General features: G+C 41.8%; 1 protein-coding gene and 1 non-coding gene across 3 annotated transcripts; one reads left to right on the forward strand and one right to left on the reverse strand.

Moving 5' to 3' along the window:
* The first annotated feature begins 9,772 nt into the window (after window positions 1-9,772).
* anln (anillin, actin binding protein) lies at window positions 9,773-117,928 on the forward strand. Of its 2 annotated transcripts, none has more exons than XM_078539324.1 (24): window positions 9,773-9,914; window positions 18,669-18,816; window positions 33,278-33,532; window positions 39,856-40,199; window positions 41,379-41,610; window positions 42,236-42,429; window positions 49,598-49,696; window positions 51,358-51,544; window positions 55,489-55,641; window positions 64,980-65,236; window positions 66,903-67,051; window positions 69,006-69,153; window positions 69,463-69,598; window positions 70,526-70,714; window positions 74,532-74,658; window positions 77,884-77,932; window positions 78,019-78,075; window positions 82,939-82,974; window positions 86,971-86,992; window positions 87,782-87,894; window positions 91,009-91,095; window positions 110,091-110,198; window positions 114,765-114,937; window positions 116,348-117,928. In XM_078539324.1, the coding sequence occupies exons 1-24, from the start codon at window positions 9,897-9,899 to the stop codon at window positions 116,490-116,492; spliced, it is 3,426 nt and encodes a 1,141-aa protein (XP_078395450.1). In that variant the 5' UTR covers window positions 9,773-9,896; the 3' UTR covers window positions 116,493-117,928. The 2 variants fall into 2 exon arrangements, with proteins under 2 accessions (XP_078395450.1, XP_078395451.1); XM_078539325.1 differs by having other exon boundaries at window positions 66,933-67,051.
* Window positions 79,686-79,820, reverse strand: LOC144679247 (U4 spliceosomal RNA). The gene has a single exon (XR_013576279.1). It is a non-coding gene; the product is annotated as a U4 spliceosomal RNA (small nuclear RNA).
* Window positions 117,929-121,896: the final 3,968 nt, after the last annotated feature.

Consider the following 121,896-nt stretch of genomic DNA (forward strand, 5'->3'; position numbering starts at 1 on the left):
TGGCGGAAATGGTGGAGGATGATCCTTTGAATGCGGAGGCTGGTGGGGTGATAAGTGAGATAGTAGCATGTTTCTGGGAGGGAGAGGAAGGTGTGAGGGCGGATGCGCGGGAGATGGGCCGGACACGGTTGAGGGCCCTGTCAACCACCATGGGTGGAAAACCTCGGTTAAGGAAGAAGGAATACATGTCAGAGAAACTGTTTTTGAAAGTGGCATCATCAGAACAGATGTGACGTAGGCGAAGGAACTGAGAGAATGGGATGGAGTCCTTACAGGAAGTGGGGTGTGAGGAGCTGTAGTCGAGGTAGCTGTGGGAGTCGGTAGGCTTGTAATGGATATTGGTGGACAGTCTATCACCAGAAATTGAGACAGAGAGGTCAAGGAAGGGAAGGAAAGTGTCAGAGATGGACACTTCCAGACTGAATGTTGAGTTGAACAATTTTAGATCATGAACTCTCTCCTCCATCCCCACCCCCTTTCCGATCCCCCCCTTTTCCCCCAATAATTTATATAGATTTTTCTTTTCCCACCTATTTCCATTATTTTTAATTGTATTTCCATCCATTATTTTATCTCTACTTTTTAGCTTATTTCGATTCCTTCACCCCACCCCATCCCCACTAGGGCTATCTGTACCTTGCTTGTCCTGCTTTCTACCCTTAATTAGCACAGTCCTTAGATAATATCACCACCTTCAACACCTCTTTGTCCTTTTGTCTCTGACATCTTTTGGCTATCTCCACCTATCACTGGCCCTCTATTCAGCTCTACCCCCCACCCCGCCCCCCCCCCTTAAACCAGCTTATATTTCACCTCTTTTCTATTTTTACTTAGTTCTGTTGAAGAGTCATATGGACTCGAAACATTAACTGTGCTCCTCTCCGCAGATGTTGCCAGACCTGCTGAGTTTTTCCAGGTATTTTTATTTTTGTTTCAGTAAAGGGTAAATCCCCCACTTAGGATGATTCAATTAGAACTTTCCGGAAGCTTAGATAGCCTATGCTGAATAAGAAAAGGTCACCTGATTCTTGGTAGTCATCTTAGCAGTTCATCGGTGTCCATTTTAAAATATAAAAAACAGTTCCAGAAGCTTCCATACAAGCACAGTCCATGTATAAAGTTAAGAAAATAGCATGCCTTCACTGGGCAATATAAAATTGAAAGAAGTACAAGTAAGTCGCTTGGAAGAAGTATTTGGGGCCCTGCATGGTTGTAAGAGAGAAGATAAAAGGGCAGATATTCCCTCTCCTGTGTTTGCATGGGAGAATGTCATAGGATAGGGAGGGAGTGTTAGGGGTGTTAGAAGAGTAGACCAATGTTATGTCTTCTGGTTCCCAGAATTCAAAATAATCACTCTTTAGACTCAAAGTGCTGGAGCATCATTGAGTATATATCTTATAGCTCTCCATGTGGCTGGCGCACTGATACATTGTTGCTTGGCACCTGACTGCAGTGCCGCAGTAAATATGGCACCTTGGATGTACATCTGCATAACAATTAGTTCCTAGCTCTTTACGAATAATATAACAATATATTTCAGTACTCTAATAGATTTCAGGGCTCTCAGCCAAGAATACATAATGAGACTTAGCTGAGAGCCAAGAAATCCATTAGCCTGTTGAAATACTTGAACCCCTGGAAAAACACTGCTTGATTGACAGCTCTGGCTCTCTTATCTATGTTGTCAATTGCACAACGTTTATTTACACACGTGTCATGCCCAGAAGACTTGAAGAAAAATAAGTCAATATCAATCTGACCACTTTATAAAAAAAAAATTTTTAATGGACCAAAGCTTTACATTGACTGAAGCCTGACTAGCTATGGTTCACACAAAAGGAATTTCTAGCCTTCAGAAACAGCAAGGATCTCATTATCTCAAAAGAGGTGCTAATGCCCTCATGATTGCAGAAATTAAATTCCAAGGAAATGCACAAAGATCTTTTACATCTCTAAGACAGAGCTCTGGCTAATGGAGATGATACGTCTGCAAGGTTAAGGGGGCCCTAAAACCACTGAAACTTAATAATGGATGCAACATTAACCATTTCAAGAATCCAGACCAGAAGTATATATCCTTTGTCCAAACCAAGGGGAAGAAATGGCAGTTATGTCACATGACCCCCCACCCCCACCCCCCCAACCAAACCCCAAAGCTGTTGAAACCTGCTGAAATATTGCCTTGTGGAGCTGAATCCAGGCAATCTGCCATCTTCTATCAACAAAGCGGCAGCAGAAACAGAGCTCTGTCCAGGTTTAAATTGCCTGGTCCTCATCTACACTGTTTTCTACTGGAACGCCAAAACTTCGGTACCAATGCCTAAAGTGATTCATCACTACATGTTTCTCCCATCGTGGAAGTCAGCACTCCTGGAAAAGGGATCACCCCACATCAGTTTCAGCTGGCTAACCTCTCTGAAAGAATACACCACTAGACTTTTGATTCTGGACTCTGGACTCACATAGAACAATATTTCTCATTTTGTCTGTTGTCTTTGCCCTGTACCTTTCTTTCCCTCATCCCTCTTTTATTGTGTGAATTTACTGGGGTTACGTAGCAACACCTCCTCCCCACATTTTGAGTGTGTGTAAAATAAGCTAACCCTCTGATTTTACCCTATCTCAAGTTTGCTGTGGGGTTATTAATAGATGATTGGATCACTCCAAAAACTGAAGGGTTGGTGAAAATACGCTACCACTTATAAAGGGGGAAATCAAAAATCAAAAACACCTTTTTGTTTACAGATGGGTGGTGAGAGGAGAAAACAGGACTATTTTAAATTAAACTCCCTCCTGTCCATAACAGAAAGTGGGAGCTCAGGTGCTGGAAAAACTCAATTTGAATTTGATCAGAGTCCAAGTTAAGAGACGAGCCAAATTTGAGAGCCAGTGGGAAGCTAAGAGGATAAGGCAGTGGCTGGAACAAATCTTGAAACACAAGTAGCTTGCCACAGCAAATTTCTTTTCCCTAAGAAAATGGCAATGTTTGATGTCCAGATGTCTGTTCAGCAAGGGAATTTAAATGGTGAAACGCTGGCAGCCCTTAGCAAAGAACAATTGAAAGCTGTAGCTAGGAAGGTACAGTTAAAATTGCTCAGTAAATTCAAAAGAAATGAACTAATCCAGTTGTTGGTAGAACATTTGAATCTCACGTGACCAGTAGAGCAATTAGATGAAGAGCTCGATCATGACTCCGAATCGCCACCCTGAGTCAATTTCAAGCTGGAAAAGCTTAAACTGCAGCTACAATTTCAGGAGAGGGAAAGAGAGAGAGGGGAAAAGAAGGAGAAAGAGAAAAGGAGAGATAGGGAAACTCAGGAGAGAGAGAAGAGAAAGAGAGAGTGCAAAGGAAAGGGAAAGAGAATTCCAGCTCCGAAAATTGGAAATGGAGCTAGCAGCTCAAAGGGAGAGAGAGGCCAGATAATTGGAAGCAGCAAAGCAAAATTTCTCTCTACCCAGTAGCACCCCTAACCTGGAACCACTCTCTGAGGCCCTTAAGTATGTGAGATTCCTTCCCAAATTTGAAGAGAGTGATGTGGAGTCATATTTTACCACCTTCGAGGAAATGGCATGACAGCTAAAATGGCCCCAGATATCTGAACATTTTTAATTCAAGGACAGCTGTCCAAAAGGTCTACTCCATGCTGCCTCCTAACGTGTCCCTGAATTATGAGCAAACCAAGGCAGTCATTCTAAGTGCCTCCACTCGGAAAAGAAAACACAAAAGAAGGTGTAAAAAGCCCCCCTGCAGCCCGAGAGGGGAATTCCCAGAGGCCAGTGTGTTCTCATTGCAACAAAATAGGCCATTCCAGACCTGAGTGCTAGAGATTGCGAGATAAGCCAGTTGGCCTAATAGGGCTTCACATGAGTAGTCCCCCAAAGAACGCCACAATGGGTAGTGTAGCAGAGCAAGCAAGGCCACTCGCTACAAAAGCTTACTCTTCAGATGGAATGTCTGAGCCAGACAAACTCCCACAGAGCTTCTGGAGTTTTGTCCTTTTAGGAACAGTTTCCCCCTACCCTCCAAAATGTGAGCAAGTCCATGGTACTGCTCTGGGAAACAAGGACCATTCAGTCCTTAATGTTGGAGGGAAACTTAAACCTATTCCCTGAGTCCTCCCTGAAGGCCAAGGCACTGATCAGTGGAGTGGGAGGAAGATCTGTGTTTGCACCCCTCCATAACGTCCACCTAGAGTGTGGCCTTGTTTCAGGCCCTGTTACAGCAGGAATTGTCCTTAAACCACCAGTAGCAGGAATCAATTTCCTCCTTGGGAACAATTTGGCTGGCAGCAAGGTGCTAGCCAGCAAAAGATGAAGCCAATACCAAGCAGCAGAAAACTGGAGAAGGGCAAAAAGCTGGGGAAGATCCTGAGGCCCAAAAGGGTGGAATAGCACCCAGAGACCTTGAGTGAGAGCGGCTTGAAGGTAGCAAGGCCAAAGCCAGGCCAGTAAAATTAAGATGTCCAGGGAAGACCCCCAGAATCTGAAATAGATTCCCCAAGTATCCCAGAATTAAATAGGGACCAGAGGAGTCCTAGAGCAGGGAAAGAAATTGTGAGGGAGGCATCCCACCTAGCCGGAGAGCCTGAAGGAAGGCAGATTATTAAGCCCAAAAAGGAAAAGGGTAAGGACGTGCCTGAAGTATAGTTAGCAGAAACCTTCTTTCTGACATTCAATAGGGACAGTGGGAGTTCGCAAAGCAATGAGCAGATAGAGAGTAAGATGCCTCCCCCAGCCAAAAAGCCACAAGGGAGTGTAGCTGGAACTGCAGCCTCACTTGAGGGCAGAAGAGTTCCAAGAAACATGGAACAAGTTAGGAGAGCGCCCCCTCCAAAGCCAAAGGCCTCAGCTAGGAAGCCATTGATTGGCCCGGCCAGTACCTTTATGATGAATTCAAATATGGACAAGTGCCCAAACTGGCCCAGAAAAGTGAGGCTGATGCCTCACTTAGTTGAAAAGCTACCGGGTGGTACAGCAAGAGCTGACCATCCACCAAAAGACAGCCAAAGGTCACAATGCCTACCCCCCAGCTTACCAGCAGAGGGACCCCAACCAGGTTGGACCCCATGCTCACCCACCATAATGCAGAATCTCAAGGTGACTGGACAGAGTTAATCACCTTATTTAGAATGATCCTTAACACCCCACCAGGCTAATGAACTGTAGCCATATCCAGTATGGTGCAGGAGAGGCCGCTGCCAGCCCGGCCCAGAAAGGCTGGCCCAAGTTCAGGGGCCAACTGCTCACCTGTTGCTGTGCCAACCCAAACCACCTAGCAACAGAAGCTGGAAATTTCCAGTTGTGCTAGCGCCTGAGCCGGACCCTGAACCAGAATCTCCTAAAAAGGCCAAGAACCCTTTAAAACGCTCCACTCTCCTGACCCTCAGCCTAACCCCAGTCTCTGGGTCCAAACAGATGAGCCCACAAGTTACTAAAGTGGATGGGCAAGAGCTAAGCTGGACAACAGCAGCTCAGCCCTGTGATCCCAGGGCCGAGCATCCATGGAGTGAGATGTACAGCATACCCTACATGCAGGATCGCCTACAGCAGCTTGACCATCACTCATTCCCTGAGTGCTAGCCACCCTGTAAAACCCCCAGAACCTTTTGAGGATACTTAATCAGGAAGTTCGAATGCCTGACCCCAACAGAGCGAAGTCAAAACTCTAGCACCGAACAGACATCCCCATGCAGATAAATTTCAAATCCTCCAAGTCACCTAAACCTTCCAAAATCCCAGGAACGGACAATGTCCTTGTGGATGCCCTGTCCCAGGTTTAAACCACAAAACGAAAATGCAGCAGGGAACTGCCACTTCCCCTGCTAGCTGTGTGTCTGATGTGCCAGCATGAATGAGGGAATGCCGTATATTTCTTCACTTCCTATTCTTCCTTCCCTAACACCACATTAAGTAAATGAAATAGAATTCACTACTTTTTCTGCAATGGTGGCGGCAAGTCATGTCCACAAGACATGAAGGTAAAAAAAAATGTCTATCCTGGCTACTTTATAAAAATATCATTTTTTTTAATGGACAAAAGCTTTACACTGAAGCCTGACTAGCTATGGCTCACACAAAAGGAATTTCTAGCCTTCAGAAAACAGCAAGGATCTTGTTATCTCTAAAGAGGCACTAACACCCCCTATGATTGCACAAATCAAATTCCAAGGAAATGCACAAAGATCCTTTACATTTCTAAGGCAAAGCTCTGGCCAACAGAGAAAAAACGTCTATGAGCACAAAGGGACCTTGAAACTGCTGAAACTTCTTAATAGATGAAACATTAACTATCTCAAGAATCCAGACCAGGAATATAGATCTTCTGTCCAAACCAAGGGGGAAGAGTGGGAGTTATGTCACATGACACCCCCCCCCCCCCCTCAATGAAGCTGCTGAAGCCTGTAATATTGCCTTGTGGAGCTGAATCCTGGCATCTGCCATCCTCCATCAACAAAGCGGCAGCACAAACAGAGCTCTGTCCAGGTTTAAATTGCCTGGTCCTCATCTACACTGTTTTCTACTGGAACGCCTGAACTTCGGTACCAATGCCTACTGCAAAACTGATTCATCACTACGTGTTTCTTCCATCATGGAAGTCAGCGCTCCTGGAAAAGTGGATCACCCCACATCAGTTTCAACCAGCTAACCTCTCTGAAGGAATACACCATTGGACGGGTGTTGAGGAGAAATTAGGGCTGTTTTAAATTAAATGCCCCCCCTGCCTGTATCATAAAATGAAGAGGTTTCAAATGCTTGCAGTTCCTGGTGTTGATACTTTAAAGGGTCTGAGTGATTGACACTTTTATTGGCCTGTAGTAAAAAGGAAGTGTTTTTTGAGAAAGTGGGAAGTTATCAACAAAAGATTTTTAAAAACTTTTTTTACACATCTTACTGTCACTATAGCATTCATTGGTTCTATACAGTGTATAGTGGGTGAATGGGCATGGAAGTGCCATAGCTTGGCATGTGGGGCATGAGGTGACATAGATGGAGCATGGAGTGTGTGCAGGGGGTGAGGACTGGAGGATCTTTTTGTTATTATTATAACTGGGACAACGACTCAGTACCAAAGTGGGCCTTTTTAAATGGCACACTTCTACGCCCAGACGAGTGGTTAGCCTTACTGCAGCCTTCCCTCTGAAATTAAAATCTCATCCTTGCAGGCACTTTCTCCTGAGGTGTGTGGGCCGTGCTGGGAATTTTCCTGACTCCTACTACTCGCCTCGAGGATGAAATTCCAGCCCATAGTGTTAAGTTGCATCTGCAGTACACTAATTTGCTGTCTGAACTCAGTAGTCATTCTTTTCTTTTTCAAATACTTCTATTTGAAGTATGTGTTGTTGAAGTTTTGTCCTGAGGTTCAGGATCTCCCTCTTGGATGCCTCCTCTACTAGCTGTACAGTTTCTCTTTCATATTCTCTTTTTCAGCTTGCTACGTTATGTCCTTTTCAGCCTTCAGTCTTTCCAGGTTTGCAGTTCTCTAGTTCTAACTTTTCATCTTGTTTCTGGAAATCTTCTTTAACTGTCTGAACTTTCTGAATTAGCTCTCTTTCCTTTTCTTTCAAGAGCTCTTCATGTCTTTCAATATTGGCCGTGATAATTTCAATATCTGACCGCAACCCATTCTTTGGCTTTGCATGTTATCTCTCATAACCATGGAATTTACCAAATCTGTCGGCTCTGTGACTCTGGCAATTATTCTCTTGATTCTGATCGGAGGGCACTTTTCAATGGGTATACTACCTTCAAGCTTCGGTGACGGCGCCTTTATTCTTAAGCTGTAATTCTTTGCAACTGTTCAATCCTAAGAAAGCAGGACCATCTGTTTCAGAGATGTAGAATATACAGTTAACATCTTTTCCTTTGTGTTCCCTGTAATTTAGGCTGTTCCGAGCTGTCGAATTTCAGTTTTCCCCGTATGCTGTTAGCATGACAATGCTTGGTTTCAAAGCATCTTTCCTTGGGTAACCATTTTCTTTCAGATTTTCAGGAAAGATCTTCTGGTTTAGTCTGAGTAGGATGATATTATTCTGTGCTACAACAGTATCAATCTTCAGCTTCTGGTTTATGGGTTATGGGCTTATTTTTCATTTTCCCGATACGAATGATTATGTGAATTTCTTGTCGCATGCAGCCATTTCATTCAGTTGTCTGGTTCCTATGTCTATTGTGTTCTCAAACTCATTGTCATCTGCCAGGGTATGGATGTTTTGTTTGCCTTCTCATTTTCCATGTTGATCTGTCTCCGATAACTTACTTACCATTTCCTTTCCTCGTTCTGCACATCTTTTCCCAATGATTGGGCTTTCCACAAGCTTTGTAGTTTGATCCATATGGGGGATATTTCCTTCCGTCCGTGAATTCATGTGGTCATCCACAGCTCCTGCAAATCTTTCTCTCTTTAGTCTCATTCTTTTGTTGCTGATTCACTGCATCAGCCCTGCTGCCTTTTTCTTGACTTAACAGAAGACCAGCTATTTGGGTAGTCAGTGCCTTCATCTGTCTGCATGTGGTTTCATGTGCTCTGGCAGTATCTACAGCCTGTGATATTATGAGCTTGTCCTTTCTAATCAAATTTTTTTGTACTGATCTATCAGCCTTTCATCTGTTCCTTGAATTTACATTTTCTGGCTGCATTTTTCAATCCTGTTAAGAAATTGTCAACAGGATCACCCAGTTCTTGTCTCAGGTTTTGAAATTCATATCAGTGGACCTGATGATTTGACTTTGGCTGGAGATGTGCATTGAATTTTTCAAAAATTTTGTTTGGGATTTTACTGTCATCCTCACTCATCTCCCAACTATTTAACAAATTCTACCCTTTCCTGCTCACACCCTGACATTTTTTTTAAAGAAAGCTTTGAATGTCAGTCTGCGCTTTTGTTTAACCTTCTCAAATGCCTCTCTGATATCATCAGCTTCCCAATTCATAATGTGCTGTGGCTGAATGTTCCTTGCTGTGGTGGCAGCCATTTCATTTTTGCGTAATTCACTCAGTTTTTCTCTCTCTCTCTCTGGCACTAATTTGGGTTGATTTTTCTCCTGTCCTGGGCACCTGTCTGCAGTGCAGCAGTAAATGTGGCATCCTGGATGTACTTCAGTTCCTAGCTCTTTATGATCGATAGATAAATATAACAGCCAAGATGTCATCTAGGGAATGGTCCCTTCAGATCGCCATAGTTCAATAGCCTGGCAAAGCTCACTGGCGAATAGTCACTTACAGGACAGTCACATATAAACAATATAAGCTGGTTTAAGGGGGGGTGGGACAGGTAGAGCTGGATAGAGGGCCAGTGATAGGTGGAGATTGCCAAAAGATGTCATAGACAAAAGGACAAAGAGGTGTTGACAGTGGTGATTTTAGCTAAGAAATGTGCTAATGGGGACATTAAGGGTAGAAAGCAGGACAAGCAAGGGACAGATAGCCCTAATGGGGGTGGGGGAGGGGGATCGAAATAGGCTAAAAGGTAGAGATAAAACAATGATACGGACTCGAAACGTTGACTGTGTTCCTCTCCGCAGATGCTGTCAGACCTGCTGAGTTTTTCCAGGTATTTTTGTTTTTGTTCTATCTAAACTCTGTTCAGAGACAGTGCCGGCTCCTGATTTCTGATTGGTTAGTTAGCCTGCCTGTCAAAAACCCATGACGTAGCGCTTGCTGTTTTCAATTGGCTTGCATTGTGTTCATTAAGCAACGTCAACATTGACTGTTTACTCCCGCCCTCATCCCGTTTCCCTCAGTCTCGCGATCCCAGCTTGGACCGTTGGCGGCGCCGAATTTGAAATTTTGAACAGTTTGGTGCAGCTCGGGGATTGTGGAGGTGGCAGCACGAGAAGAGCTGAAGAAAAGGACCGATTGATAGGAGCTGATTCGGCTGACGTGGCTCGCGAGCACCATGGACCCGTTCACTGAGGTAAGGGACCCTGTGTGTCCGCAGGTTGGTGGCAGAGCGGCGGGTGATTACGGGCTAACCTCTGGCAGTTCTGTGAGGGAGACCGAGGCCGTGAGTAATGGCGAGGAGTGTGTAAGCTGTCCTGAGCTGTGACTCCTGGGCATCCTAACAACGTCCGCTGTCACTCACTGAGGTTCACGCCTGGAGTTTCTGTACCCTTGCTCCCCGGATCTCCCCAGCTTTGCGTTTAAAGGGAGAGCTTCCTTCCTAAAATTCTTGTTTGTCACCCAGGCCGCCGGTTTGTGAGGGGAAATGGACGGAATGAGTCTTCCCAAATCATACAGGATTCCGGCCTTCCCAAAAAAGGAATGAATACCCTTTAATCAAACGACTTTCCCTTAACTCACAATAAACCAGTAGCCCTGGTGGGTGAGAAGGTCATTCCGATGTGTTAAATGCAGAATATTTTTGCATGGATTTTGCTTCAGCTTTCTTCCCCCGCCCCCCCCAATTCCCTTGTTCTGGAAACGTCCAGATTGATGAGCCCCGCAGTTTGCGCCATAATTTGAGTGTTGTGAGATGTGGAGTGTAGGAGGGGTGATTGCTTGGGCGATGCAGCAGCATTACTCCAAGATGTAGGGGAGCAGAGAGTTTTCCAATGCATGTAAACTGAAATCACAGATTTTTGACGTTTCGGATGTACCTGTCATCAGAACTAAACACACCCAAATGTATCCTGTTTTTTTTGCTATTGCAGATGCTGACTGACCTGCTGTCAGTTTCTAGCATTTTCTGTATTCGTTCAGATTTTTAGCATTAGTATTTTTTTTCTGTTCTTTTATTGTCTGACTTGCTCTTTGAGTTCATATGTTGATGTATCTGGAACGCTTTCCACTGAGGTCACCCATCCTAAATTTCACCACTAAATCTGTGCCTGTCATTTCATAAAGGTGAAAAAAAATCCAGGACTGTTGAGACAGGAATGGATTAAGAACACTTCTGGAATGTGCTGTGTTTTGTAGTTAGGATGCGAAAACAACATTAGATTTTGTAATAGAAAAGTATTCATTTGTTTCAGCCTTCATACAGCACCTGATTTGGGGAGAGAATAAACTAAATTCTGACTTGGCAAATGAGTAGCTAATATGCTGTATACAGTCAGCAGCCACTTGTGAGATTAAGTCATAACTTCCTTACATGGACACAGCATGTTTGTTGGATCACAATTTGCTTTACGCTTGAGCTCAAACTGAAATTTCAGTTATGTCTTGTATCTGCTATAAAACTGGGATCTTATCCAAAAACCTTGGTGGGGCCTTTTGTATTACCATATTTAACTGACTGACTCACTGACATACTCTTATTGCAGGAATGCAGAACCAGTTTGAACACAAATGGTTTATTTGACTGTCATCCTGATAGTATAACAGATTTGTTAATTTACTGCTGGACATGTGGCATGCACCAGAACAACTAAAAATATAGTACAAATGTTCTAAAAAGATATGAAAGCTCTTCATGAATTTGGAAAATTGACTGTGTTCAACGTTGGCACTATTCTGACTGTACTGTTCCAATTATTGACCAAACAACATGGACAAATCACATCTGCATTTTACTGCTTGCATTTGCAAAATTGTGTTTTCAGTTGGTGTTTTTCCTTCTTCCTTTTGTTCACTCTACTTTGCCGTTAGTACAATGTTTGGCAATACTTAGCTGGACTGCTTCTCAGTAAAATGCTATCCCTTCGTCAATTCTTTCAACTTTGGTCTGCTGTATGTTCCAGTAAAGTCTACAGTTCTGTTGCAAAGCCACGTATGAAAAGCTTGTTTGCTATGGATCAAGTTGTAATACTGAATAATGCAAACTTCGCCTGTCAAAATTAGGTTAATGAAAAGTCCAAAACTGGAGATTGTTGAGTATATTACAGCTGGGCCGAGTCTGTTATGTTAGCCTATTTTATTGATTGCTTCTATAATGCTTACTGTAAATGCCTAGAAATATGCTAAGCTTCTCACTTAGAAGTTTACTTTTACTGTAGAAATCATTATAAGAGTAGACATAAGGAAGTGCGCTTGTCGTTTTGGGATATTGCAGTGGGACATCTGTTAATTTGTTTATGACTCTTCCCTCGCAAACTGGTGGCCTGGGTTACAAACAAGAATTTTAGGAAGTATAGGAATTTTAGGATATGCCATTGCTCCTACAAAAGGTACCTGCTATATTTTTGTTGGATGTAGAGCATTATGTTAAGACTATAAATGTTCTGTTAAGTCTTCATAATTTTCAAACCATATGTGGTATGAAGGAAAAGCAGAACCAACAAGTTATCACATTAGGATGAGGGAAGATCAAGATAACTCTCAACTTTTAAGCTAGCAACATTTTCCTCATTAGTTTTGTTCAGTGTTTGTTTATTGGTACCAATGATAGATAAAGAAACATCACCCTTGTGTTAACTATGAACTATTTTTACTCCAAAGTACTCCCACCACATGTGTCTCGTTGTTAAATAGCTCAAAATGCTGCCCACAGGTGCCAACCCATTTTAGGAGAGACAAAAGTCTATAATTGCTATGCTTTTTTCAAGTAGATATAATATGGATGTTTTACATGCTTGCCTTTACACTACTGGATTCCTGGTGATACAGATTTGAGTTAAAATATTTGTTTCTGTGCACAAATACAATGTATAAAAATGAAAATTTAGTCTGTACTTTGGGGAAAATCTTTTTTTAATACTTGTCCTGGAATACTATATATCTTCAACTCCTACAGATAGATCATTATTACTTTTTTCACCTGCCTTTCTCTGCTGCAAACTTATATCCAACATTGATTCTAATGACAAAGAAAACTCTGGCCCTGGTTCTCTGTTTCAGTTCAGATAAGACCTGATCGAATGTTATGCAATCTGAAGCATGCCTGTGTCCCTTTCATTTCCACCCTTTGCTGTTTCCTCTGATCCAGCTTTTGGCCAACACTGCGAATTTAGTGTTTCCTGATAGTTTCACTGTCCAGATGCAGAGAACAGATATACTTTCTGATAAGTAGAAAAGCTTTGAGAAACACTTGTGCTTGGGGATTTTGTGGATACAGTACTCTGTCTAACAGGGCTATCTCCTTGTCTCAGACAAGATCATTACTAGTATTTTTTATGGAAAGCATATACTTTGCTTTTATAAGCTTGTGGAAAACCATTAAACAGGTTTAATTTTATTTTCACTGCACAAATATCGTAATGTTTTGACTGCTACTGTTAAAATTCCACTCCCGCCTCTCCCTTCTGAAGGTGCATTTGGTTCAATGGCTGCTGGTTGCTTTCTATTGCCTTAGTAAATTTTCCTCTGTGGGCTTAGGCTATTTACTTTGAAAGAATTCTAGCTGAAGCTAATCTGTCTTCACCCAACATCCATGCAATTTCTAGTAAGGGTCAGTAGATGGTGGGGAAGAGAGGGGAACATTGGCTGACTTTAATGTTTCTCATTAGCTGAATGGCATTGATTGAGCCCAGTTATTACTGTTGTACAGCCACACCAGCTGAGACTGACAGCACAGTCAGGACTCTAAAACTTGCAGTCCGTATGGTTTAGTTGTATATTGCCTCCACTGCTAATGATGTATGATTATTTTATTTTTAAGAAAATGTTCTCACTTTCCTCTTTCTGCTTTAAATTTTTTGATTAGCTAGCAGTAAGTTTACTTCAAGACTTTTTCTATTTCCAATAATAGTGTTTTTAACGAAATATAGCTGTGGATTGCATCTAAAGACCAACATTCGTCTCAGGTCTTTAAGGGAATGGAAAACACTGCAGCAAATGGAACATTTCAAATCTTATATATTGCCTCGCCTAGTTGTTTGAATTAGTGGTACAGCACGTCAGTTACTCCAATAGGATTTGAATTTCGAAGTCACATGCCAAACTACATTCTTGAGGAATGAGATCCAGCTGTTTCATCAAAAATATTCTGGTGTAGTGCTAACAGATCTGGTATGTGTTTCAAGAAATTCAAATTCTGTAAATGCAGCTGATTGTTAGCTTTCCTCCTGAATCAGGAAAAAGTGGTGTGTGCCAAATTGTACGGTTGGAAAGTTTCAAATATCATCCTGGACTTCACAGAAATGCTTAGTGTATGCTACCTGTGTAAAATGCTGCCCCACCCCCCACTGCCCTCCAGAGGCCATAAACATAAGTTGTCACTAAGAAAGTAATAGTAACTAGTCAGGGGTTCAGGAGAAACATTTTTACTCAGTGTGGAGAGAATGTAGGGAGTGGTAGAAATGAGTTGAGGAAATAGAGAATAGGATATGTTCATAGGATGAGATGAAGTAAGATGGAAGGATGCTCATCGGGAGCATAAACGCTAACATACAACTATTGGGTCAAATGGCTTGTTTGTGTTCTGTAAATAATATGTAGAGAGCTGGCAACATTTAAATAGTGTATTCTGATATGCTAAAACCCTACAACAGATGAGTTCTATGATATAGTACTAGCTTTAAATTACATATAACTTCCACATGCAAAAATGTAATTTGAATAACTGTTTTTCTATATCATAGAGCCATAGAGGCCTACAGCACAGAAAAAGGCCCATTGAGTCTGTGCTGGTCAAACAAGTACCTAACTATTCTAATCCCATTTTCCAGCACTAGGCCCATAGCCTTGTATGCCATGGCATATTGACTCTATTTCAACCCTTTCAGCACCACATTTATTCTGCTTTAGACCACAAGAATAACTTAACTTGGATATTTGTTAAGAGTTGCTGTCCTACACTTAAAACATAAATCTGATGGACTTCAGCGAGGATGAAAGATAGCTCAATATGCTTTAACTGTGATTCACTTCTAGGTGAAAACTTAATTTTGAGTTATGTTAGTTGAAAATTGGTTTAGGCTTCAGATCGAACTAAAATTGGACCTCCAGGTTTTCTCCATTTTTAGCAATGATAAGGTCAGGATCTCTGAACTTTGCTGTCCTTCAGATCCGTTTTATCTACATCCTCTGTCCCTTACCAACCACCAGTGGTTCCCCATCATTACATTTTTCTGAAACCTTGGTGGTAACCCTGATGTGATGTAGCATCAGGGCAACTTTATTAAGCTGAAGAAATGAGAGTTTTGGGATATCCTGAGGTCATGGAAGTTGCTCAATAAATGCAAGTCTTTCCTTTTTTTTATTCATTTACGGGATGTGGGTGTTGCTGGCTAGGCCAGCATTTATTGCCCATCCCTAGTTGCCCTTGAGAAGGTGGTGGTGAGCTGCTGCCTTGAACCGCTGCAGGTAATGTGGTGTAGGTACATCCACAGTGCTGTTAGGGAGGGAGTTCCACAATTTTGACCCAGCGATTGTGAAAGAACAGCGATATATTTCCAAGTCAGGATCATGAGTGGCTTGGAGGAGAACTTCCAGGTGGTCTGGAAGTTCTACCTGCTGCCCTCGTCCTTCTAGATGGTAGTGGTCATGGGTTTGGAAGGTGCTGTCTGAGGAACCTTGGTGAGTTTCTGCAGTGCATCTTGTAGATGGTACACACTGCTGTCACTGTGCGTCAGTGGTGGAGAGCGTGAATGTTTGTGGAAGGAGTGCCAATCAAGCAGGCTGTTTTGTCCTGGATGGTGTCAATCTTCTTGAGTGTTGTTGGTTCTGCACTCATCCAGGCAAGTAGAGAGTATTCCATCACACTCCTGACTTCTGCCTTCTAGATTGTGGACAGGCTTTGGGGAGTCAGGAGGTGAGTTACTCGCTGCAGGATTCCTAGCCTCTAACCTGCTCTTGTAGCCACAGTATTTATATGGCTGATCCAGTTCAGTTTCTGGTCAACGATCATAAATAAAAACCATACCAATGTACCATCTATTCCTCAAAATCAAAAGGATCTTGAAACTTTTGAGGTCAGACATTCATAGATTTTTTTAAAAGTGCAAAAAAGCCTAAATATACTGTAATAATAGTACTTACAACCACATCTGATAGCTTGAGACTTAAATGCATTACAATTCTGGGCACTGCATACAAGTTGATCAAACCTTTGTCAATCCAAATACTGCGTGCCGCTTTAAAATTTTTATACATTTTTTTATCCTAGCCATATGACAGTTTTCTGATTTCTGCATTATATATGATTATACCAAAAAATACAATTCTGTATAAAGAGAATATAATTGGATTGATAAATTGTCAGTAATTTCAGTTAATAAGATGATTTCCATACAAATGACCTTTTACTTCTATGGGCTCACAAGATCAGTATAACTCCCAGACTTTGTTATCAATAATTTTGCTTTTGTTGCATATGTTTGTTATTTCATCAAATAAAATCTTTGTCTTTAATTCTGTACCATCCAGCACCAGTGAAACCCCAATTTAAAAAGATAATATTTATCCAGATGTTTTCTCTCTGAAAGACTAACTGTATCCTTGCACTTGTTAATCAATGAAACTTGAGAACAAGTATGCAATGGTACATCTTTAATTAAGTTCCATTATTAAGCAGATGATTACTTCATGCTGAAACTTAACAGAGCTGGATCGGCAATCTTTGTTTAAAAGTTCAGCGGTCAATGTTTTTAAAATGAGTTATTCTTCGCTGCTTAATAAATGAAGGCTAACATTACTACAAGGTTAAGGAAAAATTGACATCTGCATTACCTTAGCACACCTTAAGTAAATCAGATTTAACTCCTTCCTTGCACTATTCCTCAACTCTTCACCCCACTATTTCACCCTGCCAGTCCCCCTTAGGTCATTCTGCTAAAACCAAAGTTATGCAGTCAGCTGACACCTTGAATACTATATTGACTGTCACCCTGACAGTTGGGAAAATTCCTAAACAAAAGCAGAATATGCTGGAACCACTCAGCAGCAGAGTTTTCTCCACAGATACTGACTTGCCTGAGTGTTTCTGGCATTTTCTATTTTTGTTTGATTTCCAGCATCTACAGTTTCCTTTTGCTTTTTTGTAGAAAATACCAATCCCCGATACTGGCGTTAAGCAGGTCCTGAAGCTGATTCTCCATATCACAAGATTGAAATATAAGGAAAGGTTAGGAAAATGCTTCAGTTTTGAAAGGAGACAAATGGCAGAACATTTTTATAGAGTTATAAGATAATTTAGAATACTATTTCAAGTCAAACCACTACTGTGGGACTTGAGGGCTATATGTACACACTTGGTGAAAGACATTGTCAGGACTCATGCCAGAGGCATATTTCACTGTTACTTGGAATAGTGATCTGGGTAGGAGAGTGAAGCATAAGCTCTGAAATTATTTGGGATGCAGTTGGGTGCTGGAATAGAGTTCACAGGTTTCTAAAGAAGGCTGGCCCTAAATGCTTCTTTCATCTGTACTTGCTGAAAATGAAAAACTTTTGAGTTCTCATAGCTTAGTATCCTGCAAATTTTGTAAACAATGGTGACTGGTGTTGTTGTGACCAGAATTAGCATGATTTTCTGGTATATTTTCTGTAGCAAATCACTAGCCTTCATGAATGACATGTTTGGGCCTTCTGCCAGCTCTTTCCAGTTTTAAAAATTCGGCAGTAGAGGGCATTACATACAGTCTATAAATGTGCGGTGATCTGGCTTCTCCAATTCCCACTGTTACAACTATCACTTTCTGATTGTTATAACATAAGAACACAAGAAATAGAAGCCGGAGTGAGTCAGTCAGTGCTTCAAGCCTGCTCGACTATTCAGTAACATCATGGGTGATCTTCTTCAAGTCCACTTTCCCGCCCTATCGCCATTATATATCCCTTTTTATCGAAAAACCTATATCTCTTGAGTATGCTCAATGACCATCAGCAGCTCTCTGGGTGAAGAATACCAGATGATGCTAAATGCTGTCTTTATTTACTGTGTCATTTGAACTTTACTTTTGTCCTTTTTGTATTGGTATTAATTCCCATTTAACTTCTTATTGCCATAATCTGTAAAATGCAAATTGTAAGGGATTCCTTACTAATTATTTTTCAGCATTTTTGAATCTGTTGCGAGAATTGTCCTCCCTTCACCTTTGGAGATTTTGCTCAAAATGCTCTGACAGGATTTTTATGTCCTATGACAAGGCAGGGTATTGTAGAAAAATAACTGCATACATTAAGCATTGTTTTTATGAAAATTGATGCTGATTTTGCAGATCAGGCTGGAGCTGAATTTTCTGGATGATACATGTACCCAGTGTTGCTACTTAGCCTTTTTAGTGGTTTAGTGCCAATATACTACAAGAAAACCAGCATTGAAGCCAACTCAATTTAGAATTTCAAAAGCAAAATACTGTGAATGTTGGAAGCCTGAAATTAAAAACAGAAAATGCTGGAAATACTTTGTTCAGGCATAGTCTGTGGAGAGAAAAAACAGTTTGATGACCTTTCATCAGTTTATTTTTGAAAACATTTTAAGTCTGAGATTTTGCAGCTATTTACACTGTCTATAACATTAATACAACAATGAAATTGATGTAATTTTTTTGAAATGTATTAACTCTAATCAAGCCGCAAGGAAATAAGCTGCCTAACTCATCACATCATTAGTGATTTTATACTTTGTAATTCCTGATGACTCTCATGAATTTTTTTCAAACAAATATCTGTGCTTCAGCCTAGTACATCTTGGCTTTAGCAATAAAATAGTTTTTTGTGCTCCACTTGTCTATCCCCTAATAAAAGCTTATTGTTTTAATTGAATGAAGTGATGCAATTTGCTTAGTGTTTGCATTATGTAATCTGTGATTTTACACTGGACAATACACTGAATTGTTACCTATTCTAGAAACTACTTGAACGAACTCGGGCTCGGCGAGAAAATCTACAGAAGAAGATGGCTGAGAGGCCCACAGCAGCTGCTCGACAAATTGCAAAAAGATCAAGGGAACCTTTGACTGAGGCTAGCAACCAACCATTGGAAGTTACTGAGGAAGGTAAGATATTTCTTACTGTGTGTTTGATTCTGAGCAAAGATGCCCAGTAGTCCACAAGTGAATGGCAGCAGTAATCTTTTATTATGAGGAAGCAGTATTATTTCTTAATGTGCTACATGACCCAGGTACAGGGCACCTGCGAATTCTTTACTAGCCATATATCTAGAACTTTAAATGTGAAATTTGAAGATGCTCTCTACAACACTATATACATGTCATTGGCTAAAATACTGAAAAATGGCTCAATTTAATGCAGTTGGCTTGAGGCAGTGCTCGCCGCCACCTTTTATTTGCAAATGACTCAGAAAATGTAGAGAATACTACACATTCCTTATCACCACTGTCATCACCCCTTTGTCTATGACATCTTTGGCAATCTCTTCTTCGCCTCCACCTATCACTGGCCCTCTATCCAGCTCTATCTGACCCACCGTCCTCAACCAGCTTATATTTCACCGAATTTCTAATTTTCCTTAGTTCTGATGGAGAGTCATATGGACTCGAAACGTTGACTGTATTCCTCTCTGCAGATTCTGTCAGACCTGTTGAGTTTTTCCAGCTATTTTTGTTTTTGTTAGAGAATACTAAAGTTGTGGCACATGTGAAGGACAGTAAACACATTAAAGTTCAACATGAGCCGGGGTTCAGACTTGCTAATGGAGCTGGGTATAGAACTTTAAAAGGGCTAGTTTGACTGGAATAATAATTCTTGTGCTCAAGCTTTTGCACTCTTTGGCGTTTCATGGTTCAATTGATCATGCTGTTCCTCCAATTGTGGTGGTTAAGGGAAGAATTCGCATTTGTGATTTCTGCAAGTTATTTTTAGGAAAAACTTGAACTATAACCTAATCAATACACTTAGACCACAATTTGCTGGTTACACCCAAAGTAAAAACTCTATCCACTTGATTGGGACAGACTGTTCAATGATGCTTCGCTAGGGAATAAGTGGGACACCTTAAAAGTATAATGTTGAGCATGCGGGATAAATATGTACCTAAAAGCAGCAAGGTCAGATTAAAGAGGAATGAATCTAAATGGACTAATAAGCAAATCAAAAGTGATTTAGTGAGAAAGCAACCTCTATAAATCTTGTTATCGCAGGGGGGATGGTAAATGCTAAGCTGCTCAAATCCCAGAGGGAAACTTGAAACAACTGCCACAACTGCAATTTGTATTTTTATTTCGAGTTGCAGGCCTCGAATTTAGTAGTAATTACGACCACCAAGATTTAGAGTTTTTTTTACAAAACTAAATCAAACATTTATTAACAAAATAATTAATTTTAAGCACATACATAGGTCTACAGATTACTACTATGATAACTCCTAGCTCCCCTAATTAATCTAACTCCCAGTTACACCTCCATTAAGGCAACAGTAAAAACAGAATAGATTTTAACAGACCCAGGCAAAATACATGATACCCTGGGGACAGGGATATTCACAGTGAATTCTCTTAACTTCGGTTCCTATAGGCAGCAGCTTGGTACACAGAGGATGGAGATTTTTCACACTTGTTAGATCTTAGAATGTCTTCCTCTTACACATAGCCTTCTCTCCTTTATACATTTTTCCCACTTGAATGCAAATTTCATTGTTTCAGTATGTCTTTCTAATAATAAAATCTTTCATAGTACCAATTTTATCAGTAAGCTTTGGGAAAAATAAACAAACGGTTTGGCTTCTTCCGGCTAAATGTAACATTTCACCCTCTCCTTTGAAATTCAAACTACTCTGGCTTATCTAAAAATGCACGTTTTCCTTTAAACCTCACATTCTAAAACTTCAGCCATGTTTACTTTATTTAGCATTTCAAATCTAGCTTCTCTTCTGATACATCAAAGCCTTCTGACCAGCTATCTTTAATTCAATTAAATCTCACACACACCCCACTATTCCTACTTTACAGTAAATCCCAATATTATTAAATTTTCATGACAATCGTGCAAGGAGAAAGTGGCTGGTGTTCTCCGATGTGAGAAAGAATATCTCTGAAGGTAACTGAAGAAACAGAGAGGCCTCTTTTTACGTACCTGCAGAGATGAGATATATGTGGATAGTAGATGAGAGCCATCAAAAACATACACAAGCTTGAAACAGAGTGCAAGGTGATAAACATTCTGAACATTCACAAAGGAAGACATGAGCAACATACCCTCCCCAAATGGAGGTATTATGATTTTGATATAAATGGGAAGGAAGTCTGAAACAGATTAAAAGAGCTAAAACACACTGTATTGTGGGATAGATGATATTTATCCTAGATTGCTAAAGGAGACCAGGAAAGAGTCTTTGAGGTATTAATGTTCATTGAGGGAGTTATTGGATACTGGGAAAGTACCAGTATTGAAAATGGGTCAATGTGACATCCACATAAAAAAGATGATCAATAATCAAATTGACTATGAATCATAAACTTAAAAATTATCGATACAATAATAACTTGGTTGATAGTGGCCAAAATGGGTTCAGAAGAGAACGATCCTGTCTGACCAAGCTCCATCAGGGCTTTGAGGAAGTGACATTGTCGTGAACTGTGGTAGCCTCAGCAATGTGTAGTACTTGGACTTCTAAAAGTATCTATCAAAGTTCTACATGGAAGGCTAAGACTATGGGCATCTGGGATAAACTATGCATGTGGTTAGGAAATTGCTGACAAGAATAGTTGGTACTTGCTGTAGGAGTTGTTGGGGGAGGAAGGCTGCCAGGGGAATTCTAGGTGTCAGTGTTGGGCCACTACTCATTCTAATTTATATTGGACTCAGAAACCCAATGCAATTTTGTCATCAAATTTCCTGAGAGAGCTTTGGATTAAACAAAGCACTCTATTGTACCCCCCTCGCAGATGTATCTTTCTAGTTAAAGCTGCGCCTCTTGAGCTCTGAGCCAATTGACTGAATGGTATGTTTGTCTTTTTCTATTTGTAAGTATAAACTTTGATGTGCTCTGATGCTCAATCACGTAACATGTTGATGGAGTGCATTGTAGCATGGTAGAATGTGTACTTAGTCACATGTATATTTAAGTCTAATGCCTGACTATTTTTAAAGAAGGTATAGCACAAATGCATTCACTCAGATGTTGTTTTGTTTGTAGAAATACAAATATGAAGAAAGGCCTGAAAAATTGGGGCTTTTTTCTCAGAATTGTTATGGCGCAGAAGGACACCATTTGGCCCATCTTGTCTGCACTGGCTCTCCAAATGAGCATTATGACTTAGTGCCATTCTCCTGCCTTTTCCCCACACCCTTGCACATTGTTTCTATTCAAATAAGCATCCATTGCCCTCTTGAATGCCCTGATTGAACCTGACTCTACCACACTCCCAGGCAGTGCATTACAGACTCCAGCCACTCGCTGTGTAAAAAAGTTTTTCTCACATTACATTTGCTTCTTTTGGAGATCACTTTAAATGTGTGCCCTCTCGTTTTTGATCCTTTTATGAGCGGGAACCCTTTCTCCCTATCTACTCTATCCAGCCCCCTCATGATTTTGAACACCTCTATCAAACCTCCTCTTAGCCTTCTCCTCTCCAAGGAAAACAGTCCCAAACCCTCCAATCTGTCTTCATAAATGAAGTTTCTCATCCCTGGAACCATTTTTGTAAATCTCTTTTACACTGTCCCCATTGCGTTCACATCCTTCCTTAAGTGTTGCGCCCAGTGCTGTACACAATACTCCAGCTGAGGTTTTACTAGTGTCTTATATATGTTCACCATAACCTCCATGCTCTTGTACTCTATGCCCTATTGATAAAGCCCAGGATAATGTATGCTTTATTAACTGCTCTCTCCACCTGTCCTGCCACCTTCAATGATCTATGCATATATACACCCAGGTCCCTCTGCTCCTGCACCCCCTTAAGAATTGAACCCCTTATTTTATATTGTCTCTCCATGTTCTTCCTACCAAATGCATCACCTCATACTTCTCCACATTGAACTTCATCTGCCACCTATCTGCCCACTCCACCACCTTGTCCACGTCCTTTTGAAGTTCTATACTGGCCTCCTCACAGTTTACAGTGCTTCTAAGTTTCGTATCATCTGCAAACTTTGAAATTTTCCCCAGCACACTAAGATCTAGAACATTAATATATATCAGGAAAAGCAAGGGTCCCAATACCGACCCCTGGGGAACTCCACTACAAACTTCCTCCAGCCTGAAAAATATCCATTGACCATTACTTTCTGTTCACTATTACTCAGCCAATCCTGTATCCACATTGCTACTGTCCCATTTATTCCATGAGCTATAACTTTTCTGACAAGTCTGTTGTGTGGCACTGTATCGAATGCCTTTTGGAAGTCCATGTGCACCACATCAACAGCATTATCCTCATCAACCCTCTGTTATCTGTTCAAAAAACTCCAGCCAGTTAGTTAAACACAATTTCCCGTTTAGAAATCCATGCTGGCTCTTCCTAATCAACTCACATTTTTCCATGTGACTACTAATTCTATCCTGAATAATTGTTTCTAGAAGTTCGCCCCCCCCCCCCCCCCCCCCCCCCCCCCAGCCGCCCCACCGAAGTTAAACTGACTAGTCTGTAATTGCTGGGCTTATCTTTATGCCCTTGTTCAAAAAAGGTTGCAGTGTTTGCAATTTTCCAGTCCTCTGGCACCTCCCCTGAGTCTAGTGAAGGCTGACCAGTGCCCCTGCAATTTCCACTCTCACTTCCTTCAATATCCTTGGATGCATCTCATCCGATCCTGGTGCCTTGTCAACTTTAAGTACCGACAGTTTATCCGAAAACTTCCTCTTTATCAATTTTGAACCCTTCTAGCGACATAGTTTCCTCCCCTGTCACCGTGGCCTGGGTAGCATCTGCTTCCTTGGTAAAGACAGATGCAAAGTATTCATTTAACACCTCAGCCATGCCCCCTGCCTCCATGTGTATATCCCCTTTTTGGTCCCAAATCGGCCCTACCAGCCTTTTACTATGTATGTGTCTGTAGAAGACTTTTGGATTTCCTTTTATGTTGACTGCCAGTCTTTTCTCATAATCCCTCTTCGCTTCTCTAATATGCTTTTTCACCTCCCCTCCGAGCCTTCTGTATTCCTCTTGGCTCTCAATTGTTCTTTCTACTTGATACCTGTCATAAGCACACTTTTTCTTCTTTACCTTAATTTCTATCTGCTTTTTCATCCAGGGAGCTCTGGATTTGTTTGCCCTACCTTTCCTTGACTGTGCCTGAACCATTTCTCTTTTGAAGGTAGCCCATAGTTCAGCTACAGTTTTCCCTGCTAACCTTTGGTCTCAATCTATCCAGTCCAGCTCCGTTTTTACCCCAATTGAAATCTGCTGTACCCCAGTTAATTATTCTTACTCTGGATTGCCTATTGTCCTTTTCTACCGTCACCCAAAGTCTTATGATACAATAGTATAAAAGCAAAATACTGCGGATGCTGGAAATCTGAAACAAAAACAAAAATAGCTGGAAAAACTCAGCAGGTCTGACAGCATCTGCGGAGAGGAACACAGTTAACGTTTCAAGTCCGTATGACTCTTCACCAGTACTAAAGAAATATGGAAATGTGGTGAAATATAAGCTGGTTGAGAGGTGTGGGACAGGTAGAGCTGGATAGAGGGCCAGTGATAGGTGGAGGCAAAGAAGAGATTGCCAAAGATGTCATAGACAAAAGGACAAAGGGGTGTTGACGGTGGTGATATTATCTAAGGAATGTGCTAATGGTGACATTAAGGGTAGAAAGCAGGACAAACATGTGGCAGAAGGCCCGAGTGGGGGTGGGGTGGGGGGAAGGGATCGAAATGGGCTAAAAGATGGAGATAAAACGATAGATCGAAATAAATTTTAAAATAGGTGGGAAAAGAAAAATATATTTAAAAATTATAAATCATTGGAAAAAGGGGGATCGGAAAGGGGGTGGGGATGGAGGAGAGAGTTCATGATCTGAAGTCGTTGAACTCAATGTTAAGTCCGGAAGGCTGTAGAGTGCCTAGTCGGAAGATGAGGTGCTGTTCCTCCAGTTTGCTTTGAGCTTCACTGGAACATTGCAGCAGGCCAAGGACAGACATGTGGGCTTGACAGCAGGGTGGTGTGTTGAAACGGCAAGCGACAGGGAGGTCTGGGTCATGCTTGTGGACAGACCGAAGGTGTTCCGCAAGGTGGTCACCCAGTCTGCGTTTGGCCTCTCCAATGTGGAAGAGACCGCATTGGGAGCAGCGAATGCAGTAGACCAAATTGAGGGAAGTGCAAGTGAAATGTTGCTTCACTTGAAAGGAGTGTTTGGGCCCTTGGACGGTGAGGAGGGGGGAAGTAAAGGGGCAGGGGTAACACCTTCTGCGGTTGCATGGGAAGGTGCCGTGGGAGGGGGTTGAGGTGTAGCAGGTGATGGAGGAGTGGACCAGGGTGTCCCAGAGAGACCGATCCCTGCAGAATGCTGCCTGCGGAATGCCGCTGCGGGGGTGAAGGGAAGATGTGTTTGGTGGTGGCATCATGCTGGAGTTGGCGGAAATGGTGGAGGATGATCCTTTGAATGTGGAGGCTGGTGAGGTAATAAGTGAGGACAAGGGGGACCCTATCATGTTTCTGGGAGGGAGAGGAAGGAGTGAGGGCGGATGCGCGGGAGATGGGCCGGACACGGTTGAGGGCCCTGTCAACCACCATGGGTGGAAAACCTCGGTTGAGGAAGAAGGAAGACATGTCAGAGGAACTGGTTTGGAAAGCGACATCATCAGAACAGATGCAACGGAGGGGAAGGAACTGAGAGAATGGGTTGGAGTCCTTACAGGAAGTGGGGTGTGAGGAGTTGTAGTCGAGGTAGCTATGGGAGTTGGTAGGCTTGTAATGAATAATGGTGGACAGTCTATCACCAGAAATTGAGACAGAGAGGACAAGGAAGGGGAGGGAAGTGTCAGTGACGGACCATGTGAAAATGATGAAGGGGTGGAAATTGGAAGCAAAATTAATAAATTTTTCCAGGTCCAGACGAGAGCATGAAGCAGCCATCGATGTACCGGAGAAAGAGTTGTGGGAGGGGGCCTGATCAGGACTGGAACAAAGAATGTTCCATATACCCCATAAATAGACAGGCATAATTGGGGCCCATACGGGTACCCATAGCCACACCTTTTATTTGGAGGAAGTGAGACGAGTTTAAGGAGAAATTGTTCAGTGAGAGAACAAGTTCGGCCAGACAGAGGAGAGTAGTGGTGGATGGGGATTGTTCGGGCCTCTGTTTGAGGAAGAAGCGGAGAGCCCTCAGACCATCCCGATGGGGGATGGAGGTGTAGAGGGATTGCATGTGCATGGTGAAGAGGAGGCGGTTGGGGCCAGGGACCTGGAAATTGTTGATATGATGTAAGGCGTCAGAGGAGTTGCGGATGTAGGTGGGAAGAGACTGGACAAGGGGAGAGAGAATGGAGTCAAGATAGCAAGAAATGAGTTCTGTGGGGCAGGAACAGGCTGACACGACCCGTCTGCCGGGACAGTCCTGTTTGTGGATTTTGGGTAGGAGGTAGAAGCAGGCCATCTGAGGTTGGGAGACTGAGGTTGGAAGCTGTGGAGGGAAGATCTCCAGAGGAGATGAGGTCAGTGACGGTCCTGGAAACAATGGCTTGATGTTCAGTTGGGTCATGATCCAGGAGGAGGTAGGAGGAAGTGTCTGCGAGTTGATGCTCAGCCTCTACGAGGTAGATGTCAGTGCGCCAGACAACAACAGCACCACCCTTGTGAGTAGGTTTGATGACAAAGTCAGGGCTGGACCTGAGAGAACGGAGTGCGGCAAGTTCAGAAAGAGACAGGTTAGAGTGGGTGAGAGGCGCAGAGAAATTGAGACGACTGATGTCACGCCGACAATTCCCAATGAAAAGATCAAGAGCAGGTAAGAATCCAGACGGATGGGTCCAGGTGGAGGGAGAATATTGGAGGCGGGTAAAAGAATCCGTTGAACGGGGAGAGGACTCCTGCCCAAAGAAGTGAGCACGGAGATGAAGGCGGCGGAAGAAGAGTTCAGCATTGTGCCGAGCCCAAAATTCATTGAGGTGAGGGCGTAAGGGTATGAAACTGAGTCCTTTGCTGAGCACAGAACGTTCAGCATCAGAGAGGGGAAGGTCGGGATATGGTGAATACATGGCCGGGGCTGGGATTGGCAGATGGGATAGGGTCAGCGGGACGGGCTGGGGTGGAGGGTCCTGGATGGGAGTTGGTGTTGATGAGTTGTTGGAGCTTGCGTTCTTTTACACCTGAAAGAAAGAGACAAAGTTTCTTGCTGAGGCGTCGGATGAGACGAAGAATAAAATGAATCTGGGGGCAAGGACAGCTTAGAGATAGGGTAAGTCGGTGCTGCTGGAGGGAGAGGTCGAGTGTGTTCATATGGCGGCGCGTGGCACTGAAAGAATGATCACTGTCTCCTGGATGTTTCCCCCACTGTCACTTGATCAACTTAGCCCACTTCATTTCCAAGGACCAGGTCCAACAGTGCATCCTTGGACACATAACTGCTGTAGAAAATTCTCCTGAACGCTATCTAGGAACGCTTGCCCTCCTCTGCCTTTTACACTACCACTGTCCCAGTCTATATCCGGGTAATTAAAGTTATAACTAATCCAAGTTGTTTGCATCTCTCTCTAATTTCCCTGCAGATTTGTTCCTCTACACCCTTCCCTCTAGTTGGCGATTTATAGACTACACTGAGCAATGTAATGTGCCCTTTTGGTTCCTTAGCTCTAACCAAATTGATTCTGCCCTTGAACAGTCTGAGACATCCTCTTTCTCCACCGCTGCGATGCTCTCCTTAACCAATACCACCACCACCACTCCTCCTTTTCTTTCTTTCCTATCTTTTCTGAACATCTTGTACCATGGAACATTTAACACTCAGTCCTGCCCTTCCTTGAGCCATGTCTCTGTTATCGCCATATATCATATTTCCATATGGCAATCTGCACCTGTAACTCCTCAATCTTATTTACTATGTCCCATGCATCTACAAGTGTTTGCAGCTCGAGAAACCTCGGATCCGAGTTGAGGAGCTAGAGCCTTAGCTACAGACATTGCGCCACATCAGGGAGGAGGAAAGTTACCTGGACACTCTGCTCCAGGAGGCGGTCACATTCCCACAGATTAGATAATTCAAATTTGATTTGGGATCAGAGACAGGGGGGTGTGACTGCAGGTGAGGCAGGTGTGGGGGCCCAGGGGGTAGCATTCAAGGAGCCTCAGCCCCTGCAATTGTCCAACAATTACGAGGTTCTTGCAAGCTGTGTGGACGAGAGCAGGGACTGCAGGGAGGATGAGCAAACTGACCAATGCACCACGGTACAGGGAGCCGTTCAAGTAGGGGGAGGAAATAGGAACATAGTATTGGTAGGGGACAGTATAATTAGGGGAATAGATACTGTTCTCTGCAGCTGTGAACGTGAGTCCCGAAGGCTGTTTTGCTTGCTCAGTGCCAGGGTTAAGGACATCTCCTCAGGGCCGGAGAGCAACTCGGAGTTGGAGGGGAGGGATCCAGTTGTCATTGTCAACTTTGGTACCAACGACGTTAATAGGACTAGAAAGGAGGTTCTGCTGAAAGAATTTGAACAGTTAGGAGCTAAATTAAAAAGCAGAACCTCCAATGTAGTAATCTTGGGATTATTACCTGAACCATGGGCAAACTGGCATAGGGTAAATAAAGTCAGTAGGCTTACAAAGCAAAAGGATATGGCGGCATTGCAGGGCAGCTACTTAGGTAATAATACCCAGAGTGTGACAGGAAGGGACAGAGTGTACAAACATAAAAAAGCAGCAGCAAATAGAGTCAAAGGGGGAAAAAGGCAAAATTAATGACTCTTTACTTAAATGTACATAGTATTTGGAACAAAATAAATGAATTAACGCCACAAATAGAGGTTAATGGGTATGATCTTATAGCCATTACGGAGATATGGTTACAAGGAGATCAAAGCTGGGAACTAAATATTCAGGGGTATGTGACTTTTCGAAAGGACAGGCAGGAAGGAAAGGGTGGTGGGGTAGCTTTGTTGGTACAAGATGGAATAAGTACGATAGCAATAAATGATCTTGGATCGAAAGATGTGGAATCCTATGGGTGGAGGTAACAAATAGCAAGGGAAAGAAGACACTGGTGGGAGTAGTCTGTAGGCCCCCTAACAGTAGCTGTGCTGTAGGACAGAATAAATCAGGAAATAATGAAGGCATGTAAAAAAGGCAGTATATTAATCATGGGTGACTTTAATCTTCATGTAGATTAGGAAAATCAAATTGGCAGAGGTAGCCACGAGCAAGAATTCATAGAGTGTATTCGGGACAGTTTCCTAGAACAATATGTTGCAGATCCAACCAGAGATCAGGCTATTTTGGATATGGTAATGTGTAATGAGGCAGGTTTAATAAATGATCTCGGATTAAAGAATCCCCTAGGAAACAGTGACCATAACATGGTGGAATTTAGGATTCAGTTTGCGAGTGAGAAACTTAGTTCAGAAATAACTGTGCTAAACTTGAATAAGGGTAATCACAAAGGAGTGAGGGCAGAGCTGGCTGGAATGAACTGGGAAAGGAGTTTAGCTGAAAAAGCAGTTGATGAACAATGGCAGACGTTCCAGAAAGTAGTTTGTGACTCACAATAAAGATATCCCAGTGAGGAAGAAGGATTGTAGGAAGGGGATAAACCAACCATGGCTAACGAAGAAATTAAAGGATAGTATCAAAGTGAAAGAAAAAACATACAATGTGGTAGAGATTAATGGTAAGCCAGAAGTTTGGGAAAGTTTTAAAAACCAACAGAAGATGACCAAAAAAATAATAAAGAGGGAGAAAATAAACTCTGAGGTTAAACTAGTAAGTAATATAAAAATGGACAGTAAGAGCTTCTTTAAATATATAAAAAGGAAGGCCAAAGTCAATATAGGCCCCTTAAAGAATGAGGCTGGGGAAATAATAATGGGGAACCAGGAAATGGCAGAGGAGTTGAATACATATTTTGCGTCAGTCTTCATAGTAGAAGATGCTAATAGCATACAAAAAATACTAAATAATCATGGGGCAAAAGAGGGGGAGGAAAAAAATACATTAACTATCACTAGAGAAAAAGCACTAGGAAAACTAATGGGGCTAAAGGCCAGTAAGTCACCTGAACTTGATGGGTTGCATCCTAGGGTATTAAAGGAAATAGCTGCAGAGTAGTGGATGCACTGGTAGTAATCTTCCAAGAATCCTTAGATTCAGAAAAGTCCCAGAGGATTAGAAAGCTGCCAAAGTAACACCCTTATTCAAAAAGGGAGGAAGACAAAAAACAGGTAACTAACTATAGGCCAGTTAGCTTAGCATCTGTCATTTAGGAAAATGTTGGAGTCTATTATAAAGGATGTAATAACAGAACATTTAGAAATGCATAATATCAAGCAGAGTCAGCATGGCTTCATTAAGGGGAAATCATGCCTGACAAATTTATTAGAATTCTTTGAGGGTAACAAGCAGGATAGATAAAGGGGAACCAGTAGATGTAATATATTTGGATTTCCAAAAGGCGTTCGAAAAGGTGCCCCACATAAAGCTATTTAATAAGATAAGAGCCCATGGTATTGGGGATAGTATATTAGCATGGATAGAGGATTGGCTAACTAATAGAAGACAGAGAGTTGGGCCATGGGCGGCATTTTCAGGATGGCAACCTGTAACTAGTGGAGTGCCGCAGGGATCAGTGCTGGAGGCACAATTATTTACAATATATATTAATGACTTGGATGGGGGAAATGAATGTACTATCGCCAAGTTTGCAGGTAACACAAAAATAGGTGGGAAGGCAAGTGGTGAGGATGACAAAGAGTCTACAGGTGGATATAGACAGGTTAAGTGAGTGGGCAAAAACGTGGCAGATGGAATATAATGTGGGAAAATGAGAGGTTATGCACTTTGGCAGGAAGAATAGAGGAGCTGAATATTACTTAAATGGCGAAAGACTGAAGAAAGCTGCAGCACAGAGGGATTTGGAGGTTCTTGTGCATGAATCCCAAAAAGCTAGCATACCAAAAAACTAGCATACAAGTTCAGCAGATAATAGGTAAGGCAAATGGAATGTTGGTCTTTATTTCAAAGGGAATGGAGCATAAATAGGGAAGTCTTGCGAAAACTATACAAGGCACTACTTAGACCACACCTAGAATACTGTGAACAGTTTTGGTCCCCTTATCTAAAGAAAGATATATTGGCATTGGAGACAGTGCAGAGAAGGTTTACTAGGTTGATCCGGGGATGGAAGGATTTTCTTATGAGGAGAGGTTGAGTAGGTTGGGCCTCTACTCATTGGAGTTTAGAAGAATGAGAGTTGGCCTTATTGAAACATGTAAGTTTCTTGGGGGGCTTGTCATGGTAGATGCTGAGAGGTTGTTTCCCTTTGTGGGAGAGTCTAGGATCAGAGGGCATAATCTCAGAGTAAGGGGGCGCCCATTTAAAACAGATGAGGAGGAATTTCTTCTCTCAGCGGGTAGTCAGTCTGTGGAATTCTTTACCGCAGTGGGCTGTAGAGGCTGGGACGTTAAGTATATTCAAGGCTGAGATAGACAGATTTTTAATCAGTAAGGGAATCAACGGTTATGGGAAAAGGCAGGAAAGTGAAGTTGAGGATTATCAGTTCAGCCATGATCTCATTGAATGGCAGAGCAGACTAGATGGGCTGAATGGCCTGCTTCTCCTACGTTTTATGGTCTTACATACATGCAGAGTAACCCTGATTTAGACTTTATTCCTTTCTTCCTTTCTTCAACTCCACCTATTAACTTACTATTCTCTATACTAGTGCTATCTGTCTCTCCCAGTAATTTGTGCACTCTGGTATTCCTCTCTAATATTATCTACTGGTTCCCACACACTACCGAGTTAGTTTAAAACCCTCCCAACGGCACCAGGAAAATGCCCTGCAAGGAACTCTGTCCTGGCTCTGTTCAGGTGCAACCCGTCCCACTTGTACAGGTGCCATCTCCCCAGAGCCAGTCCCAGTGTCCCAGGGATCTGAAGCCCTCCCCCCTGCACCATCTTTCCAGCCACACATTCATCCTCCTATTTCTGTGTTCACTTGCACGTGGGCTGGGAGTAATCTGGAGATTCCGACATTTGAGGTCCTGCTTGCTAATTTTCTACCTAGCTCCCTAAATTCTGATCGCAGGACCACATCCCCCTTCCTACCTAAGTCATTGGTACCAATGTGGACCACGACCTCTAGCTGTCCACCCTCCCCAGAAGAATGTCCTGCAGCTGCTCTGTGACATCCTTGACCCTGTCACTAGGAAGGCAACATACCATCCTGGAATCACGTCCATGGCCATAGAAACACCTGACTCTTCCCCTAATCAATGAATCCCCGAAGACTATTGCTCTTCCTTTCTTCTTCCTCCCCTCCTGTACAGCCAAGCCGCTTGTGGTGCTGCAAATTTAGCTCTAACTGCCTTCACCAGCTTCCAAAGCGGAAAACAGATTTGTGAACGGGTCCCCAGGGGACTTCTGCACTACATGCCTAGTTCTCTTGGACTGCCTTTTTTGACTAGAACAAAGATTCTGGTAGCAATTAAAATAATAAAAAGGTAGGACAGAGTATATATAAGCAGATTGTTTCCAGTAGATGAGTGGTCAAGACCAAGGGGTCATGGATACAAGATTAAATGCAAGAGATTTAGAACAAAGTAGGAAAAAGTTATTTTCAACCAAGAGTGGTCAGGATGTGGAATTCACTTCCAAGATTAATGGTTGAAGCAGAACCTGGCAACCTTTAATGATTTAAATTGGATAGATGGGTGAAGGCAAAGGAGTTGAAGGAAGATGGGATCATGATAGGCAGCTATGATTAAAGCTCCATGCTGGCGTGGAGGATATGGACTTCTTGGCCCAAATGATCTGTTTCTGTGATAAGGTATTTAGGCACCTTTTGAAAGCTCGCTCAAACTTTAGCGTAGGAATCTGAAGTGGGGAGTGAACAAAAGCTTTTTGTAGGTAAGGGGAGAGTACCCATGAAATAAAAGACCCATGCTCTGAATGATGGTACTCACTGTTGCCAGCATTTACAGCTTTTGAATTAAGACATGAACTCCTTTTGACTAATACTTATAATTATTGTGTTCAGAGAAAAATATGCTGCACTCTTTGGTAATATTACTAAAGGTGGACAGCTCCCCCACAGGGAGGGAGAGTTCTTAGGAGGAATTTGAAGATTGAAGAAGCCAGTACGGTAAGGTGGTTTGGGAGAGAATCCCTGAGAGCAAGAACACAATGGCAAAGAATGGCCTCAGATTAGATGAAAAGCATTAATTAAACAAATGCTTTTTTAAGCACTCGTAAGTGTAAATTACAATTTTAAATCCCTAAATTTTGTCGTACTGAAATATATTTCCTCTCTTGTCCAGCCTGCCAATTTATTGTGTATATTCTCTCTTTAAGTACCATGTTTCCTCCGCATTATTTTGCAGCCGCACTAAAAACCTGCTTTGTTATATGTAGTGAAATTATCAACCAAGCCTTCGCCATCCAAAAGACGCTGTTCAGATAAAATGGAAACCCCAGTCCCTGGGGCAGAGAACAAGGAGCCAGAAACTCCTGTGTTTACTCCTGTTGCACAACCTCCTCCAAGTCAATGTGTCGGGTTAACTGGGATTCAGGAAGAGCAAAGGGTGAACCAAAGTACACACCCAATTACCTCTGTGAAGAATCGGATGGAAAGCCTGGTAGAACAACGTCGCCAATGGGACTCTGATGGTATGGACTAATTGTGTGTTAGAATGTGATTGTATATTTCAACATGATTTATTTCTTGCTTTCTCTTTTAAAACAATGTTTCGTTCAGAATTGCTCTACGGTAGTGAGCAATTTAATGTAGTAAATCGTCTCAAGGTGCATCACAGTGTTATCAAACAAAATTTGACATTGAGCTGCATAAAGATATATTGGGAGAGGTGATCAAAACTTTGGTGAAAGATCTAAGACAGAATCTTGTGCCCTACCCTAGCATGTTGGTGGTTAGGGTGGCGGAGGCATTTAATCAGGCGGGAGGGTGGAGACCCTGCTATCTTCCCGGCTCTACTTCGATTAAGTCCGTGGTGGGAAGGCCCATGAACGGCCTTCCTACCTGCTCGCAATTCAGGTCCTTAAGAAGGCAACTAATTCCCACTTAAAGGCTTCATCCTGCTGCCATTAGTATTAAACCACCGGTGGGCTGGGGCTCGCCATGAGGGATGCACAACTAGCAAACCCATGTGGGGTTGCTTTCGGGCTCCTTGGATTGGGGGGGTGATGGGTCTCCTGTTCAAAGGTGTGCTCTGCTTGATCGAGGGACCTGGCATCGGGAAGAGAGGGGCTGTGAGAGCTAACCCCTCCCCCTGCAATCCCCACCCCATGACTTCCCTCCTGCCATCGCTCGCTTCAGGCCTGGGATCCAGCAATAACCCTAGGCCTTGGTTAGCATTTAAGCTCTGATTGGCCATCAGCTCTCAGTAGTGGGATTTCTGCCCCAGGAATCCTTGATCCTGTGGGAAGGCCTGCTGCTGACCTGTCAACTGCCTGAATGGAACAAGATGTGGTGAGCCTTCCCTAAAAGAGGCAACGCAGGGCTCTTGGCGGCTCACCAGTCAGCGGCCGAGACCCCCATAGCCCCCACAAGATTCTTCCCATTGGTTTTAAGGAGTATCTTAAAGGAGGAGGGAGTTGGAGAGCTTTAAGGAGAGAAAGCCAGAGCTTAAGCCTTGACAGCTGAAAGCAATGTACCAATGATGGAGCAGTAGTTAGCGTTGGAGTTCAGCCTGGCCAGCAGTAAGGCTTGCAGCGTCATGGTCACTATATTGTGCCAGAAGCTTTTCTTTTCTAGCAAAGAAGAAACTCAAGGAATTCAAATGTCCTTTACTTAAGTTTAAAGTAATGACAATGTACTTGCCTTTGAAACTCTATCCTAGCAGCCCAGACTTTGATGTCAAAATTTAGTGGTCTATTAATGGAATTGAAGGGGAAGTACTTAATGTTTCATAATCCTAAATATTATTAAAGGACATTCCTATTGGTGTGTCCTGATGTGTGTTAAATGAAGAAAAAAACTTGCATTGAGATAGCGCTTTTCATGATCTTGGGACACCACAAAGTGATTTACGAGCAGGAGAAGTACTTTTGGGGGAAAAATGTTCCCCCCGTTGGGGGGGGTGGGGGAGCGCAGGAGCGGGCACGCCTCCGATTGGGGGCGCACGCCGCCATTTTACGTGACATCGTGACATCCACTCGGAAGCGCCATGCGCTCCTTGTGCAGGCAGGGGGAGATTCCCTCAGCTGGGAGTGCGCTCTTTTGTACATGTGCGCGCAAGAGCGCACAGATCTCCGAGGCTAAGTGCTGCCTCGGAGATCGGTTCGGAATTAAAATTTTAATACTAATGATAAAAAAATTTCCCTGACATGCCCCCTCATGTGACACTGTCACATGAGTTGGGACATGTCCATAACTTTGTTGAAAGGTTTGATAAAAATTTCAATACCCTCGTGAAACCTCATCCTGCCCGTGGATGAGGTTTCATGCTTTTCCACAAGCCCGCCAGGGCTCCCGGCCTACCCGCCAATCTTCAGGTTGGATGACCAAGTCCATTAATGACCTTAATTAATTTTTCAATGGCCTCAATAGGCCGTTGACAGGTTGGCGGGCGCACAGCTGACTCGGCTGTGCCCCCGCCGACCTGAGAATGGAAATGACGTGGGGTGATGTTGGGAGTTCCACCCGACGTCATCCCGCGTCATGTTACACGTTGGCGAGCGAGCCCCACCCCCGCTCGCCGACAGGAAGATTCTGCCCTTGGAGTTTAATCCATGTTGTAACGCAGGAAATGAGTTGGCAAATTTACGCACAGCAAGGTTCCATAAACAATAAATGAAATCTCTAGGTATTGGTTGCGGGATAGATGGCGGCGAGGAGAGCTCCCCTGCTTTACTTTAAAATAGTCCCATGGTATCTTTTAGATCCACCTCTGTTTAATGTCTCATACGAAAAAAGACAGCCTTTCTGATAATGCAGCACACCCTCGGTATTGCACTGATGTGCTAGACTTAGAAGATGCATTCAAGACTTTGGAGTTGGGCTTGAACTTTTGACCTGACTGGAAGCCACATACTGTTCTTAATTATGATATCACTGCTGGTTTATTGATTCAAAATATATAGCTTTTTCTCTACAAATAACAAGAAGGCTCATGGTGGGAAAAGGCTATTTTATGATATGATTGAAGCTATGTGACTGATTATTGAGAAAGATAAGCAGGAAAGTTAAATGACGAATGACTCCAAAACAGAGGCAATTCTATAAGTTTTTAAATTGAAAGTCAACATGAAGATAATATGATCCACCTTTTTTCAAAGGTAGCAATGAATGATTTTTGACACTAGAGGGCACTGTCCACTATCACTGCTATGAGCACCGATTCAACAGTTTGCATGTTTTCACAGTACCTCTCGTAGCAGAATGATTGAAATCATTACCAAGAGGAACTTTAAGAGATCGCAGCAAGTGGGGTGGGAGGGGAGTGCAAAAAGAAATGTACTTAAAGTAAAAGGAGTTAGCAAGGACAATGTAAGGGAGATTTCTAAAGTACAAGAGAGCAAATACAGAAGGAATGATCATTTCTTGGCTGCAAGGTGAGGACCAAGCAAGTGTATGCAGCAACAAACTGGTGAGGATTTTCTCTGGGTTTCAGTTCCTAGATAGTGCACATCTGACTGAGGATCAAGCTTATCCCTTGGCGTACTGTGATTGTGCCCCACAGTGAATCACGACACCATGTGCAAAATTATTCTTATGGCTGTGAAGGCCATTTGATAATGACTGATTTATGATCACTAATATGGCAAAATTAATAGCAGAAACTTGAAGGGACAACTGGTTAAAACTGTTACTTCTGTTTGATTGTGGTAACTAAGAGCTAAATGCTTGAATATTGTTGAAATGAGAGACATGTTGCCAAAGCTTTTTATCTTGAACTAATTAGGAGAAACGCAAGGATACCAAATTTCAAACAATCACGATTTATACTACAGGAGAAAAGGGTGCTCTGATTGGCTGGCAAGTTGACTCTGGCTGAGGCATTACCTTGGAGAAAGCAGCAGGGAACTGTAGGCTCCTGAGCAATTCAAAAAAGGCATAAGGTTTGAACATATTCCTTTTGTTTGCAGAACAGGTTGCTGCAAATGAATGTATCTCATTTCTAGCAAGTGTAAATGAGCCACATTGCAAACTCATCTGATTATCTTAAATTGGTTGTTAGTGTAGCTATTAGCACACTCAGAATTGTTCAGCAAGTGCTGCCCAATCAGGAAACCACATCCAACAGTAGAAGCTTTGTTTTGCTAAATACTTAAGAGTTCAGATGTGTACTGTAGGAAATGGTCTCATAACCCAATATAAAAATGTTTAGTCGTCTTTTAGCAATGTGCATTTATAGTATGCATTTAATGTAGTAAAACATCCTAAGGCATTTATTTCACAGCTGGGGATCCAATCCTGACCTAAAGTAAGAGAGTAATTTGGAGAAGTATTTGAAGGTGCAGGTTAAGCAATAATTTTTAAGGATACTTTTGAAGATGGGTGTGGTGATATATAGCAAGGTCAGAGGCTTAAGGGATTGTTTCAGAGAAAAATGGTAATGGCTTTGGCCCCTGGCAGAGCGGAAGGATGTTCAACGCACAAGCCAGAATTAAAAGAGCAGTTGTACAGAGCTGGTGGGGAGATCACAGACCATAAGATTGGTGGAAGTGAAGGTATAGAGAGATTTGTAGACTGTAATTAAGATTTTGAAGCCAGTGCACTGGAACCGGCAGCACACATTGTCAGGAAGGTTTGGTGAGGATGAATGATGGCTAACCAGCACTTTGTCCATAATCATTTTTTTGTTCATTCTTGGGATGTGGGCATTGCTAGTAAGGCAAGTGTGTGTTGTCCATCCCTTAGTTGACCATGAGAAAGTGATAATGAGCTGCCTTCCTGAACCTTTGCAGTGGAGAAGATACTCGCACAGTGTTGTTACATAGGGAGCTTCAGGATTTTGATCCAATAATGATGAAGGAATGATGATTTATGTCCAAATTGAGATGGCGTGTAACTTGCAGTGGAATTTAGTGGTGGTGTTCCCATCAAGTGGTTGCATTAGAGGTTAATGTGAGGTCCAAGCTTACCAGGCTGCTGAAGAGGAGAACTGGAAAAGTTGAATCTGAAACAGAAGTCAGATTTCAGTGGCTGTGGAGGAGGTGAGTGGCGAATAGACATGGGTGATATTTTAGGAAGTAAAATTGGCTCTGGAGTTTAAAGATTAGTTCATGTCAAAGAAGGTCCTGCCATGCAACTTCAGCAACTGTGGAGTTGTTGTGATCAGGAATTAAAGCACAGTGCTTCTGGTGGTAGCCAAACAAGATAGCATTGGACTTTCCAGTGTTGTGCTGCAGGAAGTTTTGTACTGTCCATAACTTCATGTTAGGCAGTCAGACAATGCAGCTGCAATTGTGGAACCAAGGTTGACAGTGGAGAGGGTGTGGTATGGTCACGTATGTAAGGAAGGTGGCCGCTTGTTTATTGAGAAACTGAAACTAATACCTTAGGTTTTAACTCTGGCTGCGATGGCCTAGCATTCTCCTTTCATACTTTTAACACTCCTCTTCCCCTCCCTCCTCACCTGCTTTTTGATGCTTCAGCAAAAATTAGTTTGAGGAATATAAAACTACAACATCTAAAAGGCAAACTTTTTTGTGTTTCTACGAAGGTCAGCCTTAGGATTCAATGCTTTGAAGAATCTGCTTGTGTATATTTAAGGGGAACTTTGGGCACGCTATCTGCTTCATGCAAAATAATGTGGATGCACCTGGGTGACATTCTGGTTTGCATTACTGGTGTTGATGCTATTGGACTGGAGCATCTCAGATTTTATTTTAAATATTAGGTAACAAAGTATCAAAAAATATGTTTAGGCAACAAATACAGCAAACAGATCAGTGGAATAGGTGCATTGCAAAGTAATATTTTGGCGCTTATGTTGTATGTTTTTCATTGAGCAAGTTGATTACTTGCAAAAGTCCGCAAAGAATTTGTAGATGGGATATTTGATGTTGTCAGAAACTCTGATCTATATAAGGGATGCATATAATATGTGCAGTGATTCTACAGCCTGCTCTTTAAGGCATCAACAGTGAATTAAGGATCATGTAGTTTGGTAGTAATGTAGCTCCCCTTGACTGTCTTGTCTTGTTGGCTACTTAGGAAGCCTGAGAAATGTCAAAAGTTTGATTTAATTAGACAGAAAATTGGCTTTTTGCAACAATAACTTTTTAACTGTCAAGGTTGAATTTTACTTGCATATGTCCAGTTTTTGGAAAAGGTGGTGAATTTAGTCAAAGCAAAGAAAAATCTGTTTGCTTTTTATTAATAAATACATTTTAAAATTAATAAACTAAGCTCAAAATGAAATCTAATATTTTTACTATATTGGGATGAGATAGAACAGGTTTTAAAATGTAGAATTGTTCGTTTATTGCACTAATATGAAACTATTGGCTTTCAGTGATTGGTATTTTTGTAATGGGGGATTTTTTGACTTCATGGTGTGTGAACTAATTAATAATAAATTTCAGGCTTGAGGAGGGCAGAATTCCCTGGAAATGCTGGCACTGTAATGTTAAAGGAAAAGGTAATTACTGAGAGAATATTTCCAGCTCCCACACTGGAGACTTGAAATGACTGGTCTCTGTGGAACTAAAGAAATTACTTTAAATTGCAAATACTTCCTGATTATAGAAGGCTTGACTTTTCGTAGAATGGGAATAGTTTACATCAGAAACATTCTTTTTCGGTATTTTAAACATTGGTGGTTTGCTGGTTTTACAACTGTACTGTCAGTATATATGAATATCTAGTCTTCTAAGCGTAACAGTTTAGTATAAAGTGAGATGAAAATATTTATAAGTCTTCAATGTTAGAATATTTTTTAAATGCTGATTGTAATTACATATATTATAAAATAGAATTTTAAGCTCCAAGTAATTCCTTTTGTCATGGTTTGCATCTTAAACAGGTAATGAAATTGATTTGCCTGTATCATCTGTACACTCATGGAAGCCAGCTTCTCCTCCACCTCAGCAGAGAGTGAGCACTGTTGAGTCTAAAACTCCAGCTGAAAGAAGACGACGCTTTGCGAACCTTGCTGCAACAATTAGCTCCTGGGACGACGACTTGAGCCAACCAACTATAAAGCAAAACAAACCACCAGGACAGCCTGGTACTGCTTGTTTATCAGTTTCTTCTACAGCAAACAGAGCTGTGGCTACAGACGATAGTAGCAGTGTTAAACAAGCTACAACGAGCCTTCAAAGACAAGTAGAAAGCACGGTTAATAAATCGGCCTTTACTGTCTCACAGGTAGGTGAAGGTATAAAAAAAATATTCAAAAATCATATTAGTCAATTGTGATTCTCAGTACCTTGTTGCTTTGTTTTTTTTTAAATAATCTAGTTTACTAATCCTATGGAGTTTGCCTTAAACCGCTGTCCTGTTGAATCAAAGTACTTTGTTGTATCTTTAAAAAAGGGTATAGGCTTATTAGCTCATGCCCTTATGAAAATTTTTTTATGCCGTTTGAATTCTTTTTGCTGGACAAGAAACATTTCATGGTTACTATGTTCCCCATCCCCTTGAACTTTCTAGCATGCCTTATGCTGAGATATGGTTTTGTTGGTACAAAAACAGAAAATGCTGAAAATACTCAGCAAGCCATGGAACATCTATGCACAGAAACAGAGTTAGCGTTTCAAGTCAATGATCCTTCTAAACAATAGTTTTGTTGGTACCGATTGCCTTCCAGTTCATTGCCCTAAACGGTCATCTTTTTTAATGTGAGTGTCTAGGAAGTGAGCATTGGCAGCGTATTTGACTGTGGATGAGTGGGATTGGGTTATCCACAACAGTTGAACTTGGATTTATCCTTATCAGATGCTGACAGGAAACATTTGATAGCGATCAAGAGTTATGTTCCGAGCTTTTTTACATTCAACTAGGAGAACCCATTTGTAGCTCCCAGGTTTAGGTTAATCAAACCAGGGCTAATTTAAATGGTTACTTTGGTAAATTGGCCACTGGTTGAGCTCTACTACAATGTTAAAACATATCTTGACTTGGGGACGTTGGTGCAGATGCCCAATGTGCACCTGACTTACAATGCATTAGAGTGGTAATGTATGGTAGATGTTCAGTGATGCCCAAGCAGTCAGGTTCACTGCAAAGCACTGGTTCTTTTACCACAGAATGGAAAAATAGTGGCTTCTTGGCTAAAGAGTGACACATTCATAGATTGATTATAGCAGATCTCCAGAGCTGTTGTGTTATGGGAAACGTCATTAAGTAGAAACGAAAATCAATTTAACAACAAACACTTTAAAACTTGATTTCTGGAAGTAACAAGTGTGGTATAATTTGTGTCTAACAGCAATTTAAATTTGTCTTTCAGATTTGAAGAAAAATTCTGATAGCTTTGAAGTGTCATATTTTTAGATATACATAATTCTGCTGGCCTCACTTATACTGGTTAACCGGTTTTTTCAGGGAGCAGTTCGTTTGCCTGAAGAGCTCAGTCCAAAGAAAACTGAAGAGCTCAAGTCACCAGTACCTGAAAGGACACTTGCTGAGGAAAAAGTCCAGCCTAATCCAAAGAAAACTGAAAGCAAACCATTACCAGCAAAAGGAACATTTGCCCAGCATCAGACCCAGCCTGGGGATCAACAAACCAAAGCGCTGACAGCCCAGGTTCAGCCTAGAGACAATTTAGCTACTCCAGGTAAGCTGTTTCTTGAGCAATATTAGGTTGTACATGAGTCGATTGAAGTTACTGAGGCCAATATTCTTTTGTCTATGCAATGCAAAGACCTCCAAAATCAGGAGTCTATTATTTTGACTTTCCTGCTGTTGAGTACTCAAAATGGGTTTTCTGACAATTGTTTGTTTGTTGCACTTTAATTGATCTTCAAACATTCTTTTCCCATCTCTGGGAAATCAATTGGAATGCCCCAGTTACTCACCTGAGTGAGAATTTTTCTCAGTGCAAACTGGAGATCACATCTGAGATCTTCCAATTTGTAAGACACTGAATAGTGACTTTACTTGCAGTCCAATATAGTTTGTGCCATACAGACCATTGGGGAAAGAATTCTACAATGCCTGATTTAAATGAAGTTCCCTTTTTATATGGTTCCACTTTATTGTTAATTTCTAAAGTATGAACAATCACTTTTAAGAAAATGTATGCTATGTAACCACAATTCTTGCAGCTTGATTCCTGCATTTGTGTTTAGAAATTGCATGCACCAGGACAATTGAATTTCTCAGTTTCACCTGCTGATGAATTGAAGGTTTATTTTATTGTAATTATGCGATGACATCTTTAATCCCCAAATGTGTTACAGGTGGTACAGGGGCCAAGTCTTTCCTGGAACGTTTTGGTGAGCGTTGCCAACAGCACGTTGTATCAAGTCCTGCCCCATCCACTCCTGGACAGAGAGCTCCCAATGTTACACCCAACACAAAAGCAATTCAGGAGCGACTTTTTAAACAGCAGGAACCTTCTGCTACAGCAAATCTAACACGGCAACTTAAACAGGTCTGAACTTAAGCTTTACCCCAGGATTCATTCTGGGCTCCTAGATAAACACCAGATGTCTTGATCTGTCTCTGCAGCTCCTTAGAAAGAAAGGCTTGTGTTTATATAGTACCATTCATGCCCTTGGGACATGCCAAAGCACCTTGCAGCCAACGAAGTACTCCTCAACTGTAGTCACTGTTGTTAAGTAGGATTCCACAAACAACACTGTGAAAATGGACAGTTAGTGATGTTAGTTGAAGGATAAATATTGGATGGGATACATCGAAGAACTACCTTGAGTCTTCAAAATAGTACCATGGGACCTGTTATTTCTACCTGAGACAGCAGATGGGGCCTTGGTGTAAAAACTCATCTGAAACATGGGCCAGAATTTTCCCGTCAGTGATTTGGGGGTGAGGCCCGCTTGCCAATGGGAAAATGACGCGGAATGACGTTGGGAGGAACCCCCGACGTCATCCCTTTAAATTTTTGGGAAGGCGGGTGGACAGCGAAATCAGCTGTCCACCTGCCGACCTGTCAATGGTCAATTAAGGCCATTGACAAGCTAATTAAGATCATTAAAGACCTGCCCATCCAACCTTAAGGTTGGCGAGCAGGCCAGGAGCCCCAGTGGGCTTCTGATAACAGATGAAACCTCATCCACTGGCGGGATGAGGTTTCATGTCCGTTTTTAAAAAGTGTAATAAAGTTTGTCGTTTTTATTAACATGTCCCATCTCGTGTGACATTGTCACATGAGGGGCGCATGTTAATATTTTTATTTTTCTATTTTTTAACTTTTGTGCAATGTCACTAATCTCCCTGAGGCAGCACTTAGTCACAGGGAGCAGTGCGATCTTACGCGCGCATGCGCAAAAGAGTGCACTTTGACAGCTGGGGATTCCCCCCCCTGCCCCCACACAGGAAGGCCGCTGGGCGGGCCTTAATTGGCCCGCCCACGCAAAATGGCGGCGGGCCCCGTTTCGGTGGCAGGGGTCAGCTGTCCACCCGCTGCCGAGCTGGTGGGACCCGCACACCCACCAAGGGCAAAATTCTGCCCATGGCATCTCTGACAGTGCAACACCTTCTCACTACTGCACTGGAGTGTTGGCCTAGATTATGTGTTCAGATCTCTAGGGTCAGACTTGAACCCACGACCTTGTGACTTCAGAAGTTGGTGAAGTAATTGAACAGAACCAATGCAACAACTTATATTTATATTGTGCTTTTAACAGAATAAAATGTCTCCACACGCTTCCCAGGAGTGTTGTAAAGAAAAATTAGACATCTAGCCACATAAGGCAATATCAGCGCAGAACCTTAGTCAAAGAGCATCTTAAAGATGGAGAGGAAAGGCTTAGGGCCTAGGCTGTTCAAGACATGACCACCAATGCTGGAGCAATTAAATTCGGGAATGCTCAAGAGACCAGAATTAGATGAGTGCAGACATATCTGAGTTGTGTGACTGGAGGGGATTAGGAAGACCAAGGTTGTGCAGGGATTTGAAAACCAGGATGGAAATTTTAAATTCGAGGTATTGCTCGAACACAAGGGTGATAGATGAATGCGGCTTGGTGTGAGCTATGATATGGGCAGAAGATTTTTAGATAGCCGTGACTTTGTGGAGGTTAGAATATGGGAGACCAGCTAGGAATGTGTTGGAAGAGTTGAGCATAGAGGTAAAAAAGACATGAAGATGTGAATGGGGATTTTAGCAATAGATGAAACTGAGGCCGGGGTGAATTTAGGAGAGGTTGCAGAGTTGGAAATAGGCAGTCTTAGTGATGGCGCAGACGTGCAGCTTGAAGCTCATCTTGGGGCGAAGTGTGACACCAAGGTTGCAAATAAACTGGTTTAGTCTCAGACAGTTGCCAGTTAGAGGGATGGAGTTGGTAGCTTGGGAATGAACTTTGGAGTGGTGACTGGAGACAGTGACTTCAGTCTTCCCAATATCTAATTCAAGGAAATTTCTGCTCATCCAGTAATGGATGTTGGATAAGCAGTCTGATAATTTAGCGACAGTGAAGGAGCCAAGAGGGGTGATGGTGCTGATTGAGTTGGAGCTCGGTTTTCTCAGCATACATGTGAAAACTAAATTTGTGCTTTTCGAAAATGTCACCTAGGAGCAGCATGCAGATGAGAAATCGGAGAGGGCCAAGGATAGATCCTTGGGGTGGGGGGGAACCAGAAGTAATGATATGGGAGCGGGAAGAGAAGCCATTGGAATTGATACTCTGGCTGCAATTATATACAGAAGAATGAAACCAGTCAAGTGCAGCCAAATTCAGTTGGATGCTTCCAGTGAAGAAGCGTTGGAGGAGGATAGTGTGGTTACCTTTGTCAAAGGCTGTGGACAGGTTGATAAGGAGGGAAAATTTACCTTTGTCACAGTCATATAGGATGTCATTTGTGACTTTGATAAGAGTTTTGGTACTGTGGTGGGAATGGAATTTGATTGGAGGGATTCAAACATGGATTTCTGGGAAAGATGGGCACGGATTTGGGAGGTGCAAAGTGCTTGAGGACTTGAGGGGAAAGGGAGGTTGGGATGGGATGGTAGTTTGTAGGACAGTGGGACCAAGGGCTGTTTTTATGAGGAGAGGGCTAATGCTGACCAATTTGTGGAGAAAGGAACAGCACCTGAATTGAGAGAATGTTAACAATATCAGTTATCAAGTGCACCAGGAAAAGCAAGTTGAGTGGTCAGCAGTTTAATGGCACCAGGGTTGAGAGAGAGCAGGGGTGGATCTCGTGGACAAGATGAAAACAGAGAGGGTATAAAGGGAGATGAAACTAGAGAAAGGTGTGAGTTCAGGTATAGGGCAGGGAGAATTTTGAGAAAGTTTGGGCCAGTGGAAGGGAGGGTACACAGAGACAGCCTTTCAATCTTATTGACAAAGCCCATGATTTCTGCAGACCTATTATTGGAGATGAGGGTAGAAGAGACAGAGGAAAAGAGTTTAAGAAGAAGGCTGTAGTTGAGAAAAGAAGAAGGGATTATCTTTGTATACCAGGCTCATCCTGGAATGCAAAGCAGTTTTAGCAGACGAGAGCATGACCCATAGTGCTGTGTAGTCCAGTTAAATCTGGTGGTGAATGGCTGGGCCATTTGTCCGCTATATCCTTTCTTGTCTGCTTTGTTGGAATTAAGGGAGCCAAGATGAAGGCTGTACTGGGGGGGCTACCCAGGTGGCAGCCAGGGTGAGAGAGTGATGCAGCATCAGTGGTGGAGGTAAGAGTGTGTTTGCGCAAATGAGTAGCTGCAGAAATATGGGGCAGGATTTCCCTCCTGTTGGGGGGGATGTTGAAGTGCGGGCACGCAGAGGTGCGCCCCCAGTTGGGGGCATGCCACCATTTTACGTGGGCGGGCCAATTAAGGCCCACCTAGCATGACATCCGCACGGAAGTGCTGTGCGCTACCTGTGCGGGCGGCGGGGAACCCCTAAACCCGAGAGTGCGCTCTTTCACACATGCAAAGTGCTGCCTCCGAGAGATCGTCTCTACTGTACAAATTATTAAAAATAGAAGAAAAAATCCCTGACATGTCCCCTCATGTGACACTGTCACATTAATTGGGACATGTCCATAACCTTTTTAAAAACCTACATGAAACCTCATCCCACCCGTGGATGAGGTTTCATGCTTTTTCTAATGCCCGCCAGGGCTCCTGGCCTGCCCACCAACCTTAAGGTTGGATGGGCAGGTCCATTAATTACTTCAATGACTCTGTCAATGGCCCCAATTGGCCATTGACAGGTTGGCGGGCGCACAGCTGATTTTGCTGACCCCCCGCCTTCCTGAAAATTTAAATGGGGCGCAGTGACGTTGGGAGTCACCGCGTGTCATTTTACGCATTGGTGAGTGGGCCCCGCTCCCCTGACAGGAAAATCCTGCCCATTATGCTGAACCGGGCCAAGAGTTAGACAGTTGTGGCTTGGAAATTGCAGTCTTAAGTGAATTGGAGGGATAGTTTTTTAAGTTTCGATACAGAAGGAGGTAGGTTTCGAGGTCAAAGGGAGATATGGTTGGAGAGTGACACAAGGGAGTGATCAAAGATTCTCATATTTGTGTTTGATATGTTGGGAGCAGCAAGACCATGTAAAATGGGAAGGTTAAGGGGGTGGTTGTGAATACGGGTTGGGGAGTTTACATGAAGAGAGATTAAGGGTGTCTAAGAGGGCAGTGAACTCTGGAGAGAGAGCATAAGTTGAAAATGAGAATAAGGGATTGCTCCTTGCAGAGGAAGAGGGAGAAAAGGAGTGAAGATATCTTGGTGAGACAGCTTTTATCATACTCGCAAGGACACTCTGGAGGGAGATGCAGAGAGAGGCAGTGAGAACTGAACTGCTGGCAGAATCCAGAGGATCAGCAATGAGAGGGGTGAGTTGGACTGGAAGGAGATTGGCAAGACAGCAGGCATGCTGTTGAAATGTTCAACGAGAGAGTAGAATGGAGAAAGTTGGGTTGCTTCCCATAATGCACCAGTGCCATGTGCCTCGGTGAGCCCTCAGGATGTCAAGAGACTCAGAGGGAAGCTGTAGGCTTATGTAAAAGAGAGTCAAGCTTGGGACGATGGCAAGAGAGTAGGAAGATCGAGGAACACTGAAAAGTTTGTGTAGGGAATTAGGAGGGCAGAATACCCAAGAGGGGTGAGACAAAAGGAGGCATGATGATATGTGTCTAGGGTGGGTAAAGAAAGAAGTTGCACTCAGAATAGGATTGCAGATGAACACAGGGAAAACAAATAGGCTGGGTTACATAAAAATTAGGATATATAAAAATCTGATAATAAACAGGAAATAGGTAGGAAATAATAGAAAGGAGTTCAGAGTTAAAATTGAAAGTGGTAGGATAACAATGACTTGGATAGGGTGGAGTTAACATGGAGTATTGGCGAACTGTTTTCTAAATTTGATAGGCATCCTGAATGAAGGCCAGAAGCTCTTTGAGTTTAGAGTATCAAAGGATGCATTTTTAGCAACTGCTCTTTTCCCAACACAGGATCACCAATCGTCACTACATTAACTGCAGTGATCTCATCTTCCCATTTCCTGCGATTCGCACCTTTTCTCCCAGCCTCATTCCACCTCATAGCAACTTGTCCTCGAACAAGCACAGTAAAACCTATTTAGATTATTTTTCCCGACTCTTCCATTCCCGTAGGAGAGTTCCAAATATCTCCTTGTTGCACAACTTGTGCTTCTCCAGCAGAAGTTTTACAATACCTTAAGCTTGAATAATTGTTAACTAATTTCCTGCCACTCTGTGTACATAATTGTATTAAGCACGTAGATAATAGCTCAATCTATTAGCACAACTATATTTTGACTATTTTAAACCAGAATCATGATTCTGAGTGGTATCATTATATCCTATCCAGTTTCTATTGTTTGGGATTATTGGAGCATTTTTTAAAAATCTATATAAAATTTATGTATTGTCAACATTCTCATGTTTTATCCAAATGAGTATTTAAAACCAAAACTTTGAATTTCCTGGCTCTCTCATTTTCCTCCTTATCCTTTACTTTTAATCTTGTGTTATTTTCTGTTGTGATAAGCTACTCAACTGAATGTGTATTTTGACAAATTATGTTTTTTAGAAATTCAATTTCTACGTGGACAAATTTTATAGTGCAGTGCCAGGTTTACTGGGAGATTTATGAAGTTTCTTTCCTCCATTTCCAATGTAGAAAGAGTGCATTAAGTGTAAATTGGGAATCTAAGGCAATATGTTGGACTGCTCTCCTGTTCTTTTGCCTTTTGTTGCCTTAAGCATAAACATCAATTATAAAAACCATAGAATCAAATCTTTGTCTTTTACAAGTTCATGTTATTCAATCCAACATGAGTACTCAGTCAAATCATACAATACAATTCCATATAATTATATAATTCTTTATTACTGTGTTCGTGATTCACTGTAAGGACTGAGGTACCCTGCTTTTTAACTCCAGCCTGACAACCAGTGGTTTGCTCAAAACTCTAATACCAATTTTACCTTTTCATCTCCATATTCCATGCATACTTACACTTGACTATAATACAGCATAAGATGCACAAAGCAGACTTCCAATAACATGGTACCAAAAGGGTACACTCACGTTCATCGTGACCTCCACCAATGATACTGTTACCACAGTTATATGGTCCATTTAAGTTTTTCAATCGTGGTCAGAATATTGCGCTCGTCTGGTGGGTGCGCGCCCAACCCGAAAGAGCGTAAAATGTTGTACGATGATGTCTGGCGAGCGTCCCGACGTCATCACGCACTCGCGTGATATTTCTGTCGGCAGGTGTGCCACGGTTGGCGGGCAGGCGAAAAGACCGGGCGGCCTTTGGATCTTTTGCAAAACCTCATCCACGGGCGGGATGAGACTTCATTCAGGGATTTTAAAAAAAAAATTCTAACTAATTTCTAACATGTTCCCGCTCATGTGACAGAGTCACATAAGGGGACATGTTATTGACATTCTTAAAGTCTTTATTTTTTATTTTCAAAATTCTTCAGCTCCCTGAGGCAGCTCTGTGCCTCAGGGAGCTTTTAATGTGTGCACCCCCACCCATGCGTACACTTTCACGCTCCTCTCGCTCGCACCCCGGCAGCGCTGTAGTGCGCATTTCATACTGGCTGGCCGTTAATTGGCCAGCCAACGTGAAATCCTTTTCGGGGCCCAATTGTGGCTGCACCCACCCGACAAGGGCAAAGTTCTGCCCTGTGTTACTACTATAAATTGTCCAAACAACATGTCCCAGACCTCAAAGCATGTCTGAGTGACCTTCCCATTCCTTCAGCTTCTCATCCTTTGCAAAGCATCCCTGTTCAGCAGAACTGAAAGCTGTTTTAACTCATTGTATGTTGATCTCACAAACCACCCATTGACATACATAGCTCGCGTGAACCCACCTTTCCGCAGATGCGTGCTGTGTAAATTGGGAATTTAAGGCGGAAGATTGCATTAGTTGATAGAATTTTAAAATGTACCTCCTGTTCTGTTAAATTCTTTCATAATTCCTTAATAACTTAAACCTGGGTTGTGTTTTATGAATTCTGGGAGGAAAAATAATGTTGCAATTTTCATAACTTGCAATATTACTCAGTCACTTTCATTAACAGCATATTTAAATATGCCTCTTGTCAAACTGGAATAATCACTTTTTCATAGTTTTGTTGTAATTATATTTCAGGAGCGTGAAAAAGAATTGGCTAATATTCGTAATCGTTTTCAGAAGGGGAACTTGTGGAGTACTGATAAAAAAGAAAACTGCTTCCCCAAGCTGTCTGAGGTATGTATTTCTCCTTACATTGTAGTATTATGTAAACTAGTGACTCATTAGGAACTTCCACATTGATGAGGAATGCTCTGAATCTTGTTCTTTCCACTTTTCTGAAAAAAGGACAAACCACATTTCATCACCCCCAATATAGTTTGAAGTTAGTAGGAAGAGTTTGTAAGCTGTTAAAGGGGATAATTTTTAAATAACCCAGCATAAGTTCAATTGAGGCACTTTACATAAAGTACTTTGGTTGTCTACCACATCCAGGAATTTGCAACAAAACTCTTGCTGGGCTATTGTAATGCTTATTTGCAATGCTTATGGATGCTTGCTTTTAATGTGGCGATTAGTTAAAGGGATTGATTATTATCTCAAGAAATTGGTGCATATGCTTAGAACATGTTCAAATCCAAAATCAGGCCTTCTACTTTCTAGGTTTATGGTTCCAAAACAATCTCTGTCATTAATACTGAAGGACTTTATACTTTGCTTCAAACAAAAACAATATATCTAGCATTTTTACAGGAGCTTTAGCATAGTAGAATTAACACTATCAGATGAAATTTGGCACAGAGGCACATAAGATGGATTGATGATGATAAGTTTGGTAAAATTGTTAGATTTTATGAAGTGGTTTAAAGGAGAATTTTAGGGAGTTAATTTCAGGATCTAGGCAGTTGAAGGTACGGCCAGCATTGGTGGAGCAGTTAACATCTGGAATGTGCAAGGGGCCAGATTTGGGGTACCCAAGACACCTGAGGGCTGTAGAGTACGTGAGGGTTATAGGGGGCTGGGTCCATGTAAGGATTTAAGTATCTCTGTTCAATTTTAATTTTTAACCAGTTTTCTGCATGATGACATCTGAATTTTGCTTTTAACTTTTTATGGCAGCAATATATCTGTGTATTATACATTGGGATCTGGGCATCGCTGGCAAGGCCAGCATTTGTTGCCCATCCCTAATTGCCCATGAACTGAGTGGGCATTTCAGAGGGTAGTTAAGAGTCAACCACATTGCTGTGGGTCTCGAGTCACACGTAGGCCAGACCAGGTAAGGATGACAGATTTCCTTCCCTAAAGTACATTAGCAAACCAGATAGATTTTTACAACAATCAGTGATAGTTTCGTGGTACCATTACTGAGACCAGCTTTCAATCAATTGAAATTTTAAAAAATCAATGAATTGAATTTACTAATTATTTGAATTTAAATTTCACTGGCTGCCATGGTGGGTTTCAAACCCAGGGTATTAGCCTCTGGATTACTGGTCCAATGTCATTAGCTTGACACCACCATCTCTTCTAGCAGCTTTGTAGTATTATAGTAAAACAGTCACGTGAATATTGCGATTCGAACTCCTTTTTTCAGCATGACCAATCACCATATTTAGTGGTTTCAGGTTGGGTGGAGGTGTATATCTTGTGACGCACAAGATATCATCATTATGCAAGACAGACCGTCCGAATGGACCAGAGGTCATTTCATGTCCTTGATTGTTCATTTGGTCACAGCACTAATCTCAGGTTTGAAAGTTGTCATGTATTCCTAATAATTAGAATAATTTTGTGTTGCATTACTTCTCACATTATCTTCCTAATCTTTGATGTACAGAGAATGGAAATAGACAAAGAAGCTAACTAATCACTTCCCTTTTTCAACTTTAAAATAGGATTGTGGTGATCCTCTCCTTAGGATCTCTGAGCAAAAGAGTCCAAAAGATCCCAGATTCCAGATGAATGCTTCACAGTGCCCTTCTCAATCAACATTGCAACCAAATACAAAATCGCCTCTGAAATCTGCATTAACAGAGGCACTTGAACCTTCATCAATGAAAATATCTAGCTCAGCAAATGCAGGTACAATGATCTTAATCAAAGAAATTAGTTGATTTACTAGATGGTTAATTTATCCTGAGAAATTGCATGTGAAACTACAGTCATGAGAAACCAAAGCTCAATCACAGCCACTTTCTCACCCCAGGATTTTACCACAAACATAAGGCTACAACATCTGTGGGAAAAACAAATGCACAACTTGATGATTGTGGACAACTTTAAAAAGAAAAAAGAGACCAGTGTGGTCCATCTGGCTAGTGCATAGTGGACATCATGTCCCTTGATGACTTTCATTCCCTTCCATCAAATTTTCCACTAGCTGCTTATCCAATTCTGCCTGATCCCATCGGCCCCCACTGTCCTTGGATGATTAATTTTGAGCAATTGACCAGTCTCTGCATAAAGTAGCTAAATTTAAACTGTTGTTTCATCATCCATCAAAGTTTGAAGCTATGCACTCTTGTAGAATCTATGATTGTGCTAAACTTAAGGACATTTACCTTGCCTATACAGTGTAGGATTGAAAAATTTCAATAACATCATGAATTAACTTTTTTTCTAGTGTAAACACCTGAATTTCCTCAGCACCTTTTGTAACTTGCACGCCTGATGCTTGCTATCATTTTGTATGGAATAATATAAACTTACTGAATAGAAGGAGGCTGTTCAGCCCATTGTATTTGTGTCGGCTTAAAATGAGCTAACCAGTCTAATCCAATTTTCCAGATTTTGGACCATAGCCTTGTTGATTACAGCACATCCTAGTGCATATCCAAATACTTTGTAAATACAATGAGAATTACTGCCTCTAGCACTCTTTCAGGTAGCGAGTTCCAGACCTCTACTACCCTACAGCTGAAAGAATTCTCAACTGTCCTCTAATTCTTCTACCAATTATTTTAAATTTATACCCCTGGTTATTGGCCTTTCTGCTGAGGGAAATAGATCTTTTCCGCTCTGCCTAGGCCCTCACAATTTTAAGCACCTCAATTAAATCTTCCCTCAACCTCTGTTGCAACGAAAACAGCACTGGACTAGCCAATCTTTCCTCTTAGCGAAAATTTTCCAGTTCTGGCAACATCTTTTAAAATCTCTTCACCCTCTCTGGTGCGTTCACATCCTTCCAGTAATGCAGTGGTCAGAACTACGCTATCTGTGGCCTAACTAGCATTTCACACAATTCTAGCATAACCTCCTCCCCTTAAATTCTATGCCTCGGCTAATATAGGGAAAAATCCCATATGCTTTCTAAACCACCACCTTTACCTGTCCTGCCACCTTTAGGGATCTCTGGACATGTATTGCAAGGTCCCTTTGTATCTCTACACTTCTCAGTATCTCAGCACTTATTGTGTATTCCATCTCCAAATGCATTACCTCACACTTCTCCAGACTGAGTTCCACTTGTCACTTTTCTGCCCACCTGACCAGTACATTGATATCTTCCTGCAGTTTACAGCTTTGTTTCCTCACTTTCAACCATAATTTTGGCATCACCTGCAAACTTCTTAATTATGCCCTGTACATTTAAGTTTAAACCATTGACGTTTCCCACAAAACAACTATCTAGTCACAAAAATGCCTGTTGACCATTATCTTGCCTGCCTCTGAACCAATTTTGGATCCAACTTGCTCGTCCTTAGATCCTGTGGCCTTATGCTTTTTAGATTGTCAGTTGTGGCTCTGTTGGTAGCATTTTCGACTCTGAGTCACAAGGTTCCAAGTTCAAGACCCAATCAATGCTTGAGCACAAAAATCAAGGCTGTTATTCCAGTACATTACTGAGGGTGTGCTGCATTGTCACACTGTCTGAGGTGTCACTTTTTGGATGAGATGAACCAAGGCCCTTTCTGCCTGCTGGGATGGATCTGAAATATCCCATGGCACTGTTTTGAAGAGGAGCAGTTATCCCTGGTGCCCTAGCCAATTTTTATTCCTTGATCAACGTCACAAAACACATTATCTGGTCATTATGACTTTACTGTTTGGGGGAGTTTGTTGTGCATGTATATATTGGCTACATTACAACAATGACTACACTTCAAAAGTACTTCATTGACTGTAAAGTGCTTTGAACCATCTGGCGGTCGTGAAAAGTGCTATATAAATGTAAGTCGTCTTTGACTAACCTGCCATGTAATACCTTGTCAAAAGTCTTACTAAAATCCATTTAGACTACAATACACATGCTACCCTCATTGACCTTCCTTGTTACATCCAGAAAAAATTGAATCAAGATATGATCTTTTCTCAACAAATCCATGCTAACTGACCTTGATTAATCCATGTTTTTCCAAATGGTTGAGTAATACTGTTCATCAGAATTTAATTGCTCTTGTTACACCCTCTGTGTTTGGATGTTTTTCTCAAAATAGTGTCCAGAATTGTTCTTGGTATTCATGATATGCTCTGGAATTCTGCTTTTGGAATTTGTATTCTATTCCTTTAGTTATGCAGCACAGGTTCCTATTTGCTTTCTTTACTGTTGCCTAACAGTGTGCTGATATTTTCAGAGATCTGTTCATCAGAACCTTCAAATCTGTCTCTGGTCATGTCCTGTAGGACAAAACCACTTAGCTTATACTACCACTGTATTTTTGCATTTCTCAATTTCATTAATTGTATTTGCCTACATTGAATGAAATCACTCACTTGTCAGCACAGGTCCCTAAGCTACCCAGGTTTCTGTATTTGATCAGTCTGCTCCCTGTTGTTTGAGGTTCTCCCTGGTTTGGTACTATATGCAAACATGTAGGATTTTGTTTTTGCACTCGCTTCCAAGTTGTTTGAGTATATTTTAACAGCAAGGTCTCCAGTAGTGATCACTGAGGGAACCCACTGGCTAATCTCTTTCATGTGATGGATGCTTAATCACCCTTTGCTTCCTCTGCTTCAAACAATTATCAATGCATTTCAGAGGCGCTCCACCTATCCTTTGCATTCCAACATCTGTTCCAGGGATTATTCCAACCTCTGCCCTCTTGATTCATTTTTCAGTTGGAGATTTGAGAACTTCAATAAATAAGTTTTATACTTGCATAAAATGTCTTTCGAAAATGTTAACAGAAAATGGCATCCAGTTGCAGCTATCACTTTTCTTTAACACTTGAACATGAGATGAAGTAAGACATTTTCATACTCCTTGCTACATAACTGAGATGAATGAAGCATTCCTTGTTCACTGCTCAAGACAAAGCTATGTTTATAAACTTAAAAAGCATACTGAATCAGGACTTTCAATAAATTTTCCTTAAGTTTCGAAATCACTAGTTATAGTCTGTATATTCAAAAATGAATGCGAAGTTGATGCATTTAGACCGAGATACCTGTTAAGTACAAGAAAACATAATTAACTTTTGTGTTTTTTTTTTCAAAGAACGATGATGCGTGCCCACTGTGCTACTGACACATTTGAACACGAGTACACCCACTTCCCGGCCTTTGGGGGGGGTATTCAGCAGAGAGTTGGTGCTTCTTCACATGGATATATATTAATGAATAAGGCTTCATACTTGCCAGAGCATCATTGGCAAAGATATGGAATCAAACAGCTCATAAGAAAGCTATTAGTCCCACTTTCCCCACAACCTGTCACTTTTTTTTCTCCAGATATTTATTCAATTTCCATTTGAAAGTTACTATAGCATCTGCTTCCACTACCTTTTTCAGACAGTGCATTCCAGATTTTCACAGCTCATTGCATTTTTAAAAAAAAACTAATCTTCTTTCTGGTTCTTTTACCAATTGCCTTCAATCTGCAATCATTTTCCTTCCCCACTTTCTTTGATATGGGTAGTTCATGATGTCAGACACTAAAGGAAGGCGATAGAGTGGAAGAATCAGTAGAGCTTGTTTGTTGATTTCAATAGTTGAACTTTTGTAGGGTTTTACTAACTGATATTTCAACTAGCCTGGGATTTTGTACCTTTATTCAGATTTCAATGTATATTATTTAATTTTAATAGTTGCTTCAGGTGAACAAAACATGAAGGAAGTTCCAAGGTGTCCTGTCAGACTAAGTCCTTTCAAAAAAGTTACCGTTGTCTCCGAGCGACTGAATGTCACAGAGAATGCCACAAATAATGAAGAAAAGAGGGTTGATGATGAAAGAAGTACAGGTGAGCAGCTACCATTTCTGTCTGTGGCAGTAGTATTTTGCGTGTTGATTACTAAAAATGCCTTCAGGGATTTTGAGTGAAAACCGTTCCTAAGGGCTCAGTTGTACTATTTTGTATTTAATGGTGAATTGTCAGTAAACTGTCAGTTACGAAAATGCTTAGATTGTCTGAAAATTATAAAAATATTGCCGGAATGAATCCCTGAATAGTGGGCTGATAAGCAAAAAAAAATTGTTTACGTATGATGCCTTTCACGACTTCAATGTCCCAAAATGCTTTGCAATCTGAAATATTTTTGAAGTGTCGTCACTGCTGTATTGTCAGAAATGTGATAGCCAACTTGTGCACAAATGACAATTAGATAATGATCAGTTAAGCTGTTTTAGGTTGGCTGAGGGATACATATTGGCCAGAACACCACTGCTCTTCCAAATAGTGCTATGGATCTTTTATATCCGGTTGAGAAGTTAACTAGAGACCACAAAACTGCTAACTGCACAGCTTTTGATCTATTGCTGCACAAGAATGTCAGCCTAGATTTTGTGCTCAAGCCCCTGAGTGGAAATTGAATAAATAACTTCTATCTCAGGCGAGAGTGCAACCGCTGAACCATAGCTGACACACTTGAGTAGAAACCATTCTTAACCACTCATTTTGTTTCTGGTCATATAATACCACATTAGCCTTGAGTTAGGAAGAAAATTAGATAAACTTGAGCACTATTTCCTGAAAAGGAAATCCTAATCAATATTTGAAATGTTATACATAAGATCAATCCAGAGTATTAAGCCAGGTAAGCAGGACCAGATGACTTAAGTTAACCAGTTATCAGGAACAATTTCTTCATTCAGTCTTAAATATTTGAAATAATCTGGGAGTCTTGATTGTAGAGGTAAAAAAAAGATATGTTCAAAATATGGATGCTGTGATGTGAGAACTGGGATGTGTTTTAATAGACCTTGACTTTTTTCCTTTGTGTTCCTAACTGACTAATATCAGAACATGGTTTGATTGCTGGCTTAATTCTTCTGTTTTACATGAAAGGTGCTAAATGTGCACAATGATGTGGGACTTTACCAGTATAATAATGCAGCAGCTTAATTGAATTAAATTATGTCCTGGCCTAGCCACAATCTTTACTTTTTTGGAAACATTGACTCATTTGACCTCCACTAATTTGCCCTAAGTAACTATTCTTTTACGTGAACCTCATGTTCTTTTACATATGAACCTAGCTAGTGTGGAAAAGCTATAGCCAAACCTTATCCAGTTTGGTTGATGTCCTTAAATGCATGCGGTGGTCACAGGGTAGAAATTGGGATCGGAAACCTTGAATTCCCCTCCTCTCCTAAGTCCATGTCCATTTTTCCCGGAACAGTAGCGTAGTGGCAATGTTGGACGAGTAATCTAGCAGTCCAAATTAATGCTCTGGAGAGATGAGTTTGGATCCCACCACAGAAGCTGGGGGAATTTAACTTCAACTAATTAATAAATATGGAATAAAATGTTAGTCTCATTAATAATAATCATGAAACTATTGGATTGTTATAAAAAACCCATCTGGTTCACTAATAGGAGGAAATCTGTCGGCCTTGCCTGTTCTGGCCTATATGTGACTCCACACCCACAAAATATGGCTGACTCTTAACTGCCCTCTGAAGTAGCATAGCAAGCCACTCAGATGTATCGAACTGCTATCAAAAAGTCAAACAATAAAACCGGATGGACCACCCAGCATTAACCTTGGCACCAGAATAGCCAAAGGCACACCCTGCCCCTTTGCCTCAAAGCCCTCCTCACTAGCCTCTGGAGACTTGTACCAATATTGGGAGAACTGTCCCACAGACTAGTCAAACAACAGACTGACACACTCAGCAAACCATACCTTATTGAGCCAATGTTTCAGGCTCCTCCATCACCATCCCTGGGTATGTCCTGTTCCCACCAGCCCAACAGATCCACCAGAGTGGCAGCATTCTGGAGTGAGTGGCCCTGGGAATCCTCAACATTGACTCTGGACCTCATGACATCAGGCCAAGCACAGGCAAAGAAGCTTTCTACTGATTACCACCTAAGGCCCTTCCTCAGGTGATAAATCAGTGCTCCTTCATGTGAAACTTCACTAAGGAAAAGCATTGAGAGTGGCAAGGACACAGCATGTACTTTGGGTGAGAGACTTAATGTCCATCACCTAGAGTGGCTCGGTAGCACCATTACTCACCAAGCTGGCCGAGTCCTGAAGGACATATCTGCCAGTCTGGGCGTGGGGCAAGTGGGGAGAGAACCAACAAGAGGGCAAAATCTACTTGATTTTGACACCAATCTATTTGTTGCAGATGCATCTCTCTGTGATTGCATTGGTATAAGTGACCACCATACAGTCCTTGTGTAGGCGAAGTCTCACCTTCACACTGAGGACATGCTCCGTTGTGTTGTGTGGCGCTACCAGTGTGTTAAATGGCATAGACTCAGAACAGATCTAGCAGCTCAAAACTGGGCATCCTTGAGGAACTGTGGCCTGTCAGCAGCCACAGAATTATATTCAACCGCAATCTGTAACCTCATGACCTACCATATCCCTCACTCTACTGTTACAGTAAAGTCAGGAGATTAACCCCGGTCCAATGAGGAGTGTAAAAGAACATGTCAGGAGCAGCAGAAGATGAATTTAAAACAAAAGCCTGCAGTTGATACAACACATGACTACACAGAGCTAAGTGATCTCACAACCAATGGATCAGATCAGCGCTCTGCAGTCCTGTCACATCCAGTCATGAATAGTGGTAGAAAAATAAACAACTAACTGGAGGAAAAGGCTCCAAAAATATCCTTATCCTCAACTGTGGGGAGCCCAACATGTCAGTGCAAAAGACAAGGCTGAAGCATTTGGAACCATCTTTAGCCAGAAGTACCAGGTGGATGATCTATCTCTGCCTCCTCTTGAGGCCCCCATGCCATCACAGATGCTAGTGTTCAGTCAATTATATTCATTCCAGGTGATATCAAAAAATGGCTGAAGCATTGGATATAGCAAATATGATGGACCCTGACAGCATCCCAGCTGTAGTAGTGAAGAATTGTAGTCAAGAACTAGCCGCACCCTTAGCTAAGCTGTTCCACACAGCTACAACGCAGGCATCCACCCAACAATGTGGGAGATTTTCCAGGTACGTCCTGTCCACAAAAAGAAGGAAAATCCGTCTGCAAAGAGCAACACAAGTCCAATCTAGCCAATTACTGTCCCATCAGTCTACTTTCAATCGTCAGCAATTTGATGGAAGGTATTGCTGACAGTGCTAATGTGGCACTTACTCAACAATAAACTGCTCACTGATGCTCAGTTTTGTTTCTGTAAGGGCCATTCAGCTGCACGCCTCATTACAGCCTTGGTCAAAATGTGGAAAAGAGCTGACTTTCAAAGGTGAGGGGAGAGTGACTGCCCTTAACATCAGGGAGCTCTAGAAAAATTGAAGTCAATGATAATTGACGTGTGGGGTGCACTCTCCAGTGGTTGGAGGTCATAACTACCACAAAGGGAAATAGTTGTGGTTGTTGGATGCCAATTATCTGTGCCTGCAGGACTTTACTGCAGGGGTTCCTAAGAATAGTGTCCGAGGCCCAACCATCTTCAGCTATTTCATCAATCACCTTCCCTGCAACATAAGGTCAGAAGGAGAGATGTTCACTGATGATTGCACAATGTTCAGTAGTATTTACAACTCTTCAGATACTGAAGCAATCAGTGCCCTTGGTAACATTCAGGTTTGGGCTGATATGTGGCAAGGAATATTTGTGCCACACAAGCATTTGCAACCATCTTAATCAGTACTACACAAGTTCCAAGCAAAAGACCATCTCTTGCAAGAGAGAATCAACATCCTCTGGTTCGCCATTGATCAGAAACTGAACTGGACCAGCCACATCGATACTGTGGCTGTAAGAGCAGGTCAGAGGCTGGAGATTCTGGGGCAAATAACTCACCTTCTGACTCCCCAAAGCCTGTCCACTATCTACAAGGCACAAGTCAGGAGTATTATGGAATGCTTTCTTTGTGCCTGAATGAGTATAGCTTCAATATCACTCAAACTCGACATCAAATAAGGCAATAGCAGCCAGATTGATCAGCACCCCATACACTATCTTAAAGGTTAATCCCCTCCCTCATGAACACCCAGTGGCAGCAGTGTGTATCACTTATAAGATGCACTGCAGCAACACATCAAGGCTCATTTGACAGAACCTTTCAAACCCATGGGAGAGCATTTTCTCCCTGTTTGGGAAGGGGGGGCCTGGGTGGTTGGACGGGAGCAAGTGCGCAGCCAATCGCTGCCAGTGATCAGCTGCGTGCTGCCATTTTACGTGGGCGGGCCAATTAAGGCTGCCCAGCGTGACGCGGACCTGGAAGCACTGAATGCTCCCTGTGCGGGTGGGGGGAGTAGGCTGAGCCGGGGCCTGCCTCAGGGAAATTGGTTTGATTTTTTGTCTCCTCATGTGACAGTGTCACATGAGCTGGGACATGTCAATGAACTTTATTAGAACTTTCATTCAATTTATAAACACTTCATGAAACCTCATCCCGCCTGTGGATGAGGTTTCATAATAAATGCAAAGGGCGCCGGGCTCTTCATCTTAAGGTTGGACGGGCAGCTCCATTAAGTATTTCAATTACTATTTAAATGACCTTAATAGGCCTTTGACAGTTGGCGGGCACGCAGCCGACTCCGGTGTGTGCCCGCCGAACTGAAAATCTGAATGATGTGCGGTGACTTCGGGATGTATGCCCGACGTCACTGTGCATCATTTTACATGTCGGCGAGCGGGCCCAGCCCCCGCCTGCCGACCTGAAGATTCTGGCCATGATCTCTGCCACCTCGAAGGACAAGGGTAGCAGATACATGGGAATACCACCACCTGCAAGTTACCCTCCAAACCACACACTATCCTGACTTGGAACTATATTGTTGTTCCTTCATTGTCACTGGATAAAAATCCTGGAGCTTCCTTCCTAACAGGACGGTGTGTGTGCACCTACACCACATGGATTGCAGCAGTTCAGCAAGGTGGCTCATTACCACCTTCTCAAAAGCAATTAGGGATGCAATAAATGCTGGCCTTTCCAATGACGCTCACATCCCAAGAATGAATTAAAAACACCCTGCTTTTCTGTCATCTTGTATTAGATGAGGAGAAATTTCCTCCAACTACATAAGAGAAAATTGAAAGCCACAGCCTTTGGTCCTCACCAGAAACTCCTTCTCTGACTACTATTTCCATCCCTCTCCCTGGTAAAATGAATCTGAGACAGACTATTTGCAGCCTTCACTTGGTTTGAACCTCTGCCTCCAGCCATATATGAGCTTCGTCATTCAGGTCACCTACTTGCACTTCTGTCCCCTGTGTTAGCTGATTTGCTGCTACCACCTTGTTTCATGCCTTTGTTGCATCTAGACTTGGCTATTCCAATGTCCTCCTCGCTAGCTTGCATTTTCCACCCTCCATAAACTTGTGCTTATCCAAAACTCAGCTGCCCATATCAACTCACAGCAAGTCTCGTTCACCCATCACCCTGTGTCTGCTGACCTTTGCTGATTCCTGGCCTAATCTCACCTCAGTTTTAAAATCTTCATTCTTGTTTTCAAACATCTCCAGTCCTTCAAGCATTCAAGATCTCTACACTCTTCCAATTTTAGCATTTGTGCCTCCCCAATTTTTATTTGCTCAATTCTTGGAGACCGTGTTTCTAGTTGCCTTGGTTGTAAACTTTGGAATTCCCTCTCTAATCCCTCTGCCTCTCATATTTTTAAGTTGCTTTTTAAAACCCACCTCTTTGTCCTGGTATATTCCTCTGTGGCTCAGTATCAAAATATTTATTGATATTGCTCTTTTTAAATGGCATGTGGCATTTTACTATTTTTAAAGATATTATCTATTATGTATTATATTACACACACTACATGTTATAAGGAAAAAGCGAAAAATTCCATTTATATTTTGCACATTCCTAAAAATATTGTAAAGCTGATGCATTAGGAAATTTGAATACTCTTCCTTGCATAGCAAACTGCATAATGTAACTGCATATGTGGTTGACTCTTAAATACCCTCTGAAATGGCCTAGCAAGCCACTTAGTTGTAACAAACCACTGCAGTCACAAAAAAAGGAATGAAACCGGACGGACAACTTGGCATTGACCTAGGCACCGGAAACGACAGTGGCAATCTCAACCCTGTTGACCCTGCAAAGTCCTCCTTAATAATATCTGGGAGCTAGTGCCAAAATTGGGAGAGCTGTCCCACAGACTGTCAAGCAACTGCCTCACATAGTCATCTTCACAGAGTCGTACCTTACAGATAATGTCCCAGACATCACCATCACCATCCCTGGGTATGTCCTGTCCCACCAGCAGGACAGGCCCAGCAGAGGTGGCAGCACAGTGGTATACAGTCAGGAGGGAGTCAACATGGGAGTCCTCACTTGGAGGAAGCACTGAGGATGGCAAGGGCACAGAATGTACTCTTGGTGGGGGCCTTCAATGTCATCACCACTATTGACCGTGCTGGCTGAGTCCTTAATGACATAGCTGTTAGACTCGATCTGCGGCACGCGGGGAGGGAACCAACAAGAGGGAAAAACATACTTGACCTCATCCTCACCAACCTGCCTGCTGCAGATGCATCTATCCATGACAGTATCAGTAGGAGTGACCACCGCACAGTCATTGTGGAGTTGAAGTCCTGCCTTCACATTGAGGACACTCTCCATCGTGTTGTGTGGCACTACCACCATGCTAAATGGGATAGATTTTGAACAGATCTAGCAACTCAAGATCCATGAGGCTCTGTGGGCCATTAGCAACAGTAGAATTGTACTCAACCTGTACACAATCTGTAACCTCATGGCCTGGTATATCCCCTATTCTACCATTACCATCAAGCCAGGGGATCAACCCTGCTTCAATGAAGAGTGCAGGAGGGCATGCCAGGAGCAGCAGCAGGCATACCTAAAAATGATGTGTCAACCTGGTGAAGCTATAACACAAGACTGCTTGCGTGCCAAACAGCATAAGCAGCAAGTAATAGACAGGGCTAAGCAACCGAAGGATCAGATCTAAGCTCTGCAGTCCTGCTACATCCAGTTGTGAATAGTGGTGGACAATTAAACAACTCATTGGTGGAGGAGGCTCCACAAATATCCCCATTCTCAATGATGGAGGAGCCCAGCACAGCAGTGCAAAAGATAAGGCTGATGCATTTGCTACAATCTTCAGCCAGAAGTGCCAAGTGGATGATCCATCTCCGCCTCCTCCGGAGGTCCACAGCATCACTGATGCCAGCCTTCAGCCAATTCGATTCACTCCATGTGAAATCAAGAAACGGCTGCAAAGGCCATGGGCCCTGATAATATTCCGGCAATAGTACTGAAGGCTTGTGCCCCAGAACTTGCAGCGTCTCTAGCCAAGCTGTTCCTGTATAGCTACAACACTGGCATCTACCTGGCTATGTGGAAAATTGCCCAGTTACGTCCTGTACACAAAAAGCAGGACAAATCCAACCTGGTCAATTACCGCCCCATCAGTCTACTCTCCATCATCAGTAAAGCAATGGAAGGGGTCATCAATGGTGCTATTAAGTGGCACTTGCATAGCAATAACCTTCTCACTGACGCCCAGTTTGGGCTCTGCCAGGGCCACTCAGCTCCTGCCTCATTACAGCCTTAGTTCAAACATGGACAAAAGAGCTGGACTCCCTAGGTGACGTGAGAGTGATTTCCCTTGACATCAAGGCCGCATTTGACCGTGTGTGGCATCAAGGAGCCCTAGCAAAACTGGAGTCAATGGGAATCAGGGGGAAAACTCTCCACTGGTTGGAGTCATACCTAGCACAAAGGAGGATGGTTATGGTTGTTGGAGGTCAGTCATCTCAGCTGCAGGACATCGCTGCAGGAGTTCCTCAGGGTAGTGTCCTGGGCCCGATCATCTTCAGCTGCTTCATCAATGACTTCCCTTCCATCATAAGGTCAGAAGTGGAGATGTTCGCTGATGATTGCATGATGTTCAGCACCATTCGCGACTCCTCAGATACTGAAGCAGTCCATGTCCAAATGCAGCAAGACCTGGACAGTATCCAGGCTTGAGCTGACAAGTGGCAAGTAACATTCGCGCCACACAGGCAATGACCATCTCCAACAAGAGAGAATCCAACCATTGCCCCTTGATGTTCAATGGCATTACCATCGCTGAATTCCCCACTATCAACATCCTGGGGGTTACCATTAACCAGAAACTGAACTGGACTAGCCACATAAATACTGTAGCTACAAGAGCAGGTTGTAGGGTAGGAATCGTGTGACGAGTAACCCACCTCCTGACTCCCCAAAGCCTGTACACTATCTACAAGGCACAAGTCAAGAGTGTGATGGAATACTCCCCACTTGCCTAGATGAGTGCAGCTCCCACAACACTCAAGAAGCTTGACACCATCCACGACAAAGGGTCCCTTTGATTGGCACCACATCCACAAACATTCACTCCCTCCACCACCGACGCACCGTATCAGCAGTGTGTACCATCTGCAAGATGCACTGCAGGAATTCACCAAGGCTCCTTAGTCAGCACCTTCCAAACCCACGACCACTACCATCTAGAAGGACAAGGGCAGCAGATAGATGGGAACACGACCACCTGGAAGTTCCCCTCCAAGTCACTCACCATCCTGACTTGGAAATATATTGCCGTTCCTTCACTGTCACTGGGCCAAAATCCTGAAACTCCCTTCCTAACAGCACTATGAATGTACCTACACCATATGGATTGCAGCGGTTCAAGAAGGCAGCTCACCACCACCTTCTTGAGGGCAGTTAGGGATGGGAAATAATTGCTGGCCCAGCCAGCAAAACCCACACCCCATGAACGAGTTTTTAAAATATATACCTGCATTCTACGTGTTTGTGTTGGGGCAGCTGGAGTTTGAAACTTGGACAGTAGTGTAGGTTGGCCTACTGTCATTTCATCCTTGGATGTAATTTTGAATTTAATCAGGTGGATAGAACCAGAATGTCTCATGTCTGGCTGTAAAGTTTTACAACACACAATTTGGTGTCTGCAGTTTGACCCTGCACTGGCAAGCCCCCTCCAACCATAACGTTGGTAATGTAAGAGGGAAAATATATGTGCTTGTTTGGAAGTGGTGCTTTTCTGAGTCTGGTTGAAGCATTTTGTTTGAGCAGGATAGAAGGAGCTTTACTCTGCATTGGGTTATTATTCATATTAATCTATATTTCTGTAAGTTATGTATTCTTGGTATATAAAATTTCATCTGAATTGATGTTTTTCTGCCAGATAAAGTTGAAACAGTGCGTGTAGTTGAGATGAGTGTTGACAATGATGAAGAAATTAATAGTTCTGAGGTCATTAATGACCTGTTTGATGGGGTACTGGAAGAAGAAGAATATGGAGATGAAGAGTTGGATGAGAGAAAGGTGTGCAGCAAGGAAACAGAAAATGAAATGGAGGAAAAAAATGATGAACTGAACATATCCTCAATGTCGCTACTTTCTCCATTGGCAGAAACAGTTGATACTGTCACAAATCCAGAGGTGAGATTTTAGTTTTTTAGAATCCTGTGTTTAGACATCTGGATTTTTTTTCTCCCTCTTCTGTCAATTTGTATGCTCATCAAGGTTAGGGTTGTTAATGCTGGAAATGGAAACATTGGTATTTTGGGCATTCAGTGTCTGCATGAGAGCACTCAACACTGTTTAATTGCACCTCCCCCGACTCCCCGCCCCCCCCATACTCTCTGCTCTACCCCATTAATGTACCTTAGCTCCAGCTTCAGAAGAGCGCCTCTGAATGCACCAGTGTGATGCTTCCATTCTCGCTGCAACTACCCTTGTGCTGGCCAGTTTCAAACCATCTTAGAAATGTACAATATAGAAAGAAATAGGCTGTTAGGCACTTGCTTGTACCAGCTCTCTGATAGAACTAAGCAATCGGTCTCATTCACCTGCCCATTCCTGCTTTCCTGAAAGCTATTCGGCTTCCACTGCTCTTTTCTGGTAGGACATTCCAAATTCTAACAGGCCATAGCACTTTAAAGATTAAAAAATTCCTAATCTCTCCATTTTTTGTGAAGGATTTTAAATTCATGCCCCGCAGTTACTAACTCACCAACCAATATAAATCATGTTTTCTGATCTACTTTATCAAAACCTCATAAGTATTTTGAGCAGCTTTTGTTAGATCTCTTCTTTAACCACCTTTGTTCCAAAGAAAATATCCCACTTTCTCTAACCTTTACAATACCAAAAACATGCTACTTTAGTTACCTTAACACCAGCTTTGTCTTTGTGGCAGCATGCTTGCTTAAGTCACATGTTTGTGGGTGCAAACCCCACTCAAGTGATTTAAATACACAATCTAGGCTGACACTTCAGTGCTGCACTGTCAGAGACGCTGTCTTATGCTTGAGAGGTTAAACTGAGGCCCCATCTGATCTCTTAGGATGTAAAAGATCCAGCAATGTGTTCAAAGAGCAGGGGCATTCTTCTGGTGTGCTAGCTGACGTTTATTTACCAACCAACATAATCAAAGATTACCTGGTTATTTATTGCGTGAGTGGGCCGCTGTTGAGCATAAACTGGATGTTTGTTTGTTTTCATTACTACTGATTAAACTTCGATAAAGCACTGATTTTGCTGGCTTTTTTCTCTTTTGTACTTTTTATTTCACTCTTTGCTACCTCATCTTGCTCTCTTCATCTTTGAAACCCATTCAAGTTTTCGGTCTCTTCAGTATACAAGCTTAATTAAAAACAAAATTGTTTCTTGCTCATTCACTACAGTAGTGGTTAGAATGTTCTGCTTTAAGCAGTCACTCTAGTAATGCTTGGTCCTGTAAGACAAACATTAAACTGTTGTCTTTTCCAAGTGTACATGGTGCAATGTATTGACTTTAACATTTTGGGAGTCTCTTAACAAAAACAAAACTTGTGTGTAATCTGAAGGATGCAAAAGCATAAGACTTCCTCATACTCCCAACTGCTGATCTACTATTAGATTGTGGCAGCGCAGCACCTTTACTTGTATGTTTTGAACAGATGTGCTAATCTGTGCTTGAAGTAAAATTTCATAATAGTACAAAAACAAAAATGCAATTATTGAATTAAGTAATGTATTAAGGAATCTATTTGGCTCAATGCAATTTAAAAATCTCGCTTTTGAAGAAGTTAATACGGTGTTATATTTTATCATTTTTATACAGAAACATATTTCTACAAATACTGCAACACAGAAGGACAGTATTACTTCAGACAAAATGAAGAAGGGAAAATTACAACAAGGACACATAACCAAAGCAGAGTCTGCTGACAGTGTGGGATCCTCAACAGGTGACCACAGCTTGTTATACAGGTAATACAAAGATCCTACATATTTCAGGATGCTTAAAAATGAAATAGGACAATAGTATTTTTTTTGAAAAGAAGTACTTTATTGAGTTTCATTCAAACCTTTATTTGTTGGAGTTTTTCCCTTCTGACTTGCTGCTCTGAGATCAGTCTTGAGTATAGAACAGTGTATTTTGTTTTTTGGATTTGTTTGTATTTTGGCTTATTTTGCTTTTCTTTTTATCACTATTTCTTTCCTCTGCTGGGAGAAAAAGACTTTTAGATTTTTACCCTGCGGGGAGGCTGGTATAGGCTCTGAAGACTGTTTAATCGTTGAAGTGGGCTTTGCTGTAACTCATTTACTCAGCCATGCTATTAGCATCCTGCTTTCAATTCCCCGGCCAGATAGGGCAAGCAGGATGACACACTGAATTTGTCAAAGGAAGGATTTCTATTTAAATGGACCCTGGCAGGGATCAGAATGGTTGAAGTGAACATTGATTCCCAAGGGTCCAGCAACCACAGGAATGGAAAGCAGACCTGGGAAGGTTACCCCCAGGGACTCAACCTCTTACCTGGAGGTGCTGCTTTTAGATCTGAGGGACTGAAGTGAAGTGATGTTTTCCAAGGACAAGAGGAAGAGGTCAGCCTCTCAGACCAAGCAGGAGTGGGTTAAAGTGGCCAAGGAAGTGAACAGCAGCAATGTGGTGCCTCAGATCTGTATATGGTGCCCCAAGGGGAACAAGGCCCTCACAGGCAGGAAAAGTAAGTGGCATAAGGCTTTCAGGTGCCAAGCCCCACACTTGACTTTCCCAGCATTCCTCTGCACAACATTCCTCCCACAAATACACCTTGCAATTCCACTCATTCCTCTATCTTCAGGTACCTCTTCACATCCCCATTTGAACATCCAGCATTAACACTAACTTAATGCCATCTCACACCAATGATTTGCAGTCACCCTTCTCTCCTTCCTCTTCTCTTCACGAAACCATTTCTCACATTCATAACTCTCTGCTTTCTCCAGGGCAAAACAGAAAACCAAAGATGGGGTGGTGGGGTGGCCACTATTGATAGCTGCTGGCAGTGCATGCCCACCTCATCAACTGGAATGGAGTCTTGTACTAGGAGGTTGCAAATGTCACCTGCCATGAAAGCCTGAACCTCCTGAGGCAATGGCGGTTACGCAGGCCGAGAGAGCTGATTCTTTCCGTGTGGACCTGCTTTGAGGGTCTTCCCTACTTTGAACTGCGTCCAACTCCTCTGTTCTGTGGAGATTGGGGAATTAAATATTGAAATTACGTAGTCGACAGCTTCATGGGGGTTTCTTACTTGCCTGCAAATCCACCAGGTTGTACCTGGAATTGGGATGACATCATGTCAGGTTCCTAACCTGATGCCATTTTTGTTTGCCCACACCCAAGATGACACCTTGCCTCCATCATCAGCACTACCCCCATACTGCAACTGTAGCAATTCAAATCTGCCCATAGGCACTCGGAGGAATTCTGCACAAATGAAATGTTAAATTTTGCTAATCTATTTTGAATTCCATTTAACAGTTTAAAAAAAGACTGGACGCAAAGCAATAGGAAGCACTTTTTTTTAACCAACAGTTCTCTCCTATTACCAAGTGTTTTTTTAATTTTCCTTGTAGACAATGAACTTAAATTTAACCTTATTCAGTCAGATTCTGGGGTAGGAAAGAGGGTGGGACAAACAGGAAACTGAAATAATCTTGCACACAGCAAATTATCCTAACAGATTTTGGAGACATGAAAGGCAATGTAGGGAAAATAGTGATATTTGTAACTGTCAATTAATCTTCATTTGTTCAGCAATCTGCCTTGTATAGCCCTGGATTTTGAACCAGTAGGATTGTCAACTTCAATTAGCTGTTAAGTGAGAAGAAGCATCTTTAAGGGATAATTTTAATCAGTTTTGTATTATAATTTTGATTTATTTTCCCTTTTTTACAGCATTGATGCCTACAGGTCTCAAAGAATTAAAAATACCGAGCGCCCTTCAGTGAAACAAGTCATTGTCCGTAAAGAGGATGTTTCTCAAAGACTTGAGGAAAAAAATAGTGCAACTCTAAGTTCAGTTACCATTAAACAGAAGATGAAGGTAATGTCTTCAATGCAAGAGGACCATAGCATGTTGAACATTACATCTACCTGATTGCCTTCATAATTATGCATTTTGAATTAAGAGCATTAAAATTCAGGGACAAGGAATGAAATGGAGTTTCATTTGTATTTGTCAGAAGCACAAACTGAACTTGGTTTTAGGTTGCATGGTACGCTTTGTTTGAATTTAGTTTTTTGGGAGATGACAGCAGATTCTCTGTCAGCTCGAATAGTAAAATCCTCCAATTTTATATTTGTATACTGTCTTTCTCTTTTGTGTTAATTGGTTTCACTTTATCATTCAAAGAATCTGAACAATGAGATAAATATCCAGCAGAGTGTTATCCACCAGGCAAGTCAGGCTTTAAACTGCTGTACAGATGAAGATCATGGGAAAGGATCTCAGCAGGAAGCTGAAGCTGAGAGGCTGCTACTAATTGCCAGTAAGAAACACTTAAGATGCAATATCATTGATGAATGTACAATTTTCTCAAGTGCAAAGCAGTCATGCAGTGGTGTTCAGAAAAGCCAGTGAATATTTAAAACTAATTTCTGACCAACAGTTGTGTTTTGTTCATGTCTGCTGCTTTGAAATTGGGAATTTTCAAAATACCGAATTTAAACCTATTTGCCTGAATTCACCAGTGTTTCTCTGTTTAAATATATTGAACATTCAAACAACAATTTAAAGTATATTAAAAGCTAAAATTAAGCACGTGAATGCTTCCGGTCAATTATGCTGTTATCCACTCAGCCCTGAATCATTAGCACACCACTGAAATAGCGACTTTAATTACTCTAATTTTGATCCTATTTGTGAGAATAAAATGGTCAGGCCAACATGTGGTTACCACCCCCGCCCCAAACACAAGAGTATGCATTTTGGAAAGACCAGAGTGCCAAGTCTTTGAAAGGCTTGGTTTAGAACAATGTATGGTTTACAGTTACTGTATGTGGATTTATGTTTGACAAGCATAGATGTAAATGAAGTAGATCGCACTTGCTTTTTAATGTAATAAGCAATAAATTCTCAAGTGGATCAAGAACATGCCCATTAGATTTGTTCCTTCCATATAATAGTGTACAACCTGCATTATTCTGGGGGTATATCAACGTTAGTCAATCAGTGGGTTATGCTTGAAATCAAATTACCGGTACATTACAATAAATTTCCTAAACCAAATTGTACAAATTCCCTTGGGATGGATCATATCAAGCTCCATTGCAAATTCAGTTCAAAATTGACAGCAATCAGACTGGAACACTGAGTAAAATAAGCATGACATTGCAACATAAAACATGTCTATACAATTTAAAGAATAATACATGCAAATTGATTCGTAGAACTCTTGTTTTATTTTTGCACTTAGGTGAAAAGAGGTTGGCACTTCTTACTGAACTGAACAAACTAAAGAGCGAGGGAGTGTCGATCAATAAAAGAGGAGATCACACAGAGAAAGCAGCTAGCGAATTCGCTCCATCAAGGGGCTGTATTGCACTTTCAGAAATCCGCCTTCCTTTAAAGGCTGACTTCATCTGCTCAGCAGCTCACAAAATGGGTAATTTCATTTTAAAGTGGGAAAAGATATTTAATGTAAATTGGAATTGAAAATATAGAGCCAAGAAAACTGATTAGCCCTACGCTAAAGCTGAACCAACCAATGAAGATGGTAACAAAAACAAAAAGTGCTGGAAAAACTCAGCAGGTCTGACAGCATCTGTGGAGAGAGAGACAGAGTTAATGCTTCGAGTCCATATGACTTTTCAGAACAAAAGAGAAGTAAAAATATGGTGAAATATATACTGTTTAAGGGGGTGGGACAGGTGAAGCTGGATAGAAGGCCAGTGATAGGTGGAGGCAAAGCAGAGATGGCAAAAGATGTCATAAACAAAATGTCAAAGGGGTGTTGATGGTGGTGATACTGGCTAAAGGAGGTGCTAATGGTTACATTAAGAGTAAAAAGCAGAATGAGCAAGTGAGAGATGGCCCTAGTGGGGGTGGGGTAGGAAGAAAGATCGAAATAGGCTAAAAGGTGGGGATAAAGCAATGAATAAAAATGGAAATAATTTTTTTTAAATAATAATAAAAGTAGGTGGGAAGAAATATATATAGATAAAAGTTTAAAAAAAAAAATTTTAAATAAATATTTGAGAAAGGGGATCAAAAGGGGTGAGGATGGAGGAGAGAGTTCATGGTCTGAAGTTGTTGAACTCAATGTTAAGCCCAGAAGGCTGTAAAGTGCCTAATCGGAAGATGAGGTGCTGTTCCTCCAGTTTGCGTTGAGCTTCACTGGAATATTGCAGCAGGCCAAGGACGGACATGTGGGCATGAGAGCAGGGTGGTGTGTTGAAATGGCAAGCGACAGGAAGGTCTGGATCATGCTTGAAGGCAGACTGAAGGTGTTCCACAAAGTGGTCATATGAACTCAAAACGTTAACTCTCTCTTTCTCTCTACAGATGCTATTGGACCTGCCGAGATTTTCAGGCACTTTTTGTTTTTGTTTCAGATTTCCAGCATCTGCAGTATTTTGCCTTTATCTTAATGAAGATGGTAATAATTGCTCATTTGTTCATGGTATTGATCCACGCAGTGATAGATTGTAATTGCAACTAGACTTGTAGTTTGGTTTAAAAACTCTAATGAGGTTTACAACTTGATGCAGCAAATGCATGAAGTTAAAGATAGTCCTATGTGGTCTGAAATTAAAAACAGAAAGTGCTGGAAAAACTCAGCAGGTCTGGTAGCATCTGTGGAGAGAGAAACAGAATTAATGTTTGAATCCAAAATGACTCTTCTTGTGTTCCGAAGAATTGATTATATGATCTATATCTGAATGAATTGTAGTATCTACTTACACAAAAACAAAAACAGAATTACCTGGAAAAACTCAGCAGGTCTGGCAGCATCGGTGGAGAAGAAAAGAGTTGACGTTTCGAGTCCAATGACCCTTCAACAGAACTGAGTGTAGTTAGGAGAGGGGTGAAATATAAGCTGGTTTAAGGTGGGGAGTGGGGTGGGGGGAGAGAAGTTGAGGGTGGGTGTGGTTGTAGGGACAAGCAAGCAGTGATAGGAGCAGATAATCAAAAGATGTCACAGACAAAAGGATCAAAGAGGTGTTGAAGGTGGTGATATTATCTAAGAGAATGTGCTAATTAAGAATGGATGGCAGGACACTCAAGGTACAGCTCTAGTGGGGGTGGGGTGGAAAGATTGACAAGGTATTGGTAGTAGATTTAAAAATAATGGAAATAGGTGGGACAAGAAAAAACTATATAAATTATTGAAAGAAACAAAAGGGAGGGGGAAGAAACGGGGTGGGGATGGGGGGAGGGAGTTTAAGATCTAAAGTTGTTGAATTCAATATTCAGCCCGGAAGGCTGTAAAGTGCCTAGTCGGAAGATGAGGTGCTGTTCCTCCAGTTTGCGTTGGGCTTCACTGGAACAATGCAGCAAGCCAAGGACAGACATGTGGGCAAGAGAACAGGGTGGAGTGTTAAAATGGCAAGCGACAGGGAGATTTGGGTCTTTCTTGCGGACAGACCGCAGGTGTTCTGCAAAGCGGTCGCCCAGTTTGCGTTTGGTGTCTCCAGTGTAGAGGAGACCGCATTGGGAGCAACGAATGCAGTAGACTAAGTTAGCGGAAATGCAAGTGAAATGCTGCTTCACTTGAAAGGAGTGTTTGGGCCCTTGGACGGTGAGGAGAGAGGAAGTGAAGGGGCAGGTGTTGCATCTTCTGCGTGGGCATGGGGAGGTGCCATAGGTGGGGGTTGAGGAGTAGGGGGTGATGGAGGAGTGGACCAGGGTGTCCCGGAGGGAACGATCCCTACGGAATGCTGCCAGGGGGGGTGAAGGGAAGATGTGTTTGGTGGTGGCATCATGCTGGAGTTGGCGGAAATGGCGGAGGATGATCCTTTGAATGCGGAGGCTGGTGGGGTGATAAGTGAGGACAAGGGGGACCCTATCATGTTTCTGGGAGGGAGGAGAAGGCGTGAGGGCGGATGCGCGGGAGATGGGCCGGACACGGTTGAGGGCCCTGTCAACGACCGTGGGTGGAAAACCTCGGTTAAAGAAGAAGGAGGACGTGTCAGAGGAACTGTTTTTGAAGGTAGCGTCATCAGAACAGATGCGACGGAGGCGAAGGAACTGAGAGAATGGGATGGAGTCCTTACAGGAAGCAGGGTGTGAGGAGCTGTAGTCGCTTGCCATTTTAACACTCCACCCTGTTCTCTTGCCCACATGTCTGTCCTTGGCTTGCTGCATTGTTCCAGTGAAGCCCAACGCAAACTGGAGGAACAGCACCTCATCTTCCGACTAGGCACTTTACAGCCTTCCGGGCTGAATATTGAATTCAACAACTTTAGATCTTAAACTCCCTCCCCCCATCCCCACCCCGTTTCTTCCCCCTCCCTTTTGTTTTTTTCAATAATTTATATAGTTTTTTCTTGTCCCACCTATTTCCATTATTTTTAAATCTACAACCAATACCTTGTCAATCTTTCCACCCCACCCCCACTAGAGCTGTACCTTGAGTGTCCTGCCATCCATTCTTAATTAGCACATTCTCTTAGATAATATCACCACCTTCAACGCCTCTTTGATCCTTTTGTCTGTGACATCTTTTGATTATCTGCTCCTATCACTGCTTGCTTGTCCCTACAACCACACTCACCCTCAACTTCTCTCCCCCCACCCCACTCCCCACCTTAAACCAGCTTATATTTCACCCCTCTCCTAACTACACTCAGTTCTGTTGAAGGGTCATTGGATTCGAAACGTCAACTCTTTTCTTCTCCACCGATGCTGCCAGACCTGCTGAGTTTTTCCAGGTAATTCTATTTTTGTTTTTGTTTTTGGATTTCCAGCATCCGCAGCAGTTTTTTGTTTTTATGTAGTATCTACTTGTCATTTAAATTAAAATACCAAGTTTTTATTGCCAGTATTATTAAATTGAAAAGTGTATATAGTACAGGTTCAGTGTCTCAAAACAGGCAACCTTGGGACCTATGCCATAATGGATTTGGATCTTGCTGGTTTTCGGGTAGGACGGTTTGGGCTGAGCTGGGTTTGGTGGCGTCATGGGTCACTTGGATCACAGGAAAGGACAGGTGCGCAAAACCAATAACTAGTCAACATGCCAATTAAGCACCTAGGCAAACAAACCAGTAAGATATTTTACACTTCTAATAATAATTAAAATTCATGCATGGCAGCTTAAAACAATGTCTAGTTTGTGGATATCGACAGTTTTTAGAAAGCCAGATTTTGAGACACTGTACCTGTAAAATTGTTTTTATACCAGAAAGTCTCTCTTTTTAATTTTAACTTTTTAAATTAATTTAACATATATAGCTCATTGCTTTTTGGTTTCTTAACAGATGCTCCCAGCTATTATTTCTTTATACTGATTAAAGCAGGAGCTTTAAATATGGTGGCTACACCCCTGGCCTCCACCCAGAATGCACTTCGTGGAGATGCTATTAGTTTCCCCACAAAATTTACACTGTAAGTAACAAATGTGGCAGCAATATCCATAAGTCCACTTTTAACTTGCATATTTGCAGCCTGACTCAAACTATTTTTCACATTGTATTAGCAATTTATTTGCATTCAGGTAATCTACCCAGCACAGCATACATCTCTGCAAAAAATGACCAGTATAAAATTGGAGTTTTTTTTAAGCAACAGAAACCTGTTACCTCCATGATTTATTTTATGTTTTTATTGGTTAATTATCAAACGATAGTACTGCTTTATTTTCATCCTGTAATCACATGCTCTAATAATTGTGATGAAGGGCTTAATTGTTAGTTCATACCAATAGGGAAATTGGAAAGCAGCGAAACAAATGCGCACTTGCCTTCGGTTGGAAGGTCATGGGTTCAAGCTCTGTTCCAGAATTTGAGCACATTACCTAGGGCAGTGGTTCTCAAGTATGGTCCGTGGATGAAAGTCCTTCAGGTGGCCTGCGAGCTGGTCCAAAAAAAAAGCTACTGATACTCAACACCACGGCCGAGGCCACACTAGAGAGCAGGTCAGAACCCTCAGCCCCACCCTCAAAACCAGACTGGATGACATGAATCGTCTTAAGTGCAGGTAACAACAATGTGGTTTTTATTCTCATGATTTATGTTACTGTTACGACAAACAACTGAGATTGGATTTTTAATGCTTGTGGACTGAAAGCAAAGATGGGGCATGTCTTTTTGGATTGCTGGTTTTCCCACCCGAAGAGCTGGCCCTGTCGACCACAGCAGCCCCACAGCCAAATTGACTGGAGATGGGACTTCCACCCCTCATTCAGGTGCAAGTCCCACTTCAGAGAGCGGCCAGCCAACCTATTAGCCAGCAGGTCTGTAGTCCTGCCAGCGCCAGCAATGGCCAGGACTGGACTACACACAGTCCCCAGATTCTAAGTCCCAGATTCCAGGGCTAGGTACTGTAATGGGGAGGGTTCTCATGGTAGGGAAAGAGAGGTGGGTGTCTTGATGGAGAGGCCAGGGGGAGTGAGCATCCTCGGGGTTGGGGCAGACCTGTTGGGCAGAGGGGGAGAATGGGGAGAGAAATGGCATCCAATGTGGGAAGGGTGCCCTTGAGGAAGGCATACCCCACTTCCTGCCCAAGGCCAGAGCAGGATGACCTGCTGGGCTTCCCCCTGTCCCTGAACTCCTCCTGCCAGCCTCAAAATTGAGTGGCCAATAATTTATCACCTTTGAGGGCCTAAATTGGGGCAAGAGTGGGCTGCCCTAGGCCTCACCCGCCCCATTGTAAAATTGCAGAGAGATCAGAGGCAGACAAGCGCCAGTGGGGCAGTAAATTTCTGCCCGAGGCACTGACTGAATGTGAAAGTCAGCATGAGACCGAAGCTCTCTAGCTTAGAACCAGGGCCCCAGCTATGCCTGTCTCTTTATGGGGTATGGGGAACATTCCTTGTTCCAGTCCTACTCCAGCCCCCTCCCACAACTCTTTCTCCGGTACATCGATGATTACTTCGGTGCTGCTTCATGCTCTCGTCGGGACCTGGAAAAATTTATTAATTTTGCTTCCAATCTCCATCCCTCCATCATTTTCACATGGTCCATCTCTGACATTTCTCTTCCCTTCCTTGACCTCTCTGTCTCAATTTCTGATGATAGACTGTCCACCAATATCCATTACAAGCCTACCGACGCCCACAGCTACCTCGACTACAGCTCCTCACACCCCGCTTCCTGTAAGGACTCCATCCCATTCTCTCAGTTCCTTCGCCTCCGTCGCATCTGTTCTGATGACGCTACCTTCAAAAACAGTTCCTCTGACATGTCCTCCTTCTTCCTTAACCGAGGTTTTCCACCCACGGTCGTTGACAGGGCCCTCAACCGTGTCCGGCCCATCTCCCGCGCATCCGCCCTCACGCCTTCTCCTCCCTCCCAGAAACATGATAGGGTCCCCCTTGTCCTCACTTATCACCCCACCAGCCTCCGCATTCAAAGGATCATCCTCCGCCAACTCCAGCATGATACCACCACCAAACACATCTTCCCTTCACCGCCCCCCCTGGCGGCATTCCGTAGGGATCGTTCCCTCCGGGACACCCTGGTCCACTCCTCCATCACCCCCTACTCCTCAACCCCCACCTATGGCACCTCCCCATGCCCACGCAGAAGATGCAACACCTGCCCCTTCACTTCCTCTCTCCTCACCGTCCAAGGGCCCAAACACTCCTTTCAAGTGAAGCAGCATTTCACTTGCATTTCCGCTAACTTAGTCTACTGCATTCGTTGCTCCCAATGCGGTCTCCTCTACATTAGAGAGACCAAACACAAACTGGGCGACCGCTTTGCAGAACACCTGCGGTCTGTCCGCAAGAAAGACACAAACCTCCCTGTCACTTGCCATTTTAACACTCCACCCTGCTCTCTTGCCCACATGTCTGTCCTTGGCTTGCTGCATTGTTCCAGTGAAGCCCAACGCAAACTGGAGGAACAGCACCTCATCTTCCGACTAGGCACTTTACAGCCTTCCGGGCTGAATATTGAATTCAACAACTTTAGATCTTAAACGCCCTCCCCCCATCCCCACCCAGTTTCTTCCCCCTCCCTTTTTTTTTCAATAATTTATATAGTTTTTTCTTGTCCCACCTATTTCCATTATTTTTAAATCTACAACTAATACCTTGTCAGTCTTTCCACCTCACCCCCACTAGAGCTGTACCTTGAGTGTCCTGCCATCCATTCTTAATTAGCACTTTTCTTAGATAATATCACCACCTTCAACACCTCTTTGATCCTTTTGTCTGTGACATCTTTTGATTATCTGCTCCTGTCACTGCTTGCTTGTCCCTACAACCACCCCACCCTCAACTTCTCTCCCCCCGCCCCCCACCTTAAACCCCTCTCCTAACTATACTCAGTTCTGTAGAAGTGTCATGTGGACTCGAAATGTCGACTCTTTTCTTCTCCACCGATGCTGCCAGACCTGCTGAGTTTTTCCAGGTAATTCTGTTTTTGTTTTGGATTTCCAGCATCCACAGTAGTTTTTTGTTTTTATCACTTCGTTAGTGCCTTATCAAAAGTAACACCATTCTTTAAGAACCATTGACTGAGGCTAACACTTCAGTAATCCTTCAGTACCTCACTGTAGTGCTATAGTTCTAGCAGTTGCATGTTTGTCCGTGTTTGCAAAAGTTGGGCATTTACTTTGGCTCTTAGCTTTGCAAAGCACGTTTAAATTGTTTTTTTTATATTTTAGGCAGGATGTCTCGAACGACTTTGAAATTGAAATAGAAGTTTATAGTTTAGTAAGTATGCAATATATTCACCCACCAATATAATACTGTCTTTCTGGCATGTGTTACCTCACTAACATTGTCATTCTTATTTTTAGGCACAGAGCCGGGAGAGCATTACTACAGACAAGAAGAAGAAACCTAATAAATCTAAGGTAAAGGAGAAGCTTGTGCTTGAAATTGTGTTTCTTTGAATGATTTTGTAATCCATCAGCAGTTGGCTGATGGGGAAGGATTACATATAAAGTTACCCAGTGTAATTTAACTGAAGAAGAAAAAGAGGTCACATCACGACATTGAGACTTGCCATGATGTAAAAGAAGCAAAATAGCTTGACAGGGCCAAGACTTTGGTCTGGTATACAATGCGAGAGGGTCATCTTTTCCCAACATTCCAAGAAATGAATTCAACATTTTTTGTTTAAATGATTAATTGTCACACTTAGTTTGTACAGATGTATTATGAGAGCACAAAATATTGCAGTGAGGAAAAATTGAAGCTACTGTTAAAATACAAATTAAAAGTTAGTGCAGCAAAACTGTCACTGCATGCTTTTTCTACAAAAACACATTCTGATTTCTTTCTGATATTGATTTATGTATCCTACTATGTTTCCTTATGAAATGCTCTATGTCAATGAGAGATTTTGCTCCCATTTTATTAGATTTAATTGGATCACTCAACTTTTTTATAGGCTAACTTGAAATTGTTCTTTTTTAGCTTTGTGGAGTCTATTGCCTTCAGCAATTGAATTGTTCTTGAAACCAGATTGCAGGCTCTGAAACTTCACTAGTTGCTCTACATTTTTTATGTTTGCTAAGAACAACCAGGTGGCTAAATATATTTTCTTCTTATAGTTTCTATGCAAAATGTCTGCACTTCATCTGGGAGTATTTCATTACTTTCGAGAACTGATTTGCTCTTTGGTATGATTCACATTTTCAATATAACAATATTCATCTTCCTTGCTCACACGTCAATAATAAAACCCCAACCCTGATGCCCCTTAATTTCTGACTGGCCTACATTTGGAAATGTTTTGAATTTTTTCCAGACATGCATTTCATATAGAATGGGTGCAATTCACATAGCACGTTATTGATTGATTCTGCACAAGAGCTGTAAATGTGTTTGATTTATCACAAAGTGAACACTGCCTCCTCGTCTTTTTTAAATTGCCCTATTTATTATATATATATATATATAATATATATATATAATTATATATATAAAATATAAATATATATATATATATAAAATAATATATATATATTATTATATATTTATATATATATAGGTGAGCAGCAAGCCATAGAAATCAACAACCATGCTTAGTATCAAACTGATTGGCCAAAGCTTCCTGATTTCTCCCTTACTCCTTCCCCTCCCAACTACAGGTAGCAGAGTTGTTTCACTTACCAATAGTACATCTTAAATTGATCCCAAAACATTAAGATCAAAGATGTGTGGTTGTGAAACATTGCAAACTGGCCTTAGTATCCTGGGATACGTATGGAAGATGGGCAAGAAAAATCAGTGAACTTGATTATGAGCAAGCGTTGCATTATTAGCAAGTGAAGATCTTTGTTGAGAACAGGGCTTGGATCAGCTGAGACTGACCTTCAAAAAAGACAGTTTAAAATTGCCCAAAAGTTTGTTCTACTATTTGATTACCAACATTTTCCAGCTGGACTATGATTAATGTTTTGTAAAATGTCACAATTCCAATTGTCTTGCTTAAGCACAATGCATAAGAACGATTGGTTGCACATCTGCTTGATTGCTAATACTGACTTTGTTGCAAGTCACTATGGTGGGGTATTGGGAAAAGTTTTCAATAAGCAATAATCACATCTCAGTTAAATCTCATTGGCTACCATACTGGCAGTTGCTAATTGAAGGGAAAATTGGTGGCTGTAATTTTATAACACAGCACTGTAGGTGGGAAGCTTGAGCAGCTGGCAGTGCATTCTTGAAAGATGATCTTTCACTTTTTTTTTGTAATTTATTTTTTAACTGACTGCCCAACCCCATTAGTTTATTCCTCTTCTCTCCACCCCCCCACCCAGAACCTATCATTCAGTTAAATAGGATCTATCTGTGACCTTCTCTTGTTCATTTAATTGCTGTCCCATGATGACTTAATCTGCACAAATGGGATGAATTTCCACATTTAAGACACCCAGACTTCACTTTGCCACATTTCCTTTCGACCCCTCCACTACATAAGTCGTCAGACTGCCTGTTTGCCATTCAATCGTGGGTGATCTGCAATTTCCTCCAGTTAGACAGAGGAAGGATATACTTGCCATAGAGGGAGTGCATCAGAGGTTTACCAGACTAATTTCTGGGATGGCGGGATTGTCTTTTAAGGAGAGGTGATCTAATTGAAACTTTAAAATTCTTACGGGGCATGACATGTAGAGGTAGGTAGGATGTTTCTCCTGGATGGTGAGTCTAGAACCAGGGGACACATTCTCAGGATAAGGGGCAGGCCATTTAGGACTGAGATGAGGAGGAATTTTTTCACTCAGAAGGTGGTGAATCTTTAAAATCCTCTACCATAGAGGGCTGCAGAAGTTCAATCATTGAGCATGTTCAAGACAGAAATCAATAGATTTCTGGATACCACTTGACACCAAGGGATACAAGGATAGCGTGGGAAAGTGGTGTTGAGGTAGATGTTCAGCCATGATCTAATTGAATGGCAGAGCAGGCTCAGTGGGCCGAATGTCCTACTACTACTATGTTCCTGGACAGTGGGAAGACCGAAGCTACTATTTCAGCCTTTACCATTGATTCCCTTGCTGTTGATTCCATCCCCTACCCAGGGGATAACCTTGGGCTGAACTAGACTCCAACTTTGGTGTCCTATTTGACCTCAAACTAAGTTTCTGACTTCATACCCTCTCCATCATAAAATAGCCTACTTTCACCCTGTAACATCACCTGCCGCTCTCCTATCTCAGGCAATTTGATGCTGAAATCCTCACCCATGCCTGTGATTCCCTCCAGCCAGTCTACCATCCTCTACCCTCCATAAACTTCAGCTAAACTTTTGTTGACTGTATCCTACTCTGAACTTGGTTCTGCTCACTCATTGCCTCATGCTTGCAGATTAATATTGGCTCCTGGTCTCCAAATTTCTCATTTATCATTCTCATCCTCTTTTTTTTAATCCTTGGTTGTCTCCCTCATCCCATCTCTCACATCCTGCAGACCTGTGACAGCCATCACTCTTCTGTATTCCTCTGACACTGGTCTTTTATGCACCTTCTTGTTCTGTACCTTTGCCTTTTTTTACCTCCCTCCCCTTCTTCAACATCTGCCTTAAAACCCACATTGTGATCACACACTTGGGTCACCCCTCCTAATATCTCATTGATGGCATCCTTTTGGTGCCCTGGAATGTTTTCTACATTAGATGCATTATACACATCTGTTTCTGTTCTATTTCTACTTTTTGTGTAGAAACTAGGATAGTGCTATCTTATAACAACATTCCTTTGCCTTTTTCAGGAGACCAAGAAAGGCAAGGGAATAGTTTAAAACACCAGTGGAGTCAAACATTCTGAAAATATTGCAGATGCTGGAAATCTGAAATAAAAACAGAAACTGCTGGAAATACTCAGTGGGTCTCCAGCATCTGTGGAGAGAGGAACTGAGTCAATATTTAAAGTCAATGACCTTTCACCTAGAATAAATCAGTGGTGTAATGGGACTGAAGCAGATCCAGAGGCAGGCGAGGCAGAAATGACACAATGTGGTCTCCTCTACACTTGGGAGGCCAAATGCAGATTGGAACACTTCTGTTCAGTCAGCAAGCATAACCTTGAGCTTCAATTCGCCTGTCACTTCAATTCTTTGCACCATTCCCACTCTGACCTCTATCTTCAGTCTCCTACCCTATTCCACTGAAGCTCAATATAAGTTCAAGGAACAGCATCTCATCTTTCACTTAGGCACTTTATGGTCTTCCATACTCAACACTGAGTTTAACGATTTTAGATCATAACCTTTTCCCTCAATTTTTTTTCCTTTGTGTTTTCCTGCTTTTGGATGGCAGCTGTTACTGATGATTCTGCTTTCCCTTGTAGAGTGCTACTAGAGCCATCCTTTCTTCATTTGTCTCATTACCATCATCTCCCTATCATTTAATCTCTCTCTGGCTTTCAACCATATCACAGTCCTTCCTTTTTGTTCTTGCCCCACCCCTAACCTCTCCCTGCCTCTGCACTTGCCTAAAACTTGTAACATTTCTAACTTTTTCTGGTTCTGACAAAAGGTCATCAGCCGAAAATTATCTCCTGTTTCTCTTTCCACAGTGCTGCCCTACCTGCTGAGTGTTTCCTGCGTTTTCTATTTTTCAAACCAAGATTAACTGGATTAAACACTTTTTTAGTTGTAAGATTAATCGCAATAATTTCTTTTAAGATCAAGATTAAATAAATGCTGCTGGAATAGGCAGAAATGGGACTTTGGCCACACAGTTAGGTAGTGGTTGTCTTTTTTGGCTGTAAGATCATAAGTGAGAAAAGGGAATTGGGAATTGGATCTTGCACTGCTGAAAATCTTGCTTGTAATAAAGTTACGTTATTAAAAAAAAATGTTTATAGTGAAAAGCAGAAGCTGAATGAACAGCTGCTATAACTGATCTAGCACATCTTATTATAGTTCAGACACCTTTGTCCTATGTGCATGACTAGAAGGCAGTTCCATAAACAAATTTGGTCTCCCATGAAAGGGGAAACCTGCACCCCTGTATGAATTTGTGCACCCAGGGTTATGTTTAACCCCTAATTGTGGGGTATTGCTCACTGGAAGAAGGTCCATTACTTCCTTCTGCCCCTTTTTGAAAGACTTAATATAACATTTTAACAACTTTTTGAACTAATGACGAATTTCCATATTGTTACACACCTTGGGTGATATTCTGGTTGCATGCAGATACCAGGAGGGTAATTTTTTAACACTGTGATTGCCTGTTCCAATAACTAAAATATTATATTTTTTCTTAGGCCATTACTCCAAAGAGGCTGTTGACTTCAATCACAGTAAGTTATATTACCACACAGTATAGAATGCTGCATTAAATAGTTTGCTACTGATGGTGTGCATTAGTTGAGATTTTTATGCCTTCCAGTGAAACTGTGATCTTCTCATCTAAATAAGAAAATAGTGACTGGAATAATTTTATCACTGAATGTACATCTTTGACATGTTAGATACTGAATAATTTGCATCCCAGTGTTATAACCATGCTACGACTGTGGAATGCATATTTATATAGCATAGTGGATTGATACACCTTCTTCCATTTAGGTAGTTAATTACTTGTAGTTTAGTGATCATATAGGATATAGGGCAGAGAAACAGGCCATTTGGCTGAACCAGTCCAAGTTTGTGTTCTTGCTCTACTTGAGCCTCCTCTATATTTCTTCATCTAAATCCATCAGCATGACTCTCTGTGTTCCCTTCTCTCTCATACACTTCTCTGGTCTCCCCTTAAATGCATCTATTCTATTCGCTTCAACCACCTTGTGGTAGCAAGTTCCATATTCTGACCACTCTTTGGATGCTATCTTGTATTGGTGGCCTCTAGTTTTGCTCTCCCTCACCACCCCTGCCCCCCACCCCCAATGGAAACATACAGATGAATTTCTCAGTCCTGCGGAAGCAATCTTGATATTAGGGGAGCCGTACAGAATTTTGATGAAATCATATTAGGCCAGCTGTGTGACATGTTCTTGCCTGTGTCTGCTTTTCTTGGGTTTGGGCCCTCTTAGCCGATTAGGGTGGTTAATATGGCAATTAGTTCCTATTCTGGCAATGGATTGAAATTTTTCCAGTGGTGCATGGGCCCTGCTGTGACAGAAGGCCAGCAACGCAGCAGGATATCTGAGATGCGAGATATTTGAAACTTTTTATTAATATGTTGGCAGTAAATCACAATGCTCAGGTTTCCAAAGCAGAAGATATGCTGGTGCAGTCACATCTTGGAGACTGATATCTTCACTAATGTTGTACCTGCTGCAATGACAACTGCCCCTCTCCTATTGAAGGTGCCTCTATGTTGCTGCTGCCCATACTACGATCATGACCCACTTGGCAAAATCCAGCCCGTTATCTTGGTGTCCACTCTATTAAAACCTTTCATAATTTTTAAGGTCACCCCTCAGCCTTCTCTTTTCAAGAGAGAAGACACCCCAGCCGATTCATCCTCTCCAATAGATATAATACCCCATTTCTGGTATCACCCTTGTAAATCCTTTTTGCACCCTCTCCAATGTCTTTTATATCTTCTTGATAATGAGGTGGTCAGAATTATATGGAGAACTCCGGGAATGGTCAAACAAAGGTTCAGTACAAGTTTAGAATAATTTCTTTACAATTCTATGCCTCGAGAAATAAACCCTCATGCTTGATTTCCTTTTTTATGGCCTTGTTAACCTGTGTCACTTTTTTTAGTAATTTGTGCACCCAGATCCCTTAACTCCTCTATCGCATTTAGATTTTTATTTTGTAAGTAATATACAACCTCCTCATTTTTCTTGTTAAAATGGAATCTCTTGTTTTGTCTTGATTAAAATTTCCCTTCTCTTCCACTTGCTTCTGTCAACCGAAGGGAGCATTGACAAAGCCATGGAAGAAAAGACTGCAAGACCTAGTTGCTTGGGGAGTGTAGGGAAGGAGCTCCAGAATGAGATGGATTGCATGTATGTGCCTGTGTGATCTAGGGATCACTGGGAATAATTGGTAAATTAATTTCAACATTGATATGCCCATTCTACAAGTTTGTTAATATCCTTTTGTAATTTGTTGCCATGCTCCATATTATTGAATATCCTCCCCCTCCCCAATTTGGTGTCATCTGCAAATTTAGAAATTTTGTTTTTGATTCCAAAGTTTAAATTGTTAATATAAATTGTGAACAACGGTGGTTCTCGCACTGAACACTGCTTCCCAAATGCAACTCTGAATAACTACCCTTTACCCCTACTCCTTGCTTTCTGTCCTGGAACTGTCTGGTAAGCATTCAGTAACTTGTCCCCTGACTCTGCATTATATGACCTTATCCATTAGTCTATTATCAAAGGCCTTTTTTAAAAATCTAGATAAATCAATCTAAATAAATAACTGTCTTTTACCTCTTCGGAATCTATGCTGACTATTCATTATTGTACTTCTGATTTTTAGATATTCTATTCTCCCCTAGGGGATTCCATTATTTTCCCTAGCGCTGCTGTGAACTTAATTGGTCTATAATCCCGTTGGACATGTTCAACCTCCATTCTTAAATTTAGGTATAACATTAGTTATCTCAGTCTTCTGTCACTACACCTTTCTCTAACATACTATTAAAAATGTGAAGTATTGGCTCTATGATCTCATGCCTAGATTTTTTTTTTAATGCATGATGTAATCTATTCGGACCAGAGGTTTCATCCTTTTTAAGTTTGATTAGTTTGTTTAATATTTCACTTTTTATTTTAAATGCAGTTATCTCATTTTTAATCTCATCACCTCATGTTCCGGCCACTTTTAATCTCTTCATATTCTACTCTTCTATCGGCAAATATGGCAACAGTGTTCCATAAAGAGCAATGATATAAATGACCATTCATTGTGAGGTTGATGGATTTGTTTGAAGAAGGAATGTTTTTAAAATAAAGAAAGACTTGCATTTATATCGTGCCTTTCATGACCCCCAAAGCACTTTAGTGCCCATTAAGTACGTTTCATATGCAGTCACTATTGTGTATGTAAATATAAATTTGTGTAAAAAAAATGTAAAGAAATAGCAGCCAATTTGCATACAGCAAGCTCCCACAAACACAGTGCGATAACATTTCATCTGAAAGATGACACCTCTGACAGTGCTCAGTATTCGGTACTTGATAAGACACTGGGAGAACACATTTTAAATAGAGCCATGGAATCCTTAACATTCATGTGATCAACAGGAACAGTCAGATGATGGTTTCTCCCCACAATTAGACCTTTGATGCTTTACCCTTCAATGCAACTATCTTGAGTAAAATATTAATGATGGACTTGGATTTCATGTGTGGTTGAACTTTAGCATTTCTCCTATAGCATTAGGATATTAATGGGCATGCCACTTTATTACAGGAAAAATGTGAATGTTGAACCAGGATAAAACACCACTGTCATTGTGGGGAGAAGATCTCTCTTTTTTGACTCGATCTTTGTAGACATTTTCATAAGAAAATAATTGAAGAAAACCTGCCCCTCGAAAAGTCTTAACTGAAATGCGATGGACATGTTCTATAAAATCCTTACAATATACCCATCTAAAATTGTGAAAAGGACTGAGAAAGTGTATCATTGAGCCTTGAATTTGGAACAGTTACCTGATGCTGAGTACATCTTTCCATTTAACTGTACAGTACTCTTCCTTTATTTTGGCATGGTTCCTATTTCATTTTGATATGTTGGTTTCTCTGACACTATACTGAACTGTGATCTTTGTTGATTTGCCCTTCTGGAGCATCTCTTGTTTTGTCTAGATTAAAATTTCCCTTCTCTTCCACTTGCTTCTGTCACCCAAAGGGAGCATGGACAAAGTTATGGAAGAAAGACTGCAAGACCTAGTTGTTTGGGGAGTGTAGGAAAGGAACTCCAGAATGAGATGGATTGCATGAATGTGTCTGCGTGATCTAGGGATCACTGGGAATGCCAAAGACCTTTAGTGAATCTGAAGTTTCAAAATGCCAGTTGCAGTAGTGAAAAATCCTACTGTATCTCTTAACTGTCTATTCAGGAGCAACAAAGAGGTCTGAACAAAGTACATGGCTAGACCCTTGTTTGAGAGCGGTGTAAGATTTGGGGAGGACTAATATGGAAAGCAAAGACTTTGAAATTACATTTTTTAAATAAAAGGTTTTTTATGCAGTTAAATTTTGATTTAATTAAAGCCTGGATAGCACTGTATTTGTTACTTTAAATTTAGTCATTTTTTTCTGTGTATGGATTTTATGAATAAAATTTAATGTTAATTCTTGATCTCTCTTTTTCATTGCAAATAGAAAAGCAACTTGCATACACCAGGTAAGTTGAATTATATTTTGATATTAGCTGATGTGACTTATAGTCTCTTCTGCTAATGTACACTCACCCAAACCACTAAATACCTGCAACTGTGAGTGAATTTCTAATTTTGTCTTTTTCCCATGTTGAGAGCTTTGCCAACATTTTTCTAAGGATATCTGCTGTCACAGCAACTGAAATGGCTTCAAGTTAGAATTGAACAGATGAGTTCCTTCACTCTTTAGTTAACAGTATTGTATTTAAATCTGAACCCTTGGATGGACTTATTTTAAAAATAAGTGACTTATACTGTGTTTATGTTGTTAGTTCATTTTCACACTCTTAAGCCTTAATAGACTTGTATTAGTAGTGAGGTTGATGTACTCAGAGCTATTGTGTTGTCTGAAACTTGGAATGTCACTGAACATGCTGTTTTAACAGCAGGAAAGATGCATTTGACATTAGGGTTAAAATTGGTCATCATTGCACCTGTTTTCCAGACAAAAAAATTAAACAATTTCACAGGGCTGTGCCCCATGCCCCAAGGATGCCTGAAAAACACCCAACACATTACTGGCTGTGGACAGTTTTCAGTTGTTGGGGTGGCTGCCTAAATTAGGTGATGTAGCCTACCAAGGAGACCTATCAAAAGGTTAAGTTTTATCCTTTTTTCTTTCAACTTGTTTGGAACCAGGAGGAGCAGGACTGTTTCTCCTACTTCATATCACATGATTGGCCCTCACCTGTTGCCCCTCACTAGTGACTGGAAATTTATGTCAATGTTTCTAAATGTTCTGTTTTCATTTATAGCTTTAGCAAGCCCTGGAGGCCCCAATGCAGTGCGCACAAGTAATTTCACCATGATTGGATCCCACAAGTTCTCACTCTCTTCAGTAGGAAACACAAAATTCCAACTAGATAAGGTTAGCAAACTGGAGTACTACATTAGTCACATTAATCTTCTGCCTGATCTTGTGCAGTTTTAGTATATCATGCATTTCCTTTGTTTAAAATGCTATGTGATATTCTGTTCGGTTATACACATGCCTTAGATGCTTTTTCTGCCTATTAAATCTCTAATGTTTAATTCTAAGACTTGATTTAAAATTGCAATGGTCATGTAAGTTTACTTAAAGTTCAGTGGCATATCTTAGGATGCACATTTCTAAGTTAAAAGCATCAAACCTGAGTTGATTATAATTACAAGCAATATTTGATTTAGAGTAATTACAAGATTTATATGTTTAATTAAAATTACACCATCAAGATATATTACACACTGCAGATACTTACAAATGGGATTTTATTTCCTTTAGCTTTAAATTATTCTTTGAATGGAAATTCATTATAATGCCAGTTGGTTACCAGTCGCAGGATTTCTGCATTGCAAGTTCTGACACCACCAACATTATTTGGATGGGGTCACATTTCATTATTACCAAGACATATTTGGTCTGTCCGCCTTCCAAATATTCAAATCTCACTCTCTGGTGTCAGCATTAAGATCAAGCGTATGCTTAGGTGGCCAAGCTGTATACTAGTGCTTTGCTAATGCCTTCTAGATTTGTCCAATATAAGTCTCAGGGATGGATTTTCATAATGAAGCTTCATCAAGTAATTGTTATTATAAAGTTCTAACATATCAATGTTTACTTCATATAGTAATTTTATTTTGACACCCTGTTTGATGGTTCTATGATGTAAACCATATAGTATCTGGACTTGGAAGATTACATTCAAACAGAAGTGAGCCATTCAGTTAGACTGTAGCTGATCTGTGCCTCAGCTCTGCTTACCTGCTTTAGCTCCAGATCACCACAATGGGCCATGTAGACCATGTTTTAAAAATGTAATATACATCAATTATTGCTGAAAAAAAGTCATGTCTAAGCTTAGACATGTCTCTTTTTTTCAGCAATTCTCAAGTTCTGTACTACCAAACAACTATTTGTATAACCTAGGATGGGTGGAATAGGATTAGGCCATTCAGTCCCTAGATTAGATCATAGCCAATCTGTATCTTGACTCCATGTGTGTCAGCTATTGCTCATTTAGTAGCACTCTTGCCTCTGAGTCCAAAGGTTCTGGGTTCTAATCCCCCTTCAGGACTTGAGCACAAAAATCAAGGCTGATACTCCATTGCAGTACTGGAAGTGCGCTACACTGTTGGAGATTCCGTCTTTCAGATAAGACGTAAAACTGAGGCCCCGTCTGCCCCCTCAAATGGACGTAAAAGATCCCATGGAGCTATTTTGATGAAGAGCAGAGGAATTATCCTGGCGTCCTGTATTTATATTTATCCCTCAATCGACATCACAAAAACAGATTAGACTTTTGCGTTCTATTTCTTTTTAAATATTGCCACATCTTGATAAATAACTTGTATATAACTTGTATATAACTTGTTTTACTCATGCTATGCACAGTAACTCATTCAGCATTTGTAAAATTTTGCTTTTATAAATGTTGCTGGTATTTGTATTTTCCAAGATGAAATTTTATGGTCAGGGCAATCAGCTTCAGGGAAACCTGTTCCAGGAAAAGGTTTCTATGTTTGCCTTGTTCATGGGTCACCACTTGCTAGCATAATCAATGTGTCTATTGACACTTGTGTGCTGCATAACACACTCCTTATGATCGATAATGCTGCTTTTATTGTTTGTTGCATTTGACCCTGTTGCTATAACGTATTTAATAAGAGTGAATTTTTGCACATGCTATTTTTAAATGTATGGGGAAGCAACTTGTTAAAAGGAATACATTCTATGATGACATTAAGCTTGGCCAAATGCAAAGTGTCTGGGCTCTTGATTAAAGCTGCAGTCATTGCATTTCAAGGTTCAGATTGAGGATGTTTAGCTGGCCAGCCACTGTGCTAAATTACTTTTCAACTTCTTTAGGGGTAGGAAACATTGCATGAATACTTGATAGTTTCTATTCTCTACCCTTGTACTAGTTGTAACAGTTATCCAATCAATCACCTGATTCACCACTATTTTAATGGTGATTTCCTGCCAGTTGCTTCTGTACTACTGCTGTTTATTTTCACAGCACAAATTTATTGCTGAAGTGCTCAAATTAAGTGTTTCAGTCTGCACAATAGTTGCTTTTGTGCATGGCTGTGTTTCCTTGATAGCATAATTATTTACTCTTTTCGCTGAGTGGAGTGTAGGGGTTCACTAATGACCCACTGCTTTGAAGCATTAAAGCAAAATTCGGTATAAAAAATTAAGTATAAATTTACTGCTTGTAAAGCCACAAATATTTTGTTTCACCCTACCTAACCGACCCACGATGTAAATATGATAACTCCTTGTTAAATTTTATTTACCTGAAATCATACTAGTACTGGGCTTTCCACTTGGTGTCACAATTTAGCATAGAAATAATTTATTTGGCCATAAAATTAGACAACTTTTTTTTGTCTAACTTTGGTTTGTTTTTTTAAGGACCTGGAAAAGTAATTTCTATGACACTAAGGTGTACACTACACAGTCAAAATATCAAAGTAAAACAACATGTAGCATGAACCCATAAGATAGAAAGCTTGAGATAAGTAAAATGACGCAGCTGTGTTAACTCATATGATCAGACATAGAGGATATGGTATGACTATGCTGCAGCTGGATTTATAAATGAATTGTTGCAATTCTGTAACTAGCTCTAGCCTTGTCTTGTGAGCATCAATATGTGCAGCATAATAACGATAAGATGAATAAAGCCTTTATACCGCTCTTTGTGAAGTCTTTGTAACATCACATGGCCCTCAGTGGTGCTGCACTATGCAAATATTTTAGTGGTAGTCAGTGGCTATCAACCTCATCAGGGAAGCTGATATTCATCACAGTACTAAATATTTCTGAAATAGAGATTTTCATCACACTAATGTCACCTCCTGGTAGCCTTACGGTCACAATTCTATCATGCAATATAAAATAACAGACTTGCGTGTTGTGTATTAGTAACAAACTATCTAGTTAGGACATTGATTAAAAGCACTGACCAAATGTAATATGCACTTCTTTGGTTCTTTACAGGTTCCTTTCTTGTCTCCGCTTGAAGGTCACATTTATGTAAAACTGCAGTGCCAGGTTGGTTCCACAATTGAGGAACGTGGATTTTTGGTAAGCTTTCTTTGGTTATAATTGGAAACAATCACTGCTGCTTGCTCCTTGTTTTGAAGCGTTAATGATTCATTTGAAAAGGAAGAGCTTGCGTTTAAATAAATTTTCACATCCTCGGGCCATCACAACTGTTTAATAGTCAACTAATTTTTTTTTGCAAGTCATATTAATGTTTCTGCACATCCATATGAGAGCACATGAAGACTGAGTGCACATGTGTGATCCCAAAACAATATCATAGAGTCATAGAGGTCTACAGAAAATAAAAAAGTCCTTCGGCCCATCGAGTCTGCGCCGGTCAAACAAGTACCTAACTATTCTAATCCCATTTTCCAGCACCAGGCCCATAGCCTTGTATGCCATGGCATGGCAAGTACACATCCAAATACTTCTTAAATGTTATGAGGGTTTCTGCCTCTACCACCCTTTCAGGCAATGAGTTCCAGATTCCCACCACCCTCTGAGTGAAAAAATTCTTCCTCACATCCCCTCTAAACCTCTTGCCCCTTACCTTAAATCTATGCCCCCTGGTTATTGATCCAAGGGGAAAAGTTCCTTCCTGTCTACCCTATCTATGCCCCTCATAATTTTACACACCTCAATCAGGTCCCCCTCAATCTCCTCTGCTCCAGGGAAAATAACCCCAGTGTATCCAATCTCTCCTCATAACTAAAACTCTCCAGCCCAGGCAACATCCGGGTAAATATCCTCTGCACCCTCTCTAGTGCAATCACATCCTTCCTATAATGCGGATTCCAGAACTGTATGCAATACTCTAGCTGTGGCCTAACCAGCGTTTTATACAGTTCCAACATAACCTCCCTGCTCTTATATTCTATGCCTCGGCTAATAAAGGCAAGTATCCCATATGTCTTAACCACCTTATCTACCTGTCCCGCTACCTTAAGGGACCGATGAGCATGCACACCAAGGTCCCTCTAATCCTCAGTACTTCCCAGGGTCCTACCATTCACCATGTATTCCCGTGCCTTGTTTGTCCTGCCCAAGTGCATCACCTCACACTTATCCAGATTAAATTCCATTTGCCACTGATCAGCCCATCTCACCAGCCCATCTATATCCTCCTTTAATCTAAGGCTATCCTCCTCACTATTTACCACCCCACCAATTTTTGTGTCATCCGCAAATTTACTGATCAACGCTCCTAAATTCAAGTCTAAATCGCTTATATATACCACAAACAGCAAGGGACCCAAAACCGATCCCTGTGGAGCCCCACTGGACACAGGCATCCAGTCACAAAAACACCCCTCGACCATCACCCTTTGCTTCCTGCTACTCAGCCAATTCTGGATCTAGTTTGCCAAATTGCCTTGGATCCCATGGGCTCTTACCTTCGTTATCAGTCTCCCATACGGGACCTTATCGAAAGCCTTGCTGAAGTCCAAGTAGACTACGTCAAATGCATTGCCCTCATCTACACACCTGGTCACCTCTTCGACAAACTCAGTCAAATTGGTCAGACATGACTTCCCCTTAACAAAACCATGCTGATTGTCCTTGATTACTCTCTGCCTCTCCAAGTGTAGATTAATTATGTCCCTCAGAATTGCTTCCAATAGTTTCCCCACCACTGAGGTTAGACAGACTGGCCTGTAGTTCCCTGGTTTATCCCTTCCTCCCTTCTTGAATAACGGTACCAAATTGGCTGTCCTCCAGTCCTCTGGCACCTCTCCTGTAGCCAGAGAGGTATTGAAAATTATTGCCAGCGCCCCTGCTATCTCCTCCCTTACCTCACTCCAACAGCCTGGGATACATTTCATCCGGGCCTGGAGATTTATCTACTTTTAAGCCTGCCAGAACACTTAGAACCTCCCTTTCTATGCTAATTTATTTAATTATATCACAGTCCTTCTGCCTGATTTCCAAACCCACGTCGTCCCTCTCACTTGTGAACGTCGATACAAAGTATTCATTTAGAACCCTACCTACGTCTTCCAGCTCCACACACCCATTACCACTATGGTCCTTAATGGACCCTACTCTTTCCCTAGTTATCCTCTTACTCTTAATGTACTTGTAAAATAACTTTGGATTTTCCTTTATTTTACCTGCCAATGATTTTTCATGCCCCCTTTTTGCTCTCCTAATTTCCTTTTTAAGTTCTCCCCTACATATTCTATTCTCCTCTAGGGCTTCCGCTGTTTTGAGCCCTCGTTATCTGCTATAAGCCTTCCTTTTTCTCTTTATCCAATTGTGTATATCCCTCGACATCCAGGATTCCCTGGATTTGTTGGTCCCACCCTTTGTCTTTACTGGAATATGTTGGCCCTGTAGTCTCCCTATTTCCTGCTTGAATGAGTCCCACTGCTCTGATGCAGATTTACCTAAAAGTAGCTGCTCCCAGTCCACTCTGGCCAAATCATATCTGATCTTATTAAAATCGGCATTCCCCCAATTTAGAACTCTGATTTATGGCCCATCCTTGCCCTTTTCCATAACAACCTTGAATCTATCTGCAAAATGTTCCCCCACTGATACCTCTACCACTTGCCCTGTTTCATTCTCTAAAATTAAGTCCAGGACCGCCCCCTACCGTCCACGTACTGGCTTAAAAGGCTCTCTTGGATGCATTTTAAGAATTCTGCTCCCTCTAAACCTATCACACTATGACTAACCCAGTTAATGTTGGGGAAGTTGAAATCCCCAACTATTACTATCCTATTATTTTTACACTTCGCTGAAATTTGCCTACATATCTGCTCTTCTGTTTCCCTCTGACTGTTTGGAGGTCTATAGTACACTTCCAGCAGTGTGATTGCTCCTTTTTTGTTTTTCAGTTCTACCCATATGGCTTCATTTGAGGAGCCTTCTAAGATATCATCCCTCCTTACTACTGTAATTGATTCCATGATCAATATTGCGACACCCCCTCCTCTTTTATCTCCTTCCCTGTCTTGCCTGAAGACCCTATATCCTGGAATATTGAGCTGCCAATCCTGCCCCTCTCTCAACTATGTCTCTGTGACAGCAATGACATCATACTTCCATGTGTTAATTTGTGCCCTCAACTCATCTGCCTTATTCGTCAGACTCCTTGCATTAAAATAACTACCATCCAACCTTGCCAAACTCCTTCGTGCCTTAACTGGCTTGTAATTTCTCTGCCTTCCAGACTCACTTGCTCTCTCTTCTAATTTTGGCTGTGCATCTCCCCCTGCTGAACCCCCTCTCAGGATCCCATCCCCCTGCCAAGTTAGTTTAAACCCTCCCCAACAACACTAGCAAACCTCCCTGCAAGGATGTTGGTCCCATTCCAGTTCAGGTGCAACCCGTCATGCATGCGCCCAGACTACTGGAATTGACTGGAGAGGAAACTAGAATTGGGGCTTGCTGAAGCACATTTCTTTATGGAGCTTGGAAGCTGAAGCTGTTTGCTACCTGTTCCAAGTGGGTACGCGTGCTGCTAGTAGACTGCTAAATAGTTGGAGTGTTGGAAATGGTTGTCACACACCTAGAAATGGAATGGCGTCTCCCTCCATGGACATGTACCGGAACTCTCACAGGGCACCTGGCTCTGAAGCACTTCCCACAGGCCATGAGTGAAGGGCTTCTCAGCTGTGTTGATATGCTGGCAGTTGGTTAGGTTGTAGCAGCGGGTGAAGGGCAGCCTTGCCACGTGCACCAGACAGGAAGGATGTCTGCCACTGTGGCTATGCTGATGCTGCACCTGATTATTGGATTTTGGTGAACATTTCTGCCTTTACCTTGAAGTTATAGCCCTGACTTTGATCCCTTGATTCTGAATTAAGGAATTTTTATTACTTTCAAAAGGAAAAATAAACATAAAACTCCAAAATAACTAAGCCACTTATTAGAATATAAGGCAGAACCTTTGGGTCGATGAGTGGGGTGGGCCCCGTTCGCCGACACATAAAATGACGCATGGTGATGTCGAGCGTGCGACCCAACATCACCGTGTGTCATTCAGATATTCAGTTCGGCCAGCGGGCGCGCGGCCAACTCCAGTGCGTGCCCGCCTGCCGAACTGCCAAAGGCCTATTAAGGCTATTTAAATATCAATTAAAATACTTAACTGAGCTGCCTGCCCAACCTCAAATTTGGCGGGCAGTCTAAGAGCCCAGGTGGCCTTCGCATTTATTATGAAACCTCATCCACGGGTGAGATGAGGTTTCATGAAGCTTTTTAAAGTTTAATAACATTTTAAAATAAAATTCATTGACATGTCCCTGCTCATATGACAGTCACATGAGGGGACATGTCTTAAAAAAATTTTTTCTCTTTATTAAAATTTTTAAAAATCAAACTGACCTCCCTGAGGCAGCTCTTTGCCTCAGGGAGATTTCTATGATCTTTCGTGCACATGTGAGAAAGAGCACAGGCCCCATCTCAGCCAATTCCCCCCACCCGCACAGGGAGCACTCAGCGCTTCCGGGTGCTCATCACACTGGTTGGGCCTTAATTGGCCCGCCCACATAAAATGGCGGCACGCAACTGATCGTGGGTGGCGATTGGCTGCGCGCCCACCCGTGCCCACTCCCACCCAACCCCCCCGACGGGGAGAAAATTCCCCCATAAAGTTTTATTTTACCAGTCAAGAACACCTATATTTACAATTGCAGAACACTAGATAAGAGGATCTTCACAAAGCTAACTCCAGATACACTTATTTCATTTTACCATCTCACCATTCTCACACGAATTGGGAATGAGGTAGGAACTGGGAGGGATGTTGATTATGGCATGTACTTGCTTGTTTTTATTTGCATGGTGTTTGGCATTGATTTTCCTTGAGACAATCAGCACTGGAGCTGACTGCCTCAGGGTGAACCAAAGTTCTAGGAAAGACCAGGATCAGGTTTTGGCTCCTTTGCATATTTGCATATACATCTGCCCTAACGTTTGCTTCAGAAGTGGATGAAGGATGCCTCATGTTTGCCCTTTACCAAGATGGCATCCTGAGCAATTTGTGGCAGAAATGTACAAGCATATGATGCCACATTTGCCCCCCAACATTACTTAAAGCACCCAAACAGGTGCTACTGATCTGAATTTTTGCATCTTCTGACTCTGAGGAAAGTGTGCCACCAATGAGCCAGACTGATGAATATTGGCCACATGGCTTTAGAGTTCCTTGATAATTGAATTCTATGTCTAGCTCAGTGGACAGAATTTGTGTAAAGCCTTTTATACGTTAACATTGGCTTATCATCCATCATGGATCTTATAATGCTGTTTATCGTGTGTTCAGATTTGTATCAAGAATTCTTCATATTGTAATCTAATAGCACCATCTAGTGAAATATTAAATGATCTGATTGAATGAAGAGTAATGAGAGCCTTTGAATTAAATTCAGGTAATTATCCTGATGGCTGCACATAGTTCTTCAGAGGCAATTTGCTCCACTGAATCCACTACTTCTCAACCATGTTTATATTGCCTCCAATTTAGTGCAATCAACACCTGAATATCAAATATTCTTTCTTTCCCACATAGCACAGGAATAGACTTGGTTCTCCATTATGTTTGCGTAATGGAAAGCTAGAGTTCTTTGAGTATATAAATCACATCACCCACATAGCTACATTTTTCCTGCTCAATATAAAAACATGACCTAAAGATGGTCTACCTCTATTCATTTATGTCACAATTTGAAAAGATTGGATTTCCCTTTTGTATTTGCATGTGATGCAATTTTTTTTAGAAATTGTAGGGAGGCAAGAGGGTCAAAGTTAGGCTCTAAACATTGTTGAATGTATTAAAAGCTTTGGAGGGAATTGCCCAAAAACTGGTGGGTTTTGGTCAGGTGTGATGAGAAAATTTTCAAAATCTTGAACCTGACTCCAACCTGCCGACTTACAGTTTTGATGTGAAGGTGGTGGGGCATCATTTTAAATATTCTAATGAATCTATGTGCCTCAGATTTAGTCACTTTCTAGTTTTAACCTTGGCTGGCTGGATTTTTCAGGCCTCTGGGATCCTGGCAACTAAAGGGAGGTGAGGACTGCTTCATGGAAGAAGTAAATGCCTTTACAGTACTGAGACAGGAGGAACATTTCCTGCCTGCCATAGTTGTGTCTTACCCTTCCCAGGTTGCCAGCCCACCTCCACTAATCCAGCTGCAGGCTCACCACATACTCCTGGTCTGTGGCCTCCTCCAGAGTTTCAATCAGGCTGACTCCTGGGCAGGAAGCCTGCTTGTGGAAAATGAAGTCAGGCTGCGATGGTAACTGTTAACTCCCCCCAGATCCCCACTTCACTAAACCCATTCTAGTCAAGGTCAGAGTCTTGCATATCTAATCGTCACAGCTGCAGTTTTGTGAGCCTCTCAACCTAACACTATTGGATCTTGATATTCTATTTAGACCCATTGGGCCAGCTTCAAACCTGGAGGGGATTGGCACGGAAGATCAATTCCTACAGATGTTAATTCTGTCACTCTGGTAACCCTGTAATGTCTTTTTGCTGGACTCACTGAATTCAGCCTTGACTGACTGGAGTAGATTTGCAATTAATTAATTAATAAGCTAGTTTCATGCTAGCATATTTCACAGCAAATGACCATAATAACTCAATCAGTGGTACTTGAATGTGACAGAAGATGTCTCATTTCAGCAGACCATCATCAGTTTGTAGCAGTGGAATTCCCATGGCTCTGAAAAAGGAATTCTGACAGTGATGGAATGTGCTGCAGCACAATTGTAGTCATCATCTTGAGTTCTCTGCCCGAAGGCAGGTCCACCCCACAGGCCGAAGACCCCCACCACAGGTCGGGCAAGGAGGCAGGTCCTGAATCCACCCCCGCCAGAATGGGGATCGAACCCTATGCTGTTCGCACCAATCTGATTCACACTGGCCACCCAACCAACTGTGCCAACAGGCCCCCTCTCCCAAAGCTATGCTGTGGCAACATACATTTTTACATGCATGTTGTAGTCCTGGAGCTCTGAATACTGATGGCAGAGGCTCCAATTTCTTTCCATTACATGGCTGACCAGGAATCTCTCCCACTTTTACTGCCTGCCACTGGGGATTAACAAGTTGATACTCAACCCATTTAACCACGTTCTGAAGGCACTTTCCTTGGCCAACAAGTCCAGCAGTGGGACTTGAACCCGGAGCTTCTGGGTCAGAGATGCTACCGCACAAGACCTCCATGTTGCACGTTACGCTAATCCAAATAACTCTCAGCCTTCCTAATTACTCAGTTTCTCTGAATTCTGTATTTTTCATCTTGCCCTACCCCTCCCACACCAAATATATGTTTGAGGTTGGCATATACAATGAACCTTTCAGTGAAAATCAAAGGACTCCTTACAACTCTGTGCACATTGCTAATTTTTGAACTTTACTTTTCCAACCAGTGCATCTTAATTGGACATTGAAGAGGGGATAGCAAACTTTTAGCACTGAATGTAAAGGCAATTCTTCTATCAAACCAGGATGGCCTGGTGTTACAGGGTCTCTGTGTCAAGATGCTTGTCCTTGGGTTACCCTGTTACTGAGTTGGCTTGGGTGTAATGTTGCAGAATCAATCATTTTCTTCTTGGCCAGTCCCTCGGCATCAAGGATTACTTGCTTCTATTTTGGTTCAATGCGTTCTGAGATGGCTGATAATTCCAAAGTGTGATCTGCAGATTACCACATGTTTAGATGGAGGGTTGGATAAATGAGCTCTCTCCGACGCTTCGACTTCACGTCGGCGTGTTCCAGACAAAGTCTCTCCCTATTCAGTGCCTTCTTGAATGAACCTTCTCAATTTTGGTCGGTCACAAGCCAGGAACCTGCGTGAGTCAGCAGGCATATTTGACCTCTTCAGGGGATGCTTTAAGGGCATCCCTAAAGCATTTCCATTATCCTCCTGGGAATCACCTGTCACAACCAGATTCCGAGTAGAACAGTTGCTTCAGGAGTCTGGTGCCGTGCATACAAATGACATGTCCTGCCAAGCAGAGCTGGTTTTGAGTGATTTAGCACCTCGATGCCCGGCATGTTGGCTTGGAAGAGAGCGCTGTTTGCTTTCTTGCCACTGGATTTGGAGGATCTTGCAAAGGTACCACTGGTGGTAATTCTCCAGCACTTTGAGGTTCCTGCTGTAGCTTGTCCAAGTCTCACTAGCACCACTGCAGCCCGATAAACAATGACCTTAGTCTTGGGTTTGAGATCCTGGTCCTCAAATACTTTTTCCTTCAGTCGGCCGAAGGCTGAGCTGGCATATTGGAGCCAGTGGTGAACTTTGTCTTTTATGTATGCCTTCAAGAGGAGACTTCCAAGATATGGCAAATTGTCTAATCATATACACTATCCAAGCAAATGTTAACAAAATAGAGGTTAGAGTACATGGTCCAGCTCTCTGGACAATAGTGCAGGGTCTGTGTATCTTGTTCAATATCTGCTGAATTTTGTTCTGTTGACGCTTTTATGTATACCCCTTAGGATTCCTGAGTGGTGTAAGGACGGGGGATCCCCTCTCAAAGGCAGGCTCACTGCACTCTTTGGGGAGTGGCTCATCATATATTGGTCCTCGCCTTGCCCAGCTCACACCTATGGCTCCAAGTAGTTGTTAGCATGCGACAGCAGCCACACCCCAATAAACTGCTTCAGGTGGGCCAATCCAGGTGAGGTTAGTTGTCAGGTCTCCTACCTTCAGCCACTTAGGAGTTTGTCTACCCAAGTATGTGAGGATTGACTCCGGCGGACTGGGCAGTTGAGACCAATCTAAGGTCCGACAGTTTTGAAGGCGGGTCAGCGTTGTATTATGGACCATGTAGAGCTCAACAATACATTGAAGACATCCTGGTCTTCCACTGCATCCGGATCTATCTTCAGCCATCTAGACTCTTACAAGTAGTCATTTGGTAGTACAAAACTTGAGCATTGCTGAAAAAAGACATTTTGCCGAAGCTTTTCATCTTGCACTCATCAGCAAGAATACCAGTGTCAGGGAAAGCAAAAACTTTATACTGTATGAGAAGAGAGTGTTGATTGGTTGGCAAGTGGACTCTGGTTGAGGCGTTGCCATGGAGGATGCACCAGTTAATGGTAACTGACAGTTAACTGCCAACCATTGTTTGAAATTTAAACCAGGCAGCTTGACTCTGGTCATGGCATTGCCCTGAGGGATGAACCAGCGAATGGCTATTACTTCTTTTATTTAGCTGAAACTGGCACAATGTGTGTACGTGTTTTTTCTGTCTGCAAAGAACAGGGCTCTGTGTATTAATATATGTAGCTTCCAGTGCACAAAAATATGCCACACTGAGCCCGACTGACCATTTTAAATTGGTTGTCAGCGTAATTTTTAGCACACTGAGGATTATTTAGCAAACTTTGTCCAGTCACAGAATCACATCTGATGTTTTGAGTTTTGCAAGCACAGGCTGGTTGAGTACGGTCTGTACCTTGCACGTTGTGAACAGGGGAAGGGACATGCTGTTTGATATGATCTGCCAGTTTTTGGGATGTATAGCCTACGTATCTAGCATCAAACTGGCATTGAAATTCATAAACCACATTAGTCATTTGTGAGATAGGCAGAATGTCTTTTTGGCTTGATGGTAGCATCCTGTTATTGGCAAATAACCACTTGTGTTGCTACTGCATAGTAGCAGTGTGAAACAGCTAGCTTCACCTGCTGCTCAAATCTTTGAGATACTTTGCCCTTCCAGAGTAATCTGAGGTAGACTGGGCACTTTTCAGGGCTGAAAGTGACAGCCTTAGGCCCGTTCATGTGTTTGCACGATATACAGCACGCTATAATCTGATCAGGGTAGCCGTTATCCTGCATCTTTGATGCGCCCTATTTCAGCATCAAGCTTGCATGGTAAACAAATGGCTTGGGCCCTATTTACAAAGTTGCTGATAAGGCCAGTCTTATAGCTATAAGAATCCCAACGCGTGTATTGACCAGTGAAAGTAGGTTTGCAGTAGACCGTGGTAGGGAACCCCTGGCAGAGTTCTCAACTAGAAAGTCAAGGAAAGGGAGTTCATTTGACTGCTCCATTTCAAAGGTGAATTTGAGCACAGGATGGAGCTCATTAAGCCATGCAAGGAAATTATTATATGCTGCTATGGATTTAAGCATAGCAAATGTTTCATCCACATATCGGAAATATGCAAGTGTTAGGCTGTTTGGTGTCATTCCATCGAAGACGCATTTCTCATGGAACCTAACAAAGATGTTTGCAAGAGCTGGGCCTAGACCAACCTGGACATACACATCAGTAAACCTAGCAAAGGGATGGAAAAGTCGTCCCTACAAGCGTGACTATATTGACAAAATGCACGCCATTCTTAATGACAGGTTCAAATTCACATCCATTGGAACTGCCACTCAACATAACCGGACTGCCTTCCTCGAAAGTAAGCAAAAAATGCTTGCTGGACTTGTGTGCGAGCAATGAGCTGCCACATGATATGTATGACAGGGTTCGTCCTCAGAGCTCGCTGCGTCCGCGTTTGTATGGGCTGCCCAAGACGTATAAAAGTGATGTGTCTTTACGCCCTATCGTATCAATGACCGGTTCTGCACAACATGAATTGGCCAAATGGTTGGGCGAGTTGTTACAACCAGTTTTGAACAAATTTTCCAGTTACACGGTGACGGATTCCTTCACATTTGCGAAGACCACACAGGACTTGCATATCGGTAGCAATGCTGTGTCCGTGTGCTTATTTGACATTGCCCGCCTATTCACCAATGTACCACTTAAGGAAACCATAGATAATTGCACTGCAGTATTATATCATGGCAATCTAGACTTGCCGCCATTGTGTGAATCAGTATTCGTTGAGCTTATGAACACGGCAATTTGCGCAGTTGAGTTCAGCTTTAGTGACACCATGTATGCTCAAATAGATGGTGTTGCCATGGGATCCCATCTAGGCCCAGCTTTCGCAAACACCTTTGCTGGGTTCCAATGGATATGAATTTGGACCTGTCATTAAGAATGGCGTACATTTTGTTGATATAGTCACGCTTGTAGGGATGACTTTCCTGTCCATTTGCCAGGTTTTACTGATGTGTATGTCCAGGTTGGTCTAGGCCCAGTTCTTGCAAATGTCTTTGTTGGATTCCAATAGAAACGTGTCTTCGATGGAATGACACCTAACATCCGAACACTTGCATATTTTCAATATGTTGGTGAAAATTTGCTATTTTAAGTCCATAGCAGCAAATAATAATTTCCTTGCATGTCTTAATGAGCTCCATCCTGTGCTCAAATTCACCTTTGAAATAGAGCAGTCAAATGAACTCCCTTTCCTTGACTTTCTAGTTGAGAATTCTGCCGGGGGGTTCTCCACCACGGTCCACCGGAAGCCTACCTTCACTGGTCAATACACGCGTTGGGATGCTTACAGTTCCACGTACTATAAGATTGGCCTTATCGGCAACTTTGTAAATAGGGCCCAAGCCATTTGTTCACCATACAAGCTTGATGCTGAAACAGGGCGCATCAAAGACATCCTATGGGATAATGGCTACCCTGAGTAGATCATTTCACACTGTATATCATGCAGACTCATGAACGACTGCCACTTTGGGCTCTGAAAAATGACAGTCTACCTCAGATTACCCTGGAAGAGCAAGGTATCTCAAAAATTTGACGCTGCTAAAAAATTTGATGTTTCAAGCTGCTACTATGCAGTAGCAACACGAACATTAGATGTGGTTTTGCGATTGGACAAGATTTGCTAAATAATCCTCAGTGTGCTTAAAAAAAATTACGCTGACAACCAATTTAAGACTGTCAGTCGGGCTCAGTGTGGCATGTTTGCGTGTACTGGAAGCTACATACATTAATACACAGGGCCCTGTTCTTTGCAGATAGAGAGAGGATGCACACACATTGTGCCTGTTTCAGCTAAACAAAATAAGCGATAGCCATTTGCTGATTAAGGCATTGCCCTGAGGAATGAACCAATCAGAGTCAAGTTGCCTGGTTTAAATTTCAAGCAATACTTGTGTTATGATCCCAGTTACAACTGGACAAGCCTGATCCCAGGGTGGAACCTAGCTTGATAGATCCTAACTGTTTTGTTTGTTTAGATATGTGGAGAGGGGCTACTGAACAGAGTCATCGGAGTCAGCTAATAAGCTTTTAACAAAAGCATAAAACATATATTAAACAAGAAAAGATTAAATATATTACAGTACTCCTTCACCCACAACTATTTCTTTACAGATATATACAAATTTCTAAGGGTAGCACAAGTTACAAAAACTACTTTATAATCTAATGTTCACAATAAGTACCCAGTCCATGTAAACCAATTGGCAACCTATGGTCAGACACACCACACTCTGAAACCAAGTGACAGATGCCACTCCAGCCAGATGCAATGGATCTCTCCTCAACTCCACCCAGACGCTTGTTACACCGTAAGTCAACCAGTCTCACTGAACTTGGTCTTTCACACGAGGGTTTCCAATCTCCACTTTCCAAGAACTTGCCTTGGAATCTTCTCCCAAACCAACGCTTTCTCTCAAAATGCCTTCCGCAAGGGTTCACTTCCATGGTTTCAAACTCTCCTTCCAATCTTCCTTTCCCTTGGGTCATCACATGCATTTAAGCTTTCAAGCGTGCATGCTCTCTCACCAACTCAGCTGTCAACAGTACACCACTGCTTCACATGCCCATAGCAAAGAGTTACAGCCCAGCAGTTACCTCTTGGGATCTTCTGACTTCTCACAAGCCTTTATATCGCTTTGACTCTGCTTCTTGCAGCTTGGAGCCTTTCTCTGGCCCTCCCTCTTAACTTCACTTAACAGGACCTTTTCCAGGCTCCCAGCCTTCCTTTGACTAGAAGACTGCTTGGGACTTTCTCCTGTTTCACTCTCCTGGATTCTTGGGGACTTTCGTTTTTTAGCTTGGGACTTGCTATCTGTCCCTTTCGCTCCAGTCTCTCTCTGGCAGCTACTTTCAACCAACTTTAGCTTGGAACTGGCTATCCAACACTTCTAGGTTGCTTCTGCTTGGCAGCTGTCTTCAAACCCAACTGAACTCAAACAGCTTCCAAATCAAACTGCTGTTTCTATTTTCTTGTGTGTGTGCGCACCTGTGGGAGGGGTCTGCCACTCTGGAGCCCTGTTGCTAGGCAACAGCCCAGTTTTTTCTACTATTTGCTTAACTTCCCTGACAATCATAAAACTCATTAGAAATGCAGATACCTTTTAAAGTGAAACTAAAACTCAACTTGACCTTTTCTTAACACGCAAGTAAAGAAATAAAAAGCAAATATAAACTTCAAAGCTAATATCATTCCTAACACCCACAAAATACCAATATAACTTACTTAAACTATATCTATTTCCTAACACTTGGCAGTTAACTCAGTCACCATTAACTGGTGCATTCCCCATGGCAACGCCTCTACCAGTCAGAGTCCACTTGTCAACCAATCAGCACTCTCTTCTCATACAGTATAAAGTTGTTGTTTCCCTTGACACTGATACTCTTGCGATTGTCCTGATGAGTGCAAGATGAAAATCTTCAAGCAATTCTCATCTAGACTGTTTTGCTACTGGGCCAAGATGGGTCATAATGAAAGAGTGAGCTTGACTGTACGCAACTCTCCCTGACTGTAATCCAATTCACACTCAAGTCATCCTTATCTTTTTATCCTCTGTCAGCCATCATCTATCTGTCACAAGCCCTGTGGCAATGGGCAAGTGACATAGCAGCAGGTGTGAATTCACTGGGAGTTGTAGTCATGAGCTGCACAGGTGGCTCAGGCCATAGGGTTGTTTTTCACTGAAAGGAAACAAAAATGCCCATGAGCAACTGAGCATCCCTTTTCAGAACCACACTGCTCACCTTCCTAGTATGAGAAAGGAGCTAGAAAAGGTGCCCTCAACTAAGTCTGCTTCACCACCTTGGCCAGCAGGCCACATCTGGCAGGGATCCCATCAACACGATTGTTAAAAAAAAAGTAAAGATAACACCAGCCATCACTGGTGCATGGAACGTGTGCATCCTCATGGACAGTGCCACAACTGACAGACCTGAGAGAAGAACTGCTCTTGTCAGTAGGGAGCTGGCTAGGCAAAACATCCCGATCACTTCCCTCTTTGAGACTGATCTACCCGAGGACGGTCAGTTCAAGGAAACCTATGCAGGTTACACATTCTTTTGGATTGGCTGGGAAGCTGACATAGGCTTTGCTGCCATTAATCATCTCGTTAGTAAGTTGATTTGCCTTCCCAAGGGTGTTAATGATCCTCTGCATAAACTCCTCCAGCATAACAACACATCAGAATGTATGCCCCTATCATGACCAAACCTGATGAAGTCGAAGATAAATCTATATTAACCTCCGCTCCTTGATTGTGACTGTTCCAAAGTCAGACAAGCTAATCATTCTTAGTGATAAAAACGAAAAGCTAAAAGCTACTGCGGATGCTGGAAATCCAAAACAAAAACAGAATTACCTGGAAAAACTCAGCAGGTCTGGCAGCATCGGTGGAGAAGAAATCAGTTAACGTTTCGAGCCTTCACGGCCCTTCGGCAGAACTGAAGCATAGTTAGGAGAGAGGAGAAATATAAGCTGGTTTAAACCAGCTTATATTTCTCCTCTCTCCTAACTATGCTTCAGTTCTGCCGAAGGGCCGTGAAGGCTCGAAACGTTAACTGATTTCTTCTCCACCGATGCTGCCAGACCTGCTGAGTTTTTCCAGGTAATTCTGTTTTTGTTTTTAATCATTCTTAGTGACTTCAGTACAATTGTTGGTGCAGATCACCAGGTGTGGGAAGGGATCATCAGGAAAAATGGGTTTGGCAGCTGTAACAGCATTGGTCTCCTCTTGCTGAAGTTGTGTCCTTAACATGAGCTCTTAATCCCCAAAGCAGTTTTCCACATCCCTGATTGCAACAAAATGTCTTAGATGCACCTCTCTTTTATGCATTGGCATCTAATTGATTGTCATCACCAAGCAGACGGACAGGCAGATGTGCATGTAATGACAGCCATGTGCGACACTGACTGCTGGACTTCCCATCATCTATCATTTCAAAGCTAAACATCAAGATCTACATCCCTTGATACCCCCAGGGCAAGAAGGTCCAGAAGCTTCTGAATGTCTTGAGGCTCAAACAGGCAGTCATGAATTAATCTCTCTCAGAGAAACTTGAGAGTCGCCTGTGTACAGCAAAAATTGACACTCACTGCATTCAGGATGACCGGATGACCTTCAGGAATACAGCGTACTCCGTGGCACTACAGGCCCTTGACCCTACCTCTCATAAGCATCAAGATTAGGTAATCCAGAAGCTACTGGAGGAGAAACATCATTTCTGCATGGTTTGCCTCAATGGCAAGTTAGCACTATCCAAGCACGATGCCTACCAAAACATCCACAGGACTGTCCACTGCAAGCTCAGATAGATGCAGGATACTCTGCTGAATCAGAAAACAGATGAACTTCCGTCATATGCAGACCACAAAGACTGGAAGAGATTCTATTATGCTCTGAAGTCTGTTTACAGGCCCCAGTCTACTGGTTCGTCACCAATCCTCGGTGCCGATGTGTCAACGCTGTTCGCAGAAAAAGCCCAAATTCTAGAAAGATGGGGAGAGCACTTTAACCATGCTCTCAATCAGCCATCATCTATCAATGAAGGAATAATCAACAGGTTGCCATCAACTGCTCTCTTGACCCTCCCATGCTGTTAGAAATGACATAAACAATCAACTATCCAGTGGCAAAGCTGATGCTATTCTAGCTGAGTTCTACAAAGCTGGAAGTTAGTGTCTGGTCAAGAAGCACATTGAGCTCTTTCAGTCTATATGGGAGCAAGGAACCATCCTGCAAGAATACAAAGATGCCTCTCATCGTCCATCTGTACAAGTGGTAAGGAACTCTCCATTCTTGCACATCGTGGAGGATTCTCATTCCTCTCCATCATCAGCAAAATCTTTGGTAGAATCTTTCAGAACCACTTGGTGAGGCATTTTGACCAGGATCTGCTGTCAGAGAGTCAGTTTGCAGTTCCTGAAAAGGGTGAGAAACCACTGATATAGTGTTTGCAGTTAAACAGCTCCAGGAGAAATCCCAAGAACCCGAACATGGAACTCTGCATCACGTTTGTTTACCTGACTGAGGCCTTTGACAAGTCAGCCATGAGGGTCTTTGGAGAAATTCAGCTGCGCTGAGAAATTCATCGCAATGCTTCGACAGTTTCATGACGGCATGCTCCATGTGTCCTGGGTGATGGTGAGTCTTCTAACCCATTCCCAACCACTAATGGAGTTGAACAGGGCTTTCTGCTCATGCCAACCCTCTTCAGCATGTTTTTCTCCACCATGCTCTCGGCCTTCCATTGATGGCCATCCTGATATCAAAATCCAATGTTGCATGGACAGGAAACTGCTCAATCTGAGGTGACTCCAGGTAAAGATATAGTTCTCCAAAAATATGTTTTGTGATTTTCTTTTTGCCAGTGACAGAGTTCTAGCTGCTGGTTCAGAGCTGGATATGCAACATAGCATGGACTTGTTCTCCAAAGCATGCAACAACTTCAGCCTTATGATTAGCAGGAAGAAAACAGAAGTAATGTGACAACCTGCTCCAAGAAAACCCTATCTCGAGTCCAAGATTTCAGTCCATGACCAGAACCTGTCAGCAGTGGATAAGTTAACTTATCTTGGCAGCATATTCTCTCAAGCTGTCCATGTTGACGATGAGAAACATGCAAGAATTGCCAAAGCAACTGTAGATTTCAAACATCAGTCTGGGAATGAAGAGGACTAAGCCTGCCTACCAAACTGAAAGTCTATAGAGCAATAGTCCTGCCCACTCTGCTCTGTGCATGCGATACTTGGACTGTACGCCAGCATCATGCGAGGAATCTCAACCGCTTTCACGTGAGCTGCCTTCAGAAGCTTCTGAAGAACAGGTGACAATACAAAATACCAGATACTGAGGTGCTCACCTGAGCTGGCATACCAAGCATCCACCCCATACTGAAGCAGCCACAACTGAGTTGGGCAGGTCATGTAGCCAGAGTGTCTGACACTGGCGTACCAAAAACAAATCTTCGATGGAGAGCTTGAATCTGGGATGTGCTCTGATGCGGTCAAAGGAAGTGCTACAAGGACACTCTGAAGGCTTCATTTAGGAGTTTTGATATTAACTTTGAGTCCTGGAAAGCTCACCCAGGATTGCTGCACCTGACAATCAAATAATCAACGGTGTGGCCGCCTTCGAAAGCAATTGCATATCAGAGGCAGAGGGAAAACGCAGGAAAGGAAATTCCAAGCCAGCAACTAGTCCAAAACTCAATTTATTGTGATATCCTCACCTATTTGCAACAGAACCTTCCAGGTGCAGTTTGGCCTTGGCAGTCACCCACATATCACCGGAACCCTACCAGGCACCCCAGATGATGAACATGGTCATCTTCACCTCAAAGGATGAACAAAACCCCTTAAGGCCCTGTTGTGCATTCATGTTCTTGCAACCGAAAATCATCACACACACACACATACAACCTGATTGGCTCTCCACTCTGTCTAGCTTCACACAGCTTGTTGTGTACTTGTTTGGCTAGAATTAGGCATGATTTCCTTCTAAGCAACTGTAAAAACATGCAATTATATAAGTTATTAACGAGGTTAAGACCATCCAACAGTGATTTGAGAGTCAATTCATCATATTTTAATGGTATAACAATGGTTATTTCATATTTCAACAGACCCCATCTTGAGGGAGAACCTCTTCTGATACATCACTATTATCATTCCCTTAACAAAGCTGCCAATTTATGTCTATCCAGTTTCTTGTTTAAACGTTTTATGAAACCTCGAAGCCAACAGACTAATGAGTAAAAGCTTCCAAGTGCCACAACTTGAGTGAGAATTAAAGATTCAAAGAAGTGGAACCACAGATGCTGGACTGCATTATACACCCTATGCCACTGAGTGTTTTTCCTGCATATTGGATTTGTCACTCAGTTTTCTCATTGTCCTGAAACATGTATAGATGTTCCAAGTTTTATCTTACACTAGATACAGTTGTTTAGAGACCTCTGTCCCAAGTATAGAGAATTTTGCTCCAGCTTTTGAAGAAATCAACAATATTCTGTTATCCTTTCCTGTCTATGGAGCATACCTGAGGGGAGTTGTGAATGATGTATGGAAATGCCTTTATTTCCAATTTCAAGTTTTGAATCTAGATATTCTTTCTTTTCTGTACCTCCACTCATTCCCATAAGCAGACTTTTGTCTCTTGTGATTTGTAATGTAACTTTGCTGCTTAATTGATCATTAACATATTCTGTGAACCGTAATAATAAGATCCCTTGTGTGTAGAAGGTACTGTAATCTTACAGGTGCCCATGGCTTTTATCTAATCTTTCAAAAATGGATTGAAGGGCTCACTCATGAGTCAAAGCTGATTCTAAACCATTGGCTGGTCTATTTTACATGTAACATATGAATGGACAGAGCATATTTTTCACAATAAGATTTGTCTATTTCTTATTGCTCCTTGTAAGAACAAATTATAGTACACTCAGTGACATAGGCAAACTATAGTACACTCAGTCCAGCATCCGTGGTTCCACTTATTTTGAATCTTTAATTCTCACTCAGGTTGTGGCACTTGGAAGCTTTTACTCATTAGTCTGTTGGTTTTGAGGTTTCATAAAATGTTTAAATAAGAAACTGGATAGAATTATATGGGTTTATTTCGCTTCACAAATCATAGTCAGTGATTTCTTCATATGTAAAGGAAGCCAAAACCTTAACCTTCGTCCATCTGTCCAAGCTTTCTGGAAAACAAAGGCTTAATGAAAATTTACTACTCGGGAAGTGTAAAACATAGCATATTAGTAGCAAAATGTGATGCAAGTACGCAATGAACAGACTAGAATTAGAGTTGGAGATAATCTAGATAGGAGAGTTATCTTTAGGCAAAATCACAAGCAGTGTTTTCACAGCTGATCCAATGGTTACATGGGTAGTGGTAAACTTACTTTCTTCAGGCCAACTCAACACATTTCTTTTTTTGCAGACCATGTTTGATGATGTCAGTGGTTTTGGAGCTTGGCACCGACGTTGGTGTGTCTTATCAGGGAACTGCATCTCATACTGGACCTATCCAGATGATGAAAAATACAAGGTTTGTAGTCACACAAGAACTATCACTGCAATTTTAATAAATAACAACTGAAGTGAGTCACCGACACCAATTCAAATAACCCTTTTCCATTTGTATTCATTTCCAAATATTTTTTTAATTGTTTTTTTTTGCAATATATACATTACCAATCTTCATTGTGCTTGAAATAACCGACCTGTAAATGCTTAAACACCACTTGCAGCTTCTGGTGTTGGATGTTATCCAGGGAGGAGGTACACTTTATTAAATGGCGAATGGAAGTGAGGAGGCTAATAGCTTGACAATCTAAACAAAGGATGTTTAAGTGACAAGCTGTGAAACATTTTCCAAAACTGTTAAGGTACAGGTCTTGGATAGTTCAGTATGTCACTGACACTGGTGGAAAGCATTGCCCATCTCATTCAGATACTGAACTATTTGCACTAACTTCCAACTAATCTCACAGTGAAATTACTATTTCTGATGTTCACTGCATTACAGACTAGCCCTAATCTCATTGAATGGCAGAAGAGGCTCGAGGGGAGGAATGGCCCACCTCTGTTCCCAGTGTTAATTGGAACAATACCAACATTTCAGGGATTTGTATATGAATATATGTTATAAACTGGGCTGTCGGCTGTCTTGAACAGAACACAGGGGTACACATCCTGCTTCCCTGCAGTTTTGTTGAGCAAAGTTTTTTCAATTCCCAAATTGTGTAATTTAAAGTTGTGTAATTTAAATTTAAAACTCTATAAAAAGAATAGGCCAAAGCACCATCAGTGCACACTTCCTTCTGAAACCTGTTTTTCCCCATAGCTTCCCCTGTATCTGTCCATTTCCTCAAATCCTGCAAAATTCAGAAGCTATCTACATCATTATTTGTATCTTGGATGTGTTTCTGCCCATGAGACTGAAATAGTGCAAGAAAAATAGTGCTAGTACAGACATGAAGGGCCGAATGGTTGCCTTCTGTACTGCAACCATTTTGTGATTCTGTGAAAAGCCTTGCCTAACATTTGTGCTTTTTTACCTCCCTGTTTCAATACAGTTTAATCTTTGTTGGGTAATGTACTGTAGTGCGGGGATGATATTAAGAGATCAAACTGAGATGAAATATTGACTCAAATAGGTAGGAATCTAAAATCAATCAGTCTTAAAAGTTTGCACCATTTTCTCAGAAAATTACCTTCTGCACGTGGCTTTTCATTGTGTTCCACAAAAGCAAAATAAATTTACAACACATCACTTTTGGATATCAGTTTACTTTTCATCTCTGAAGTTATCTTTTGCTGCCTTTTCTCATAAGAATATTTCCACCTGTACTTTAGCCATTTCCAATTTGAGGAATCTTGATTACAAATCTGTTAACCTGTTTGCTAATTTTTTTGCCAGGTTAATTTAGATGCGTTTTTTTTTAACGTATACTTTCATGGGTTGTGGGCGTCACTGGCAAGGCCAGCATTTGTTGCCCATCCCTAATTGCCCTTGAACTGATTGGCTTGCTAGGCCTTTTCAGAGAGCAGTTAAGAGTCAGCCACATTGCTGTGGGTTTGGAGTCACATGTAGATTCTTCCCTAAAGGAAGCTAGTGGACCAGCTGGGTTTTAACAACAATCAATGATAGCTTCATGGTCCCATTACTGAGACTAACTTTATAATTCCAGATATATTACTTGAATTTAAATTCCACCAGCTGCCATGGTGGGATTTGAACTCATGTCCCCAGAGCATTAGCCTGGGCCTCTGGATTACAAGTCCAGGGTTATTACTACCATTTCCCCATGATAAGGTTAGGACTAATAATAAAGTAAATCATAGCAAGGAGATTGGGAAGGTTCGACGATGCCTCAGTTGAAAAATTCTCTTCCTTGTTTTCAAATCCCTCCATGATCTTGCCTTCTATTACTGTAACCTCCTGCAGAAACAATTCTCCAAAATCCCTGCTTTTCTCCAATTCTGGCCTCCAATGCATCCCTGATTTCCTTCCCTCCAACGTTAGTGGCCTTGTCTTCAGTTACCCACGCCCTAAGCTCTAGACTTCTCAACCTCTCTACCTCCCTTTCCTCCTTTAAGATGCTCCTTAAAACCTACTTCCTTGACCAAGCTTTTGGTCAACTGCCTTAATATTTCTTAAATTGGTGGTGTCAAACGTTGTTTGATTCTGCCTCTGAAACACCTTGGGATGTTTTACTATATAAAAGGTGTTCTATGAATGCAAGTTGTTAAAATGGAATATAAAAAAGAACAGCTGACATAATTCCTTACATTTCCTTTCCTATAAGCATACTAAAGAGCTCATAAGACTTTCAGGATGAAATTTTGTTGCAGAGAATGAAGGCATGGAGATATATTAAATACTTTGCAATAGTTTTTGCAAAAACAATAGGAGTGTGGCAGAGGAGGAGGATGTGGAACAAATCTTATTGAACTCCTCCTAGTACCTTTTATGTTTTTGACTTTCTGTTATGCTTTTCTATTTTATGTTGGATCTAACTGTCATGACCATTGTTTCCCAATTGTTCTACTCTTTTCCAGAACGAAATTTCTTGTTGAATTAGAAACATACTGACCTACAATAATGGATGCATACCGAAATAAATGATATCCACTTTGACTACATATATCACCTAGTTAACGATCATCCAACACTATTGGCCTCATAGAGGTCTACAGCACAGAAAAAGGCCCTTCAGCCCATCGAGTCTGCACCGGTCAAACAAGTACCTAACTATTCTAATCCTATTTTCCAGCGCTAGGCCTATAGCCTTGTATGCCATGGCATCGCAAGTGCACATCCAAATACTTCTTAAATGTTATGAGGGTTTCTGCCTCTACCACCCTTTCAGGCAGTGAGTTCCAGATTCCCGCCACCCTCTGGGTGAAAAAATTCTTCCACACATCCCCTCTAAACCTCCTGCCCCTCACCTTTAAATCTATGCCCCCTGGGTTATTGATCCCTCCACCAAGGGGAAATGCTCCTTCCTGTCTACCCTATCTATGCCCCCCATAATTTTATACACTTCAATCATGTCCCCCACCCTCAATCTCTTCTGCTCCAGAGAAAATAACCCCAGTGTATCCAATCTCTCCTCATAACTAAAACTCTCCAGCCCAGGCAACATCCTAGTAAATCTCCTCTGCATTCTCTCTAGTGCAATCACATGTTCTGGATTATCTACAAACGTTCCCCTCTGTCATCTCCATTGATGACCCAAATTGCATACTGAGAATATATAGAATCATACAGTATTGAAAGAAGCCATTCAGCCCATTATTCCTGTCCTGGCTCTTTGGTAGAGCTATTCAATTAGCCCCACTCCTTGCAATTTCCCCATAGCCCTGCATGTTTTTTTTTCATTTTCAAGTAGACATCCAATTACTTTTGAAAGTTGCTACTGAATTTGCTTCCACCACCTTTTGAAACAGTTCATTACAGATCATAACAAGAAACTATGTATTAAAAATTCCCTTCTCTCTGATTCTTTTACATTTAGTACTTCAGCCATGTCCTCTGCCTCCACAAGATGATTTTCGTTTTGGTCCCTAATGACCCCCACCTTTCCTTTGTCTATCCTTTTACTCATTTTTTATGTTTATAAAATACTTGTGTGTTCCCTTTTGTTACCCAATAATCTTTTCTCATACATTGTCTTTGCCCCTCATTCTTATTTTCTCAGCTCTCCTCAGCACTTACTGTACTCTTCACTGTTCTCTATTGTATTATGCACCTGACATTTATCATAAGTTTCCTTTTTCTGTTTCATTCTTTAGTCATCCATGGACCTTAAGGCTTTGATTCTCTTTTTTTTCACCCCCACCACCTCCCCCACCCTCATAGCAATGTGTTTATTCTTTACCCAAACCAACTCCCTCTTCAAGGTTTCCCATTGTTCAAATAGTATTTTACCTCCCAATTTTGTTTCCAGTTCGCCTGGGCCAGATCCTCTTTCAACCTGTTAGCGAAATTGAAGCTCATTGCGTTAATGGGGCAGTGGCAGCATGAATATAAAATTGGCCAAGGAACCGAAAGCAAAAGAGTACTGGTGAATCGTAGTTGATCTGATTATGTGATCCCTAGGGGTCAGCATTGGGACAACCATCCTTTTCAACAAGCTGAGTATCTTCATCTGTGAAACTACCTTTGTTTCTTGTCCCTTAAATTCTGCTCTAAAATGAAAAGTTCTAAGCTTTCCCTTTCTTAAAAAAAGATCTATTTGGAGTCCAATTCTACCTCTAGTCGACTTTAGGTTGAGTTTAAATATTCTATTAAATAGCAACTGAAACACAAATTGTCCCACCTTGTTTGGGTTAGCTAACACCCATACTGGTGCATTGCATAAAAAGTCCAATTAAACTCTGCCACACACAATTTTAATGCACACTGCAACACAATATTAACTTGTGAATAATTTTGAAAGCATTACAATTATGGTGTATAAATATTAGAAAAATGAAGGTGCTTATGTAGTTTAAGATTTTAAAAGCCTTTTTTGATCACTGATCAGATATATTTGGTTTTAAGATTTATTGAGCACTAATGTTTATTAATATAGGTGTGATTAAACAACCCTTTATTTGCCTCCAGAACCCACTTGGCCGTGTGAACCTGGCTAATTGTACTAGCAGAAAAATAGAACCAGCTAACCGTGAGTTCTGTGCTCGACCTCACACTTTGGAGCTCATCACCGTAAGACCTCAGCGAGAAGATGACAGAGAGACTCTGGTCAGTCAGTGCAAGAACACTCTCTGTGTCACCAAGTAAGCAACGGGGTCAACTACTTTGGATGGGCAGAGTTCAACATGAAATTTCAGTGCCTGTATTTGTGTTGCATTGTTGGAATGATACCATGACCTAAAAGTTTAAATTAATGAGGGCTGATTACATAAACTTGGTTTCTATTCCCTTGAGTTTAGAACGTTGTGCATCTAATCATGATATTTAAAATGAAGAAAGTATTTTATTGGAAAAAAAATAAAGAAATTATTTGATTGGGTGGGGGATATATAGAACAAGGTGACATAATCTTAAAATTAGAGCTAGGCCATTGAGAGGAGAAATCTGGATGCACTTTTTCACATAAAGCATTGTAGGAATCTGGAATTCTTTTCCCCAAAAGGCTATGATGCTGGTATAATTGGAGCTTTCAAAAAATGTGATCAAGAGATTTTTCTTAAGTTGCTGAAAAAAGATATACATTTTGTTGAACTTTTTCATCTTGCACTCATCAGGAAAATTCACAAGAAAATACCAATGTCAGAGGAAACAACATATACTGTATGAGAAGAAAGTGTTGATTGGTTAGCCAAGTGGACTTTGCTAGGGGCATTGCCATAGAGAATGCACTAGCGAATGGTGACTGACAGTTAACTCCTGAGCATTATTTGAAATTTTATCCAGGCAGCTTGACTCTGATTGGTCAAGATATTGCCCTGGGGAATGAACCACTTATTTTGTTTAGGTGAAACAGGCACAATGTGTGTACATGTTCTTTCTGTTTGCAAAGAACAGGGTCCTGTGTATTAGTATATGTAGCTTCCAGTACATGCGAGCACACTACACTGCGAGCTTGACTGACAATCTTAAATTGGTTGTCAGTGTAATTCTTAACACAGAGGATTATTTAACAAATATTTTTCAAACGTGTAATCTTGAGTTTTGCAAGCACAGTCTGGTTGGCAGTATGCGTCATTAACTGAGAAAACCTCAGTTCAACTTGATTCTTTCTTCATCACATAATTTATTTAAAAAGTGTTTTGTACAACAGATTATTTTGTGTAACATTCTATATCCCATAGATTGCAGTTGTTAACTTCAGGTATCATGCTTAAACAGCAGTATGCCAACTTTATTAGCATAACATGTTTTTCAAAGTCAATTTACTATGTATCTGGTTGGTTCAACATTTTTCCTATGGCAGAACTTAAGAGCACTGGTTCTTAGTAGCCAAAAGTAAAGAAGGCACTGCAAATGGCTAGGGTAAGGGAAAATTAGATCTGCTGAGGGTGAGAAACAAAACCAAGGCTAAAAGTAATTGGATGTAAACTTTTTTGAATTATAATATAAGAATTGACCAATGATGTGCAGTTTAAATGTTTTTCTTATGACTCTGTTAACTCAAGCTTAATAATTTCACCCTCTTTCCACCCCCAAACTCCCATCAATTCCAGGAACTGGCTGTCTGCTGATACCAAGGATGAACGCAACCTCTGGATGCAGAAGCTGAATCGGGCTCTAGTTGATCTGCGGACTTGGCAACCAGATGCCTGCTACAGGCCTCACGTGCTGTTGAAGGAAATTGAACACCATTATTAACCAGTTTTATTTACCATTTAAGTCCTTACTGGGACTGAAACATTATGAGCATTGAACAAGTGCAGATACTTGTGGCATTTTGTACATTAAATGTTCATGAGTAGTCAGTACACTGGCAATAACCAATATACAGCAGTGACTGAAGAAAATGTGTTTAAAAGCAGAAAAGATGGTGCTTGATTGGCCCAGATTTAACAACATTAGGGGAAGGGGGGAAGATAAATCATTTTGGAGGACCGTGATTATATTATGTAATGTTTTATAGAAAACAGCTTTGCCTTGAGCTTATTGAATTACAGGTGTTCTTTTGCAATTGAAAAGATGCCTCTGAACTCAGCACTTGAGCAAGTGTAAGAACAGCTGTAACTTTCATGGTTGGGATTTTATTTCTAAAATGTCGCTTTCAGGTAATTAAGGAACTGCGGATAGCAACTACTTGCAAATAAGAGGAACTAATGTTATAAACCGTACCTATCAAATATGTTATTAATTGTGTTGTCCTTCAGCCATGAGGAAGAGCCAACTGGGTCCAGAATGATGACATAGCTACCGATTATGTTTCTCCATATTAGCCAACATCATTTTTACGGATGGGGCAGGTTTCAGGCCAATCCCATTCACTATTGGAATCAATTTCCACTTAGTAATCCAACCAACAAATAGCAAAGTTTGCACAGAAGGGCAACTGACTTACAAGTTAAGCCCTTGTAAGGACTGAGGCCTCTTGATAAGAGCTCTGCACATTACCCAGCCTGTTCAACTGTCACACCATGAATCCTAAGATTGTTGGCCTGGCTCATGGACTCATTCCAGCAAAAGTCGAGTTGAAATATACAAACACTTGTTTTTCTGTAGTTTGAAGCACTGGAGTTTTTGAGGTACTAGAACACACTATGCAATATTTTCAAACATATATTTTCAATTATGCTGCTATATATTACCTGCTTGATGCTTGCAGGCTGTGACATTTAACTTTAGCAAACAGAATTTTAATAAGATTCTTCACGGTCAAAGAATTTATAGAGATGTGTTAAACTTCACCTATTGTATTTGCCTTTTGTGAACATCATTGTGAATTATTTAATAATCCTACTTAAAATATGTTCAACCCTGAGTTTGAGCCCAAGTTCGTGATGCCATCGTAGAATGTATTGGAAAAGATTTCACATAGTTATTGCCCCAGCTATAGTTTACACTGCTATTAAATGTATGCCAAGTAAGCACTGTAATATCACACTAACAAACTCATGAAGTATTAAATGCAAAACCTTACTATTTCTTTTTCCAACAGGTTTACATTCTCTTTCTCTTCTATGTTTGTCCTGTCTATCTTCAATTGGCTATTTTATATAGTTTTATTTCTTAATGTTTTATTGTATGATTACAAGACCATGTTTTGCACATTGTTTAAAAATAAACTGCTCCAAAATACACAACCATCTCAAAAGATATGTTCATGAATTGGTTAAAAGCCAACAACCTGTGCCTATGTAGCTCCTTTAACATAGTAAAAACACAAGATGCTTCACAGAGGCATGATCAAATTTTAATTGATACTGAACCACATGAGCTATTGGGGGAGATGACCAAAAGCTTGATCAAAGAGGTATGTTTTAAGGAGATTTCAAAGAAGAGGGATTTAGGGAGGGAATTCCAGAGCTTGGGGCCTTAGCAGCTGAAGGCACAGTCGACAACGGTGGATTAAAATCAGGTAGGTTCAAGAGGCCAGCATTGGAGTAGTGTCAACATCTTAAGAGGTTGTAAGACTGGAGAAAATTACGGAGATATGGAGGGCTGATGCCATAGAGGAATTTGAAAACTAGGATAAAAACGAGAATTTTAAAATCAAGGTATTCTTAACCAGGAGCCAGCATAGGTTAGCAAGCAAGGGATGATGGGTGAGCAGGATTTGGTGTAAGTCAGGGTATGGGCAGCAGTGTTGTGGGTGACTAAAGTTACAGGAGGTGGAAATGTATTAAACTCATTAAGTTCAATTTCTTTTGGAAATTAATTTCAAACAAAGTAATACTTTGCATATAGCAGTCACATTCTTTTGCATCCTGCATCTATTTATCTCACTAATGTAAGAATTGCAGAGTAATGCCCTTTTAGGATATTTGGGAATGCTTTTGCGTCCATACAAAAATAGCACATTGCTAAGGACACATTCTTCCCTGCAAATATAATCCATGTGCCCTGAACATTCCATGTTGAAACAAATTGTCCAAGTTCGGTACATTCATTTTCAGCTCATTTGATAATTTTGTGTTAAAGGTTAGCCCCAAAAGCCCAGGTTAAGTTGCTTTTCATATTGCTGGTCAGGGGTAAAATGTCATCTTTTAATTGCAAGGCTTCCAACAGTTTGAAGAAGGAAGAGTTATGTTGGTGCTGATTAACAAGTTGAAGCTATCTCAACAAAGCTCAGAAGTGAGTTAAGCAAATCAGATGTTGGAATGCTTCTGGCAAAAGGCATAAAGCAGGAAGGCAATAGGCACTCATTCCCCCACCCTCCCTCCTGATTTTTTGGCAGCCCACCCTGCCCTCCTAGCCTGCTTTTGCAGGCCCCATAAAATCCAGCCCTTAGTGTGCACTACTGTATTGAACTGTTATATCATTGACTGGTTAATTTTCATTGTCCCGCCAGACCTTTAGCTGTTGTCCTGTTTTGATGGTCTGGTGAAAGTTCTGTTTCCCATGCAAGTTAACTGGAGACTATTACTGACTTGCTAACCAGCAGTGGGCCAGCAAATTTCAAAGAATTTCTCCTGATTCAGCCGCAGAGAGTTTCCTCAGACTGAACTGTTTTCTGTAGGGTCTTGAGATACATTAACCAAGTGTATGTATTTTGGGGTGGCAGGACGTCTGGTCCTCCAGCTATCATCCCAGTGAAAAGCATCAGCAGGCAGTGATTAAGAGGGAACCCAGGAGTTTGCTTATGTTGAGGCCCAGAAGACCCACTGTGTTAAAAGCCAAGGGACAATGGGAAGAATTAATATGCTGTTTCTATAAATTCATGTAAAACTCAAGCACATGCTTTTTTAAAATAGATTATATATCCCACTAATGGGATCCTATATTGAATATGAATTTCCATAAGTTTGAACATTAGAGTTCTAAAACAAGTACATTGACCTGAAACTAATGCTGCTTCCTCCTGCATGGATGCTGCCAGACCTGCTGAGCATTTCCATCATTTTCTGGGTTTTTTTGTGTAATCCTACTTATTCTCCTCTCTTCGCTCCTTTTATCTTGCTGTGTTTCTCATCTTTATTAAGTCTGTTGAAATAGTTAATTTTTCCAACAATAGCTAGATTAAAACTGGATTAAAGTGATACAGGTATAGTATGTAAGAGAGAAACTGATCATATAAACCATTTTCATCAAAATTCTTGCTCCTAAAGCATCAGCACAATGCTTGTAAATAGCATGATCTAGTAAGTCACAATCTTTGATGTGAATGGTATTGTTTCAATTTATATCCAATAAACAATATAAAAAATTTGTGCAATGCATGTGCTGGTTTAACATATCTACTTGGCTTACAGTTATTCTTATCAGGGATGTACCTTTTCTGTAATATTGTGTTTGACTGAGTAGATGTAGAGAAGATGTATCCACTTGTAGGGTAGACCAAAACTGGGGTGTTAGCAACTATCTTATATTTATGACCTAACAAGGAATTTGAGAGAAATTTCTTTAACCAAAAAGTGGTTAGAATGTGGAACTCGTGACTATATGAAATAGTTGAGGCTAATTAATTTAGATGCATTTAAGGGGAATCCAGGTGGAAACGTAAGGGAGAAAGGAATTGAGAGAGATTTTGGTAGAGTAAGATGAAGTAGGGTAGGATTAACTCAGAGCAAAAACACTGCCATAAACCAGATGAGCTGAATGTCTGTTACAGTCTTGTGTAAACAATTTATTCTTCAAAAACAAGTACCCACATCTTGCAGTGTTACTATTTGCTCTATGGGTGGCAGGCTAATCACCTATCAAATTCAGCACAGTTCCCTTTTTTGATTGTCAAATGTGTTTAGGAATTATATGAAGGGAAACAATGCCACCTTACAGGAAGAGTGGTGCCTTCTTGCCTTATCATTTAATCTTTCTGTATCTCTTTGCACTCTTCTCACAGCTTACTGTCACACCTATGTATGATGAGGTGACTGGGTGTAATATATCCAAGACATTGATATAGTCTGTGAGTAGCTGAGGCCCAATAACTGACTCTTGTGCCACTCCATTAAAATCCTGCTATCCCATAAATATCTCCTTTATTTCTACTCTCTGTTCTCTATTCATTAATCAATCCTCAATCCAAGCTAATATTAGCACCATTCCCATGTCCCCTAATCTTGTGCAACAACATCTGATTCATTTATGGGATGTGGACATTACTGGCTAGGCCAGCATTTATGCCCATCCCTAATTGCCCTTGAGAAGGTTGTGATGACCTGCCTTTTTGAACCACTGCAGCCCATGTGGTGTAGGTGCACTCAGTGTTGTTAGGGAGGGAGTTCCAGGATTTTGCCCCAGCAACTGAGGGAACGGCGATATATTTCCAGGTCAGGATGGTGAGTGGCTTGGAGGGGAACGTCCAGGTGGTGGTGTCCCCATGTGTCTACTGCCCTTGTTGTTATAGATGGTAGCAGTCGTGAGTTTGGAACGTACCGTCTAAAGAGGCTTGGTGAGTTCCTGCAGTGTATCTTGTAGATGGTACACACTGCTGTTACTGTGTGTTGGTGGTGGAGGGAGTGAATGTTTGTAGATGTGGTGCATATCAAGTGGGTTGCTTTGTCTTGGGTGGTGTCAAGCTTAAGTGTTGTTGGAGCTGCATTCATCCAGGCAAGTGGAGAGTATTCCATCACTCTCCCGGCTTGTGCCTTGTAGATTGTGGACAGGCTTTGGGGAGTCAGGACGTGAGTTACTTGCTACAGGATTCCTACCTTCTGACCTGCTCTTGTAGCCACAGCATTTATATGGCTAGTCCAGGATGTTGATAGTGGGGGTTTCAGCGATGGTAGTGCCATTTAATGTCAAGGGGTGATGGTTAGATTCTCTCTTGTTGGAGATGGTCATTGCCTGACACTTGTGTGGCGCAAATGTTAGTTGCCTCTTGTCAGACCAAGCCTGGATAGTCCGGCGATAGTGCTGAAGACTTATGTTGGTTCCCTTACCATCTGCCGCAGACCCAGTCTAGGAGCTATGTCATTTAGGACTTGGCCATAATACTGAGCCACTCTTGGTGATGGACATTGAAGTCCCCCACCCTTGCCACCCTGGCCGCTTCCTCCAAGTGGTGTTCAACATGGAGGAGCATTGATTCATCAGCTAAGGGAGGGCGGTACGTGATAATCAGCAGGAGGCTTCCTTGCCCATGTTTGACCAGATGCCGTGAGACTTC

This window comes from Cetorhinus maximus, chromosome 3 (assembly GCF_964194155.1).
Source record: "Cetorhinus maximus chromosome 3, sCetMax3.hap1.1, whole genome shotgun sequence".
Classification (NCBI taxonomy): Eukaryota; Metazoa; Chordata; class Chondrichthyes; order Lamniformes; family Cetorhinidae; genus Cetorhinus; species Cetorhinus maximus.

Coding starts and splice junctions, on each gene's coding strand:
- anln (XM_078539324.1), top strand. Junction 41,611..42,235: donor AGACAATTTAGCTACTCCAG/GTAAGCTGTTTC, acceptor AATGTGTTACAG/GTGGTACAGGGGCCAAGTCT. Junction 69,154..69,462: donor CCATTAAACAGAAGATGAAG/GTAATGTCTTCA, acceptor TATCATTCAAAG/AATCTGAACAATGAGATAAA.